This window comes from Microchirus variegatus (assembly GCF_963457635.1).
Source record: "Microchirus variegatus genome assembly, chromosome: 22".
NCBI classification, from domain to species: Eukaryota; Metazoa; Chordata; class Actinopteri; order Pleuronectiformes; family Soleidae; genus Microchirus; species Microchirus variegatus.
The window spans coordinates 18,520,145-18,664,323 of NC_139823.1; the positions used below are offsets into that span (position 1 = coordinate 18,520,145).

Consider the following 144,179-nt stretch of genomic DNA (forward strand, 5'->3'; position numbering starts at 1 on the left):
CTTCCATAACCACACTACAGCCTGGAGGAGAACAACGTGGCCTGCATACAATCAGCACATAGTGCACACACACACACACACACACACACACACACACACACACACGTATGCAGCCATGATGGATGAGTTGGGGTAATGCACTAAAGCACCATGTGTCACCCTGCAGACCAGAGGAGAGTGAGATGCTCCTTAAAGAGTGACACTCTGCTGATGATGGAAGCTCTGGAGCGTCTTCAGAGCTGATCTTCATGCAGGAAGCTGAACCCTCGTCTTCCTCGTCTGTCTCAGGTGGGACACGCCCACTTCCATTCCGTCAAGGCGGCTGAGGATAAATCACACTCAAATCAGAGGGAGGGGTTTTTTTTGTGCTGCAGTAACACCTCCCAGCCACACGAGGAGCCGTGCTCATTTTCCACCGCAGTCGCAGCTTCTGCCAAAATATCAAGAAGCCCTTTCCGACAGGAAGCTGACGTTTGAAAACCACTCACTCTCCCCGCACCAAACCCTTTGTGACTTTGGTGTTTGAAAACTTTGTACAGATTGACCTCAGTGACACAAAGTGACCACACGAGGCAGCAGTAGACCAGCAGCTCCTGTGTCCCTGTGAGCTGAAATCACCGATTTTCTCTATGGGGTTTGGTGTGGGAGAGTGAGTCGTTTACACATATCCTCTTTCCAGCCAGGTCCAGAGAATTTCAAGTAGAAAAAAAAGTAAGCCACTCAACTAAAAGCTCCAGTAATAAAAAATATACTTCTACTTAAAGTGTTTACCACTTTATTTTGCCTTTAGTGTGAATGAAAACAGGAGTTTTCAACACACTCACTCTCCCACACCAAACCCCATAGAGAAAACCAGCGATTTTACAATAACAGCAACACAGGAGTTCACAGGAGTTGTCGATCCACTGCTGCCTCCGTCACCAAGTTCAAATGCGATATTTTGTCAATTCTGTGTTTTAAGTCCTTTGTTCAGACTTAACTCAGTGACACAAATTCACCACACGAGGCAGCAGTAGACCACAGGAGCCTGTGTACTGGTGAGCTTTCCTGTCGCAAAAGTCGGTCTTAAACAGTGAGATAAAGACGTGAACACGTTCTGAAGATATTTCTATTATATGTTTCATATTATATTGTATAAAATATGTATTAAAAATGTGATTAGAATTGAAGCGATTTATGTGCAGCTTTATGTGAAGAGCTCACCGTCTGTTCCCGTTTTTCGAGCACACAATCACGACTTGTGTGAGTATTAGATGGAGCACCAGTGTGGTAAGAAGTGAGGTGACAAAGCCCCAGTGTTGCAGTGAATACTGCAGACAGCACAACTCACAGTCATATCGATTGTCCTCAGTCCTAATGAGATTGGACGCCGCACTCATAATACCACTGATATTCTTTTCTCACTAAATCAGCGGATTAGATTGGCAAAGGCATCCGTCTCATCCTCCGCCTGTTGCCATCCATGTGTGTGTGTGTGTGTGTGTGTGTTCTTGTACTTGCGGCATCCTGAGGACCGTTGAGGGTTTTTAACCAACAAAGTGAGGTCCTTTTTACGGAGTGAGGACAATTTTGGACCAAAATTTTTTTGTCAAAGATTTTTCCAAATTTTGGACGACATAGTACATACTTTTTGTCAATTTTTTGGTCAAAATTTTTTGGTCAAAATTTTTTGGTCAAAATTTTTTGGTCAATTTTTTGGTCAAATTTTTTGGTCAATTTTTTTTTATTATTTTGGTCGACATAGTATAGTATGACGTTTTTGTCAAATTTTGGACCAACATTTTTCTCTCAAAGATTTTTCCAAATTTTGGACGATATAGTACAGTATGAGGTTTTTGTCAAATTTTAGGTCAAAATTTTTTGGTCAAAATTTTTTGGTCAACATTTTTTGGTCAACATTTTTTTTTATTTTGGTCGACATAGTATAGTATGACGTTTTTGTCAAATTTTGGACCAAAATTTTTTTCTCAAAGATTTTTCCAAATTTTGGACGATATAGTACAGTATAAGGTTTTTGTCAAATTTTAGGTCAAAATTTTTTGGTCAACATATTTTGGTCAACATTTTTTTTTATTTTGGTCGACATAGTATAGTATGACGTTTTTGTCAAATTTTGGACCAAAAATTTTTTCTCAAAGATTTTTCCAAATTTTGGTCGACTTCGTATAGTATGAGGTTTTTGTCAAATTTTTGGTCAAAAAATTTTGGTCCAATTTTTTTTTTAAATGTTGGTCGACATCGTATAACATGAGGTTTTTGTCAAATTTTGGACCAACATTTTTTTCTCAAAGATTTTTCCAAATTTTGGACGATATAGTACAGTATGAGGTTTTTGTCAAATTTTAGGTCAAAATTTTTTGGTCAACATTTTTTGGTCAACATTTTTTTTATTTTGGTCGACATAGTATAGTATGACGTTTTTGTCAAATTTTGGACCAAAATTTTTTTCTCAAAGATTTTTCCAAATTTTGGACGACATAAAATAGTGTGAGGTTTTTTGTCAAATTTTTGGTCAACAAATTTTGGTCCAATTTTTTTTTTAAATGTTGGTCGACATCGTATAACATGAGGTTTTTGTCAAATTTTGGACCAAAAAAAAAAAAATAAATAAAAAATCGAAAAAGTTTTCCAGCCCTTTTTGCTCTGGGGCTCCACCTGCAGACATGTTATGGTACTGCAGCCAGTGGTTCTTTATAGATGTCATTCATGAAGTAGATATTTGTAATTGTGTTGATTTATAAAGTGGAAAATGCTGGTCCTCACTTTGTCAGCAACCCAGTCCTCAGTATGCAGCAAGTACAAGAATGTGTGTCTGTGTGTGTCTGTGTGTGTCTGTGTGTGTCTGTGTGTGTCTGTGTGTGAGACCCGGACAAAGCAGCAGAGAGAAAAGGTGGATTGAAGACATGAGACGACACACCTAAAGGACTCAAAAGGCTCCAGCTGAGTGTGCACACTGACCACAAAAGACCCCAGAGATGAGGGTTTGTGATGGACAGGCCGTCGCGTCCACAGAGGGACAAAAAGGAGCCCGGGTGACGAGCAGCTGATGGACAGAAGGTCCATTTCCACTCAGACAAAAGAGGCGGGGAGATGAAGCAGATTAGCAGAGCTTTATGCTCATTGTGGAGCCACTAAATGATAAGATTTATCCCACTTTTTCCATCCCAGCCTCTGTGTGAGTGAACTCATGCAAGACGTCGCATCAACTCTCCGTCTTTGCTCACCTTCGCTTCATCACAAAACACTTTATCCTGAGCTGATTGTCAGTGATGTTGGCCTCCACGCTGTCGCTTTACTGCCTCCCTTTGGATTTTAGCCTCCGTTACTTCTCTCTCGTGCATCTTTTGCACAATAAAATCCACAAAAATGACAGTTATTTTGACCTAAATCTGCAAAATCAGGTCATGCATTAAAAAAAACGTCCGTTGTCATACATTGTTTGACATGATCTTTGGATTTAGTGTCACAAGTGTATTAAAATGTGCTATATAAATAAAGTCTTATATACTTACTTATTTTAAAAATTTAAAAAATAATAATAATAAACCTGACTGTGAATAATCACAGAAATTACCACTGCATTTTCTCATCTTTCTCATGCAATTTTTTTGCACAATAAAATCCACAAAAATGACAAAAATAGACAGCGATTTTGACGTAAAGCTGCAAAATCAGGTCATGCATTAAAAAAAACTTCCATTATCGTACATTGTCTGACGTGATCTTTGGATTTAGTGTCACTTAAGTGTTTTTAAAAGTGCTATATAAATAAAGCCTTGTATACTTACATGTTTTAAGTCTAAATCACAGAATTAACCAGGAAAATAATAAACCTGGACTGTGAATAATCACAAAAATTAACAATAATATTAGGTTAGTAATAATCTAAAAATAAGATATAAGATAATTTAAGGCATTTTTTTAAGGAATAGTGTTCTGTTGCTCAAGGGAGAAAAAGTTACTCCATAATAATTTGACAGCCCTGAAAAATTTCTCTCTAAAAGTGAGACTTTCTAAGATTTGCTCACTGACAGGTTGAATAAGGACAGACATGAATGAAGTGAATTTGCTTTGAAATAACTCTGCAGCTGCTTCCTTTATCAGGATATTTTTTCCATAAATTTTAAAGTTTACATTTGTGGAGAAAGTTCTTCTGGAAGATATTTGTTTTTTCTGCAAACAAAGTAAGTTTTGTTCCTTAATAGTTAATTAATTCGGAGTTAATTCCAAGTCTTTTATTCCTCCTCACAGGAAATATAATGCACTTTCCTTCTAAACCCAGAATGTATAGTTAGATAAGAAAACACTCAGGTTATGCTCATATAAATGTCATTAATTGTCAATCCTGTGGTCAATTGATGAAAAACAAAGATTGATAAACTGAGTTGTCTGTTGTACAAAGTCCATTCCCCCACATTATACCTTTGTATGTATTGCCACCTACTGGCCATCTTGTATCAGTGCAGGCTTGTATGGAATAATAGTTTTGAGTCAAAAATATTTATTGTCGTTTTTGTCTTATTTGTTTTCTTTCTTTTAATCTTATTGCACTAATTATTGTTATTTGTCATTTATAATGTATGTAAATAACTGGAGCACCTCATGTACGACTAGTATTTAAATGATTGTGCTTATAATTAATAATTGTTTTTGTAATGTAATGTACAATTAGTCTATTAATGTGGTTTGAGTGTTGTTGTTTTTATTTTTTTCAATAGCTAAAACCAGTTTTCTAATTTTGCAGCTTATTAAATGTGAATATTTTCCGGTTTCTTTGCTCCATATAAGAAATAAATCATTAAAACGGAGTCATTTTTGTTTCGTGGAGTAAAACAAGACATTCAAGAACGTAATTTGCAGCATTTTCTGGCAAAACAATTACGCAACAACTTCAGTTTAGCTATTTTGGCACCTTTACAACTCCTACGTTGTTTAAACGTGTCGTTTTATTGAGTTTTCGTTCTGATACGTGTGTTTGTTTTGATTGTTTGGTTGTATTCGTGTGTTTTAAATAAAGTTTATTCTGAAATCCCCACCCGTCTTCCTGTTTCCTGCAGGGGGGCGGGGCGGGGGCGCTCCTGGGCTCAGACTGTAGTAATCGAACCCCGAGTCAGACAGAGTTCTGATGCTGTTGTGTAAATAAATGGTCGTTCGCAGAGTCGCGGATGAGTTCCATGCTTGAAGAACGCAGACGAAGGGAGAGGAGAGCGAAGTGAACGCGGTGACACTTGAACATGTACGTGTTTATTGTGTTTTTTTAACACTCAGTCACTGGAATAAACCGAGGGTTTTTATATTTACGCGAACGCTCTTATTAAGCGGCTAAACTAGCTAGCAGCAGCTAACAGTAGTTAGCGTGTGTGGAGTTAATATAACCTCTGTTCCTGACAAGTGCGGTCAACTAAGTACGTGTGGAGTTCACGCACAGCTGCCGCAACAATTACGGTAAAAAATACAACTAATATCATACTTTTAATTATAGTGTTTACAGCATGTGAAGCGTATTTAAACAGATATTGTTCCCTTTGCGTTATAGTCAGTCTACGGAGGCCGTATGGTGCCGTTTGTTTTGGGGGGGAAATATCAATATTATCTCATGTTTTATGACTAAATGTGACATTTCTCCTTTATTATTAATGTGTTGTGCCTCATATGTGGTTGATAATGTGTGTTAAATGCAATGTTCAAGTCATTGGGGAAAAGGTGGACGTTTCATTTACTGTAAATGTAGAAGATTAGCAAACAGTAGGTAAAACGACGATTTTTAAATGTTTCCGACCAAAGTAATGTGCCATTTATTAACTAATTAGTTATTTTATTTAGATATTTAAACTTAAACTGGCAGAGTTTCTCACTGTAAACGTGAAAGAAGCTATGCACACATTTGTGCTGAGTCATAGTTCTCAACAAATAAGAACTGTACAGGACAAACATGACTCAGCTAAAATGCTGATTTGAACCAATATATATGTATATGTATGTGTAATATATGTCTATACATATATATACATATATATATGTGTGTGTGTGTGTATATATATATATACATACATAGGTTTTAAGATAGTTTTATTAATCTAGCTGACCTTTACTTGAATAAAAGTGTTGTAATGCTACAAATCACATGACTAATGTTATCAAATCAAAATTGTGTTTGCCTAAATGTGACAAAAACAACAAAAATGTCAATAAATAGAAAAAAAAATGTGCAAGTGACGGTATAAAAAGTACAACATTCACATAAAAACACTAAAATATTACGCAATTATCACCACAATCATTGAATTGTGCTTTGTTTGTGATAATATCATATTCCTAGTTAAGAAAGGAGATCAATATGTGAGTAATAGTGAGTTACTATTATACAGGCCTATTACTCGTTATAAGTAATTGTGAGTTTTTACACTGACTATCTTAAAACCTATTTAATTTACATGATATCCTATATATAATGTAAAAATATAGGATTTTACATTTTTATCCATCTGCTATCTGACTAGAGCTGAAACAATTACTCGATTAATCGCTTTCAAACTACCTTTCATGATTAAACCAAGATTTCTGAATGTTTCAGTTTCTTAAATGTGAATATTTTGTTACTTTTTGCGCATTTTATAACATTGCAGTGTTTGTTTTTGTCATATTTTGGCAACACAGATGATTTTACTGCATTAGTTATGTGTTTTTGTAGCATTATAACACTTTTTATTCAAGTTAAACATAGATTAGATTAATAAAACTATCTTAAAACCTATTTTATTAATATGATATGATCACAAACAAAGCATAATACGTTGATTGTGAGGGTAAGGGAATGTAAAAATATAGGATTTTACATTTTTATCCATCCGATATCTGACTAGAGCAGAAACAATTACTCGATTAATCGATTTCCAACTATTTTTCAAGATTTCTGAATGTTTCAGTTTCTTAAATGTGTATATTTTGTTACTTTTTGCACATTTTATAACATTGCAGTGTTTGTTTTTGTCATATTTTGGCAACACGGATGATTTTATCGCATTAGTTATGCATTTTTGTAGCATTATAACACTTTTTATTCAAGTTAAACATAGATTAGATTAATAAAACTATCTTAAAACCTATTTTATTAATATGATATGATCACAAACAAAGCATAATACGTTGATTGTGAGGGTAAGGGAATGTAAAAATATAGGATTTTACATTTTTATCCATCCGATATCCGACTAGAGCGGAAACAATTACTCGATTAATCGCTTTCAAACAATTTTTCATGATTAAACCGAGATTTCTGAATGTTTCAGTTTCTTTAATGTGAATATTTTCTTTGTTTATTTGCACCACATAACAAAGAAATCATTAAAAGTGAATATTTTCATGGTTCCTGGGGTTTCCTGGGGTTTTCCTGGGGTTGTGATCGTGCCTACTGCAGCTTTACTTAACATCTGTTGTTGATGTCAGATGCAGCTGCAGCCATGGCGATCATGCAGAGCTACTGTGAAGTCAACTCGTCCATCTCCCACACCTGGGTGGACGAAGGCATCTCGCCCTGCTTCTACTTCACCCTGGTGCCCAGCATCCTCCTCACCATGGCCTTCTTCCTGGGCACCGTCCACTGCGTGTGCTTCCAGAAGTACGGCACGGCGATGGAGCCCAAGTTCATCCCGCGCTCGCGCCTCTACGGCTTCCAGCTGGCCGTCTCCGTGCTGCTCCTGGCGCAGTTCCTGGGCGGCGCGGTGTGGCGGGCGGCGGCGGCGGCCGGAGGAGAGCTCCCGGCGTACGTGGTGCTGTACGGCTGCTTCTCGGCGCTGAGCTGGGTCTGGGCCACGGTGCTGCTGAGGGTGGAGAGACGCCGAGTCGTGGTGACGGACCGCACCAGAGGACACAGCGCCTTCCTGCTGCTGTTCTGGGCCGTGGCGTTCTCGGCCGAGAACCTGGCGTTCGTCTCCTGGTACAGTCCTCACTGGTGGTGGAAGCTGGAGAACACCGAGCAGCAGGTGAGAGGACAGCATTTATCATCATTTAGGAAAGTAAAAACTCACTCATTTATCTCCTTTCTTAACTAGGAATATGATTTTATCACAAACAAAGCACAATACGTTGATTGTGGTTATAATTGTGGAATATTTTTGTTTTTTTTACATTACTTTTGTTACTTTTTGCACTTTGCTATGTTTGTTTTTGTCATATTTTGGAAACACAGGTGATTTGAGCGCATTAGTTGTGTGTTTTTGTAGCATTATAACACTTTTTATTCAAATAAAAGTATATCAGATTCTTAAAACCTATTTTATTTATATGATATTATCACAAACAAAGCATAATACGTCGATTGTGATGATAATTGTGTTATATTTGTGATTTTTTATGTTAATTTTGTAACTTTTAGCACATTTTATAACATTGCCGTGTTTGTTTTTTGTCACATTTTGGCAATTTTATTGCATTATTTATGTGTTTTTGTAGCATTTTAACACTTTTTATTCACGTTAAACGTAGATTAGATTAATAAAACTATCTTAAAACCTATTTTATTAATATATTATCACAAACAAAGCATAATACGTTGATTGTGATGATAATTATGTAATGTTTTTGTTACTTTTCGCACAATTTATAACATTGCAGTGTTTGTTTTTGTCACATTTTGGCAATTTTATTGCATTAGTTGTGTTTTTGTAGCATTATAACACTTTTTATTCAAGTTAAACGTAGATTAGATTAATAAAACTATCTTAAAACCTATTTTATTAATATGATATTATCACAAACTTCAATAAAAACAAAGCATAATGAGTCGATTGTGGTGATCTGTGTACAATATTGACATTTTGTATTTTTTACAACATCACTTGCTCATTTTATAACATTGCAGCGTTTTGTAGCTTTGTTTTTATAACATCAGTAAATTTTATAACACATTATAACACTTTATATTTGAGTGACAGCAGATTAGAGCAATAAAATTATCTTAAAACCTATTAATTATCGCATTATAACCAGGAATTGTGATCATTTTAGTTAAGATATTCGTGCCAGGAGAGTTTCATATGATCCATATCTTCAGGGATGTTGAAGAATGAAGTGGGGAACGTCTCTGGTTCGTTCTTATCTATTTTTTTTAAAAGCGAATGTCGCTGATATCACTTCTAATGATTGTTTGGTCGAACAAAGTTCATTTGTTCATAAATTATTAGTGTTTTTATGTCTCTGCTGCTCTAACGTCAAAGAATCCGCTCACAGAAACAAACCTGACCTCGTGTGCAATTAAAACACAAAACAAACAAGAAAAACACAGGGCGAGTCTTAGGTTCTTCCTGTTTATAGTTTCTGCTGAGTCACTGCTGTGGCCCCTCCCACACTGAGTCACTTTGAGTTCCTTTTTACGTGACTGAGCATGACATGGCAACTTTTTCTTTTTAGTGTTGTGAGATTATTTTGTACCGTGCAGTACTTTGTTATATATTTACATATACTTTTGTTATGTTTTTGTGTATTTTTGCTGAGCTTATTCTATTTATTTCTCAGAAATCTGAGGTTTTTTCTCATAATGTTGAAATTAAAGTCAGTTTTCTGACCTTTTTTTGACAGAATTGTGACTTTTATCTCAGAATTTTGTCTTTATCGTCCAGATGTTTTTTTGTTTTTTTTATCATAGTGAGTTAGAAAAAACTCACCCGAATTATTAATACCTCCGAATCTAGAGATTAAATTCATTTTTCTGAAGTTTTTTGTCAGAGTTCTCATTTAAAATCTCAGAATTCAGGCTTTTAATCTCAGAAATCTGATTTTAAATCATCTCAGATTTCTGGGTTTTAAACAAAAAAAAAGGAAAAAAATGTTTCAAACATCCGACCTTAATCCTTAATCTGTCAACACTTTTGCTCCTGTACCAAGTGAAATTCTCGTGAGGAATCAATAAAATCTAATCTAATCTATTGAAAACTAATTTTCTGCTACTTTATTATAAAAAAAAACTTTATTTGTACTACGTGGATGGACGAAATAAATCATAAAACAAGTTAAACTTTCATCAAACAGTAAAAAATTAGACCAAACGAAAAAATAATCGTTTATCTTTCATGTAAATTATTGGTCAAACAAAACTAGAATGAAGAATAATGTGCATTTGTAGCAGCTCAGGCAGTCTTTATCATATTTATATTATCATATTTATCATATATGTACTATTTCTATAAAAAGAAAAGACAAAAATGTTAAATGTGCAAGTAATAATAATAATAATAATAATCATGACAGAAACATTGTTATTCTTCGATTTATGGGTTAAAAATGGGTTGCCAGATCCTGAAGAACCTGGCGACCTGACCCGTGATATTTACCTGCTGTATTAAAACGCCGTGTCCTCACCTGTGCTCAGGTGCAGTTTGGTCTGTGGCTCCTCCGTTACGTCGGCACCGGGCTGCTCTTCTTCATCGGCATCAGAGCGCCCGGGTTGCCGCGGCGACCGTACATGCTCCTGATCAACGAGGACGAGCGGGACGTGGAGAACGGTGGACAGGTAAGTGTTGTTGTTGTTGTTGTGGTGATTGTGTGATTGTGTTTTAAAGCCGTTTCTCTCTCTCTCTGTGTGTGTGTGTGTCTCAGAGTCTTCTGGGCCGGACCGATCCAAACCAGTCCACGTGGCAGGGTTTCAAACATAAGGTCCTCCTCCTCCTCCCGTACATGTGGCCGCGAGGCAACGCCTTCCTGCAGCTGCTGGTCGTCTTCTGTCTGTCTCTGCTGGGAGTGGAGAGGGTGATTAACGTCTTTGTGCCCATTTACTACAAGAACATCGGTGAGTTTTGGACTCGGATTAACGCTCTAACTCACGTCCACGTCCACTTAGAAACAAAACAATCCAGTTTTAATAGTTTCTTTGTTTTTATGGAGCAAAAGAAACCAGAAGATATTCACTTTTAAGAAGCTGAAACATCAGAAAACCTTTACTTTGGCTGCTTCTGTTTGACTCGTGTCCACGTTGTTATTGTTGTTGTTGTTTGTCAAAGAGGATTTACAGGATTATAATCTCTTTCTACATAAACAAACCAGGAGAGAAAGAAAGCAGAGGAGTAATCTAAACATTCACCACGTTGCCTTTCCAGATGCTATTGTCCCTAAATCATAAAAATACTTAACATTTCTTATTCTGTTCTATTTATTGAGGATTTTAACTTTATTCTTATAATTTTAGACTGTTTTTCCTCATTTTAATCCTCATAATTTGTGAGGAAAACATGATGAAACTGTAGATATATCTTTAATATTTGAATACTTTCTTGCATATTTTGATGATCTTGTTTATTCTATTTATTTTTCAGAATAAATAATAAATAAACAGAGTGTTTTTTGTCAGAATGTTGAAATTAAAAAAAGTGAATTCTGACTTTTATTTCAGAATTTTGACGTTTTTGACTCAAAATTTTGACTTTATTCTCCAAATGTTTATATTTTTTTCTCAACCTAATTTAATTCAATCTCAGAATTATTAATTTCCTCAGTATTTTGAGATTAAAGTCAAATTTGTGATTTAAAAAAAAAGGTTTTTTTTGGTCCGAATTCTGACTTTTAATCTCAGAATTCTGTCTTTTTTTTATTGTCTTATTTAAAAAATTCACATGTGACCTTAATCCTTAAGGGGGAGGAATTGATAAAGTCAAATCTAATCTAATCTATAGAAAATAATGTAAACATTTTCTGCTACGTTATTAAAAAAAACTATGTAGAAACATAATGAACTCGAAATAATCTTGTGACGTTTTGTCTTTGTCTCAGTGAACGGCCTGACGGAGGGAAGCAGCTGGCACTCTGTGGCCAAGACCGTCTGCATTTACGTCCTGCTCAAGTTCCTTCAGGGCGGAGGAGCAGGTATGTCGTTACGTTACTGTACGCTCCTGTGAAGGAGTCCCTCTGTGTGTGTGTGTGTGTGTGTGTGTGTGTGTGTGTAAAACCCTCCTCCTCCTCCTCCTCCTCAGGATCCTCAGGCTTCGTCAGTAACATGCGCTCCTTCCTGTGGATCCGCGTGCAGCAGTTCACTAACCGCGTCGTGCAGGTGCGTCTGTTCGCTCACCTGCACTCGCTGTCTCTGCGCTGGCACCTGGGACGCAAGACGGGCGACGTGCTGCGGAGCATCGACCGCGGAACCTCGTCCATCAACAGCCTGCTCAGGTGACCACGACACAACTGTAAAACTGAAGGAAACTGACGCTTAAATGTCACCTCTTTTTACCCCTGCAGTTACATTGTTTTCAGCATTTAAAGAATAATACAAATAATCAACATAAATTTCAAGTAACATAAATGTTACCGAAAAAAGGAACATGGATTTTTACAAAAACGTTTGTAGAGAATGTTACATAAATGTTACCAAAGAATTCACATAAATGTTACCAAAAAATTTACATACATTTTGCAAAAAACAACCACTACACAACTATAAAACATGAGCAAACTGACACTTAAATTTCAAATTTTCCCCTGTAGTTTTTCAATTTATAAAGTTACCTAAATGTTACCAAAAAAGTTACATAAATGTAACATAAATTTTACCTAAATGTTAACAAAAAAAGTTAAATAATGTTACCTCAATGTTACCAAAACAATTACATAAATTTGCCATAAAGGTTACATAAATGTTACCATAGAGGTTACATAAATGTTACCATAGAGGTTACATAAATGTTACCAAAAAAGTTACATAAATGTTACCAAAAAAGTTACACAAATGTTACCAAAAAAAAAGTTACATAAATGTTACCAAAAAAGTTACACAAATGTTACCAAAAAAGTTACATAAATGTTACCAAAAAAGTTACACAAATGTTACCAAAAAAGTTGCATAAATGTTACCAAAAAAGTTACACAAATGTTACCAAAAAAAAAGTTACATAAATGTTACCAAAAAAGTTACACAAATGTTACCAAAAAAGTTACATAAATGTTACCAAAAAAGTTACACAAATGTTACCAAAAAAGTTGCATAAATGTTACCAAAAAAGTTACACAAATGTTACCAAAAAAGTTACATAAATGTTACCAAAAAAGTTACACAAATGTTACCAAAAAAGTTGCATAAATGTTACCAAAAAAGTTACACAAATGTTACCAAAAAAGTTGCATAAATGTTACCAAAAAAGTTACACAAATGTTACCAAAAAAAAAGTTACATAAATGTTACCAAAAAAGTTACACAAATGTTACCAAAAAAGTTACATAAATGTTACCAAAAAAGTTACACAAATGTTACCAAAAAAAAAGTTACATAAATGTTACCAAAAAAGTTACACAAATGTTACCAAAAAAGTTACATAAATGTTACCAAAAAAGTTACACAAATGTTACCAAAAAAGTTGCATAAATGTTACCAAAAAAGTTACACAAATGTTACCAAAAAAGTTGCATAAATGTTACCAAAAAAGTAACACAAATGTTACCAAAAAAGTTACATAAATGTTACCCAAAAAGGTTACACCAATGTTACCAAAAAAGTTGCATAAATGTTACCAAAAAAGTTACATACATTTGCCATAAATGTTACCATAGAGGTTACATAAATGTTACCAAAAAAGTTACATAAATGTTACCAAAAATGTTACACAAATGTATTTTGTATTTGTATTTTGCAAAAAACAACCGCTACACAACTATAATATTAAAGGAAACTGACACTTAATTGTTCCTTTTTTTTCTTCTCTGCAGTTACATTGTTTTCAGCATTTTTCCGACCATCGCTGACATCATCATCTCCATCGTCTACTTCGTCACGTACTTCAACGCCTGGTTCGGCCTCATCATCTTCATCTGCATGTCCCTGTACCTCAGTGAGTGTTTTTACTGATTTAAACACCATATTTAAAAAGTGTTAAGTTTTTAAAACCTTCATATACAAATACATATACATATATACACTGTATGTGTCCACCAGCTCTGACCATCATCATCACTGAGTGGAGGACAAAGTACAGACGAGACATGAATCAGCAGGACAACAACGCCAAGTCCAAGGCTGTGGACTCCTTGTTAAACTTTGAGACGGTACTTGGACGTGACCCGTGATTAATGTAATGTTCTGATGTTTGAAGTTTTTAAAAAAATACTAAAGATGTTGCATGTTGTTTGACGTCTAGGTCAAATACTACAACGCAGAGAGCTACGAGGTCGGGCGCTTTGAGGACACCATCTTAAAGTATCAGGTCAGTCACGTTCATTTATTTAACGTGTTTGCTTGCTCTGTTCGAAGTTCACTGACCCTGGAAATCAGGATCTCAGTGAAAACGGGGATTACCTCATAAAACCTACACCACGAATGTCACTGTAACTTAAGGTTAACCTCGTAAAAACCTATGTCAGCTCAAGTCCATGACATCTAAAGCAGTGTTTCCCAACCCTGGTCCTCAGGGAACGTGGCCATGCCATGTTTTAGATGTTGCCCTATGAAAGTTGCATCAATTTTACAAGAAAGTTAGATAAATTTGAAAAACGGTTACATAAATTTGACAAAATGTTTCATAAATTTTACGGTAAAGTGACATAAATTTGACAAAAACGTTTGATAAATTTGACAAAAAAAGTTTCATAAATTTTATGGAAAAGTTACATACATTTTACAAAAAGAGTTTCTTAGATTTTACAAGAAAGTTGCATACATTTTACATAAAGTTACATACATTTTACATAAAGTTACATACATTTTACATAAAGTTACATAAATTTTACATAAAGTTACATACATTTTACATAAAGTTACATACATTTTACATAAAGTTGCATACATTTTACATAAAGTTACATACATTTTACATAAAGTTACATATGTAACCCTTTTACCACCGGCTCGTGTATTAAAACCCACGCCTTGAAGATGAAACTTTAACTCTTATCAGGCGCTTTATGGTAAAAGAGACATTTCAGATATTAAACATCAGTCTAGGGTACTGTATGATTCTCACTATGGAATAATACGTGGGAGACTGTGGGCCATACACTTGCCCTGTAAACTCTCATGTAACACCCCAATAATAAGCACAATTCAGTAACCCAACACAAGGTCTCACTTTCATGAAAATGTATTAACAGTTTAGAAAAACATACATTCAAACATTTCTCTATGAGAGAATATAGAAAATAAAAAAATAGAACCTCTGGAGATAGTTGGTTTGTCTTTCCTCTAATGCCTAATTTATTTTGAGTGCACTCTTTTTTATACTTGCGTTGGCGCGCTTAAGTTGGAGCTCATAAGGGAAACATTTGATGTGCGTCTGTGAAGTCAGCAAGACCAGGTCGCTCACTCGTTGCGGTAGCAGCCGTCTCCGCCCGCAGCAGCCCGCGATGACAGACCTCCGTCTCCCTCGGCAGCAGCGAAGCACGTCCCGTCAGCGACTCTCTCCCGAGACGACTCTCCGAAACTCCTCTCCCCGCGCAGGCGGTGTCCCCCTTCAGCGAAGACTGTGATGTTAGCCTAGCTCCTGCTAGCTAACGAGACCAAACTCTCTTCGTGTCCACCAAAAAAACACAAGCGGTGATGAAGCGTTCGACTCACAAACACTTAACGTGCCAGTCAATTAAAGTTGGCTGATAACTTCACACTGACGCACACGCACAATCCCGGAGTCTCTCCCTACGCCATTAACTCCTTGCGTTCTCTTTTCTCCTCCGCGTCTCTCACCCGGAAGTGTAAAAAAACATAAAGGTCATGAACTCATGCCCGTAATATAACACAATAAACATTCTTTAAAAGGCATTCACACCCTATGGAATGATGTTTTTAAAGTCACATATTTTAAACATAAATTATGTATACATTTTAACTTCACCATGGACTGGCATTTTATCCTTAACTTATTCCCATGACAATAATGAAATAAATACCACTGATATTTATCAGAGTATTACACTCTCCCCCCACCAAAATAAAAGCATGCCCTCATGACTTTGTACCTCAAAACATAAAACAATCATGGCACATCTGGTGAATGAAACCCACACAACTAAGCAATGACAGGTGTACCTATCCACTTGTAAATACAAGAAACATATTTCACTGTAGGGGTTGCTATGACACTTGGATGACCTGGGGTGTCATAAGTTAACCTTAACGGAGTCCTCTTTAGTCTCTGAGGTCTGGTCCTAGTGTCAAAGTCAGGATCGGTCTCAGAGTCAAGTTCAATGTCTTCTTCTTGCAAAGGAATGTCTTCAGTCAATGTTTTGTCTCGGTCAGTTGCTTCGTGTAGCTCAGATTCTGTCTCAGTAGCATCAAGTTCATCTCCACCGTCCATTTCAGGTTCCTCCACACATTCCTGTGTTACTCCCGGCTCAACTGCTTCTGGTTGTCCAGTCAAGTCACTTAAGAAAATGTCCAAATCCAGACTGAATGTTTCCAGAGTATCAACATCCATGTTGTTCCTGAGGGGTTCAATAGTTGAATCATACCTCTGTCCATAGTCCTCATCCTCTGAATCAGTGTACTCTCTTCCAACAGAATCACTGAATCTAACCTCTCCTCTTTCAGAGTCTTTATCTGGCGTTTCCCGTGATTGTGTCTTTTCCTTTTCAGGCTCGTCTGTGCGTTCTTTCTGTTTTCTCCGTCGAAGAACTCTCCTTGTAGGTGTAACATCTGTATTAGATACAGGATCTGAACATATCCTCTTCCCGAGAGGCAGGAGATGATTTCGATGGAGGATTTTAACTGGTCCATCACCATCTTCAGGTTTCAACTGGAACACTGGCAAGTTCGGCATCTTGCTTTCCACAACATATGGTTTTGATGCCCAGCGATCTGCCAGTTTATGCTTCCCTTGTAATCCAAGGTTCCGTAGCAAGACTCTGTCTCCAGGCAACAACTGTGAAAATCTGATCCTCTTGTCATACCTCTGCTTATTGTTAGCATTTTGCTTGGCAGCACTGAACTCTGCTAGTTCATAGGCAGCCTTCAACTCCTTCCTCATGTCAGAAACGTACTTGAGGTAAGTTTTCTGTTGTGTGCCATCACTGGAAGTCTCAAAACATAGATCCACAGGTAATCTGGCTTCACGCCCAAACATAAGAAAATAGGGAGAAAATCCAGTAGCTTCGTTCGGAGTACAATTATAAGCATGAACCAAATGTACAATGTGCTGACTCCATTTTTTCTTCTTGTTTGGTTCCAGAGTCCCTAACATGTCCAACAAGGTCCTATTAAACCTCTCTGGTTGGGGGTCTCCTTGAGGATGATAGGGCGTTGTTCTTGATTTTCCCACCCCGAGTGAACTCAACACTTCGTGGACAAGGCGACTTTCAAAATCTCTGCCCTGATCACTGTGCATCCTCTTGGGCAATCCATAATGGACAAAATATTTATCCAATAACACTTTTGCCACTGTGGAGGCTTTTTGGTCCTTTGTTGGAAAGGCTTGAGCGTAGCGAGTGTAGTGATCAGTGATAACCAGGACATTTTCTGTGTTGCTCATATCGGGCTCAATGGACAGAAAGTCCATACAAACGAGGTCAAATGGTCCATCACTTTGCAGATGGGACAAGGGTGCAACTCTCTTAGGTAAAGTCTTTCTTTTTATGCACCTCACACAAGACTTGCAATACTCTTCGATCTCGGACTTCATCCGAGGCCAGTAGAACCGATCTTTAATCAGGCCGTATGTCTTGTCGAGGCCCAAATGACCAGAGTCATCATGCAGTGACTTCATTACTGTGTTTCTATACTTCTCTGGTAGCACCAACTGAGAACAGCGTGATTTTCCTGGTGGAGTTACAATGCGATACATTACTCCTTTCTGCATCTTTAACCTGTCCCACTCTCTCAACAGCAAAGAGCAAGCTTGATGTTTTGTCTTGTCAACTTGGTTGATATTGCCACTACTCAGAGCCGACCACACCTGTCCTATGCCAGGATCTTCCTGCTGAGCAGTTGACAACTCAGGGAGACTCACAACAGGCATATTTTTGACACTCAAAGAAGCCAAATTACAATAAGCTTGTGGGATAGCTTGTGGAGAAATCCCCAAAAGGTCAATGGCTCTTCCGGACTGTGGGTTTCTGTGTTCGGTCACCACAGACATCTGGCACATGGCTCTCACACCTGCTGCAGGAATGTCTTTCCACTCCAATGTTTGTATTGGACTGGGATGTGGGCGACGAGAGAGAGCGTCTGCATCAATGTTTTGGACACCGGATCTGTACTTGAGACTGAAGTCATACGTAGATAGGGCAGCAAGCCAACGGTGACCCGTCGCGTCCAGCTTGGCAGATGTTAACACGTATGTTAGAGGGTTGTTGTCTGTCCTCACCTCAAACTTAGTCCCATAAAGATAATCATGCAGTTTGTCCACTACTGCCCACTTCAGCGCCAAAAATTCCAATTTATGGGCTGGATAGTTCTTTTCTGAAGGAGTCAAGCTTCGACTGACGAAAGCCACGGGTCTCAATCCTTCACCCTGATCTTGGTACAACACTCCTCCTAGCCCTTCTTGGCTAGCGTCCACATGCAGCACATAAGGTAGCTGAGGATCTGCAAAAGCTAACACAGGAGCTTGAGTAAGCCGTCGCTTCAGCTCCCTGAAGGCTGCTTCACATTTTTCATCCCACCGGTGACCAAAAGGCTCTGAGGGTTTAAGGTAAGTACTCTCCTGCTTACCGTTGAATTTCTTTGCAGCTGGCGGGTAACCAGACAACAGTTGGTTCAACGGGTGAGCTACCTTGGAATAATCCTTCACGAAACGCCTGTAGTACCCACAGAATCCAAGAAATGACCGCAAAGCAGTCACAGTGTTGGGTCTCGGCCAGGTGGTTACAGCTTCTGTCTTCTTTGGATCAGTAGATACTCCATCTTGAGATATAATGTGTCCAACATAAGTTACAGATGGCTGACAAAACTGGCATTTATCCAGTGACAACTTCAGTCCTTCATCCCTCAAGCGGTCAAGCACCTTTAACAACCTGGTCTCATGCTCCTCGAGCGTCGCTCCAAACACAATGATGTCATCGAGATAAACCAATACCTCAAGCAAATTCATGTCTCCAACAGTCTGTTCCATTATCCGCTGAAACGTGGCGGGAGCCCCTGTCACTCCCTGTGGCATTCTTTCAAATTGGAAGAATCCAGCCGGGCAGATGAAAGCTGTCTTGTCTTTATCAGAGTCTGTCATAGGCACTTGATAGTATCCACTCCGAAGGTCGAGCACGCTAAACCACTTACTACCACTAAGACAAGCCAAGGCATCTTCAATTCTGGGCACTGTGTATTGGTCTGGAACTGTGCGGCGGTTTAGAGTCCTGAAATCCACACACATCCTTATTTTCCCGTTCTTCTTCCTCACGACCACAATGGGCGAGGCATAAGGACTGCGTGACTCTGTAATAACACCAGCGTTTTTTAACTGCGACAGATGCTGTCTCAATGCCTCCACATCTGCAGGTGGCAGCCGACGAGACCTCTCACGAAATGGTTTGTCGTCTGTGGTTTTGATAGTGTGCTGGGTGCTTTTACTGCATCCTACATCAAACTCATGCAGAGAGAAAACCTCACTTCGTTCCATCATTTTTGTCACCAATCTTTCCTTCCACACCTTAGGAACTGGCGAGTCTCCAAAGTCGAAAGAGGAAGGCGTCAATTTTCCAGGTGACTCAACATCAGACTCTTTCTTTTCAGGGGGAGATGACACAACGTCGACTGGGAATAGATGAGCTATCGGCATTCCTCTGGTCAAAGTAATTTCTCGTGCTGACATGTTTCTGACCAGAACAGTGATTCTCTTAGCCATCACACCAGTTGATGTCTGTAACTCAGGTCTCACCAGGAGTTCATCTGGAAACCGTGACTCATTAACAGGGTCATCAGGTGAGTCCACAAGGATAGTCTGAGCGCTCAGCACTCCCTGAAACTTTGGTGCACCAGTCACTCTGGCGACTCCCCCAGGCTGTAAGGTGACAGGTTTGGTTTGAGTGAACCACACAGTTCCTCTTTTGTTGTCGTCAATGTCAGATGGCAGAAATGAGATCTCATTGAAAACCTTTCTGAAGACTGGGTGAATGTGCATGGTTCTCACAAAGTTGTCTCCTCCCTTTTCTCTACAGTGGCTAAGTAGTCGTCTCACAGTGGGTGTGTTTGTACCTACAAGCATGAAAGCTTCACCTCTCACAACTGGGTCGGGACATACCAATACAAGTGCCTCAATGGTCTCACTCACTCCGACGTCAGCTTCCGAAAACTCGAGCCTAAGTGACAAATAGCCATCATAAGGGTACTCAGCAGGACTAAGACCCCATATCTGCAAAGCGCTGATAGACGTCAATGGCAGGTGTGTCAAATATCTGTCGTAGAAGGATCTGTACAGCAAAGTTACTTGAGAACCAGAATCGAGTATGGCTTTAGAGTAGATGCCTTCAATCTGTACTGACACGACAGAGCTAGGGCCCACTAAGCCTTCAGGTACAGTGTCATTCACTTTTCTTTCTGAGCTTTTACACTTGGTGGAACGTGTTGCAACCACCGGGATGCCAGGCCGTTCCTTTACTGGACCCCGCGGTAGTTTCCCGGTTTCCTTGTAAGTTTAATGAGGCGTTTATTGACTTTCAGTAGATTTTCTTCACCTTCACATTCTCTCTGAAAATGTCCATCCTCCCCACATCTATAGCAAAATATCCCAGGTTTATCCTCTTGATAGCCAGACCTTTGTGGGGTAGCATTTTTTTTGTATGTTGTCTTGGCAGGGATTTCAAGTTGTGGATTCTGGGTGCCTGGATGTGATGCAACCGTAGCAGCTTTGAGACTAATCATTTCAGCTTTCATGACACTGATCTCTTTTTTTAGCTTTACTACTTCAGGATCAACTTCCGGTTCAGGTGCAGGCTTGGAAACAGGAGTTACAGACTGTGACATTACTGGGTTCTTGACATCGTTTCTGCTTTGGAGCATATCCTCTTCCTCCCTTACCTCTTTTAACAACTCACTGAAAGAAGGAGGTTCTCGCAGTTTGTGGGTCATACGGAGACGAAGAGCAATCATGTCTTGTTGCAGTGCTCCTCTCACAACCTGCTCCATCCGTAATCGATTCATGTCAGACAGTGCCACACCTCCTTTCCTAAAAATACAGTGCAGCAGTTTATCCAGCCTCAACAGGTAAGTAGACAGTTTTTCACCAACATTTTGATATGTGTGTCTAAATTTCACCAGAAGGTCAGATGTACTCTCAGTTGTCCCAAAAGCTGTCTCCAAAACTTGCATGTAGTCATAGGAAGTTGCAGTGGGCTTCTGTACTCTCAGGAATCTCACAATGTCAGCAGCTGGACCTGTCAAGCTTTCCACTATCCTCTGTTTCTTTGTATTGTCACTGCATTGCCACTCTTCTAGCAAATGCATCGTCTGCTCTGCCCAGGCATCATACTCTTCCTCTCCATTGGGCATAGGTTTCACACCAGAGAACATGCGCAGCTTGCGATAACTCTGAGAATCAGCAGATGTGGTGTTACATTTATCCACTAGGGAGCTGATGGCGTGTATCAGTGCCGTGTTCATGTCAAGGGGTGAAGGTTGGAGTAAGCCGCCAACATCAGTGAGAGTTTTACCTTCAGTCTTCAGAAAGGACATTAGTTTAGCTTGAAACTCTTCATTAACTGCAGGAGCAGTGAGTACATGAATAGGCCATGGACCAGCCTCCCCAGGAAGTCCAACAACCTCAGGTAGTGTTTGCTTAGTCAAGTCAGTTGAAGTCTTGGTCAGTATAAACTGTGTTTTGGAAGCTACGTCAAGACAACGATCAACTATCTCAGATTTCCCAAATACTTTAACCTGACTCAAAGCTGTTAGCAGAACTGCATCTGAGACATCTGGGTCAACATCACTCAAAACCACTGCATTTTCATAAGCTAACTGCTTCCTTTTGCACCAAACTTCAATTTCAACTGCTTCCATTTTTAGCTCAGAACAGTAAAAGAATTCACAATGAATGTAAGTACACTTAATAATTCCCCGTTATTAGCAGTCTCAAAAAAAAAAATCTCTCCCTTTTTTTTTATGAAGAAAAACAAGTCAATTATGACAAAAATACATCCCGGACGAGCCCCCAAAAATGTAACCCTTTTACCACCGGCTCGTGTATTAAAACCCACGCCTTGAAGATGAAACTTTAACTCTTATCAGGCGCTTTATGGTAAAAGAGACATTTCAGATATTAAACATCAGTCTAGGGTACTGTATGATTCTCACTATGGAATAATACGTGGGAGACTGTGGGCCATACACTTGCCCTGTAAACTCTCATGTAACACCCCAATAATAAGCACAATTCAGTAACCCAACACAAGGTCTCACTTTCTCGAAAATGTATTAACAGTTTAGAAAAACATACATTCAAACATTTCTCTATGAGAGAATATAGAAAATAAAAAAATAGAACCTCTGGAGATAGTTGGTTTGTCTTTCCTCTAATGCCTAATTTATTTTGAGTGCACTCTTTTTTATACTTGCGTTGGCGCGCTTAAGTTGGAGCTCATAAGGGAAACATTTGATGTGCGTCTGTGAAGTCAGCAAGACCAGGTCGCTCACTCGTTGCGGTAGCAGCCGTCTCCGCCCGCAGCAGCCCGCGATGACAGACCTCCGTCTCCCTCGGCAGCAGCGAAGCACGTCCCGTCAGCGACTCTCTCCCGAGACGACTCTCCGAAACTCCTCTCCCCGCGCAGGCGGTGTCCCCCTTCAGCGAAGACTGTGATGTTAGCCTAGCTCCTGCTAGCTAACGAGACCAAACTCTCTTCGTGTCCACCAAAAAAACACAAGCGGTGATGAAGCGTTCGACTCACAAACACTTAACGTGCCAGTCAATTAAAGTTGGCTGATAACTTCACACTGACGCACACGCACAATCCCGGAGTCTCTCCCTACGCCATTAACTCCTTGCGTTCTCTTTTCTCCTCCGCGTCTCTCACCCGGAAGTGTAAAAAAACATAAAGGTCATGAACTCATGCCCGTAATATAACACAATAAACATTCTTTAAAAGGCATTCACACCCTATGGAATGATGTTTTTAAAGTCACATATTTTAAACATAAATTATGTATACATTTTAACTTCACCATGGACTGGCATTTTATCCTTAACTTATTCCCATGACAATAATGAAATAAATACCACTGATATTTATCAGAGTATTACACATACATTTTACATAAAGTTACATCAATTTTACAAGAAAGTTGCATACATTTTACATAAAGTTTCATAAATTTTACAAGAAAGTTGCATACATTTTACATAAAGTTACATACATTTTACATAAAGTAACATCAATTTTACAAGAAAGTTGCATACATTTTACATAAAGTTACATACATTTTACATAAAGTTACATACATTTTACATAAAGTTTCATAAATTTTACAAGAAAGTTGCATACATTTTACATAAAGTTACATACATTTTACAAAAAGAGTTTCTTAAATTTTACAAGAAAGTTGCATACATTTTACATAAAGTTTCATAAATTTTACAAGAAAGTTGCATACATTTTACATAAAGTTTCATAAATTTTACAAGAAAGTTGCATACATGTTACATAAAGTTACATACATTTTATATAAAAAGTTACTTACATTTTACAACAAAAGTTACTTAAGTTTACAAAGTTACATACATTTAATATAAAAAGTTACATACATTTTACAACAAAAGTTACTTAAGTTTACAAAGTTACATACATTTTATATAAAAAGTTACATACATTTTATATAAAAAGTTACATACATTTTACAACAAAAGTTACTTAAGTTTACAAAGTTACATACATTTTATATAAAAAGTTACATACATTTTATATAAAAAGTTACATACATTTTACAACAAAAGTTACTTAAGTTTACAAAGTTACATACATTTTATATAAAAAGTCACATACATTTTAGAAGAAACTAAAGCCAAAATCACTGATTTTCTCTATGGGGATGGTGTGAGGTGGTAAGAAGCTTAAATACTTCAGTTTCTATCCTGAAAACAGACTGAACAATGATCGCATAAAGCAAAAGCACATTTAATATTTTAATATTATGGACTTAAACTGACTTTACAGAAGCACAACTATGACTTTAACTCACTATCACCTGTTGCAGGTGTCAGAGTGGAAGACCCAGGCGTCGTTGGCGTTCCTCAACCAAACACAGAACCTGATCATCGCCTCAGGCCTGATGGCAGGCTCTCTGCTCTGTGCTTACTTTGTGACTGAAGGAAAGTTTCAGGTGATTATTTTTTTTTTACTGTTTTTATTCTCTGTTCTCTGCTCGGGATGGACACGAGTATGTGTTTGATTATATAATAAAATATATAAAAAAGTCAGTTATTGTGTTATTATATTTGTAGAATATTTTAAAGATACACAGGGTTCACACAGGTCCTTGCAATGTTTGATGCAAGATGTTTTCAAGACCCTTGAAAGACGTGGGTCATTGAAAGTGATCTCTTCAGGGTTCCAGCAGTCCTTGAAAGTTTGTGAATTTTGGGAAAAGTTTTAGAAAGTTGCCCTAAATGGACGCGAGTCATTGAAAGTGCTTGAATATTGTGAAAGAAATAAGTGATGCTGTTGTTTAGGTGAATGTCTCCTGCCGCTGATGTGCTCTTCAGGGTTCCAACAGGTCCTTGAAATCCTTGGAGGTTTATGAATTTGAAAAAAAAAAAAACTAGTTCCAAGACCCTTGAAAGTAAATGTTACAGTTTTTAAGCGACGATACTTTTATAATGATTTAAACTGACTGGTCTTTTCTTGTGTTAAGGTTGGAGACTTTGTTCTCTTTGGTACTTACATCATCCAACTGTACACACCTCTAAACTGGTTTGGAACATACTACAGGTGAGACTTCACTGCCTTCTTTACCATACTATATTATATTATACTGTATTATATTATACTATACTATAATATACTGTATTATATTATACTATACTATATTATACTATATTATACTATACTACACTATACTATATTATACTATACTATATTATATTATACTATACTGTATTATACTATACTATATTATATTATACTGTATTATATTATACTGTATTATATTATACTATACTATATTATATTATATTATATTATATTATATTATATTATACTATACTATACTATACTATATTATATTATACTATATTATACTATACTACACTATACTATATTATACTAGTAACTATATTATATTATATTATACTACACTATATTATATTATACTATACTATACTATATTACACTATATTATATTATACTATACTACACTATATTATATTATATTATACTATACTACACTATATTATATTATACTATACTACACTATATTATATTATACTTTACGATATTCTATTTTACTATACTATATTATACTATACTATATTATATTATACTATACTATATTAAATTATACTATACGATATTATATTATACTATATTATATTATCAATATAATATTATACTATACTATATTATACTATACGATATTATATTATGTTATACTATATTATATTATATTATACTAATATTATATTATGTTATACTATATTATACTATACTATATTATATTATACTATACTATATTATACTGTATTATATTATACAATATATTGTTATACTATATTATATTATAGTGTATTATATTATATTATACTGTACTATATTGTATTATACTGTACTATATTATACTATACTATATTATATTATACTATACTATATTATACTGTATTATATTATACAATATATTATGTTATACTATATTATATTATACTATATTATACTGTATTATATTATACTGTTCTATATTATATTATATTATACTATACTATACTATATGATGTTATACTATACTGTACTATATTATATTATACTTTATTAGATACTATATTATACTATACTATACTATACTTTAATATATAATATAATATTCCTGTGTGTCTTGTTGCTGCAGAATGATCCAGAATTCTTTCATCGACATGGAGAACATGTTTGAGCTGTTTGAGGAAGATGAGGAGGTAAGTTTGTGTGTGTGTGTTTCACCTGATATCAGCCTTTTCTCACTCTTTTTAATTCTTGTGTTGTTGTTATTGTTGTCGTTGTCGTGTTCAGGTGAAAGACGACGTCAATGCGGGGAATCTTCTCTTCCAAGACGGGAAAGTGGAGTTTGAGAACGTGTTCTTCAGCTACACGAGCAGGTCGGTGTGTAGAACGTTCAGCTCTGAGAAAACATTATTTAGATTTTAGATCTTACATTTTTGTGTTTTACTCTCTTTTTTACAGCAAAGAGATTCTGAACGATGTTTCCTTCACTGTGCTGCCTGGACAAACCGTCGCTCTGGTGAGTCAGAGGAACACAGTTCACTCATGTTACTTTTAGCTTCTGTTTAACGTTAATCCTGATTATTTCACAGGTCGGACCCTCAGGGTCTGGAAAGAGCACCATCGTACGACTGATATTCCGTTTCTACAACATTCACGGAGGCTGCATTCGCATCGACGGACAGGACATTTCGAAGGTTGGTATTTTATTAAAGAAAAGATGAACTCGTTTTATTCATTTTATCACAGAAACATGACTTCTGTTGCTCGTGTTACTAAAGCCTGACTAATGTGAGGAAACAGCGTTACAACGTTATGAGAAGTGTTTCAAAAGATCACCACCAATGTGATAAAGTTACAAAATACAGAGAAAACTGTTTCACTAATGTTTAAAAAAAAAAAAAAAAAAAATGTTACGTTCCAAAATATGTAATTTTACAAGAACATGCATTAAGTTAACAAAAGTTACATAGATTTTATGAAAGTTACATTTTACAGAAAAGTTTGATAAATTTTACTAAAAAGTTCAATAAATTTTACTAAAAAGTTAGATACATTTTACTGAAAGGTCGCATAAATTTGACAAAAAAGTTACGTGCATTTTACATAAAAAGTTTTACAACAACATTGCATAAATTTTACAAAAAATGTCCAAAAAGTTACATAAATTTTACAAAAAAAGTTGCATAAATTTTGCAAAAAGTTTGACACATATTACCAAAAATTGACATGCATTTTACCAAAATCTTTAGAAATTTTACCAAAAAGTTTACATACATTTTTATCAAAAAATGTACACCAATTTTACCTAAAAACAAGTTCCAAAAAAGTGTTACAAAATTTACTTTAAAAACTAAAACAATGTTGCATACTGTTGTCATTTTACAAAAACAGAATTTGTAAACCCGATGATCAAACTGCTGTGTGTGTGTGTGTTCATTAACTCCTGCTTCTATTGAAGTAGTTACAGAAACACACAGTCGCTGAGTGTGTTTACTTACACACACACACACCCTGTGTTAATTAGTAATTAGTGTGTGTTTTATGTTGTGCGTGCTCAGGTGAAGCAGTCGTCGCTGCGCTCTCACATCGGCGTGGTTCCTCAGGACACCGTGCTTTTCAACGACAACATCCGCAACAACATCCGCTACGGCCGCATCACCGCCAGCGACCAGGAGGTGGAGGAGGCGGCCATCGCTGCCGACATCCACGATAAAATCATGGCCTTCCCCGAAGGTAAACGGACCTCGTCGTTTCTGCAGCTCGTCTCGTCGAGCACAGAAAAACAAAACGTGGAATGGATTGATTTATTTTCTAATTGTGTGTGTTTTCTGTCAGGTTATGATACGCAGGTGGGAGAGAGAGGTCTGAAGCTCAGTGGAGGGGAGAAGCAGAGGGTGGCCATCGCCAGAACAATCCTCAAAGCACCACAGATTATCCTCCTGGATGAGGTCAGACTACGCAGAGATTATGAATTAGTTTCATTTTAAAGGGATTGTTCAGGTTTGAAAATTGACTCTCCCTGTACCAAAGTCCATCACTGGTTTTAGCTCACAGGGACACAGGAGCTGCTGGTCTACTGCTGCCTCGTGTGGTCACTTTGTGTCACTGAGGTTAATCTGGACAAAGCATTTCAAATGCCGAATCCAAAAAAAATAACTCATTTGAATTTACTGATGGAAGCAGCAGTGGATTAACAACTCCTGTTTGCTGTGATGTTAAATTGACAGTTTTCTCTGAAGGAGTTTGGTGTTGGAGAGTGAGCGGTTTATAAACTCCAGTTTCCAGCTTGAAAACAGCAAACATGGATTTTTATTTAAAAAAAATGTTGTGTGTTGTCTCTTCAGGCCACTTCAGCGTTAGACACACAAACAGAGCGCAACATCCAGGCTTCACTGGCCAGAGTGTGTGTCAACAGAACAACCATTGTTGTCGCTCACAGGTAAGAACATCCCTGCTTTTTCTTCTTGTTTTTTTTTAAATAGAAAATGTGACGTTTCTGAAAAAGATTACATAAATGTTACATAAATGTTACATAAATGTTACATAAATTTTACAAAAAAGTTACATAAATATTACAAAAAAAGTTATAGATTTTGCAAAAAGGTTACAACAATTTTACGAAAAATGTATGTGTTTTTAAAAAAAATAGTTTTACCTGAAAAACAGTTAAATTAATGTTTAAAAAAAAAGGTAGATACATTTTTACAAAAAGGTTACATACATTTTTACAAAAAGGTTACATACATTTTTACAAAAAGGTTACATACATTTTATGAAAAGGTTACATACATTTTTTTTTAAAAATACATACATTTTACAAAAAGTTACATAAATTAAAAAAAGTTACATACATTTTACAAAAAAGTTAAATACATTTTACAAAAAAGTTATAGATTTCACAAAAAGGTTAACATTTTACGCAAAATGTATGTTTAAAAAAAGAGTTAGTTTTATATGAAAAACAGTTAAATAAATGTTAAAAAAAGTTACATAAATTTTACAAAAAAAAGTTACATTAATTTTTACAGAAAAATTTCATAAATGTTTACAAAAAAATGACACATTTTTACAAAAAAGTTACATAAATTTTTACAAAAAAGTTACATACATTTTACGAAAAATGTGTGTTTTGAGAAAAAAGTTGCAGAAAAAGTTTCATAAATGTTAAAAAGAAATTACATAAACTTCACAAAAAGTTACATAAATTTTTACAAAAAGTTACATAAATTTTTACAAAAAGTTACATACATTTAAAAAAAAAATACATAGATTTTACAAAAAGTTTACATCAATTTCACTAAACATTGATGCTTTTACATAAAAAGGTTGTCGACGATCATCGGAGCAGACCAGATTCTTGTCGTGAGTCAGGGTCGGATCGCCGAGCGAGGACGGTGAGTGTCACGTGACTTTGTTACTTCACGTCCTCACAGTAACGTAACGTCGCGTCCTCATTGACGTCTCCGTCTCTTCCCGTCAGTCACGAGGAGCTGCTGCTGAAGGAAGGCCTGTACGCCGACATGTGGATGAAGCAGCAGCAGGCGCAGGACTCGGACTCCTCGTCCGACACGGAAACCAAAGACCGGGCATCGGAGAAACTGCAGCCGCCAAAGCCGCCAAAGCCGTCGTCGGGTCATCACCACTGAACGTACTCGACTTTTTAATTCTGCTCAGAGATCATTTCAGTGTTGATGTTATTTTAATGGTAGAAGGTGCCTTTAAAAATGTGAGGAGGAATAAATTGGCTGTTTTTATAGCCTATATTTTTATGTTAGAACAGGAGCAAACAAGTCCGGCTTTAATGTCCTTCGTTTATTCTGTTTTTTTAAATATTAAATATGATTGTGTTGTTTTTTTGTGGCTTGTTTAGACAGAAAAAGCAACTTTGCACAGTAATTAAGGGAATAAAAACACTATTTATAGACTCGACAGTGTGTGTTTTTATGCTGCTGTGAAGTGAATTGTTGTTTTCTCTCGGATTTAGTCAGGGATTTTATTCATTCTTTTGTTATATATGTTTTTTGGGCTTTTGCCGTTATTTAAGGTGGTCTTTTTTTGTAGCGTGGTGCATTTTTATCGTGGCTGATTACGTACGTACGAGTTGTACAATCCATTTTGTGAGTGAAATGATCAGATATAGATCAATACTGACTGCTGCTGCACCTTTAAAAACATGCCAATATCATCCCTGTCTATGTAATATACAAGTACATATATATATATATATATGTGTGTATATACTCTATAAGAAGAAGAATTTGTGGTTTTACTTGTGAACAATGTTTTTCTCAAGTCTGTGAAATCATAAAATACTATCCATATTTTTGGACTCTGGGTCTGGCAATAACAATAATACTAAGAATGTAAACAAAAAAAAAAACTGATATTTAATGATAACGTAACAAAGTCAGATGTGCACTGAAATACACTTTGTACTCTGTGTTTGTACTGTCATATTGTATCTTTGTGAAACTCTTTTCAAAATAAAAGAAAGACATACATATGTTAAAGTTTCTTTATATAGATGATACAAGTGTTTGTTGTCAACAGCCGTCATCTGGGTTGCCAGAATTAGCTCATTAGGTAAAATTCAGTGGGAATAATAGAGGGAAAAACAGTCAAAGAAAAGCAGATTATAGCAACAAATAATAAAATCCACTACAGCTTAAGTCGATGATATCCAAAGAATATTTTCACATGTTTATCTCACAGTTATACAGAATTTTCCAACAGGAAACTCATGTTTTTAAAACGCTCACTCAAGAAACGGTGATTTTAACATCACAACACGGTAGTTATTGATCCACTGCTGCCTCCATCAGTAAAGTTCTATTATTGTATTTTTTAGGGCATCATTTTAATTTTTTTTATAGACTTTACGTGACCATTTGTCGTGATATTAACACTTCTGCACTTTTAAAAACGGGTGTTGTCTTGAGTGGTTTTTGTCAGCGTAGACCTGGCAACCCCGAGCCGTCCCCGGACAGGGCGTGTGTTAGCCGCTACCTTAGCTTAGCTTAGCTGTTCCAGGCGGGGCGGTGGGTCGGGCCGGAGTTCTGTCGCTTTTTCTTTCTTCAACACTCGGCTGACCCATGTTTAATCTATCAAATATGGATTTCGACGCCCTATTCAACGAGAAGACGTTCCAGTTTTCGGACTTCCAGGAGTTTACGGTGCGTATTTTTTTTGTCGAAAACAATAAATCAAAACAAAAACACGCTAGCTAGGCGCTTAGCTAACTTGGTGTTTACCACCTAGCCTAGCACATGACGGGTCACTTTTCCCGTGTTTGTGCGGTGTTGATATGATTCTACGGCTCACGTTTATGTGTCATAAACATGTCAAATACGTTTAAAATAAATACTTAAACTCAACTGTACGTGACGCGAACTGTCATGGGCCTAGCGTTAGCTTAGCCGATACACTATTGTACAGTATGTAAGTTCGAAGAGAGATAGTTTCGTTCGTAAACTGCGTCATAATAGATGATAGGTTTAACGTCACATAAGCTAACTTGACGTTAGGGCTGGGAAACACCGCGGAGACGCCACGATACGGTATTTCACTGACGATACCACGATATTGCTAAAATGGTGAAGTGTTTGCGATGTCGCATATAGCCACTTGGCACCATCTAGTGGACTGAAATTGTATTTTTAAATGCTAATTTCTAACGTCAGTTACATAAATATTGTTTTGCTAAAATAAGCGATATAATATTGGCACGCCAAATATCACGATATAGCACTGTATCGAACGTTTTAAAGCTAATGAGGCTATAACGACCTGTCTGTTTTATCTGTTATGACTTTTAAAGTGTTTAAAAGTATAAAATCACAAATAAATGTTAATATTATAGCCTATTTTTTATCATATAATTGTTATTATTGTGTGTGCAGTTGCTTCCTGGACACCAGAAGTTGACCGAAAGAGTGAGAAAGCGGCTTTATTATGGCCTGGACAAAGACGTCTCTTTAGATGCCCTCTCTTGCCCCGTTACAGGTGAGTTTATCATATTTATATAGATTATTGTCTCTATTTTTACCAAAAACACTGACCTTTTCTGCTGTGATCTATCTGTAGAGGAAGTAAATGTAAACACAAAGATCTCTGTACCATAATTTCTCTCATTTCCTCTGCTCTACTGCGACTTGTGATACTACCATTGTACCCAGGGCCAATATGTAAACATCTCTGTATATAAATACATTTTGAACCCATCTGCTGCAGATATTGCCGTCGAAATCTTCCAGAAATCTGCCCCAAGCCCAATCAGAAAGCTCCACAAGAAATATGCTTCACACGTCGCCAGGTTTGTAAATGTTAAATGTTTCTCATATTTGCATAAATTAAATGAAGTGCAGCTTTTTTCTCGGTTAAAACAAACGGATTGTGTTTGTTTGTTTGTTGTTGTTCAGGGAGGCCTGCATCTCTCCATGTGCCATGATGTTGGCTCTAGTTTACATCGAAAGGCTCCGACACAGAAACCCAGAATACCTTCAGAAGATCTCCTCCTCTGACCTTTTCCTCATCTCCATGGTTTGTTTTAAAAACTCCTCTTAAAGTAAACACAGCAGAATAATCGTTACGACGTAGCACAGAGTAACGTAGAAGTTCCGTGACGTGAATCTCCGCTCTCTCTCTCTCTCTCGCTCGCTCTGAACCAGATGGTTGCCAGCAAGTACTTGTATGACGAAGGCGAAGAGGAGGAAGTGTTCAACGATGAGTGGGGAACGGCGGGAAAGATGGATGTCCAAACTGTCAACAATCTGGAGATGAACTTCTTAAACGCCATTGTTAGTGGATCTTAAATCACTGTGTGTGTGTTTGTAAGAGGATTTTAAAGCTCAATTCTAGAATTCTGATTGAAATCACAGAAATTCTGACTTGTTAACGTCAGTATTCTGGAATTAAATTCAGAGAGAAAAAAGTCATAAAATAATCTGACTTCAATCTTGGAATTTTGACTTCATTCTCCAGCTGAAACTACAAATCGATTATTAAATGAATCACCAACTATTTTGATAATCGATTTGAAGCTTTTTTCATGATTTAAACAAGATTTTTCGACAGTTTTCGCTTCTTAAATGTGAACATTTTCTTTGTTTCTTTGCTCCACATAAACAAAGAAATCATTAAAACTGAATCATTTTGGTTTGTGGACAAAAACAAAGACATTTGAGAACAGGTTAATTTCATTTTTTGGACAATTCATCGATTACGGAAATAATCTTTATTTGCAGCTCTACTTTATTTACAGGGATTAAAGTCAGAGTTCTGAGTTTTCTTCTTTTAATATTCTCATTTTATTTTGATTTTGTGAAAAAGTCAAACTTGTCACTTTCTTATAATAATAATAATCTGAGGAGGGTTTGTTTTGTGTTCCAGGAGTGGAGACTTTTCACAGAGCCACGAGACTTCTTTGACACACTAAGTCATCTAGAAACCAGGTGGGTCGTCAAAACACACAGAAGTATTGATGAATAATTAATATGTCACATAATATCATTGTGACGTACGTCTCTGACGTGAACCTCGTGTCTCCTCAGCATCGCCGAGCGTCAGGGGATGAAGCGCGGCTGGTTCACGTACACTGACCTGTGCGTTCTGCTGGAACAGTCGGCGTGGAGTCAAGCTCTCACTTCCATCTACCTGCACTTTACCAAGGTCAGAGGGCGGGATTAGCATCATCGTGATACTGAGGAAAATAAACTTTTATATCTAGATCTGTAAATGAAACACAGAGAGGGGTCTCTGTATGTAATCCTTTACAGTCATTTGACTGTGACATTACAAAAAAAACATTACAAAAAAATAGTAATGGTACAATAACAGGTTACCAATGTTGAAAAGCATTGTTTTGCAATACCAATTTTCTATACAATTTTGGCCCCCAAAAATAGGGCAATTTTATTTTATTTTTATACAAAATTCTACATTTCCGAAAAAGTTGATGTAGTAGTTTTGTAATTCAAAAATTACCCAATTTTGTAATTTTAACATTGTTGTAAAACATCATGGACGTTAGCAAAAGAGTTTGACACGTTGACGTTTTGCTACAAATACGGGTTACCAATGTTAAAAAAATATTTTTTTGCCAAATTTTGTAAAGTTACAAAATTGTTACCAACGGCAAAAAGAACATTGCAAAAAATGTCGTAATGTTACAAAAACTTGTAAATCGAGATTAAAAAAGCAAAACTTAATTTTTTAACCCAAATTTTCTAATTTCATTAATTACACAAAACATAATTTAAAAAACACTTTGACATGTTGATGTTATGATTAAAAAAAAAAAAAAACTGGTTACTTTCATGACCAAATCTTTTTTTTGTTTCGAAATTTTTTGTTTCAAAACATTTAATTTTCAAAAAAAAAATGTTTACCAAATGTTTAGACCAAAAAATGTAACACATTTTTGTAATGTTTCAAAAACACTTTAATGACATTTAATCTCAAAATAACTATAAGAAATCGCGATTTCCTGGAATGTCTGGGAAGAAACAGCTCCCTCTTGTGGCTCCTTACAGCATACGTTTTTATGTTTTTATGTTTATGAGGTTGACCACCTGACCTTTGACCTCCCTGTACCTGCAGGTGTCCTGTATGCTGGGCCTGGTCTACCTGACGGGCGTGGCCGGTCTTATCGGCAGCAGCGCCGTGCTGCAGCAGCTCAGCCTCTCCAGGAGCGCTCACTCCTCGCTTCAACCTCACGCTGAGAACACGCCGGCCTTCGTCCAGACCTCTGCTCTGAACCCAGACGCTCCTCCTGCTCCTCCTGCTGCTGCTCCTCCTGCTGCTGCTCCTCCGTGCTGCGTCCTCGCCAACGAGAGTCTGGACGCGTCCCTCAAACCCGGCCCTGCGTCGCCTCTGTCTCAGACGTCCGTCTTGTGTCTCTGGGGCTCCCTCCTGGCGTCCATGGGTCACATCCACCCTGAAGCGGAGTCCGACGACGTGGAGGCGCCTCGCGCCTGGTCCGCCGTGTCCTTCTTCTGTCCCGGGTGTCTGGCGACGCTGCCGCCGCTTCAGTGCGGCCTCAGAAACAGCTCGGCGCTCGCGGGCGGCGGTTGCCACGCTGGACGCCGGCGCCCGGCTCCCTGGCTGGGACCGTCGAACCTTCTCGGCGCGGCGGGGCCGAGCGTGACCTCTGGTCTGGGTGTGTTCCCCGCAGTGCGGCTGGGGTCCTGTCACCCGGCCTCTGTGCTGCCTGTGGAGAAGAGCCAGGCTCTGCTGATGCCTGGCTAAACGCCGACGTCAGTCGGACTCTGGAAATCAAACCAGCCACTGTTTTCATGACTCGGCAACAGCGTTAAAGGGGGCAGGACTAGCCTGAGACACATACAGGACAGGGTTTAGTTACACACACCAAACCCCATAGAGAAAATCAGTGATTTTAGCTCACAGGGACACAGGAGGCTGCTGGTCTGCCGCTGCCTCGTGTGGTCACTTTGTGTCACTGAGGTTAATCCGAACAACGCGTTTCAAACCCAGAATTCACAAAATAACACATTTGAGTTAATAATAGAGGCAGCAGTGGATCGACAACTCCTTTGAACTCCTGTTTGCTGTGATGTAAAATCACTGATTTTCTCTATTGACTTTGGTGCGGGAGAGTGAGCGGTTTATAAACTTAACTTACCAGAAGAAAAATGTCTTATTATATTCTCTCCACTGTCTTATCGTCCTGTTAGACAGACTTTTTCAACAAAAAAAACAGAAGTTTGTAAACTTCACACCAAACCCCATTGGAAAAATCAGTGATTTTAGCTCACAGGGACACAGGAGGCTGCTGATCTACCGCTGCCTCGTGTGGTCACTTTGTGTCACTGAGGTTAATCCGAACAACGCGTTTCAAACCCAGAATTCACAAAATAACACATTTGACTTAATAATAGAGGCAGTAGTGGATCAACAACTCCTGTGAACTCCTGTTTGCTGTGATGTTAAATCACTGATTTTCTCTATGGACTTTGGTGTGGGAGAGTGAGCGGTTTATAAACTTAACTTACCAGAAGAAAAATGTCTTATTATATTCTCTCCACTGTCTTATCGTCCTGTAAGACAGACTTTTTCAACAAAAAAAACAGAAGTTTGTAAACTTCACACCAAACCCCATTGAAAAAATCTGTGATTTTATCTCACAGGAGGCTGCTGGTCTGCCGCTGCCTCGTGTGGTCACTTTGTGTCACCGAGGTTAATCCGAACAACGCGATTCAAACCCAGAATTCACAAAACGACGCATTTGAGCTTGACAGCAGAGGCAGCAGTGGATCAACAACTCCTGTGTGCCGTGATGTTAAAATCTTTTAAAATCGCTGATTTTCTCTATGGGGTTTGGTGCGGTTTGTAAACTTAAATTTTCCAGGTAGAAATTGCTTTTAATTACCAAAATAAAGCAGCGAAACATATCCCGATGATAGAGCAAAGTAAAATGTGTCTCAGGCTGGACTTTTAGAACTGTCCCCTTTTTTAAAAAAAGTCATGTTAGTTAAACTTTTCCAGATGTAAACACACAGGTGTGAGGACACGGAGGTGATCAGGTACATTATAGACACAACACAGCACTGGAGGAGAATCGTTCCCATCGTTCACTCGCTCGTAATCTTATTCTTTTTGCCATATTGAAACAGCCATATCTTCGTAGTTAAAGCAGTTTAGCGTTTGTCGTAGTTTGAAGTTTGACGGTGGCGGACGGTGGAGGCTTTGTTTTGTTTTTGAATCGATGGCGAGACAGGAAGTGACGTCACGAGGCGCTAAAAGGGACAAAAGAAAGAGTCGGCTTTCGCGTTGTTGACAGTTTGGCTTAAGTTGTTTTTAAAGGTTTACTTTACATCAGACGTCGATCGCACTTAACGCTGCAAGCACTGACATTTTTACCGACTCCTGTCGCCGTCGTCGTCGCTCACTTATTTATATTCAGGAGACGAGCGGCAGAGAAAAGAGACAGTTTGCGTCATTTATTTTTTACCTCAGTTAAATCCTCTTTCTTTGTTTTCATGGTCATATGAAGAGTTACAGGGTCATGTTTAGCCAAACTGAAGAGATTAGACGTTTTACAAGATGAGTTTCAGGCTTTTTTGGGGGGTTTGTAGGTTTGAAGGGATTAGAATCGTTTAAAACAGTGTCTCCCAAACCCTGGTCCTCAGGGACTGGGCCGTGCCATGTTTTAGATGTTGCCCTGCTCAAAAAAACACCTGATTTAGAGGATTTAGAGGATTTTTTTTTTACAAAAGTTGAAATATTAAATCTTTGAAAAAAAAAAAAAAGTTTATTTTTTATTTTTCAAAACAAATGTTGAGACGAGAAAAAAAAATGAAAAAAAATTTTTTTTTAATGTCTAATTTAAAAAAAAAAAAACTCGAGATCTCAACTTTGAAAAAATTAGAAAAAAATAAATAATTCCTTTTTTTGGGGGGAAACTTTGAAACTCTTTGAAATTTTTTTTTTTCATGTCACTTCGGGGGCTCCGTAGAAACATTACATTTTTTGGGGAAAAAAATTGACAAAAGTTGAAATTAACATATTTTGAAAAAAATTGACAAAAGTTGAAACATTAAATTTTTTTTTAAAAATGTATTGAAAGTAAAAAATTGAGCTTGATGATCAGCTGACAATTTATTTGAATCAGACGTTTTTGGAGCAGGGCAACATCTAAAACATGGCAGGGCAGTGTTCCCTGAGGACCAGGGTTGGGGAAACACTGATTTAAAAGAAAATGTTGTTGCACATCAGTTACTTTTCACTCCATTATATCACACACACACACACACATGCGTCAGAGTAACATCTTTACAAAAGTAAAGACATGGTCCCCAGGACAAAAAAAAATGATCATAGCGTTTGAATTTGATACGTGAGGGGCAAAAAAAACACGACAATAGTCCTTTTTAAATTTTGTAAATGCTGTAAAAACAAAAACAAATGCAAATATTGTACAAAAAGAATGTAGGAAAAAAATAAAGAATGCATTACTTTGTGACTTTTGTTGTGACTGTCGATTATTTCAGGATTAATCAAAGGAAATGTTATTTTTTAAGAAGCTGAAATTAGCAAAATAGTTTCTGACTAATTTCATAATTATTTGTTTTTATAGCCAGAGTTTTAAGTCATTATTTGCTCTAATTAATGCTATTTATTGTGCGTTCAAACAATAAATTGGTGCAAATGAATGTTGTTTTTTTTAAATGGACGTTTTTGAGAGATGTACTGAGGCTTTTTAGTTGAGTTTTAGTTTTAAATTTGAAAATACTACGCTTTACGGCGTGACGATCAAATGTTGTTTACTTTTCAGGAACTTTTCTCATTGACCCAGAATTACCCAAAAACCTCTGCGTGTTTCCAGCCCAAAAAAAGTTCCTACTCGCGACTCGGGACTTTTCAGATTACCAGGAAGAAACTGAAGAATTTATTCAATTTGGAGAAAATTCACAGATTACCCAGGAATTATTTTCTTTTGTTTCTACGGCAGCCCCAGTGGACAAACCCGGCGCAGCATGTCTTTGACATTTTGAAGGCAACAAAACAAAGAAGAACATTCTGTGTGGAATGACACACTGGACCTTTAAGACAATAAATGTCTTCCATAACGTCCTAAAGTTCAGCCAGAAAATGTGATCCTGAGTGTGATTAATCCACAGTGTCCCTCCCCCTCAAAGTGTTGCCAGCTCCTCCTCCTCCTCCTCCTCCTCCTCCTCCTCCTCCTCCTCCTCCTCCTCCTCCTCCTCCTCATGCCTCCACCACACAGACAGAGCTCCTAATATAGACCAGGAGTAGTAAAGGGTAAAGAAGTGAACGCCGTCGACAGCTGAAAACTGTTCTTTTTCATGGACACAACAGACTCATGGATCCTCCTTCACAGGTGACGTTTTCAAAACTCACGATTTGATTTGTTGTAAATGAGACGACTGTGAAAAGTGTTGAAGTGACAATGTCACGAGGGCAACGTTTGCAGGTGTCAATCCCAGAGAAGACGACGCAAATACAGAAACAAGGTAGGATTACATACACGCTGTGTGTGTGTGTGTGTGTGTCCACACAGTGTGTAATCTGTCCTCACGTTATATGATTTCTGCTGTTGATCCCTGACAAGAGGCCGACGCCGCAGTCTACATGAACTTCATGAAGAGCCACCGCTGCTACGACGCCATTCCAACCAGCTGTAAACTGGTTATATTTGACACCACGCTACTGGTGAGTGAGACCATAACATAAACACAGTGTGTGTGCGTATGTGTGTGTGTGGTCTTGTACTTGCAGCATACTGAGGACCAGTGAGAGTTTTTAACCTCACTTTTTTTTCATTGAAATCACTTCCTTAGGTTGCTTTAACATGCTATACTCAATTTGTCAAAAAAAAAAATTAAAATTTTGGACAACATAGTATAGTTTGACGTTTTTGTCAAATTTTGGACCAAAAATTTTGGGTCAAATTTTTTTTTCAAATTTTGGACGACAGTTTAGTTTGAAGTTTTTGTCAAATTTTGGACCCAATTTTTTTTTTTAAATATTTTTTCAACTTTCGGATGACATACTATAGTATGACGTTTTTGTCCAATTTTGGACCAAAAATTTTGGGTCAAATTTTTTTTTTTAATTTGGACGACATAGTATATGTATGATGTTTTTGTCCAATTTTGGACCAAAAAAAATTAAAAAATTAAATAAAATTGAAAAAGTTTTCCAGCCCTTTTTGCTCTGGGGCTCCACCTGCAGACATGTCATGGTACTGCAACCAGTAGTTCTTTGTAGATGTCATTCATGAAGTAGATATCTGTAATTGTGTTGATTTATAAAGTGGAAATGCTGGTCCTCAGTTTGTCAGCAACCCAGTCCTCAGTATGCAACAAGTACAAGAATTTGTGTGTGTGTGTGTGTGTGTGTGTGTGTGTGTGTGTGTGTGTGCAGCAGCTGTGAGGCCTCACTCTGATGCTCTGGGTTTTATCTAAAGGTGAAAAAGGCCTTTTTTGCTCTGGTGGCAAACGGCCTGAGGGCTGCACCGCTGTGGGACAACAAGCTGCAGAGATTTGTGGGTGAGATGAAATATTATGACGACATCATCATCATCATCATCGTTGCTTATGTCAGAACACAAGGAAAAACAAACTTTAACCACTTGACGAAACGTTCACCGTATGAAATTAGCCTCATCTCGCCAAAAAACTGCCCTTTTTCTGACCGTTTGTGCTGTTTTTGTAAACCACTCACTCTCCTGCACCAATCCCCATAGAGAAATTCAGTGATTTTAACTTGTGCGGACACAGGAGCCGCTGTGTCACCTCTGTTGCTAGCTGCTAATGTTAGCATCCATATCCAATAACGTATACTATCATTCATTTTAGCTCATATATATCACCTTCTTTGCTGCCTGAGACACTTATAACTCACTCAAAACAAAATGGCTGTCAGCGCTGGAGACACAAGTAAAAACAGATTTTAGCCAATTGACTAAACACTTAGCTCATAAAATCTACGTCATTTTAAGTCTACGATGTCTTAAGAACATGTTCACGTCTTTATTTCACTGTTAGACCGACTTTAACAACAGGAAACTGAAGTTGCTACTGTTAGCATCCATGTCCAATAACTTATACTATCATTCGGCATTATTTTTAAATGCCATATTAGCATGTTAGCTAATATAAATCACCTACTTTGCGGCCTGAGACACGTATAACTCACTCTCTGTGAAAACAAAATGGCTGCCAGTGACAGAGACACGAGTAAAAACACATTTTAGCCAATTGACTAAACACTTAGCTCATAAAATCTACGTCAGTTTAAGTCTACGATGTCTTAAGAATGTTTACAAACTTCAATTTCTCGTCGCAACAGCGAGAAAAAATAGCTAACGATGTCACAGACGTGTGCCGGCGTTCCATTTGTAGTCGGAACTCGGAAGTTGCGATGTCACTGCCACCACGTAAACACTGCTAATTTTAATGTTGACGGCACTTCTGTCGTATTTGTGTCGCAGTAAATCGGTCGTACACAGAGTTATGTTTTGATTGTTGTGAGGAAAATACCCTGTAAGAGCATCGTTAGCGTTAGCATTAGCATCCATGTCTCGGGCTGGTTTTCGATGCTAACACTGTGTCAATACCTCGTACAACCACTTAAAAAAACAACTAAACTTCTCTCTTTTCTTGTCTCCTGTCACAGGAATGCTGACGATTACAGATTTCATCAACATCCTCCACTGTTATTACAAGTCTCCGATGGTGAGCGCGAGTTCACGATCGAACTCCGACAAAGTCGTAGCGTATGTTTTTCATCCGCTTCCTCGTTTCCTCCTCTCAAAGGTGCAGATGTACGAGCTGGAGAACCACAGGATCCAGACCTGGAGAGGTGATTCTTTATCAGAGTGAATCAGCAGAATGACATTCTCCCGTTAGTAATCCGTCATCTCCTCCTCCCTCTGTGCAGACGTCTACCTTCAGTATTCCGATTTCTTCCTCATCAGTATTTCTCCAGAGGCCAGGTCAGAGTCTGTGACACACACACACACACAACTGCCTCACAATAATCTGCTCTTAATAATAATAATCTCTGTTTTTTATTCCCTCTCAGCCTCTTCGACGCCATTTATTCCTTACTCAAATATAAGATCCACAGACTTCCCGTCATCGATCCCGAGTCTGGGAACGTCCTGCACATCCTCACGCACAAGAGAATCCTCAAGTTCCTTCATATATTTGTGAGTAACTCGTTATATTTTTGTTATAATCCCATCGTTTTTTTTCTCCTTATTTCTGTTTGTTTGTTTGTTTTCCAGAGGAGAAAAATTCCCAAGCCCGCGTTTATCCGGAGGCCGATCAAGGAGCTCGGGATCGGGACGTTCAGGAACATCGCCACAGTTCAGGAAACGGCGTCGCTGTACGAGGCGCTCTCCATATTCGTGGACAGACGAGTGTCGGCTCTGCCGGTGGTCAACGGACAAGGTAAATAAATGTATTATTAGATTCATTTTACGTCATAAATACACTTATATAAGATCCATATATGTATGTATATATATATATACACTACTGGTCAAAAGTTTGGGCTCACTTAGAAATGTCCTTATCTTTGAAGGAAAGGCACTTGAATATGAATACAATGAATATAAGAAATTTTGAGAAAGAAAGAAAAATTTTGAGAAAAAAATTTAAATTTTGAGAAAAAAATAATACTTTTGAGCCAAAGAAATTTACATTTTGAGAAAAAAAAAAATTGTAGAAAATTTTTTTTTGAGAATAAAAAATTTTGAGAATTTTTTTTAAATATTTTTTTTAATTTTTAGATTTTTTTATTTTTTTATTTTTAGACATTTTTTTTTTAATTTTGAGATTTTAAAAAAAAAAATTTACATTTTGAGAATTTTTTAAAAATTTTTCTTTAATTTTGAGAAAAAAAATAAAATTTTGAGAAAAAAAAAATTTCAGAAAAAAAAAATTCTGAAAGAATTTTTAGAAAAATAAATTTTATTTTTCAGGGAAAAAAAATTATTTTGAGATTTTTTTTTAATTTTGAGAGACTATTCGATGATAAGAAGTTTTATTTGGAATGAAAATCATTATTGACTTTTAATGGCAACAAACAAATTTTATAGGTGTATTTATATTTTTATATATATTTCTTTCTTTTCATCTGCATGGATGACTATTACACCATCTAACAGTGTGTTTTCTCAGGTAAAGTGGTGGCGCTCTACTCAAAGTTTGATGTCATTGTGAGTATGATAGAGAAATCTTGTTTTTTGTTTTTTAGCCATCAGCTGCTCAGAAACTGTTCTTCTGACCTGTTTGCTTGTTTGTTTGTTTGTTTGCGTGCAGAATCTGGCCGCTCAGAAGACTTACAACAACCTGGACATGACGGTGCAGGAGGCCGTCAGCAGGCGCATGTGCTTCGTCGAGGGCGTGATCAAGTGCTACGCTCACGAGAGCCTGGAAATCGTCATGGATCGCATCGTCAGAGCTGAGGTTTATATTCAAACCAAAAATAAAAAACAAATATACAGCGTTACTTCGTCATTTCCCCGTTGTTTTATTCCAGGTCCATCGGCTGGTTCTGGTGGACAGGAGTGACGAGGTGAAGGGCATCATCTCGCTGTCGGACCTGCTGCAGGCCATGGTCCTCACTCCTGCAGGTATTGACCTGATCACTCTTTGGTCCTAACACCGGGGCGGCGGCGGGGGGGGGGAGACCACCCTGTGCAGACCTGAGTCCTGGCCGAGAGTCCAGGCAGGTAAACTCTGCAGCCACTTCCCCCGCGCTGTTGTCCGCTTCCCCCACTGGTTTATCACCGCATTGCTCTCTGGACGTTTGTTGAGTGACGTTTATTTTTGTGTCTTTCAGAAATCACCGTGTAGAGAAAATCACCAGGAAGAGAAATCCCCCGTCTGTGCTGTTGTTTACATTAAAGGGATACTTCAGGGTTTTTGCACAATATACATGTAGTAGAACATAAACTAAAGCATTTGCTGCTTTATCTCATCGTTAAACAACCTTTTCTGACTGGAAGGAGGACATTTGGATGACGTTCGCTCTCCCTGCACCAAACCCCATAGAGAAAACCAGCGATTTTAGCTCATGGTGACCACAGGAGCTGCTGGTCGTCTGCTGCCTCGTGTGGTCACTTTGTGCCACTCAGGTTAATCCGAACAAAGCCGATCAAATGCCGAATTGACAACATGTCACGTATGAACTTAGCGATGGAGGCAGCGGTGGATCGACAGCTCCTGTGAACTCCTGTGTGCTGTGATGTAAAAATCTATGATTTTCTCTATGGGGTTTGGTGCGGGAGAGTGAGCGGTTTGGAAAGTTGTTGTTTTTTCATTCAGAAAATCAAGATAAAGTGGTAAATACCTTAAGTTAAGGTAGATTTTATTAGATGAGGCTTTTGATAAGTGGCTTCTCTTACTTGTGTCCATGCAAAACATATTTTTTTTCACTTAAAAAACCCTCAACTATCCCTTTAAGATGTATTCTGTAATCTGCCTTAAATCCATGTCAAACATTGTTTTTTATTATACATGCACTTTGTTATTGTCTGCATGTTCTTTCTCTATTAAACATTTGCAGCAAAACCTTGCCTCGCCCTTGTGCAACCTTCGTGCAGTTTGTGTCTCTGACCACACGGTGGCGCAGTTGCGCTTCTTTTTTTTCTGCACAGTAAACAAGGAAACACGTGACGACATTTTTTTTTTCCTCTTCTCTCCTCAGTGAGGGGTCGCGTGAATCCCCCCGCCCATCTGTGTCCTTGGTGCATCAAATTGACGGAAATGAGCGAGGCCAAACCCGGAAACTGATCACGTCTTCAAAGTAATTTTTTTTTTTTTTACTTTATAGTAAAACGCTTTCGCGTATCATATGCCACTGTTTAAACACGTTATTAAATATGTTTATACTATGCATTACACTGCATAATACCTAGTATAATAGTTTATTTCAACAATTAAACACGTGTTTAAACCATGTTATCTTTAAATATGTCTAAATCTACAAATGGTAATTTAAAATTAGGACATATTTTTGTTGTTTTTGTTCCGACGTCACAAAAAATAACTTTAAACGATGGCAATTCTCATCATATACAATTATATATTTTCTTTATTATCATTGTATTATTATATTAGGCATTTCCGGTATCAATGTCGGCTTCTTTTTTTAATAGATATATGTATTTTCCCATTGGACATGAATGGAGAGGACATATCAAAGTCAGTCAAACTAGCTCGGCTCATACATCAAAGTCAAATATGTGACTACTGAGAATAAACTCAGCATTTATCGCGTATTTTTTTTTAAAGGCAAACCCGGTTCCGCTCCGGTTTTATTTTGAAGGCGCAGGCCGGAAGCTGCGTTTCTAGGCTGCGTTAAAAAACACTTTGACGTGGGTCTTCCTAGTCCGCCCCGTGATCTCTCAAAAACAACACAACAAAGTGGGGGTGAAAACATGGCGAGCGGAGAGGAGGCCACACGACGCCCCTCGGTTTCCTCCTCTTCGGTCGGCCTCGAGTCTCTGTTCCCCGCCGGCAGCGAGGAGCAGGCCTGCGGGGACGAGAACCCGGAGCTGACGCGGCTGCGGGAGCGTCTCCAGGGCTGGCTGTCGCCGTACGAGCCGCTGCTGCTGTGGGCGCAGCGGCTGCTGGTGTGGGAGAGGCCGCTCTACAGCGTCTCCGTCGCCCTGACACTCAACACTTTATTCTGGTAATCTGGTTTTTATAATCTCCCGTCACGCCGCCTGTCAGTGTACCTGCCTTTAGTTAGCTAGCTAACTAGCTAGCTAGCTAGCTCGCTGGCTAGCGAACGCGGCTAACGGCTACTGTCAGCGAATGTCATAACAAGTTAGCTTTTAATCCCATGTCTGTTTAGCCTCAAGCTAACGTGTATGTTTTTTTCTCACAAACCCACTTAAAAGTTCACATATTCACGGTATTAATCCCACTCGAGATTAAACCACACTTGATATTATTGAACATCGAACTCTTTAAATCCGATTATGTCGCATTTTTAGTGTCGTGAAAAATGAGGAAAAGCTATACATCGCTCATACAGTCTTAGTGATTTATTTTGAAATAAATGACTGGACAGATGTAGCGCCACAGAGGGGCGCTACATCTGTCCAGTCATTCAAGGACCACATGGTCTTAATGAAATAATCAATTAATCTGTGTTTCTTAGCCTTTAATCCCATGTCTGTTTAGACAAAGCTAACATGTTTTTTTCTCACAAACTCTGTTAAAAGTTCACTTATTCATGTGTCGCCGTGCGACACGGTATTAATCCCACTTGAGATTAACCCCTACACGATATTATTGAACACCGAACTCTTTGAATCAGATTGTGTTGCATTTTTAGTGTCGTGAAATATGAGCAAAAGCCTCAAATATTATTTCACGTGTGTGATTAAAAATGCTGTCTGACTCATCACTATACAGTCTTAGTGATTTATTTTGAAGGGCCACATCATGGTTTTAAAAAAAAAAAAAATCTGTGTTTTTTATCTTTTAATCCCATGTCTGTTTAGCCTCAAGCTAACGTGTCTGTTTTTTCTTACAAAGCCTCTTAAAAGTTCACTTGTTAACTCATCGCTATACAGTGTTAGTGATTTATTTTTGAAGGGCCACATCATTCCAGGAACTCATCTTTTTTTTTTTAAATAATAATGACTTAATCTGTGTTTTTTAGGCATGGGTTTATTTTCTACCCTTTAAGTCATTAAGGACAAAAATGTCCACTTCCAAAAACTGCTCTAAAAACTCAAATTAATATTTTATTCTGCTTTTTTTCTGCGTAAATCTCTTAAACGACTGCAGTTTTGCTCAAAATGACCGAACACTCGTTCATTTTGAGGATTATAACCTTTTAAATGCAGATTTGGTTACATGATGTCACTGTTGTTGTTAATAAATGAAGTAAATAAAGACACTTGTAGGGCTATTTTCCATAAACTAAATATTGGGTAGCTTTTTTATATTTAAATCAGTCTTGAATGTTTTCAGATTTGAAATTCCACTGAAAAGTCCACTCCCACGTTTACGTCAAAAAGAACCTTATAATAAAGCGTATTTTTACAGTCGCTGCAATAAAATCTTCCACGTTTTCCACACGTTTTGTTGACGTCGGTCTTGTTTTCTGTCATTCTGATGACGATCGTTATTCCTCGTCCTCTGTATTTGTTCGTTTTTACAGAAAATGTCGATTTGTACAAGCTTGCCGAACACTTATGGGTGCAAATGAATTAGATCCATATTGAAAAAAGCAGATTCTGCTCATTTACACCTAACAATATATTTAAAAAATCTATTCTAAAGCATGTTTTCACAGTTGTTGTTGCTAACGCGTCTTGCTTTCTGTACATTTAATAACATTAATTCCTCCGTGTCCTCTGTATTTTTTCTGTATTTGTGCAAACTTTCTTAACCTTAAAGGTGCATTATGTAATAAATCATAAAATCCTCCTAATATGTCACAGAGACTCAGGAATAATGTTCATATAACAAACTGAACTCACCAACAACAACAGTACAGACAAAATATTTGCATTAAAAAAAATATTTTGCAGACTGTAAATCATGTTTATGTTTGGGCTTCATGTGGCGCCACCTACCGCCGTCTACCAGTCATTGCAGTCAGTAGAGTCTCAGCTGCCGAGCAACCACGGGTTGCCAGTTACGTCAGAAAACGAAAACCTAAAAGACCTCGGTGTTTTGAATTTGAATGTAGTAACTGTTTTTGGCCACATTCTTACATATGGCACCTTTAATCCTCAGGTATCAGATTATTTTCTACCCTTTAAGTCATTAAGGACAAAAATGTCCACTTCCAAAAACTGCTCTAAAAACTCAAATTAATATTTTATTCTGCTTTTTTTCTGCGTAAATCTCTTAAACGACTGCAGTTTTGCTCAAAATGACCGAACACTCGTTCATTTTGAGGATTATAACCTTTTAAATGCAGATTTGGTTACATGATGTCACTGTTGTTGTTAATAAATGAAGTAAATAAAGACACTTGTAGGGCTATTTTCCATAAACTAAATATTGGGTAGCTTTTTTATATTTAAATCAGTCTTGAATGTTTTCAGATTTGAAATTCCACTGAAAAGTCCACTCCCACGTTTACGTCAAAAAGAACCTTATAATAAAGCGTATTTTTACAGTCGCTGCAATAAAATCTTCCACGTTTTCCACACGTTTTGTTGACGTCGGTCTTGTTTTCTGTCATTCTGATGACGATCGTTATTCCTCGTCCTCTGTATTTGTTCGTTTTTACAGAAAATGTCGATTTGTACAAGCTTGCCGAACACTTATGGGTGCAAATGAATTAGATCCATATTGAAAAAAGCAGATTCTGCTCATTTACACCTAACAATATATTTAAAAAATCTATTCTAAAGCATGTTTTCACAGTTGTTGTTGCTAACGCGTCTTGCTTTCTGTACATTTAATAACATTAATTCCTCCGTGTCCTCTGTATTTTTTCTGTATTTGTGCAAACTTTCTTAACCTTAAAGGTGCATTATGTAATAAATCATAAAATCCTCCTAATATGTCACAGAGACTCAGGAATAATGTTCATATAACAAACTGAACTCACCAACAACAACAGTACAGACAAAATATTTGCATTAAAAAAAATATTTTGCAGACTGTAAATCATGTTTATGTTTGGGCTTCATGTGGCGCCACCTACCGCCGTCTACCAGTCATTGCAGTCAGTAGAGTCTCAGCTGCCGAGCAACCACGGGTTGCCAGTTACGTCAGAAAACGAAAACCTAAAAGACCTCGGTGTTTTGAATTTGAATGTAGTAACTGTTTTTGGCCACATTCTTACATATGGCACCTTTAATCCTCAGGTATCAGATTAATTTACTGCCCTCTTAAGTCATTAAGGACAAAAATTCCAAAATAACTGCTATAAAACCTAACAACTTCCTATTTTATTCTGCTTTCTTTGCATAAATAGCTTAAATAACTTCAGTTCTGCTCCAAATATTGAGATTAGTTTACAATTATTTGTAAATTAACATATTTCAACACCGTTTTCTTTCATTTTTCTTAACATTCTGTCCTCTTCTCTGGATTATGGAAAGACGTCAGGAGAATAATTGTGAGAGGAAACCGTCCTAACGTCCTGTTCGGTGCGGAGTTATTTTAAGTTGCTGCAGCTGTTTGTTTCTGTTGAGCTTAACGCTAACAAACAAACCGTCGTGTCGTTCATGTCTGAGTGAACCAAACCTGTCTGAGCAGCTGTCACTGACACTTTGTTGTTGTTTTCTGTTCCTCACTAACGGCAGGAACATTTATATTTCTGTGTGTGTAAATGGAGGATACAGTGAGCTGATGTGTGTGTGTGGTTGTGTCTTCATCAGGCTTTTGTCGTCCACGTCTCTGCGGCCTCTGTTCCTGCTCAGTGTGTCTCTGCTGGGACTCGTGCTGCTGGAGCGATGGAAGCCCAAAATACCCGTCATCACTGGTAAAAATCAGCCTGTGACACCAGCACACACTACATATCATCACAAATCATCACAAATCACATGTTTTCTACACTAAATCAGTCAGATTTAACACTGAGGGTTGAATTTGAAGGTGAAAAGCAGCAGCTTTTGTTTTAAATCTCTATTTGAAAACTGGTTCAGCTGGATTTTCGTCCGTTATTGTCCCAGCAAACATCTATATCATGTCAGAATGCACACATTGTTTGCGCTCCATTGTTCGACAGCCCACGTGGCTCCATTATAAACCTGTTTATCACCATATATTATTCATAATCATGTATTTGTATCCACTTAATAATAATATTTAATGCTGTGTCAAACTCACCATGTAGGTGATTTGTTGTATGTTGAATACTTAAAGCTCTGTAAAACCAGACCTAAACTCCTGAATGAATCATTAACATGTTTATTATCATGATTAAAACAGGATTCTGTGATTTTTCAGCTTCTTAAATGTGAACATTTTGAAAGAAAACATTCAAACAGTTATTATTGTTGTTTGTTTTGTGGACATTTGAGAACATGACGATTTCTTACTCACTGAACTGTGTGTGTTTTTTCCTTCATTGTGCAGTTCAACCTGCAGAGACTGAGCCTGCACAGAGGTGTGTACTCTACTGTGTGTGTGTGTGTGTGTGTGTGTGTGTGTGTGTGTGTGTGTGTGTGTGTGTGTGTGTGTGTGTGTGTGTGTGTGTGTGAGAGAGATTGTGAGAGATTGTGACACCGTGTCATTTGAGCTGATGTTGCACCATCTTTACTTGTTGTTGTTGCTTCCACTGTCATCACAAGAACATGTAACCCTGTGTTTCCTCTCTGTTATATACAAATATATATATATATACGTACAGATGTTCTTCACATACGTGTGTGTGTGTGTGTGTGTGTGTGTGTGTGTGTGTGTGTGTGTGTGTGTGTGTGTGTGTGTGTCTGCAGTGACGCAGTGATGAGCGTGGAGCATCATCATCTTCTCAGCGTCGCTGAGCTCAGTCATCACCTGGCTGAGAGTTACCTGACCTGCTGTCTGTATCTGCAGGAGACGCTGCAGTACAAGAGGCAGCACCATGCCAAGGTACATGTGTATATATACTGTGTATATATCATTTAGGTATATGTTATTCATATATATATATATATATATTTAATTTAGGTGTGTAGAATTTATATAGAATTTGTATATATATATTGATATATATATATATCTATATATATCTATATATATATATCTATATATAGTGTATGTATGTTAATTGATGTATATATCATATATTCTTGTAATGTATGTAATGTATGTATTAAGTGACTAATACTTAGTAACTTACAGTCAGTAAATGTATTAAGTTACTAACGTATAATATAATAAACAAAAAATGTATTATGTTGCAAAACAAATGTTATTAACTGTATAAAAATGTGTTTATGCTCCTAAAAGTGACTCAAATGTGTGATGAATATTCGCTTAAAAATACTTACATGATGACACGTTAAAACAAATGTGATATGACACTAAACATATACTTTACACTTTATACTTTTATACTTTATATGCCTTTTTGTGACTAAATTAGTTGAAAATGTTACAAAAACAGGTTAATAACTGTATAAAAATGTGCTTATGTAGCCAAAAAATGTTATTAACTGCAAAAAAACGTGTTTGTGTGATGAATGATAGCTTAGAAAATACTTAAATGACCACAAATAAGCTACAAAATGTTAAAATGTCACAAAAACAAGTGACTAAAATGACACTAAACAAAACTCACATTAACACAACTTTAAAATTGTTGCCAAAAACATGTTATTGTCGTATGTTATTGTCGCTGCATGTGTTGACGTGTGTTTCTTTGTTGTCAGTTCTGTGTGATGATGAGCAGCAGCTGCCTCGTCCTGGCTGTGCTCGGTCATTACGTCCCAGGAATCATGATCTCCTACATCATCGGTGAGTCTCTACGCACTGTCAGTGTCACTGAAGCGTCATGATGATGATGATGATGATGTACATGTTTGTTTGTTTGTTTGTTTCCTGTCAGTTCTGAGCGTCCTGCTGTGGCCTCTGGTGGTTTATCATGAACTCATCCAGAGGATGTACACGGGCCTGGAGCCCATCCTCATGAAACTGGACTACAGCATGAAGGGAGACACGGAGCACCGCAAGCACGACAAGAGGAGTGAGTGTGGAGCTTCGCAGCGTCACAAACCATTGACTCGACAGATAATCGACAGGATTACGATGGATTATGAGTGTAATCGTCAGCTGCAGCTCTGGAAACACGGGAGAGAAACGGCCTTTTGTTACTCGTGCACCAGGAAGTCTCTGTGTTTACGTTTGTTCTCGCCTGCAGTTTGGTGTCAATGTCACTCATTTTATTAAAGGAACCTGACTCTGTGTGCGTGTGTGTGTGGTGTGTGTTTGTGCATGTGTGTGTGTGTGTGTGTGTATGTGTGTGTTTGTGCGTGTGCGTTCACAGAGGTGAAGAAAGAGCTGGAGGACGGCGACGAGCCGAGAGCTGAAACGGAGAGCGAGAGCGAGGAGGAGCTGTCTTGTTTTGCCCCCACGGTACAACACACACACACACACATATGCACACACGTGACGCGCACGCACACACATATACACACACGTGACGCACACACACGTGACACACACGTATACACACACACATGTACACGCACACAAGTGACACACACATATACACACACGTGACGCACACACACACACATACACACACGTGACGCACACACACATATACACACACACACATGTACACGCACACACGTGACACACACATATACACACACGTGACGCACACACACACACACATATACACACACGTGACGCACACACACACGTGACACACACGTATACACACACACATGTACACGCACACAAGTGACACACACATATACACACACGTGACGCACACACACACACATACACACACGTGACGCACACACACATATACACACACACACATGTACACGCACACACGTGACACACACATATACACACACGTGACGCACACACACACACACATATACACACACGTGACGCACACACACACACATACACACACGTGACGCACACACATATACACACACACACGTGATACACACACACACATGTGACACATATACACACACGCACGTGACACACACGTGACACACACATGTACACGCACACACGTACGCGCGACGCGCACACACATATACACACACGTGACGCACACACACACATATACACACACACGTGACACACGCATATACACACACACACGTGACACACACACACATATACACATGTACACACACACACGTGACGCACACGCACATACACACACATGACACACACACACATATACACACACGTGATGCACACACACACACACACACACACATATACACATATACACACACACACACATAGCCTTGAGTGTGTGGACATTTATAGTAAATGTATTTTTCCAGAACGACCACATTCCTGAGGTTCCACTGTGTGGAGAACAATGAGCGTTTCCATACAGTAACAATGTGACGTGTGTGTGTTACACTGTTATCACCACAGTGATCGTCATTCATGACATTGTTGCAGTTCTTTTACTTCCAAACGGTTACTGTTACTGTCTTATTAAATGTCATGTATAGTACAAAATCAAAAACTGATACAAAATATTGTTCTGTTACAAAATGTAGCAACACGTCAAACATGGACTGATCCAAAAATATAAATGTTATGATGGAAAATGGTTACAAAACATTTGTTTTTGGTTTGAAAAGTGGTTCATAATGTTGTATCCTTCATATCAGTCCATGTTTGTTTGACACGTTTCTACATTTTGTAACAGAGCAATATTTTGTATCAGTTTCTGTTGTTTTTTTTACACTATAGATGACATTAAACCAGTAAAATCCAGTATTATATGTTTATATTCTCTCTCAGGTGGACGTGAAGACGACGGCTCTGGCGATGGCCATCACAGACTCAGAGCTGTCAGACGAGGAGGCGTCCATCTTAGAGAGCGGAGGCTTCTCCGTGTCCAGAGCCACCACCCCTCAACTCACCGACCTCTCTGAAGGTAAACACTCGCTCAAACTGAGTTTGTGTCTGATGTGCAGTGGTGGTAAGAGGACTTTAATTTAGTACAAAAATACCACTATTTTGATCAGATTTTGTTGTTTTCCATTAAAAGTCACACTTTTATTCATCAAAAGAGTTGCAAAATGAATAGAAAATATAGTCAAGACATTGACAAGATTAGAAATAATGAATTTTAATGTTCTTTTTTTTCTCAAAATTTCATTTTTTCCCCTCAAAATTTCATTTTTTTTCTCTCAAAATTTCATTTTTTTTCTCTCAAAATTTCATTTTTTTCTCAAATTTTTTTTTCTCAAAAAAACAAATTTTTACTCAAAATTTCATTTTCCCCCTTAAAATCGTATTTTTTTCTCAAAATTGTATTTTATCTTCTCAAAAAAAAAATGTCCTAAAATGTTTATTTTACCGTGGCAACACTAACACCATTTTTTTTCTCAATTTTAATTTCTTTCTCAATATTTGTTATTCGTTTAAAAGTGCCATTCCTTCACAAGTAAAAATACATTTTGAGAAAAAAATTCTCAATTTTTTTATTTTTAAGATTTTTTTAGAATTTTTTAAAAAAATTAAGTTTTTCTCCATTTTTTTTTTTGTTTTGTTTTCAAAATTTGTTGGATTCATTGAAAAAAGTGCTTTTCCTTCCGACCTGTTTCAGTAACGTGAGTGAATGTAATTGATGACTTTGCCATGGTGACCTCCTGGTGTTGCCATGGTGATCTTGGTGTCTCACGTTCTGCCGTCTCCTGACTTAGACCTGGACCAGCAGAGTTTCCACAGCGACCCCGAGGAGTCGTACCTCCGCGACCTCCCAGAGTTCCCCTCGGTGGAGGAGTTCCCGTCCATCGATCACAACCTCCTCCTCTTCCCGCTGCGAGGCCCCGCCCACCCGGACGGCGGCGCTCAGGCGGAGGCGGAGCCGCTGAGCCCCGCCACGCTCCTCATCCAGCACCTGGCCTCGCCGCTCCACTTCGTCAACACGCATTTCAACGGACACGGACAGCCACCAGGGGGCGCGGCGGGGTCGCCCGGGACGGAGGCGGCGCGACCGGGCGGCGCGGAGAAGGAGTCGTCGGCGGTGGCTCAGGGCGCACAGCGCTCCCTGGAGGCGTTGAGCGAGGAGATCGTGAGCACGGCCATCTCCACCGTGGTGCACAACACTCTGTCGGCGCTGCTGTCGTCCGGCGAGGCCGCGGAGGAGAGCGCGCTCGCCGAGCTCCTCCCCTCTCTGGAGAGCCACGCCCACACCGCCGCCGACGCTACAGACACCAGCACGGAGACGACGACGAGCCCGCTGCCACCATCGCCCGCCGCCGCCGCAGCGGAGGAGGAGGAGGAGGAGCCGGACGAGGCGGCGACCGCGAGCGCGGAGGAGCTGCCCGACGACACGCTGGTGCCCGTCGAGGACGAGGACTTTGAGCTTCTGGACCAAAGTGAACTGGAGCAGGTGGACGATGAGGAGCTGGAGGAGGTCGGCTCTGACAGACAGGTACACACACCTCCTCCACCTCCTCAACAACAACAACAACAACAACCACCGCCACGGTCATAGCTTCAGCGCTACGACTCTTCTAATCCACACAGACGGACATGTACCGCACATTTAATCCCGTGTTCTTTTCGTTGTTGATTTGGTTTCGTTTGTTAGCTTACTCTTAACGAGCCGCGTTCACACTACAACAATCTCACTTATTTATTTTCAAACGGCAGAATCAGGAGTCAGTCGTCCAGGTCTTTGTATCTTCAGGAGCGTCGTAATGTAATCTCATATTAATCTCCGTCTTCTCCCTCTTTGTTTCTCTTGTTTTTCTCGAACTCCGGCGAAAGAAAAAGTCAACATCCAAACGCTGAAAAGTAGCACAGACGTCGGAAACTAACGTAACGCGCTGACATTTCTGAAAACAGTTGGGGTTTAATCCCTGAAACGTGGCTCAGGATCGTCAAAACCGAAATCCGAAACATATCACCAGACCCCGGTCGCATTTAATGCTGGAAATGTGACTTAATCTGCGACTTTTACGCTGTGACTACGCCTGAAACCTCAGATCGGCCGATTTTTTTCTCAAAATTTCATCAAAAGAAAAAAAAATCTCAAAATGTCATCAAAAAAATTTTTCCTCAAAAAAAATTTTTTTTGTTTCTCAAAATATCATTTTTCTTCTAAAAAAAAATTTTCTTCTCAAAATTCTTTTTTTCCCCTTAAAATTTTTTTTTTCTAAATTTCATCTCAAAAAAAAAATTTCTTGTCAAAAAAATCTTTTTTTTCTCAATTTTTTTCCCCTTGAAATTGTATTTTTTTTCTCAAAATCAAATTTTTCTTCTCAAAATTTTTTTTTTCTCAAAATTTTTTTTTTTACCATTAAAATTTTTTTTTTTCTTTCTAACAAAAAAAAGGATTAAAGCGTCCAAAAGTAGCACAGACGTTGAGAAATGTAACACGCTGACATTTCTTAAAACGGTCGACGACGCCTGAAACACCAGATCAGCCGATACGGTCGTCAGTTTAAATCTGATTCTAGGACTTAATCCCTGCATAATCCCAAAACATGACCAGTGTCTTGTCACCTTTCACGCAGTGAAGTTGTTTTTGTGACCGTTTGTACGACCGTGAAAATCGAGCAGGAAAACAACGGAGAAGACGGAGAAGAATCTGAGTGTAGATTAAAACTGGATTAACGTGTGGTTCATTGTAGTGTGAGTGGAGCTTTTTCAGCCTCTGTTTCCTGATGTTGTTTCACTTCAGGATTATCTTTGTGTGGTTGGTTTTTTTTTTGGGGGGGGGGGGGGGGGGGGGTCATTGCTTCTGTTGCTCAATTTTCATCACATACAGTAGATTTAATCTGTGTTTCTTGACTTTAATAAAAAAAAAGTAAAAAAAAAAACAACAACCAAAATGTATAGAGGTAAATATTTGCAGGTGTCGTGGTTCAGGGCTTAAACTGGGATTATGATGATGTCGCGATGCCTTTATCGTTTTAAAACCTTTGTTTTCTTGCAGACGGTCGTATGAAGATGATATTATATTACTATTATTATAAATATATAAAGAGAGAGAGATTTACCATAATAAATTATTTAATTTAACTTGATTTAAACTTTTTTTTTTTTCTTTAAAGTTGTTTTTTTGTCCCTTCAGTTTCCTAAACAATAAGACATTCGGTCAATATTGACGCTTTAATCTTGGGATTATTTTCTGGTCGTTTGGTTCAGAAAATGGAGGAAATAAAACACAAATATTCACATTTACGAAGCTAAAAAAAAAAGTCATTTAATTGAATTTATATTCTTTAAGTCCGATAACGTTGAGACTTTGCGTTTAATTCGTGAATAAACCGTTTGTTTGTTTGTTGTATAGAAAAAAAAGAAGCTTCCTTTGTGCCACGACAAGTCCGTGCATGCCGTTAATCACGCATGTGCCCCCCCCCCCCTCAGCGATGGACCGCGTCTTTTAAGATTCTTTTATTTTGAAAGGGACGTAAAAAAAAACGTTAAAAACTTTGTTTGAAATGTGACTCCGCCTCCAAATCTCAGGGTTTGGGCTTTGTACAAAAGTGAACATACAGCAACTTGTCGTCGTTCTTCTTCGTCCCCCCCCCCCCCCCCCAGACTTGTCGTCGCGCATCGTATTTCGTCCACTCGGCGCCCCCTTGTGTATAGTGTAGAAAATGCTCCTGTATATTCTGCATGTAAAAAAAAAAAAAAAAAAAAAGCAGCGCACTCTGCTCACGCTCCCCTCGATGACGACGTTCTGCACAATTTGAGAGGGAATAAAAAAAAAAAAGGAAAAAGAAGCTGCGATTTCTTCAGATTAACAGCAGATTAACTGCAGATTAAGAGAATATCGATGGACTAAAAATCTGTGTCTGGTAGTGTAGCGTACCGCTTCTTCAACCGTATAATTAAAGCACTTATGGAACTGTACAATTAAAACAAAAGCATTAAAGAAAAAAAAAAAATAGGAACATATATATAAATATATATATATAAATATATATTTTCTAATTTCTCCCTCTTTTTCCATAAAGTGACTCAGTTTGATCTAAAAAAAAAAAAAATCCGTAACGGCGACGAGCGAGTTTCACCGCGAGGAGGTTTCTTTGTTTTTGTCATTAGTGAAAAAAAAAAAAAATATATATATATATTAAAAGAAATATTGTGTGAAACTGAGAGAATAAAAGGACAAACTGAAAGAGACGTGGATTATTTCTCTGGTGCCACTTGTTTTTCCTGGAAGAGAAGAAAAAGGAAAATAATCTGTGTTGCGTTGAGTAAACACAAACATCACCCCCCCCCCTCTGTGTTTGTGTTACCTGTGCGAGTTCACTGACACAGAGCTGAAGCCTCCGCTGCAGCTCGTCGCCGACGCTCACGTCCGACACAAACCGGTGTTTGTCGTCCGCGAAGGAAACCGGAACTGAGAGGACGACGCCCTCGGGGAGGCCGTAGAACCCTGAGAGATAATCCCACACTTCACATCAGTCGTTAAATATTTAGATTTGATGCTTTATCTCAGTGTGAGACGCAAGGAAACGCAAGTTTGTGTCAACACGCTCGCTCTCCCAACACCAAACCCCCATAGAGAAGACCAGGGATTTTAGCTCACGGGGACACAGGAGCTGCTGGTCTACTGCTGCCTCGTGTGGTCACTTTGTGTCACTGTGGTTAATCTGGACAAAGGATTTCAAATGCCGAATTCACAAAAATAACTAATTTGAAGTTACTGATGGAGGCAGCAGTGGATCAACAACTCCTGTGAACTCCTGTGTGCTGTGATGTTAAAATCACTGATTTTCTCTATGGGGTTTGGTGTGGGAGAGTGAGTGGTTTTTTACAAACGTCAGGAAAACCAGATTTTAGCCACTTAGCAACTTAAGATCTACATCAGTTTAGGTCGATGATATCTTAAGAATATGTTAGACACACTTTTCCAACAGGAAAAGTTTGTAAACCACTCACTCTCCCACACCAAACCCCATAGAGAAAACCAGCGATTTTAGCTCACAGGGACACCAGGAGCTGCTGGTCGACTGCTGCCTCGTGTGGTCACTTTGTGTCACTGAGGTTAATCTGGACAAAGGATTTCAAATGCCGAATTCACAAAAATAACTAATTTGAAGTTAGTGATGGAGGCAGCAGTGGATCAACAACTCCTGTGAACTCCTGTGTGCTGTGATGTTAAAATCACTGATTTTCTCTATGGGGTTTGGTGTGGGAGAATGAGTGGTTTACAAAACCAGATTTTAGCCACTTAGCAACTTAAATCCACATCAGTTTAAGTCGATGATATCTTAAGAATATGTTGGACACACTTTTCCAACAGGAAAAGTTCGTAAACCACTCACTCTCCCACACCAAACCCCATAGAGAAAACCAGGGATTTTAGCTCACGGGGACACAGGAGCTGCTGGTCTACTGCTGCCTCGTGTGGTCACTTTGTGTCACTGAGGTTAATCTGAACAAAGGATTTTAGATGCCCAATTCACAAAAATAACTAATTTTAATTTACTTATGGAGGCAGCAGTGGATCAACAACTCCTGTGAACTCCTGTGTGCTGTGATGTTAAAATCACTGATTTTCTCTATGGGGTTTGGTGTGGGAGAGTGAGTGGTTTACAAACGTCAGGAAAACCAGATTTTAGTCACTTAGCAACTTAAATCTACATCGGTTTAAGTCGGTGATATCTTAAGAATATGTTGGACACACTTTTCCAACAGGAAAAGTTTGTAAACCACTCACTCTCCCACACCAAAGCCCATAGAGAAAATCAGCGATTTTAGCTCACAGGGACACAGGAGCTGCTGGTCTACTGCTGCCTCGTGTGGTCACTTTGTGTCACTGAGGTTAATCTGGACAAAGGATTTCAAAAGCCGAATTCACAAAAATAACTAATTTGAAGTTAGTGATGGAGGCAGCAGTGGATCAACAACTCCTGTGAACTCCTGTGTGCTGTGATGTTAAAATCACTGATTTTCTCTATGGGGTTTGGTGTGGGAGAGTGAGTGGTTTACAAACGTCAGGAAAACCAGATTTTAGTCACTTAGCAACTTAAATCTACATCGGTTTAAGTCGGTGATATCTTAAGAATATGTTGGACACACTTTTCCAACAGGAAAAGTTTGTAAACCACTCACTCTCCCACACCAAAGCCCATAGAGAAAATCAGCGATTTTAGCTCACAGGGACACAGGAGCTGCTGGTCTACTGCTGCCTCGTGTGGTCACTTTGTGTCACTGTGGTTAATTTCAAATGCCGAATTCACAAAAATAACTAATTTGAAGTTACTAATGGAGGCAGCAGTGGATCAACAACTCCTGTGAACTCCTGTGTGCTGTGATGTTAAAATCACTGATTTTCTCTATGGGGTTTGGTGCAGGGAGAGTGAGTGATTTACAAACTCCAATTTCCAGCTTAAAAACAGCAAAAATAAAGCAGCAAACATGGATTTTTACCAGTTGAGCCTTCAGTTAAGTGTTTAAAGTCAGTTTTGCTCTGTACCTGGACACTCTACGCCCACAGAGAAGACTCTGTCAGGGCCACAGCTGCCGTTCCAGGCTTTGAGAAGTCTGAGGATTCCGTCGGCCGCCGACATGGCCGCCGCTCCGCGTCGGGTCTTTGAAGCCACCGCCTCGCGCCGGTGACGCACCAAGTCCTGGAAGTCTGACTCCAGCCATTTCCTGTAAGGAAGAAGAAGAAGAAGAAGAAGATCCTGGTCTTATTTTTAGGGCATTTCCCAGCACAGGATGTTATTCAATCTGAGTTCACATGGGATTAAATTGTGAAATCAACAATGGCAGCGGAGCGGAGTCGTAATCCGATCGCAAACCTGTTTCTAAACCTGATGGAGCCGCAGTTAAGACAAGGAATATGATGTTACTGAGGTCTGAGGTGCGAACAATAACAGTGAATGACTTGTTGATGCTCTTTTTTTTGTTGTGCCACAAGGGGGAGCTGCATCACCTATTTTAAATTGAAGATATTTTGACAATTATCACAATAATATGGTGAATATTCATAATGTACAACATTTTAAATACTTTTTCGATACATAAATATATATTTTTTTAAAGAATTTAAACTATATTAAAGGGAATGTTGTCAATTATCACAATAATATAGTGAATATTCATAATGTACAACATTTTAAATACTTTTGGGGTACATAAATATATATTTTTAAATAATTTAAACTATATTAAATGGTATTTTGACAATTATCCCAATAATATAGTGAATATTTGTAATGTACAATATTTTAAATACATTTTAGCCACAAAAATATTTATTTTTTTAAGAATTTAAACTATATTAAAGCGTATTTTGACATTAATGTAGTGAATATTCATAATGTACAACAATTTAACTACATTTGTGGTACATAAATATATATTTTTTAAATCATTTAAACTATATTAAAGGGTATTTTGACAATTATCACAATAATATAGTGAATATTTGTAATGTACAATATTTTAAATACATTTTAGCCACAAAAATATATATTTTTTAAGAATTTAAACTATATTAAAGCGTATTTTGACATTAATGTAGTGAATATTCATTATGTACAACATTTTAACTACATTTGGGGTACATAAATATATATTTTTTAAATAATGTAAACCATATTATAGGGTATGTTGACCATTATCACAATAATAAAGTGAATATTTCTAATGTACAACATTTAAAATACTTTTTCGGTACATAAATATATACATTTTTAAAAGAATTTAAACTATATGAAAGGAAATGTTGTCAATTATCACAATAATATAGTGAATATTTCTAATGTACAACATTTAAAATACTTTTTCGGTACATAAATATATACATTTTTAAAAGAATTTAAACTATATGAAAGGAAATGTTGTCAATTATCACAATAATATAGTGAATATTTGTCACGCTGTTGTACATTTACAACATTTTAAATACTTTTTAGTCACAAATTATGATTTGGACAGAAATCTGCGTTTGTTTACATTTTTTAGATTATCACAATAGTAATAATGGTGAGAGGAGGAGATCTTTTATTTTGAGAAAAAAAAAAACAACCTGTGGTGGAAGATCTTCATCAGCGGCTGTGAGAAAGAAGGCGGCCCCGTGATTGGCCCGTTAAAGTTGAACACCTTCGCCCTCTGCAGGTCAACATAGAAACTGCCGCTGATGTTTCCCCACACGATCACATCTGTCACATCTGAAGAAGAGGAGGAAGAGGAGGAGGAGGAGGAAGAGGAGGAGGTTACTTTGAGGAGGCGACGTCGCCTCACAGAGACGGACAGACGCGTCGTCACCTGACGTCTTCACGCTCAGCTTCTCCGAGATTACGGCCCTGGCCTCGGACTCCAGCTGCGTTGCCATGGCGACAAAGCGGTCGCCGGCGATGGAGCGGGCGGCGGCGTCCACGAGCAGAGAACATCTGGCGTTGACAAGCGAGTCTCCGCAGACGATGACCTTCACCCGCTCGTCGGCTCTGGCGTCGATGAGTCGTCCGTAATCTGCGTATCGTCGTGAGATTATCCTCTTCTTCTTCTCCTCTTCTTCTTCTTCTTCGCTCTGGTACTCGCCGTCGCCGCCAGAGCAGCGTTCGTCCAGCAGCAGGACGACGTCTGCTCCGTGGAAGGCCTCGTCCACGTCTGTGTGGACGCTCACCTGTGAGGAGGAGACACGCTCACACTGTCACTCAAGCCGGAATATCTGAGATTACGTTCTGAGGCGTTCCTGAAAAGGGAAAATTCCTCTGAATTTAATCTCACAATTCTGACTTCAATCTTAAAATTCTGACCACAATCTCCAACATTTTATCCCAGAATTCGTGTTTCTTGGAATTTTGACTTCAATCTCAAAATTGTAGCCTTAATCACAAATTTCTGGCCTTAATCTCACAATCTGTCTAAAAAAATCTGGTTTTAATCTCAGAATTCTTCAATTCTGACTTCAATCTCAGTGTTCTGAGATTAATCTACATAATTTTATCTCACAATACTGACTTCAATCTTAAAATTCTGACCATAATCTCCAACATTTTATCCCAGAATTCGTTTTTCTTGGAATTTTGACTTCAATCTCAAAATTGTAGCCTTAATCTCAAATTTCAGGCCTTAATCTCACAATCTGTCTAAAAAAATCTGGTTTTAATCTCAGAATTCTTCAATTCTGACTTCAATCTCAGTGTTCTGAGATTAATCTCCATAATTTAATCTCACAATTCTGACTTCAATCTTAAAATTCTGACCGTAATCTCCAACATTTTATCCCAGAATTCTTTACCCTTGGAATTTTGACTTCAATCTCAAAATTCTGGCCTTAATCTCAGAATTCTTACTTTCATATTCTGACTTCAATCTCAGTGTGCTGAGATTAATCTCCATAATTTAATCTCAGAATTCTGACTCTTTCTTCACAGAAATTCACACTTTTTAATCTCAGTGTTCCATCTTAAATCTCACAATTCTGACTGTAATATGACAGATCATAATCTCATAATATTACTATGTTAAACACTTAGTAACACTGTTTTTAGTTAATTCTATCATTATAAATATATATATGAAGACCTGGTGGAGAAGAGGCAGAGCCAGATCCTCCACCTCCATCTTCAGCCCCTGCAGCTCCTCCTCCTCCTTCTCCTCGTCCAGGTCCAGCAGATGAAGGTCGACCGCAGCGGCCTGAGGGAAAACCTCAGCAGTGACCAGATTAGGGATAAGGATGGAGCAGGTGAGGCTGAGAGCACTGGAAAACAAACAATCAGCTTAATGAAAAATAATAACGATAATAACAGTGTTTATGTTTGTGTTTGTGGCAGAACCTGCAGATCCAGACGTGAAGAGTTTTGACGGGAGCGACGTCGTCCCGCTCCTTAATCCTGCTCTGCAGATTATCTGCTGCGACGCTCAACATCGTCTCTGTGGACATCTGTGACGTCACGTTGTAGTAATTCTGTCATCACACACACACACACACACATAAAAATACACTTGAACACGTGAACAACACGTCTTTCCATTTCAACACAAACACTTTTATTTTGAAATTCTCTGAAATATCATCACAAATATTGTTATTCTGACTCTTTTTCCTCCAGAATTCTGACTTAAATCTCAGAATTTTGGCTGTAATTTCCTCTATATTATAATTTACTCTGTTTTATCACAAATATTGTAAAGAAATATTTATTTTTATTTTTATTATTTATTACAAGGTGTTCCTGAAAAGGGAAAATTCTCCTGATACAGGATTTTTAACTCGGAAATTTGGGAGTAATCTCACATATACAATGTCTTAGATACTGAGTGTAATCTCAAAATATTACCTTAATCTCACTGAAAGTTCTGAAATTAATCTCCAAATGTTTATCCTAGAATTCCAAATCTTGATTTAATCTCACAATTCTGACTTTGATCTTAAAATTCTGGCCTTAATCTCAGAATTCTGACTCTCTTTTACTCAGAATTCACACGATTTAATCTCAGTGTTTTTTCCCTCAAAATTATCACTTCAGTGTTCCGAAACTAATCTCCAAAATGTAATCTTAAATCTCTAAATTGTGGCTTGGAATTTTGACTTAAATCTCTAAATTCCGGCTTTAATCTTAGAATTCTGACTTACAAATTCTGACTTCAATTTCAGTGTTCTGAGATAAATCTCCATAATTTAATCTCAGAATTCTGACTCTTTCTTCTCAGAATTCACACTTTTTCATCTCAGTGTTCTGATTTATATCTCGTAATTCTGACTGTAATGTGACGGATTAAAATCTCAGAATATGACCTTGCTCCTCCTATATTATACTTTACTCTGTTTTATCACAAATATTGTAAATAAAGATTTATTGGAGTCGAGCTTTAGGGAACATTCATGTTAAAATAAAGGTATTAAAGGTTATTATTTGTGCTTTAAAGGACAGATTCTGGACTGAAAACAGGAGGAGAACATGTCAAAATATTGACGTCCATCCAAATAATGAGGGAAAGGGGAAATAACAGCTGCAATCTGGAATTTTAATGAAGGATATTCAGCGTGTGAAGAGATGTTTGACCACAGCTGCTCACAAACATCATCTGTCAGGTTCACATGATGATGATGTTCTTGCTTATTTTGCATCAAAAAGCTAAAACGTCCTGTTTTCTTGCCCTGATTCTAAATAAAGTAATAAAAACACTTCTATCCAAACCTGACAGTGCTCCAGGAAGTCGCTGAAGCCTCCTAAGATCACGCCTTTGCCTCCCTGATCCACCAGCTCCCTCCAGATTAGAGGAGACGTCTCGTGTTTCCAGCCGTTTGTTTTGCACGTGGCCTCCAGCCACTCCTGTCAGAGGTCAGAGGTCAAACTGAGGTTACACCGGGGGAAAAACACAACAACATCAAGACAAGAATATGGAAAAAGGTTTGCAAAAATAAAACACACAAAGACAACACCTTCCATTCCTGTGGGAGGACGGAGATCTTATGGACCCGGAAGTTTGGCAGCGACCTCTGCAACGCGTCCGATAGAAGCTCCGCTTTGGCAAAGTGAGGACAGTCGGACTTACCTGTCAACGTCAAAGTCATAATTATAAGATGTTAAGTCATAATCATGAGGAACTAAGTCATAATAACGAGATACTTGGTCATTATTATGAGCAACTGAGTGTAAATAATGAGGAAACTAAGTCAATTATGAGGAATTAAGTCATGCTAATGAGAAACTATGAGGAACTAAGTCATAATAATGAGATATTTGGTCATTATTATGAGCAACTAAGTGTAAATAATGAGGAAACTAAGTCAATTATGAGGAATTAAGTCATGCTAACGAGAAACTATGAGGAACTTAGTCATAATAATGAGATATTTGGTCATTATTATGAGCAACTAAGTGTAAATAATGAGGAAACTAAGTCAATTATGAGGAATTAAGTCATGCTAATGAGAAACTTTGAGGAACTAAGTCATAATAATGAGATATTTGGTCATTATTATGAGCAACTAAGTGTAAATAATGAGGAAACTAAGTCAATTATGAGGAATTAAGTCATGCTAATGAGAAACTTTGAGGAACTAAGTCATAATAATGAGATATTTGGACATTATTATGAGCAACTAAGTGTAAATAATGAGGAAACTAAGTCAATTAAGAGGAATTAAGTCATGCTAATGAGAAACTATGAGGAACTAAGTCATAATAATGAGATATTTGGTCATTATTATGAGCAACTAAGCGTAAATAATGAGGAAACTAAGTCAATTATGAGGAATTAAGTCATGCTAATGAGAAACCATGAGAAACACTGTCATAATAATGAGGGAAATAAGTAAATTATGAGGAACAAAGTCGTAATTATGAGATACTAAGTCATTATTATGATATGCGTTCTCGTAATAATGACCTACCCTTGTATATTTTTATTTTTCAAGTGGTTTTAAATGGAGTTAAAAGATAAAACAGTTTACCAGCTAGCACAAATTTTGCCATTCTGTTCCTTCAGCGTCGTTCGGTTGCTAGGAAATGATCGATGTTTTGCGCCTGTTTCAGTCTGAGTCAGAAACGCCGCTAAAAAAAATAACATGTATAAAGATAAATATTAATATATATATGGCAATACCTTTCTAAAAATTCTAGCTTTATTGCCACTGTAAAATAAAACACTACACTTTAGATATTTTACTATTTCAATTACCTGCGGTATTTTTAAAATTTTTAGTCAGGCAAAGCATGGGTGTACTAACTTTCCATGAAGGACCCAATGCGCATGCATTAGCAGCGAGAGTGTAGCGAGGAAGAGGATTTTACCGCAACTTAACATAAAACTAATGTTTAATGACAACAAATGACAACATACAACATCGATAAATCGATATATATGGCACACGAAGCGCCATGAGGTATTTTGGGAGAGTTATTTACACGATAACAGTTAATAGGTAAGTGGTTGGCTAACCTACGCTAATGTACCTAGCTTACGATTCTTGATGTTTTTGACCTTGTTGATTAAAAAAACCATGATTTATACGCACTACTCATTTAATATGACTGTCTGTACGACTGAGAATTTAAGCAATATTTATGTTAATTCAGTAATAACTGACTCTTTCACATTATTAATATTACATTCTCAAATTCTATTTGACCAATATTTTAGTACCAGTGCATCATAGTCTGTATATTATATTTTACACATCACCAAAAAAACAACATTATTTATTAAATCAATGATAATAACAACAGTGCACTGAAATAACAGAACTTAACTTCAACATTTTGTTGTGTAACACATTTAAAATTTCACATCAGCATCATATTTATTTTGACTTAGATTATTATTCTAATTCTTATTTGAATAAGATATTTAAAATGATAACTGTGTGATGTTTGTGCAGATCTGTGATAAACAAAGATGTTTGTTTGTTTACTATGACGTCTATAGGTCAGGTAAAATGGTAATTTGATGCAAATTTTGGCTATTATCCATTCACAATAATGAATGTATGAATGAATCAGCTGTGGGCTTCAGCAGGGATGCGCGATATTGCTGACACGATATCAGAATTGGCAGATATTGGCTTTATCAGACACTTAAAGACTCCTAATATATGGGATGTGGGCAAAAAGTCCTAGGTTTTAAGACAAAGATCCTTCAGAAAAGCCCCAACACTTGGTATTAAATGTGATCTACTTGTTCTTCACAGGGGACACTGCTGAAGTCACTTCTTCCGTCGTCCATTTTGGCTCGTGAATTACCAGAGGACGATGTCTGTGTGGGCGACAGAGGAAGTCCTGAAATGGACCCTTCGCTTTTGCAGCCGCAGGACTCGGTGGACACGACACAGTTTCCTGGCGACAACGTCGATCAAAGACTCGTCTCTTCGTGACACTCGGTCGGCACGAAACCAGACCTGCCTGCTCAGGGGTCCGGTCAACTCTGTGAGGTTTTATTCCCAGGATAGTGTCCACAGTGCGCAGGAGAAGGAGCTCGTCCCGTCTGAGCGGCAGAAGGCTTACCCTTTCATGCACGACCTGCTCCGGTGCGGCTCGCCGTCGGACGTCTTGGACTTCACCGCTCAGTCCGCGCCCACCTCTCGACAGGTCAGCAGCTGCCTGACGCACATGTGGTCCGTCGCCAAGAAGCTGTCCGAGGAGCAGCGGCGCCTGGAGCTGCAGCTGATGTTCGATCACCCCGGCTTTCAGAGGCTGCTGAAGAAGGCCATGAAGTGCGTGGGAGACATGCGCGGCATGGATGCGACCTACTCTCTGCTGAGCATCGTCAGCCTGGGTGTGCCGCAGCACAGCCGCGTGGTCCAGACCTTCCTACGAGCATGTCAGGTACACTTAAAAAAACACCTTTATTTTTACTTTTCATGATAGAAACTGTAAGACACAGTCACTCAAGCCGGAATATCTGAGATTACGAGGCGTTCCTGAAAAGGGAAAATTCCTCTGAATTTAATCTTGAAATTCTGACTTCAATCTTGAAATTCTGACCATAATCTCCAACATTTATCCCAGAATTTGTGTTTCCTGGAATTTTGACTTCAATCACAAAATCTGTCTAAAAATCTGGCTTTAATCTCAGAATTCTTTAATCTTAAAATTCTGACTTCAATCTCAGTGTTCGGAGATTAATCTACATAATTTAATCTCAGAATGACAGACTTTCCCCCCCTCAGAATTCACACTTTTTAATCTCAGTGTTTCCAAATTATTCTCCAAAATTTAATCTCAGTGTTTTTCGCTCAGTATTCTCACTTCAGTGTTTCAAACCCAATTTCCAAAATGTTATCTTAAATCTCCAAATTGTTGCTTGGAGCGTTGACTTAAATTTCTAAATTCTGGCTTTAATCTCAGAATTCTTACTTGCATGTTCTGACTTCAATCTCAGTGTTCAGAGTTTAATCTCCATAATTTAATCTCAGAATTCTGACTCTTTCTTCTCAGAAATTCACACTTTTTAATCTCAGTGTTCCATCTTTAATCTCACAATTCTTATTTTTATGTTTTTTAACACATTTTAATACTTTAAATGCATTACAATGCATCCGTTTTGCGACATTTATCTATTTATCTTTATAAGCTGTTTTGTTGTGGCGACCCCTACAGGGAGAAAAAATATTTATAACCCTTCATAAAACTCAAATTACTTTTCTAAACGCACCCAATGGCCACAAAGTGTGAGTTGTAATGACAAAATATCACATTATAATAGTCATAGCATTATTGTTACACCTATGACTTGGTTATTAAAAAGTTATTCTCATACTAAGTAATGAAATAATCCAGTGTTTGGGACACATTTCCCAACACTTTATTGACCAAATAACTCATCATTTGATCGCAAAATATAAACAACTATGATAATAATCATGATTTACAGCCCTGATTATTAATACATACACATTATAAGGATGTTTCACAATCCAGTTATCCAGTAAATTATAATAATTCATCATAGAAACTGACTCCATATGTTCATAATGTGATATAAAGTGTGACTAACACATGTCACAACATTAAAAATTGAAGGTAATACTGTCTGTACACTGAAGAAAATGCATGTTAGGATCATTTATTGGCAGATTAATAGTAATTTTATCAGGTCAGACGCTTACAAAACCAGTCAGAGCTGAGTAACAGTTTTTGGCCTTTTTGGCTGCTCATAGTATCTTTAACACATATTCATCATTAAATATTAAATGTATGACTTGTATCTACTACAGTAAGTGAAAAAGGAAAGACTTGTGCCGTCTCTTCATGTGCAGTCACGTCTCTTTTTCACAGGAGAAGGTGAACGACTACGACATGAAGACTCTGTCCATCCTGGCCTCGTGTCTGGAGAACATGGACAACTGCGCTAACGTCACCGCTCTCAAGGAGGCCGTGAGGTACAGGCTGCTCACAACAACACAAACACACTTATATTGTTGTGTACAAGTGAAACTGCAGAGCATATAGCGTTCGCACCGGTCCGTCCGTCCGTCCGGACTAAAATGAATACCTTCCTGTGCGCGTACGTCCTTCACATTTTGCAGGATTGTTTAGTGGGTGAATATCTCCAGGCCTTTTTTTCGTTTTGTCCAAAAACCTTTTTTGAATTTTTCGTGAATTTTTACGCGTTTTTTTTGCGGGGAAATGTGAGAAATGTGTAAACGGCACTTTACGAGCTTGTCAACGCGATAACTTGACAAATATTTGACATATTGATGTCAAACTGGCACTGTCCATGCCTCTTACAAGTATCTTGGACCAGTTCGAAGATGGGTGACCTTGACCTACTTTCCAAGGTCACAGCTGCACTTGGAACTTGGAAAATAGCCAAAAACCGGCACTTTTCAAGCTTGTCAACGCGATAACTTGACAAATATTTATTGTATTGATGTCAAACTGGCACTGTGGATGCCTCTTACAAGTATCTTGGACCAGTTCGAAGATGGGTGACCTTGACCTACTTTCAAAGGTCACAGCTGCACTTGTGACTTGGAAAATAGCCAAAAAAACAGCACTCTTCAAGCTTGTCAACGCGATAACTTGACAAATATTTATTGTATTGCTGCTAAACTGGCACTGTGGATGCCTCTTACAAGTATCTTGGACAAGTTCGAAGATCGGTGACCTTGACCTACTTTCCAAGGTCACCGCTGCACACCACATGTCCAAAGTGGCCTTCATTGCCCATGCAAATTTTGCTTTAAAATTGGCATAAAAATGTGGGCGCATGGACTCTGCGCGGAGCGTTAGTAGTCGTCGACTATCACCCCTCTAGTTTTATGATTTATTAACATGTTTAAACTCAGTAAAAACACTTTTTTACTCTCTCATGTTTCTTTTATCCCAGGCTGATCATCGATGCTCAAATTCCCGACATCCAGGATGTGAAGTCTCTGCAGACGTTGATGCGGATGTCGGGGAAAGACGCTCCGATGATGCTCAAGCGCAAACTGGAGGTGCGTCTTTACGAGTGTTCATGTTGTCTTTGTTTATCTTCTGTTTTGCAGCAGATATGAACATGTTTGTTGATGTTTAAATTCACTCTGTGTGTTTGTGTGCGCGTGTGTGTGTTAATCTCAGAAAAAGGCTCTGTCAATGACCGATCAGTTCACGGTTCCCAACAACCACTACATGATCACCACCATGGCCACGGCGGGCTTCTTCTCCAAACCTCTGCTCGATGTCTGCAGTAAAAAGTTAACAGGTAAAAGAAACTGAAAGAAATTCTGAATTCTGAGATTAAATTCAGAATTCTAAGATTTAAATCAAGAATTCCAAGATTAAATTTGAAATTCTGAGATTAAATTCAGAATTCTAAGATTTAAGTCAAGAATTCCAAGATTAAATTTGGAATTCTGAGATTATAGTCAGAATGCTGATTTTACATTTGGAATTCTCATATATAAATCTGCATTCTAAGATGCTGAGAAAATTGCCAGAATTCTGAGATTAAAGTCAGAGATTAAATTTGGAATTCTGAGATATAAGTCAAGAATTCCAAGATTAAATTTGGAAATCTGAGATTCTAGTCAGAATGTTGATTTTAAATGCTGAATTCTCAGCATTCTAAACTCCTGAGGAAAATGAAAGAAAAATAATTCTGAGATTAAAGTCAGAGATTAAATTTGGAATTCTGAGATTGAAGTGAACATTTTTGTAGATTCTGAGATTAAATGTGGCATTCTGAGATCCTGGAAAAAAAAGTCTGAATTCTGAGATTAAAATCAGAGATTACATCTGGAATTCTGAGATTAAAGTGAACATTTTGAGCTTTTGAGAAAAAATTCAGGCTTTTTTTTTTATTTATGTATTTATTTAAACATGTGATCCACTTATATATACACTGTGTACATATATAACCATGAAAATCAAATCTGTGACCTTTATAATGAAACTAAACGAATGTGCTCTCTCTCTCTCTCTCTCTCTCTCTCTCTCTCTCTGCTCACACACACACACACAGATAATCTTCATGGAACCCCCTTCAACAGATTGTTGTCAGTGTTGATTTCCTGTCGGGAGCTTCACTACAGAGACCTGTACATGCTCACGGGCACTTCAGACTACATCACCTCCACCATAGACATGTGGAGCAACAAGCAGGTGCTGCTGCTGCTGCTGCTGCTGCTGAGATTAGATTAGATTAGATTAGATTAAAAATGTGATGGTTCACACTGGCGTTCTTCTCTGTGCTCAGCTGCTCCTCTTCCTCTCTGCGTTTGAGGACCTCCTCTTCTGTCCGTCCTCTCTGATGGAGGCGTACGCCGACAAGGTCGCGTCCCGTCCGGACGCTCTGACGCTGCAGGACCTGCTCTGTGTCCTCAAGGTCTTCTCGTCGCTCAACTATGACCTGCAGCAGCACAGGCAACAGTAGGTCACATACACACACACACACACACACACACACACACACACACACACACACACACACAGTGTCACTGTTATCATCGTTATTTGTAATATATTTATTATACCTAATTAAAAGCCTGAAAACTGAAGTTTGTAAACCGCTCACTCTCCCTCACCAAAGTCCATAGAGAAATTCAGTGATTTTAGCTCACGGAGACACAGGAGCTGCTGCTCTACTGCTGCCTCGTGTGGTCACTTTGTGTCACTGAGTTAAGTCTGAATTAGATATTTCAAATGCCAAATTCATAAAAATAAGACATTCTAACTTAGTGATGAAGGGAAAGGTGGTTCAACAACTCCTGTGTGCTGTGATGTTAAAATCTTGTAAAATCACTGGTTTTCTCTATGGGGTTTGGTGTGGGGAGAGTGAGTGCTTTGGAAACTCCTGTTTTCATTCAGAAAAGTCTGTCTAAATGCACGATACAGTCGAAAATACCCTAAGTTGAGGTAAATTTAGACTTATTTAGACTTTATTTTCTGGCTGGAAAGAGGACATTTGGAAAAAGTTAGTTCTCCCACACCAAAGTCCATAGAGAAAATCAGTGATTTTTAGCTCCCGGGGACACAGAAGCTGCTGGTCTAATGCTGCCTCGTGTGGTCACTTTGTGTCACTGAGTTAAGTCTGAATGAAATATTTCAATATAAGACATTCTAACTTAATAATGAAGGGAAAAGTGGATAAACGACTCCTCTGTGCTGTTATGTAAAATCACTGATTTTCTCTATGGGGTTTGGTGCAGGGAGAGTGAGCGGCTAAAGACCATCGTGCTACTGAATAACCTCCTAATTAAGAAGTAGGATAAAGAGTTGTGAAGTAATGTGTGTGTGTGTGTGTGTGTAGGTTCCTGGATGGTCTCACTCAGGTCCTGGACTCGTATTTGCCCAAACTGTCTGAACTGAGACTGTTAAAGTCCGTCTTCTACCTGTGTCTGCTGGGACACTTTCCCTCCGCTCCGCTGCAGCAGCTCCTGCAGCCGAGCACCATGGAGCGCTTTAGCGCCACACGTAAGACGCTAAACGCGCACGCACACACACACACGCGCACTCACACACACCTACACACCTGACCTCACTTCACTTCCTGTCGCGGCCCCCCTCAGCGTCCAAATATCTGGACAACCAGGCGAGGATGTTCCAGACGGTGGACGCGTGTCTCCGCCTGGATCGCCCTCGCCTCCCCCGTCCGTTGGCCGTGCCCCCGTCTGTCCTCGGTGGCTCCGCCCCCTCCGGTCCACCAGTGAACCCTCAGCTCTCGCAGATCCTGCAGAGTCTGATCCAGGACCAGGACCAGGCAGGGACCACGCTACAGGAGATGGTGCTGGTGGAGAACGTCTACTTCATAGGTGAAGACGACGTCCTCCTCCGCCTTTATACTAAAAAAAAACCCTTAACTTTAACAGTAGTGTGTGTGTGTGTGTGTGTGTGTGTGTGTGTGTGTGTGTGTGTTCGCTCTCAGACGCTGTGATCACAAAACCTCCACCAAAGGAAACGTCCGTGAGTCGCAGTGAAGGCAGTCAGAGGTAAATACACAGAAACAACACAAAAATATTCACCTTTAACTTCTTTGAGATGCTTTAAAACATTGGTTCTCAAAGTGCGGCCCGGGGGCCAATGGCGGCCCGCAGAAACATTTCTGGCGGCCCCGCAATGAATTACAGTTGATGGTTTTAATCCAGCAGCTACTAAGCTTGTTAAATGTTTATTGGACATTACTGGATACAGACCAATAAGTGTAAACTGTAAAACTGTATTTATTGGATGACATAGTGACACAGTATAGACGTTTTTGTCCAATTTTGGTGTTGAAAATTTTTTGGGGAAAATTTTCAACACTAAACACCATCACATTTTGGACGACATAGTAGTATGTAATTTTTGTCAAATTTTGGACCAAACTTTTTTTTTTGAAAAAAAATTGTAAAATTTGGGACCAAAAACTTTTTTCCCCAAAAATTGTCAAATTAGGAACAACATAGTATAGCATGAAGTTTTTGTCAAATTTTGGACCAAAAACTTTTTCCCCAAAAATTTTAACATTTTGAACGACATAGTATAGTATGACGTTTTTGGCACATTTTGGACCAAATAAATTTTTTTTTTTTTTAAATTGACAAATTTTGGACAACATAGTTATTACGTTTTTTTTTCCCTTTGGCGGCTCTCAGTCCAATGTTGGGTTCCTAAATTGGCCCTCAGGTATCAAAACTTTGAGAACCCCCCTGCTTTAAAACATGGATTTTCTTTGATTTAACCTTTATTCAAGAAGGAATTAAGCTCGTTTAGATTAAAAATCTCTTTTTTGTGAGGCTATGGAGTCGTATTACAACACTTTCAGACAGACCAAAATACTCAATATAGTGTCAAAAATAACAAAATATACCTTTTTACGTCATTTCACTGATATGAAAGGTGTAAAAGAGTGGGATTATCAACCAATCCTGAGGCGTAAATGTCTTTTTCAGTGAGAAACCCAAACATTAATGATCATAATTGTATTAAATCAGCATGTGAACCTTAAAAAGTGCTGATTGTTGGCAGATTCTGTGTCTTTCAGGTTTTTGTATTTGAATTTGAGAACAGAAATAGTTTCTTTTAATTTCTTTGCACGGGATTACGGTCAAAAATGTTATTAATGTTCATATACAAGTATTGAAATGTTAATTTAAAGCAGGGGTTCTCAAAGTTGTGATACCTGAGGCCAATTTAGGAACCCAACATTGGACTGAGGGCCGCCAAAGGAAAAAAAAACAGAAAGAAATCCCATTTGTAATCATTTTAATGACCAGATTGCAGTTCTACAGTTTAGCGTTAAGTAATATAAGCGTTAATATAATGTAATTTAAGTATTAATACAATAACGCTTTATAATTTACTGGGTAATTACCCAGTATTTTGGCCATTGTTCTTACCTTCTAATTACAGGTTAATACCAAGTAACACATTTCTGTTACCATATATTTACTGGGTAAATAGCTAGTAATTGGGGGCTGTAGCTACCTGCTTATTACCAGCTTATAACACAATAATACACTAAAATTCACCATATAGAAACCAGGTAAATACCCAGTATTTTTGTTTACACTTATTGGTCTGTATCCAGTAATGTCCAATAAACATTTAACAAGCTTAGTAGCTCCTGGATTAAAATCATCAACTGTAATTAACTGCGGGGCCGCCAGAAATGTTTCTGCGGGCCGCCATTGGCCCCCGGGCCGCACTTTGAGAACCAAGTGATTTCACTCGTCAGTCATTTAAATCTGGTGCCGCGCCAAGATGAAAAATGTGTGTTGTTGTTGTGTTAATCCCTCAGAATAGCGGTAATCTGCGCGCCACAGTCCGCGCTCTGCTTCGGGACGTCCGACCCTCGCGGGCCTTTGGCCGTCAAGATTCGCCACCTGAGAATTCTGGGATTTAATCCTGTTCTGGTGAGGCTGGAGTTGTTGTTTTTTGGTTTTTTTTGAAAATGAGAGCTGAGATATTTATATTTATGTTTATGTTCCACACTGTTACACGTGATTATGAACCTTTTCTTGTGCTTTTTTTTGTTGCTTTTCATTGAGTTTAAAGTCTAATTTGAACAAGAATAATCCGTTTGTATATTTAAAACATGTAAAAAACGACGAGATAATCCTTCATTAATCCCACACTGGGTGCATTTACAGTGTCACAGCAGCAAAAGGTAAAAGTAATAAGTCATAAAACGGACATTTTCACATCCGTGGATGTACAATATAATAATAATAATAATAATAATAATAATAATGCATCCACAGTTAAGATTATAAAAAAACAATATTAAAGGTCCAGTTCATTGAATTTAGGGACATTGTCGACAGAAAATGTATATATATATGTATATATATGTATATATATGTTTATGTATATATATATGTGTGTGTGTATATATATATATATGGATAGATATATGTATATATATGTATGTATATGTATATATGTGCATATATATGTATTTGTATGTATGTGTATATATATGTATATATATGTATACGTATATGTATATATATTTATTTATGTATGTATGTAAATATATGTATATATATGTATATATATAAATATCTATATGTATATAGATATTTATATATGTATATGTATATATATTTATGTATATGTGTATATATACATATATATGTATATATATGTATATGTGTATATATACATATATATGTATATATACATATGTATATATATGTATATGTGTATATATACATATATATGTATGTATATCAATCAATCAATCAATCAATCAATCTTTATTTATATAGCCCACAGTTTACAAAACATAGTTTGTCTCACGGGACTTCACAGGGTTGGTAACATCCTCTGTCCTTAGACCTTCGACCAGGGTAAGGAAAAACTACCAGGGAAAAAAAAACCCTTGTAAAAGGGAAAAAGGGTAGAAACCTTAGGGAGAACCACAGGTGAGGGATCCACTCCCTGGACGGACAGACGTGCAGTAGATGTTACCCAAAACATACAATACACAATGACAAGAATAAAAAGTGAAAAAAAAAGAAGAAAAAAGTCTTTAAATGCCAGGATCATCTGGATCACTGGGTTTATCACAGCCTGTAGTGAAGACTGTTGTGGTCAGAGACTTGAGGATGACGGAGTCTTCTTTCCTGTCCTGACCTCATGTCGTTCACTGGTGTCAGCAGAACTGTAAGAGATTAAAATCAGTTAGAGATGTGCTATATGTAGATTTATGTGCTACATCTCATGGGGGTACATCAGGTAAGTGGTGAGGGATGAAAAATCAAGGACGGGGTAGAGAAAGTGCGGCTCGTGCAAAGTCTGTGTGCTCATTCTAAGTGCATGATGGGAAATTCCCCCAGCAGTCTAAGCCTATGGCAGCATAAGATAGACTATTCTAATCAGGACTACCTGATCTAGCTTCGACTATAGGCTATGTTAAAAAGGTAGGTTTTCAGTCTCACCTTAAAGGCAGAGACCGAGTCAGACTGTCTGACTGAAAGCGGAAGTTGGTTCCACAGGAGAGGAGCCTGGTAGCTAAATGTTCTACCACCGATTCTACTTCTAGTTATTTTAGGAATAACCAGTAGACCTGAGTTCAAGGAGCGCAGCGGTCTATTCGGCTGATATAAAGTGATTAAGTCACAAATGTAAGAAGGTGCCTGATTGTTCAGGGCCTTGTATGTAAGTAAAAGTATTTTAAAATCGATTCTACTTTTCACTGGGAGCCAGTGAAGAGAAGCCAGGACAGGAGTTATATGGTCACGTCGTCTGGTTCGAGTCAGTATCCGTGCTGCTGCGTTCTGGACCAGTTGAAGGCTTCTCAGGGACTTACTAGGACATCCAGACAGTAAGGAGTTACAGTAATCCAGCCTAGAGGTTATAAAGGCGTGGATAAGTTTCTCAGAGTCTTGTCTTGATATAATATTTCTAATTGTCTTGATGTTGCGAAGGTGGAAGAAGGCTGTTCTACATATATGCTTAATATGTTCATCCAGCGATAAATCCTGGTCAAACAGGACTCCTAGGTTCCTTACTGTAGTGCAAGGGACTGGAGTGTTACTGCCTAGGTTTAGAGCTCCAAGTGCTGCTCTTATATCTTTTGGCCCAAGGACCATGACCTCAGTTTTTTCTGTGTTAAGCATCAGAAAATTACAAGTCATCCACGTCTGTATGTCTATGAGACAATCCTGGAGTTTAATAGATGGGTTTGGGTCGTCCGGTCGTGCAGATACATATAGCTGAGTGTCATCTGCATAACAATGAAAATCTATGTTGTGTTTCCTGATAATGTTGCCTAATGGCAGCATGTACAGGGTAAAAAGAATAGGTCCAAGCACAGAACCCTGAGGAACTCCGTAGTTAACCTTAGTGAGTATGGAGGATTCCTCGTTTACACTAACAAACTGAAATCTGTCCGATAAATAGGACTTGAACCAGACAAGTGCCGATCCTCTAATCCCAACGTCTTGTTCTAGTCTATGTAACAGGATCTCATGATCTATAGTATCAAATGCTGCACTGAGATCCAACAGAACCAGTATAGAAGCCAGTCCTTTTTCAGAGGCCATAAGAATATCATCTTTTACTCTAAGTAGTGCAGTCTCTGTACTGTGGTGGGTTCTAAACCCAGACTGGAACTTTTCAAATACATTATTGCTACACAGGTGATTACACAACTGTGTGGCTGCAGCTTTTTCTAAAATCTTTGAAATAAAAGGAAGGTTTGAGATCGGTCTATAGTTACTCAGAATGCTACTGTCGAGAGAAGGCTTTTTAAGTAATGGCTTAATTACTGCCATCTTAAAGGCCTTTGGGACACAGCCGCTCAGTAAAGACATATTTATTTGATCTAGTAAAATATTTCCAACTTGTGGTAGAGCCTCTCTAAGGAGTCTAGCTGGTATAGGGTCCAACTGACATGTAGTTAGTTTAGAGGAGGAGACCAGTGAGGTCAGCTCCCGGAGGCTTATAGGAATAAAATGATTCAATACATGTAAAGCTGGAGCCGCAGTTAAGTCTAGGCTCGCTGTACTAAACTGGTTGGTAATTCTATCTCTGATCGTTTCTATCTTATCGTTAAAAAATGTTATAAAGTCATTACTACTCAGCGATCGAGGGATCGATGGATTCGTTGTATCATGGCTCTCCGTCAGCCTGGCTACAGTGCTGAAAAGGAACCTGGGGTTGCTCTTATTTTTCTCTATTAACTCTGAGTAATAAGAAGTTCTTGCATGTCTAAGAGCTTTTTTATATATATCAAAACTGTTCTTCCACAAGACATAGTGACTGTCATTATGTGTGGAACGCCACGTTCTTTCTAACTTCCGTGTACTGAGCTTTAACGCTCGAGTTTGGGCTGTGTACCATGGGGCAGACTTGTCCCGGGTGATAACCTTTCTCTTAAGAGGAGCAACAGTGTTTAGAACTGTTTGCAAGGTTAAATTTGTGTTATCCACTATTCCATTAAGTTCCGTGGGAGAGATGTTTCTATAGTCATCCTCTGTGATAAAACATGGCTGGAGGGCAGACGAGAGCTGTTCAGTGAATTTTTCAACTGAACTGTCGGATAAACAGCGACTGTAATAATGCTGCTGTTTAGGATCAGTAACATTAGTAAGTACAACCTCGAATGAGATCAGACAATGGTCCGATATCAAAGGATTCTCATCAAATACTACCAAGTTACGTATGTCAATACCATACGTCAAGATAAGGTCAAGTGTGTGTCCATAACGATGTGTTGGTTTGTTAACCTGCTGCTTGAAGCCAATTGATTCAAGCAAAGCTTTAAAAGACGAGCCAAGACTATTATTGGCTACGTCCACATGAATATTAAAATCACCTACTATGATGATTTTATCTGAACAGAGAACTAAATCAGATAAAAAATCTGCAAAATCACTTAAAAAGTCGGAGTAGGAGTTCGGTGGTCGGTATACAACGATAAGCTGGAGTCTGTTATTCTGTTTAATACTTGAGTCTAACAGACTTAGAGTAAGGTGCTCAAATGATTCATAAGTACACGTGGGTCGAGAGGTGAGCGAAAGTATACAGTCAGATATAGCTGCGACCCCTCCACCTCTGCCATTTCCTCTAGGGGTATGAACACTGGTGTGGGAAGGAGGCGTTGCTTCGTTTATAGATACATAATCATTCACTTGAAGCCATGTTTCTGTTAAGCAGAGCAAGTCAAAATCCTGTTCGTGTATCAGTTCATTCACAAGCAACGCTTTTGAGCGGAGAGAACGAATATTTAACAAACCACACTTAAAACTGTTCGTTCTCGGCTCGGAGAATGTCCTCGTGTTTATTCTAACAAGGTTACTATGAATGACTCCTCTCCTGTTTCTCCGTGACTGTCTAATGTATGGAGCCCTAGAGGCAGACACTGTGTTAATCCTAAATCTATGTTCATATATAGCTTTATCTTTATATATAGCATAGTCATTATCTATAGGGGGCGACTGAACGAGTGGGAGCACAGAGAAGCGTGTTAAACTGCAACTCTGTTTCCTGGTCCCGACTGCTTGTTGTCACGTTTTGGTTCTAATAAACGTTGTCATATTTCTGGAAAGGAGGGAAGCTCCATCCAGAGTGGGATGAACACCATCCCGTCTAATAAGACCAGGTTTTCCCCAAAAACTTTGCCAGTTCTGTGTGAAGCCCACGTTATTGTTAGGGCACCACCTTGACAGCCAGCTGTTGAATGATAGCATGCGACTATACATGTCATCACTTGTTCTATTTGGCAGAGGTCCAGAGAAACATACGGTGTCCGACATCGTCTTGGCATATGTACACACCGACTCCATGTATATGTATGTATATGTATATATGTATGTATATGTGTATATATATGTATATATATGTATATGTGTATATATACATATATATATGTATATATATGTATATGTGTATATATACATATATATGTATATATGTATATATATATATATGTATATATATATATATATATATGTATATATATATATATGTATATGTGTATATATACATATATGTATGTATATGTGTATATATACATATATATGTATATATATGTGTATATTTACATATATATATATGTATATATATACATATACATATATATATATATATGTATATATATATATATGTATATGTGTATATATACATATATGTATGTATATGTGTATATATACATATATATGTATATATATGTGTATATTTACATATATATATATGTATATATATACATATACGTATATGTGTATATTTACATATATATATGTATATATATACATATACGTATATATGTATATATATTTATATATATACATATATGTACGTATATATATGTATATGTATATATGTATATATATTAAATTTCATATTGTCGTCAAGGTAACGGAGCACGAGCTGTCGTCCGTGGGTCAGGAGCAGGCGACCGTGTTGCTCAGGAGACGCATTTTTCCGGAACACCACAGGTCAGACGCGCAACTGAAGACGGACGTAAGGGATTATGACTGAAAACACCACATTTTATCTGTAATCTGTAAACAAGAAATAAACTTGACCTTAAAAAATCTCATCTCACTGGAGTATTTTTTGCGATGTTTTTTATGTTTATGATATGATATTGGCATCTGAGCGTCTAATCTGGTCCCAACAGCTGCTCGGTAAGAAAATAATCTCAGAATATTCCATCGCGACATCACAGTAACGATGTTCATGAGGATAATATAATATAAAAACATATCTATCACACAGACTTTAATCTATAAATAACAAAATACAGACGGATGTGTAAAGAAAGTGAAGTTTGTGAAGCACTCACTCTCCCACACCAAAGTCCGTAGAGAAAATCAGCGTTTTTAGCAGGAGGTAACACAGGAGCTGCTGCTCTGCTGCTGCTTCTTTAAATTTACGTAAACTTAGTGACGAAGTGACTCACTCTCCTGTTGAACTCCTGTTAAACTCCTGTGAGCTGTTACTTTAAAATCAACAGTTTTCTTCATGGGGTTTGGTTTGGAAGAGTGAGTCACAGAGACTCACGGTGACTCACAGTTCTTGAGCTGACAGAGATTTTATAAGGTGACGTTTTTTGAAGTGGTAAAAAAAATATATTTTTCCACTGTGTTTTTGAGTCGGAGAGACTTCACAAACTACAGATTAACTAAACTCTGTCTTAATCTGAGGAGGTTATTTTGTGTCTTTAATGTGGACGCAAACAAATCAAGATATCTGCAAACAAAGCCAGGATCGCTTTTGACCATTTGCAACAATTTATGTTTGTAAATTCAAAGATTTTGTTTGTAAATTCAAGTTGTGTGAAAGTTTTCTTTGCAAATTCAATTTTTTTTTTGTAAATTCAAGGATTTTTGCAGATTAAAGTTTTGTAAAAGTTTTCTTTCTAAATTCAAATTTTTTTCTTTGCAAATTCAAGTTTTCTATGGAAAGTTTATTTGCAAATTAAAACAAATTCTTTGCAAATTCAAACTTTTTCTTTGTAAATTCAAACTTTTTCTTTGTAAATTCAAATTTTTTTTGTAAATTCAAGGTTTCTTTGCAAATTAAAGTTTTGTAAAAGTTTTCTTTCTAAATTCAAATTTTTTCTTTGCAAATTCAAGTTTTCTATGGAAAGTTTATTTGCAAATGAAAACAAATTCTTTGCAAATTCAAACTTTTTCTTTGTAAATTCAAACTTTTTCTTTGCAAATTCAAAAATTTTCTTTGTAAATTCAAGGTTTCTTTGCAAATTAAAGTTTTGTAAAAGTTTTCTTTCTAAATTCAAATTCTTTCTTTGCAAATTCAAGTTTTCTATGGAAAGTTTATTTGCAAATTAAAACAAATTCTTTGCAAATTCAAACTTTTTCTTTGTAAATTCAAACTTTTTCTTTGCAAATTCAAAAATTTTCTTTGTAAATTCAAGGTTTCTTTGCAAATTAAAGTTTTGTAAAAGTTTTCTTTGTAAATTCAAACATTTTCTTTACAAATTCAAGTTTTCATTGTAAAGTTTATTTGCAAATTCAAACTTTTTCTTTGTAAATTCTACATTTTTCTTTGCAAATTCAAGTTTGTTATGTAAATTCACAAGTTTTCTTTTTTTAAATTGGAAAATTTTCTGTAATTAAAGTTATGTAAAAGTATTCTTATTTGAAGTTTTGTGAAGGTTTTCTTTGCAAACTCAAAAAATCTTCTGTGTGAATCCGAACACGTCTGTTTGCACATCAAAGACGACATGAAAAACTCCACATTGTTGCCTTTAACTTCACTTGTTGCTGCAGATCAAAGAATCCTTATATCTACCTATCATGGACGTGATAAACGAGCGTCACAGAGTTAATGCTGCTGCTGCTGCTGCTGCTGCTGCTGCTGCTGCTGCTGCTGCTGTGGGGGAAGCAGACTCTTTTATCATCGTCGTCACAGAGTGGAGACGATGATAAAAGAGTCATGAGATGTTAATCTAAGCTCTTAATCTCTGTGGTGAAAGAGTAGGAAAAAAAAGACCAAACGTGCAGTTTGAATGAACCCAGTAAAAAAAAAAAAACCTGTGTGTGTTTGTTTCTGCAGAGAAAACTGCAAGGTGAGCGAGGTGAAGGTGGAGCCCCGGGTCTGCACACACACACACACACACACACACACACACAGTGTGGCTGGGAGGGGGTGTGGGCGCAGACAGGAAGTGGCTGCAGGCTTGTTATTGTTAGAAGTGCTAACCTCTTTTTTTCGCTTCTTCACTCGCTTCTCGCCAGCGTCAGCGATGTTAACTCACCGAGAGGAAACCAGCGTTCCTGTTTTCACAGAAATACCAGCCAACGACGCTTTTGAAAAAAAAAAAAAACACACACACACAACTTAGTCATTTTTAGATTTTTCAACAGCAGCAGGTGTCAAACTATGGGATTAGATGAGATTAACAACGCTTCACAAGGAGTCATTAAAATATCCGTTTAATTGTTCAAAAATATTGGATTTTATTGTTTGAAAATAGGGCCAAGAAGAAGTGAGGGAGCGAAAAGAACAAGTGAGGGAGCGAAAAGAACAAATGAAGGAGAGTAAACAACAAGTGAGGGAGCGATAAGAGCAAGTGAGGGAGTGTTACAAAAAAGTGAGGGAGTGCAAAGAACAAGTGAGGGAGCAAAAAGAAGAAGTTAGGGAACGAAAAGAACAAGTTAGGGAGCGAAAAGAACAAGTGAGGGAGCGAAAAGAACAAGTGAGGGAGTGTAGCAAAAAAGTGAGGGAGAGCAAACAAGTGAGGGAACGAAAACAACAAGTAAGGGAGTGTAACAAACAAACGAGAGAGTGTAAAGAACAAGTGAGGGAGTGTAAACAAGTTAAGGAGGGTAAACAAGTGAAGGAGCGTAAACAACAAGTGAGGGAGCGCAAACAACAAGTGAGGGAGCGATAAGAGCAAGTGAGAGAGTGTAACAAAAAAGTGAGGGAGCGTAAACAACAAGTGAGGGAGCAAAAAGAACAATTGAGGGAGCGAAAAGAACAAGTGAGGGAGTGTTACAAACAAACGAGAGAGTGTAAAGAACAAGTGAGGGAGCGTAAACAAGTTAAGGAGCGTAAACAACAAGTGAAGGAGTGTAACAAAAAAAGTAGGGGGGGTGAAAAAAACAAGTGAGGGAGTGTAACAAACAAACGAGAGAGTGTAAAGAACAAGTGAGGGAGCGTAAACAAGTTAAGGAGCGTAAACAACAAGTGAAGGAGTGTAAACAACAAGTGAGGGAGCGCAAACAACAAGTAAGGGAGTGTAACAAAAAAAGTAGGGGGGGTGAAAAAAACAAGAGAGGGAGTGTAACAAACAAACGAGAGAGTGTAAAGAACAAGTGAGGGAGCGTAAACAACAAGTAAGGGAGCGTAAACAAGTGAGGGAGCGTAAACAACAAGTGAGGGAGCGCAAACAACAAGTCAAGGAGCGCAAACAACAAGTGAGGGAGCGTAAACAAGTGTTTTTTTCACACCATAAAATCCTCGCCTCAGGGCGTCGTTTCTCTTCAACACCAGTGAAGTGACTCAGATTCACGGAGGTGAATGAACTGAATAATCTGCCTGTGGTTAATCTCCCCTCTGTCACTCAGCTCTGACCACAGAGATATGGGGGGATCCTGTGTGTGTGTGTGTGTGTGTGTGTGTGTGTGTGTGTGTGTGTGTGTGTGTGTGTGTGTGTGTGTGTGAGAATGAGGTCATAACGGTTAAAGAAAGAAAGCAAAACCAAAGCTGTCGGGTTTAACATCTGGCTTCTTTTTTTTTTTATTGCTTCTCAAACGTCCTCCCCCTCAGATGTATAATGTTCTGTGTTTCCAGGGCAGTGTGTGTGTGTGTGTGTGTGTGTGTGTCAGAAGTGTGTGTGTGTGTGTCAGAAGTGTGTGTGTGTGTGTCAGAAGTGTCGTGGTATAGGTTTCTGAACGCCTCTCTTCTTCCTGCGCTCCCTCGTCGCTCTGGGTTTGGTGTTGATGTAGTCGCTGTGTGAGTCCACGTTCCTCAGCTTCACCTGAAGACGCACAACAACAACAACGTCACAACAACAACAACAAATCAATATTATAGCTAATTTATCATGACATGACACAACATTCAGGTGATAAATGCGTCTATGATCCTTAAAACTCCCCTTTAATATTGAATACATCTGTGAAATACACTTAATGTTACATATATATTAGTTAAAATGATATTTCAAGGGTGTTTACACATGTTAATCCCTTCATTAAAGACTCACTAACTCTACGATATGTTGACAATATATTTGCTGCTTTCATTTTGCTGCTTTTTGACAGGAAACTGAACTGAACTGAGCTCACTCTCCCTGCACCAAACCCCATAGAGAAAATCAGTGATTTTAACCTCACAGCACACAGGAGTTCACAGGAGTTGTTGTGAGGGAGTGTAACAAAAAAGTGAGATAGCGAAAAGAACAAGTGAGGGAGTGTAGCAAAAAGTGAGGGAGCGTAAACAAGTTAAGGAGCGTAAACAACAAGTGAGGGAGCGCAAACAATAAGTGAGGGAGCGATAAGAACAAGTGAGGGAGTGTAGCAAACAAACGGGAGAGTGTAAACAACAAGTGAGGGAGTGCAAACAACAAGTAAGGGAGCGTAAACAACAAGTAAGGGAGCGCAAACAACAAGTAAGGGAGTGCAAACAAAAAGTGAGGGAGCGCAAACAAAAAGTGAGGGAGTGCAAACAAAAAGTGAGGGAGCGTAAACAACAAGTGAGCAAGTGAGGGAGCGTAAACAAGTGAGGTAGCGTAAACAACAAGTGAGGGAGCGTAAACAACAAGTGAGGGAGCACAAACAAAAAGTGAGGGAGCGTAACCGACAATTGAGGGAGCGTAAAGGACAAGTAAGGGAGCACAAACAACAAGTGAGGGAGCGCAACAAAAAGTGAGGGAGCGCAAACGACAAGTGAGGGAGCGTAAACGACAAGTAAGGGAGCGCAAACAATAAGCGAGGAGCGTCAACAACAAGTGAGGGATTGAAAAGAACAACAAAGAGGGAGTGTAACAAACAAACGATAGAGTGTAAACAACAAGTGAGGGAGCGCAAACAAGTGAGGGAGCACAAACAACAAGTGAGGGAGTGTAACAAACAAACGAGAGAGTGTAAAGAACAAGTGAGGGAGCGTAAACAAGTTAAGGAGCGTAAACAACAAGTGAAGGAGTGTAAACAACAAGCGAGGGAGCGCAAACAACAAACAAGGAAGCGCAAACAACAAGTGAGGGAGCGCAACAAAAAAGTGAGGGAGCTAATAACGATGATTTTCTCTATGGGGTTTGGTGTGGCAGAGTGTGAATTTCCTGTTTGAAACGGCTGTTTGACAGAAAGATAAAGTTGCAAACACAGTTTAAGCCTTTTGTTAAGTGGGTTAAATCACTTTTTCCTCCAAAAAAACCAACAACCGTTTTGTCTCTAATCTCTCAGTTTTCCGTATCTCACCCAGTTGACGACGGCGACGGTGGTGACGGTTACGCTGTAGATGGTGAGAAAGACGACCACCGCGATCCAAATCCACACGAATCTCCGGCCGGGGTCGTCGCTGTCGCCACGGTTACCGCCGTCTTTACCGCACGTGCACGGGAGTCCTAGAGGAAAGAGGGCGTGTTCAGGAGCGTGTTTTTGCGGGTACTTTGCGGTATTATCGCATATCCGATATTTACCCTCGAGGACCTGGATCCTCAGAGCGCCGGGCACCTTGATCATGGGAGGGGGGAAAATGACGGTTCCCTCACAGCGGTAGAGTCCGCGGCGACTGGCGGCGACGAGGAAACTCGCCGAGTCGCGGTGTCCGTCTTCCCGCAGGGCCACGCCCCCCCGCGGGGGGAAAGGATCGCATTTCAGCATGGCGTTCTTCTTCTCGCGGACGCACTTGACGTTGGCGACGGCGTCCCGGTCCCTGAGGAGGTCGAAGGTCATCTCGTCGGCGGTCACGTTCGGACACGGGACTTCGATGACGTCTGTGCTGGCTTTGGAGTGCAAAAGTGATTGCGATTCGTGAGATTATTCACGATGTTTGTGCGAAAATTCGTAGATTTTAGCATGAATTGGTGAATCGGGCTAATTATCGCAAAAGAAGTGAAAAAAATTCACATTCGCTGCATAATCAAGATGAATTTCCTTTATGTCGATAATCGAGAATGTAAAAATATTGTTAATTTTTAACTGCCACAAGGGGGAGCTGCAGCTTTCCAATACGATCTTTTTAAGATTGTTGTCTTTCGCCAAAAAAACACAATATGAATCCTATCTACGATGCAAAAAATGTGTCAGTAACTTGCTTTTCCGTAACATTCGAGCGTTTAATGTTAGTTTTTTTATTTGGTCTGCGTTTTCCCGCACATTTTGTGAAAGATAGAAGCTATCGATCGTCCTGTGATGAGAAACGTTCTCATAATTTGTATTTGTCTGTGTTTTTTAAGGCTTTTCCGCGTCATTTAAGGTCTGAGCAGATAAGGAATGATAATATATTCACGATAAACACCATCGCTAAACACAAAAAAACACTGGAGTGACTAAAATAATTGCGATTCATGAGATTATTTGCGATATTTGTACAAAAATTCTTCGATTTTAAGATAAATCGGTGAACCCGTCTGTCCTATCGGGGCTAATTATCGCAATCTCTGCATAATCAAGGTGAATTTCCTTTACGGCAATAATCGAGAATGTAAAAAATGGTTAATCTTTAACTGCCACAAGGGGGAGCTGCAGCTTTCCAGTGCGATCTTTTTAAGATTGTTGTCTTTCGCCAAAAAACCTTGTTTTTCCGTCACGTTAGGTTTTTGTCTTTTTCCTTCCGTCTGTTTATGTCCTATCTTTGTGTTTTTGTACACAAAAACATTTTGTGAAAGATAGAAGCACGTTTTTTTTTAAATATCCATCGTCCTGTGATGAGAAAAGTTCTCGTCGTTTCTATTTGTCGGTGTTTTTTTAAGGCTTTTCCACGTAATTTTTTGAAAATGGTTAATTTTTAAGTGCCACAAGGGGGAGCTGCAGCTTTCCAGTACGATCTTTTTAAGATTGTTGTTTTTCGCCAAAAGAAACTTGTTTTTCGCCCAAAAAAAATTGTTTTTCGCCAAAAAAAAATTGTTTTTTGCCAAAAAAAAAATTGTTTTCCGTCACATTTGAGTGTTTGATGTTAGTTGTTTGATTTAAAGTCTTTTTCCTTCCGTCTGTTTTGTACACAAAAACATTTTGTGTAAGATAGAAGCACGTTTTTAAAATATCTGTCTTCCTGTGATGAGAAAAGTTCTCGTCGTTTCTATTTGTTGGTGTTTTTTAAGGCTTTTCCGCATCATTTAGAAAATGGTTAATTTTTAAGTGCCACAAGGGGGAGCTGCAGCTTTCCAGTACGATCTTTTTAAAATTGTGTTTTTTTCGCCAAAAGAAACTTGTTTTTCGCCAAAAAAAAACTTGTTTTTCCGTCACAATTGAGCGTTTAATGTTAGTTTTTTGATTTAAAGTATTTTTCCTTCCGTCTGTTTACGTCGTATCTTTGTGTTTTTGTACACAAAACATTTTGTGTAAGATTGGCGCACGTTTTGAAAAATATCCGTCGTCATTTAAGGTCCTAGCAGATAAGACGTGATAATATAATCACGATAAACACGTTTAAACCTCACATTTTCACGTTTTCACGAGCCTGAGCTGTGAATCAGAGCAGTTTAAACGCAAAAAAAAACACTGGAGTGAAAGAAGAAAATGGTCAAATAAAGTTTTTCTACTAAAAACTAAAGTTTGAACTTTTTTTTAATGAGTTTTTATTAAATTTTAACATTAAATAAAATACTAAAACAGCACGTACCGTTGCAGGGACACGTGCTGTGAGACGGAGCGACGTCTGAGAAGCTGCAGCAGCTCAGCAGCGTCAGCCACATCCAGCAAAGACTCGTCTTCATCTTCATCTTCAGGCTTCTCCTTCATCACGACTCACACAACCACATCGTCCGTCTGTCAGTCAGTGAGTGAGTGAGTGAGTGACAGACACACACTCCCACACACACACACACACACGTCCTCTGAGGAGGGAAAACATCCTGTGACGACAGAAAAGAGAAGTCTCCTCCTCCTCTTCCTCCTCCTCTTCCTCCTCCTCCTCTTCTTCTTCTTCTTCCTCTCGTCAACTTTCCGTTGTCTCCTGGAGCGTTTGACCTTTTTAATCCTGAATTATTCATCGAGTAAGTTTCTGTAAATCACACGACGTGGTGGAAACTTTGTGAAATCACGTGTTTATGCTTTGTGACGCTTTCTTTTTAGGATTAAAAACACTTGACTTAGACAAAACTGCTGCTTTTTTAAAAGTAAGATTTCAGTTTGACTCAAATTTAGTGGAAAATGATGAACTGATTGTTGAAGAAAATCACTGATTTAAGCACAAAGTGTGTCACGTTACAAAAAAACTTAAATTATCAAAGTGATTCACGTCACCAGAACAATTATTAACAAATAAGTCAAAGTTGTGTTACTTAAAAATGTCACCAAACAAGGAACAAATCAGTCACATTTGGTCAAAAAATGTCAATGTTGATATAAAACGTTACGTTAAATGTTACAAAATATTGTGATTTTACAAAAACGTGTAACTAACTTTACAAAAACAGGACTTTACAATGTTACAATCAAGTTATTGATGTTCTACAAACATATTTTGTCACATAATATCATAAATATCAGCGAATGTTGTCGTTTTACACGAACAAAACAAGTCATGTTATCAAAACTAACACATTTTCACCAAATATTTGTCAAAAAAAATTATTACTTACTTACTAAAACAATTACATTGTCAATTTTTAAAAATGTTTTAATTGTAATTTTACAAAAACTCATAACTCACTTTATGAAAACAGGACTTAACAATGTTACAAAACAAGTAATTTATGTTTTTTTTAAAAAAAAAACAACTATTATTAAAGGACAACATTCTGTGATATTTATGATATTATTTGACAAAATATCATAAATATCACAGAATGTTGTCGTTTTACAGAAACATGACGTCGTGTTATCAAAACTAACACATTTTCACCAAATATTTGTCATTTTAACCCAAAAAAAATATTACTTCAAATGGAATTAAAACAATTACATTGTCAATTTTTTTTACAATTCTTTGATTGTAATTTAACAGAAACATGATTTACATGATTTAAAAATTCAAAATACATATTACAAAATGTAATTTTGCAAAAGCTTTAATTTCATAATTCTGTGATTAAAGTGATAATCCTGATGAGAAAAGTCTGACTTGAATGAAAATATGTTAGAATTCTGTCTTGAAGGTCAGATTTCTAACTTTATATTCCTTTATATTGAATTTAATCTTGAAATGCTGCCATCTTTTCCTCAGAATTCCTACTTTAATCTCAGAATTCAAACTATTTTCCACAGAATTCTGTGTTTTATCTTGTTTCCAAAAGGATTTTCATATCCTCTTCTCTATAAAAATATATATATCGTAATTTTTCAAAAGCATGGAGGGAATTTACACAAAATATAATAATAATAATAAAAAAATAGTGTACTTATATTTCCTTAATCTGTTGTTAAAGAAGGCAGATGTTGAGTTAATAAGTGTTGCCATGGCGACCGTCATTTGTTTAGAGGAAGTTCTTCATAGAATCAACATTTTCTTACAAATTAAAAGCTTTGAGCTGCAAGTGCAACAGGCTTTATTGTCCACTAGGTGGCAGCAGAGCATTTCATTTTTAGAAAAGCAGAAAATAAGGCATTATTGGCTGTTATTATTATGAGTCAGGGTTTTCACAGGGATTATTATATTATGGTCTGCAAATGCCTTTAAATTTACAAACTTTTCAATTTACAAATAAAATGTTTGACTTTTAAAAGGAAAACTTGAATTTTCAAAGAAAACTTTTGAATTTTCAAAGAAATTTTTTAAATTGACAAAGAAAATGTTTAAATTTGCCAAGAAAACGTTTGACGTTTCATAGAAAACTTGAATTTACAAAGAAAACTTTTGAATTTACAAAGAAAATGTTTAAATTTACAAAAAAATTGAGTTTACAAAGAAAACTTGAATTTGCCAAGAAAACCTTTACATTCACAAACTAAACATTTCAATTTACAAATAAAAATGTTTGACTTTTAAAAAGAAAACTTGATTTTTCAAAGAAAACTTTTGAATTTATAAAAACCTTTGAATTTACAAAGAAAACCTTTACACTTAAAGTAAACGTTTGAATTTCCTGCAGCCATAAAGATGCAGCTCCCCCTTGTGGCACTCCAAAACAAATCACCAGGACACTTATGTATTATGTCATTTCAAGTACTTTTTAAAAAGAAAAGTGAAATATGAATAATTTCCTTCATTCGCGATTGTCCCGTAAACACAAATCCATCCCAATCGCGTTATTATTAATAACGATTTTTATTTTAATTGTATAATCGCGATGTTGTGTTGTGATTTCCCACGGTCCGTGAAGGCAGCGCAGTGTTCTGGGCTGGACAGGAAACGCAGCAGCGGCGCATGTGTGTGTGTGTGTGTGAGTGAGTGAGTGAATGAGTCTCCAGGAGAAGAATGGGAAAAGCAGCCGGACTGTGTTTGTGACTGTGTTTGTAGACGAGGCAGCGGCTGGAAACATGTGTTTTTAACGCCTTTTTTTTAAAGAAACAGGACAAATATCAACATTTAGCAGTGATTTTCGCTGCATTTTGCCCGTTTTTCCCTCCTCTGAGGACAGGAATATTTGCTCCCGTTGGAGACCACAAGGGGAGGCGAGGAAAAGGAGGAGAGAGGAGCCTCTTTGTGACTCCCTTTTTCACCGTAAGTGTCCTTCTATTTACACGTTTTTATCCTTTTTTTGTGGCTTGTTTTAAAAAAAGAAATCAAATAAATGTCAACAATACATTGAGTTATAATGTCATGGGTTTAAATGTGTGATGTGTGTGTGTGTGTGTGTGTGTGTGTGTGAGCAGCTGCCAGAGACGTGTTTGTATTTTATTTTAATGACCTCAGAAGACAAAGTCACTGCTGTGTTTTCGGTGAATATTTGGTGAATATTTAGTATTTAAAACGAGTGTGAATGGAGGTGTTTTTTGGGGGGTAGCGGGTGTTCGTGTCCCTGCGTGCGGCCATCGAACGCTCCTTTCTCGGGGGAGAAAAGGGAGTGAGTGCCGGTGTCACGTTTGAACACGAGCCTCTCATTGTCCTCCATTTGTCCCAAACACCGACATTTGTGGCCTTTAAATAAATGTTAATTTTAAGGGTGAATGTGCATCAAACGTGAGGGACAGTCTCTCTCTCTCCTCAGTCTCCACCCTGTTTTACGGCAGCAGGGCTAACAGCTAACAGTCTTAGCTAACGGCCAACAGTCTTAGCTAACGGCCGACGCTTTTTTTGTCGCGCTAATGTTTACGTTTCCCCTCGTAACGCACGCATTCATTTCTTATGTCTGTATTTAAAAATACACGACATACACGATAACATATATAATTGTGACTCAGCTAATTATTAGCCCCTCTGTCAACCCCCTCTTTGTTGAATGTCGCCGCCTTCTGGCAGCAGCTGGCAACCTGATGCTAACTGGAGACTAAACGGTTCACGATATTATCGTATATATTGCGATTTTCCCCAAGTACCCCATATAAGGTGGACGTGGTCATATTTCTTGTCATGTTAGTAACGTGTTTTAATACTTATTGCATTAAAAATGTGTTTTCCATAAAACTAGCATCACTTTTTAAACATTAACGAATGTCTCAGGCTAGCTGTTGTTATGTTAGCAATACCAGTCAATAACAATGCCCAAATGTGTATGTGTGCGACAGATTTTACTGCAAATTTCCAGTTTAATTCATATGATGAATGGGGAAAATCGCTAATATTTCTCCAGAGTGATTAATTTACTAATGTTTACGTTTCCCCTCATAACGCACTCATTCTTTTCTTATGTCTTTATTTTAAAATACACAACATACGCGATAACATATATAATTGTGACTCAGCTAATTATTAGCTCCTCTGTCAACCCCCTCTTTGTTGAATTTCGCCGCCTTCTGGCAGCAGCTGGCAACCTGATGCTAACTCGAGACTAAACGGTTTATGATATTATCTTATATATTGCGATTTTTCCCAAGTACCCCATATAAGGTAGACGTGGTCATATTTCTTGTCATGTTAGTAACGTTTTTTAATACTTATTGCATTAAAAATGTGTTTTCCATAAAACTAGCATCACTTTTTAAACATTAACGAATGTCTCAGGCTAGCTATTGTTATGTTAGCAATACCAGTCAATAACAATGCCCAAATGTACGTGTGCGACTGATTTACTGCAAATTTCCAGTTAAATTCATATGATGAATGGGGAAAATCGCTAATATTTCTCCAGAGTGACTTAATTCGTATTAGCTTACGTAGCGTTGTGTTTTATAGTACTCAAGAATTTTTTTTCTTTGTTTTCTTGCGTTATTAACGTTTCCCATTGCATTAAAAACTTTTTTTTTTGGTAAAACTAGCATCACTTTTTAAACATTAACGAATGTCTCAGGCTAGCCGTTGTTAGCAGTCAATAACAATGCCCAAATGTCTATGTGCGCAACTGATTTACTGCAAATTTACACTTTAGGAGGATAATAATGAATGGAGAAAATCGCTAATATTTCCCCAGTGATTTAATTCATATTAGCTTACGTAGCGTTGTGAAAACATTTTTCGTAAAACTAGCATCATTTTTTGAATCATTAAAGTGGGTTTTTGGTAACATGTTTTTGTAATGTATCAAGCTAGCTGTTGTTTGCAATATCAGTCAATAATAATAATGCTCAGATGTGTATGTGCAGAATGATTTACTTAGTAATTTTATAAGCATTGTCTGAAGTGACTTTTTGCTGTCAGCGCGAAGCCCCCCGGTGGCAATTCAGTATATTACTGCTTCCAGGTTGGCTTCAGTGTCGAAACTGGTGTTGTTGTTCATGCAGTTACTCTCATAATATTGGGGATTTGAATTGTTTTTGTCAGGATAATAATGACGGGGAAAGGCCGTGCTTTGTTTGGTGGATAAGTTTAAGTGTCGCTGTGTTTGAACTTAATCAGCGTAAACAAGCAGATTAAGCGACGAAAAAAAACAAGCCAATCCAGCGAGGGTATTGCTACGTTTCTCTCTGCGGTTGCCAGATCGTGACCCCTCGGGTTCAAAGTTCACCGACACACTGTTGTTTGTGCCACCGAGGCCAGAGGAGGACACATTTTTAACCGTTTTCTCTTCAGCGGAGGCAGCGAAAAACAAACGGAATGTGCTGAGAAGGAGCCACTTTTGCCCCGACGGTGGCTTTATAATAGAGGCTCTGTGTCCTGGAGGCAGCGTCTCCATTTGCGTCCACAAAGCAGTCGACGACGAGCGCATTATTCCCGGAGCAGAGACGGTGCAGCAACAATGCGGCCCGTTGGCTCACACTGCAGTTAATGGGTTGAAAATAACTACTGGCCGTCTGGTCGTTGTCGTCGCCCCCCCCCCCCCCCGCCTTCATTACTCCTGCAGGCAGATAGATGTCTTCAAGCTTGTTATGTTTTTCTGCAGGAGTCAGTTTTCACTCACTGTCTCGCTGTCAGATAATATACGACGCCCCGAGGATAAAAAGCCCCTGTGATGTGTTGTTTTTGTGTGTTTAGGCGTTGTTAAACTGTGGTCGTGTTTCCTCTGCTGGGTCCTAGTGTGGCTAACGCAAACGTCTGGTTCTGTCAAAATCATCACATATTTGGGATGTTTTTCCTTTTAATGTTTGCGAGTTAATTTTAGCGGCGAGACTAAACGGTTTGCAATATTATCGTACATATTGCAAATAAATAAAAAAATACCCCCAATAAGTTGAACGAGGGGAATTAGTAATTAGTATAATGGCGAATGGAGAATATTGTTAATATTTTGCAAGCGTGACTTAATTAGCAGTAGCTTATGCAGTGTTGTGTATTATATTACTGAAGTATTAAAGTTATGTTGTTAACATGTTTTAGTACTTATTTCATTATTTTCCATAAAACTAGCATCACTTTTTAAACGTTAGCAAATCTCCCAGGCTAGCCGTTGTTAGCAATACCAGTTAATAACAATACTAAATGTGTATGATTTACTGCAAATTTTCAGTTTAGGAGGATAATAATGAATGGAGAAAATTGCTAATATTTCTCTAGAGTGACTTAATTCGTATTAGCTTACGTAGCGATATGTTTTATTTTGATTTTGTTTATGTTTGTGAGTTCATTTTAGCGGCAGAAGCGGCAACATTTGGAGTGTCTTGAAAACGCTGCATTGTTCGCCAACGTACAGTCCAAGCGATTTATTTTGAAGTCCCGAATCAGGGTTAGCAACATGTTGTGAAATGTTTTGTCATTGTAGCATAAGTGCTGCGTTCCGTTTGACGTCGGAACTCGACATTTCCTCGCAAATAACGTTGTGATTCTGACTGATTTTAATTTTCTGGACAGTTGTGAACGTGTAAAACAATTTCACTTGGTTCTAAAGTACTGGAAAATGCCTCAAGGGGGAGCTACCGTCACTCCAGGACCTTGTTATATCAGATACGAATTCAAACTAATTGGATTACGGTAAATTATGGACAGAAGACTCCATCAGAAAGTTCATCTTCATCCATAGGAAACCTTCCAAAAACGACTAAACGTTGCAGTACACATGCCAGGCCTGTATGTGGCGCTGTAACGCTGCTACGCAAAGAAGCCGGGACGACTCGGGACATAAAATATGTTGTTATGAACCGGATTAAACCCAAACAAACAATCTCCAAACATTTTTCCGCGTAGACGGTCCCGAAGTCCAAGTAGCTAAAGACGGAACAATTCTCGCAACAATACTGCGAACTGCAGGATTATAATCCTGAGACAGGGAAACGTTAACAATCTCAGGCCCTGTAACAACACGTTGTTGAACACGAGAGGTCAAACATGTGTCACACGTGTTCTGCTCTTTAACTCAAGGCTAAATATTTATATTTCAAGAAGAAGAAGCAGAAGCAGAAACGTGGTTTCCTCATTAATCTGTTCTCGTCTTTTTTGTCGGACGAGGACGGGACGAGACGAGGACGACATCTGTTTTCCTCGTTCTTCAGAGTTCTTCAGGGTGTCGTACGTGGATTAGACGAGAAAAACAGTTGTCTTGACTTCTGTCCGTCTGTGCGTCCACCCCCACTCGTGTCAGTGGACATCAGTCAGTCTCTGCTGCACAAAAGAGAGGCTGTGTGTGTGTGTGTGTGGGGGGTGGTGGTGGTGGTGGTGGTGGTGGCAGTGGTCGGTGTGAGATTACGGGTTACAGATTACAGCCGCAGGTGCAGGTGGGGGCACGAGCGCGAGGAAGATGCGACTTCAAACGCCGATGCCCGCAGGGCAGAGAAACCCGATATTATAACACCGCGGACAGGAAGCGCTTTATTTTGGAGAGTGACGCCACCAGCTGCAGCGACACATGCACCACGCTGTCTAATTACTCTCTGTGGGGGGGGGGGGGGGGTTATTGTCATTGTCGGGATGAAAGTGAGCGGAGAACGTGTGTGAATACAGTCCGAGCGATTTATTTTGAAGGGCCACAAGGGGGAGCTGTGTCGTACCAGTCAGTTTTAAGAAAGTTATCCTTTGTGTTGCAAAAATGTGGAATATTTCCACAATTTCCAAACTAAAGTTCTTAATCCCATTGAATGTTTTTACCGGGAATTTTCCTCCCTGTTGTTTGTTTTTTAAAGGCTAGTTGCGTTATTTCTTAGCGTTCTCTGCGTTAATGTTTTCTGCTATGTTAGTTGTTAGTAATTTAACCCGAGTAACATTTATATTGTTACAACTTTCTTCGTTAGTGCCTTTTTTGTACGTTTTCTTGTTCCGTAACTTTAACGTCGTTTTTTTTTCCTTTATAATTTTGAAAATATTTTTATACAATAAATTTTTTGTAAGCTTAGCAGCTTTTCCATAACAGTTGCAACATTTTTTTTTATTTACATCAATAATGCTTTTTTCCTATTGTTAGTATTTTTGTGACATTAGTTACCCTTTTCTTACATTTTGTAACATGTTTTTATATATATATAAAGTAAGTAACATTTTTGTAGAATTTAAGTATTTTGTAATTTTAGCAACCGTTTTAATGACTTTTTTAAACACAAATTTATACCGATAATGTTTTCTGTATCTTTGTAATTGTAACTTTTATTAATTCTGTTGAGTTTTTTATGAATTTATTCAAGTTTTTTGCAACATTAGTGAACATTTTTGTTAGCTTCGTAACCTCTTTCTAACTTACGTTAGCATTTTTCAAGATGTTTTTTGTTTTGTTGCCCTTTTAATAAGTTATTAATGTTTTTTACAGTTTATAACAGTTTTTCTCACCATAGTAAGGTTTTCTGATACTTTTATTTTGAGTGAATAGGTCGTTATTCAAGTCTTTTGTTGCGTAATGCAATTTTAAAAGTGATGTTACATTATATAAATATATTATTTTGATCTGTTTATTCCTTATTTACGGCAAATATCGGTGCACCTTTTCCTAGAAATCTACAGTTTATGATTCAAATTCTAACCTAAAGGTTCGGCCTGTTTACGTTAAAGAAGCTAAAGATCAGTGTCTGAATAATGTGATGAATCAGGGTTATTTTAGTCTGGATTACGGAGACAGGAAGTGTTAAAGCTGTGTGCGTGTGTGTGTGTGTGTGATTCCACCTGGGTGTGTCCCCTCCACATGTCCTCATGTCCTCAGTGTTTGTATGGACCCTTGTTCTGCTAACATTTAGCTGACCTTTGAAGGCAGCTGCCCCTGACATTTGGAGACAAAGACAAATGTTGGAGTGGAGCAGTCGTCGTCGTCTGTGACCTCTGTGACCTCCACCACAGAGCGGCGACTTGTTTTTGTCTTACACATTCGTATCGAAGCCCTTCGTAACAGGAAGTTAATTGTTGTGCTTTTATTTTATAGTAGAGGATGTATAAAAAAAAAGGGCAGCCTTCTATAGCGTCTGTGTCGTCACCTGGAGGTTTTTGACCTCAGGGTCAGGAGTGTGTAGGTTTTTATTCAGTCAGGAGTTTTATAATATATAATGTTAGTTGAAAATGCTCTCTGCTTCACTAGCGTACAGTCCTAGTGATTTATATTGAAGGGCGACATCTATCCAGTCACTCTGGGACCGTGTGATTTGTAACGATCTTGTTTAAAATGCTAAATAAATATGTTTATTATTATTTTGGAAGGATCAGGTGTTCATTCATTCAGCAGAGACGATCGGATTAAGTGAAAGAATGAAAACAGATTACAGATTACAGAATTTGAACAAAAAATGTTGAAGTCAAGAATCACTGATATTTTGGTCAGAATCGTTGTGACGGCACAATTTCATGTCAACATTCTACTCTCCTCCTCCTCCTCCTTCTTCTGCTCCTCCTCCTTCTTCCTCTTCCTCCTTCGTATGCTCTTCCTCTTCCTTGTTCTTCTTCTGCTCCTCTTCCTCCTTCTTCTGCTCCATCTCCTCTTCCTTCTTAGTCTGCTCCTCTTCCATCTTCCTCTTCCCCTGCTCCTCTTCTTTCTTCGTATGCTCTTCTTCCTTCTTCGTATGCTCCTCCTCTTCCTTGTTCTTCCTCTCCTCCTCTTCCTTCTGCTCCTCTTCCTCCTTGTTTTTCTGCTCCTCTTCTTTCACCTTCTTCCTGTTCTTCTGCTCATCTTTCTTCTTCTGCTCCTCTTTCTCCTTGTCTTTCTGCTCCTCTTCGTTCACCTTCTTGTTCTTCTGCTCATCTTTGTTCTTCTGCTCCTCTTTCTCCTTGTCTTTCTGCTCCTCTTCTTCTGATCCTCTTCGTTCACCTTCTTCTTGTTCTTCTGCTCCTCCCCCTTCGTCTTCTTCTTCTCCTCTTCCTTCTCCTTCTGCTCCTCCTTCTTTTTCTGGTCTTCTTCCTCCTTCGTATGGTCTTCCTTGTTCTTTTTCTGCTCCTCTTCCTCCTCCTTCTTCATCTTCTGCTCCTATCCTCTTCTTCTGCTCCTCTTCTTCTGCTCCTCCACCTTCGTCTTCTTCTGCTCCTCTTCCTTCTTCTTCTGCTCCTCTTCTTCTCCTTCCCTTTCTCTTTGTTGAACACATCCTTAATGTAATGGATTATATTTCATTATTAAAGGATTGGTCAAAGGTCTTCTTCTTTTGCTCCTTCGTCTCCTTCTTCTTCTTCTAATAATCATTTCTGGCAGACCGTCCACAGTCAGAAGTTCCCAATCACTTTTTCAAAGTCTGAAATCACAGATTAAAGTTCTGTAACGTGAATTTAAACAGTTCCATGTTCTGTAAGTGACGCTGAGTCAGCAGAACCCGAACGCTGAGCTCCTCCTCTGATGACCATGTTTGTTTTTAAATCAGCCCTCAGTGAATGTGTGTGTGGTCGTCACAGTGAAGATAATGATGGTTCCTCTCAGTTCTGTCGTCTTGTAGAAGGAGACGTCGCTCTGTCGCCTGTCGGGGATTTAACTCTGTATAATTTAGAAGAAAATAGTCAGACGGTGAAGTTTAAGATGAACTTTTCCCGACACCGTGATTAACGTCCATGTTTGTCTCCACACGTCCTGCAGTGTCCTCTGTCCGTGATAAATGTCCTGCGGCCTTTGGTAGAAGTCATTTCTGTCGAAGCTTCTCCTTTGTTTACGCAGAGATTAATCTGTGTGACTGTGACGGAGGCAGGTGGTTGATTCATAATCTCACTGTGTGTTTAAATCAACACGGAACATGACGACGACTGGAAGTGACGCAGGCCAAAAGAGACGGAAAAATCAGCGTTTTTTAAGGTCTTTAAGTCAAAATTAGTTGATTCTAAAGCTGCCCAGGTTATAAGAATAAACAATCATCATCATCATCATATCACGGAATATAATTATAAGTAGAATTTGAAACTTTAAGTAGAATTTGGAATTGTAAGTAGATTTTGGAACTTGAAGTAGAATTTGAATTTGAAACTTTAAAATGAATTTGGAACTTTAAGTAGATTTTAGAACTTTAAATTGAATTTGAAATTTAAGTAGATTTTGAAACTTTAAGTAGAATTTGAAACTTTAAATTGAATGTGAAACTTTAAGTTGAATTTGAAACTTTAAATTGAATGTGAAACTTTAAGTTGAATTTGAAACTTTAAGTAGATTTTGGAATTATAAGTATAATGTTTAATTATAAGTAGATTGAATTCGGAATTATAAATTGAATTCGGAATTATGAGTTAATTCGGAACTGTAAATTGAATTTGGTATTATAAATAGAATTCGGAATTGTAAGTTGAATTCAGAATTGTAAGTAGTTTTTGGAACTTTAAGTAAAATTTGGAATCATAAGTAGAATTTGGAATTATAATCAAATTAAGTTGAAATCGGTTGCTGTGGTTGATTTTAAAGCTGCCCGGATTATAAAAATAAACTGTTATCTAACAGAATCGTTCTTTGAACAGAAGTTCTTTGAACTCAGGAGGGAAAACCAGAAATATCTCCTTGTTGCAGACGAAGAGAACGGTTAATAAGAATATGTCACATGTAGGTCGTCTCATGCTCGATAAAACACTTATAAATATGGTCACTGAAGCAGAAAAGTGTTTAACATTTAACACAAAGACATAATCCATAAAGAAAAGGTCAGGTTTGATGACTTCCTGCTTCTCACTCCACTCTTTTTCATGTTTTCATTTACATCTATTTATTTCCCTGCGACGAAGCACATATATCTAATATTTACATGTTTTTTTTTTTTTAATTATCAGATTCGTGATTTGTGACAGAGCATAAACGTGCAAAGAAGTTGGGGAAGAGAGGGATTATCGTCCCAGTGGGAATAGTGAAGTCAAAATTCCTGCAGTGGGATCAGATAACGGTGAAGGCAGAGCAGAGGAGGTGATTTATGCTCTGGTGTTGTTGCCGTCTGAGTCTGTGTGAAGCAGCAGCATTGGCAGCAGCATTAGCAGCAGAAGCATTAGCAGCAGCATTAGCAGCAGCATTAGCAGCAGCATTAGCAGCAGCATTAGCAGCAGCATTAGCAGCAGCAGACGTAGTGGGGACATATTGATGGATGGGACAGCAGTGGATGCTGCTTGGCCGCGGATAATGGATCTCAGACGAATGTTGTTAAGAGAGTGCAGAGTCACACACACACACACACACACACACACACACACACACACACACACACACACACACACACACACACACACACACACACACACACACACTGCAGCTGTGGTTGATGTATGTCGTCCACTCTAATATAAAGAATCACACATGAAGCAGAACGTGGGTTTATTTATTTATTTATTTATTTATTTATTTATTCCCTACTCTGCGTTATTGCTTTCACGTGCTAAAAAAAACCCCTCCATCATTGAATTAAAGATGGCGGAGACCATGAGCAGTTCACTTCCTGTTAACACGGTTTTAAACACTCTTTTATAAAGTTAGTGATGGTTTGTGTACGGTTATTTATTAAATGAGCATTTTCTGCCAATTTGTTTCTTAAAGTTATTTAGTTTTTGTATTATTATTATTATTAGTGCTTGCTTATGTTTGTCTGTTAGAAAGGGCATTTTAGACGTTTATTTCAAATATTCTTTAGTAGTTTTGGTTCAGTTTAGTCACTTTTTTTAATCATAAAGATCGTAATGTTTAATACATTTTCTGGTAAGTTTTTAATGTTACAATATTTTTCTGAAAGAACATTAGTGAAGTTTTTTGTGTCTAAGTTGGTACAAGTTTTTGCTACATTTGTACTCTCTTGTACTCGGTAACGTTTTAAACGATACATTTTTTGTGTCATTTTGTGTCTTTTGTAAAGTCAAACCAAAGAGTTGCGACTTCAGAAAATGTGAAGGACACAAAGTAAACCGGTGAAGTAATGTCACACACTTTCACCGAACTTAATCTTACAATAACAAAATAATCCAGAATATTGAACTAATGATCCACAGTGAACTCAAAACACAGCTGACTTTTCAGTGAAATTGTGTCATTCAGAGACTATAAATCATTAGGACTGTATGTTGGTGTGGGTCTGGCAGCATTTTAATGTTTTTTCTCCATTCATGATTATCCTGATACTGGACATGTATCTTAATTAACTTATTAACTTTTCCTCACACGCTGCATATTTTTGCATCTTTATTTGAAAAAGGATCAGGATGGTGTGACTGCTGTCGACCTCACGCTCTCTGATAAACAGCAGCTACTTCCTACTTCCTGTGTCCTCGTTCGTGTCCTCGTCTCGTCCTCTGATCTGAGTTCAGCTGGTTCTCATGAAACCATAACACTCGGTGTGTGTGTGTGTGTGTGTGTGTGTGTGAAATGCCTGCCTCTTGACCTTAAACTGTTGACATGAACCCCCCCCCCCCTTCCCTTTAATGCTTGTACAGTTGGTTTCTAACCGACAACCTCCACAGTCACATTCCAGTCAAATCCACACAGGATTCAGTTTTTTAATCCCGCTTGGTTTACACTAACAATCGTGGCATTATGGGACTATCAGAGGAGGTCAGGGATTCTGTTAGTGATTACAGGCTTTTCCTGGTGTGTGTGTGTGTGTGTGTCTGTGTGTGAACCAATGAAACAAACAAATAACTTGTCACGCATGGGAAATAGATTCCAGACCCGAGAATACACTGAATTTACATCTTCATCATCTTTATCATCATCCTCCTGAAGTGAAGCTTCTGGATGATTCGTGTACGTGAAGATTAAAAAAAACTGATATGACTTCGTAGCTCCTCCTCCAAGCGGGCGGGGTCATCATATCATATCACAGAATATAATTATATATAGATTTTGGAATTATAAGTTGAATTTGGAACTTTGTTTAATTTGGAACTTCAAGTAGAATTTGGAATTATAAGTAAAATTTGGAGCTTTTAGTAGATTTTGGAACTTTAAGTAGATTGTGGAATCATACGTAGATTTTTGAACTTGAATTAGAATTTGGAAATTTGAGTAGATTTTGGAAATTTGAGTAGATTTTGGAAATTTGAGTAGATTTTGGAACTTTAAGTAGAATTTGGATTTTTTAGTAGAGTTTGGATCTTTAATTAGATTTTGGAATTATAAATTGAATTTGGAACTTTAAGTAAATTTTGGAACTTTAAGTAGAATTTACAACTTTTAGTAGAGTTTGGATCTTTAAGTAGATTTTGGAACTTTAAATAGAATGTGTAACTTAAAGTAGATTTTGAAACTTGTAGAATTTGGAATTATAAGTAGATTTGGAACTTTAAGTAGCTTTTGGAACTTTAAGTAGATTGTGCAATCATAAGTAGATTGTGGAATCATCATACGTAGATTTTGGAACTTGAATTAGAATTTGGAACTTTGAGTAGATTTTGGAAATTTTAGTAGATTTTGGAAATTTTAGTAGATTTTGGAACTTTAAGTAGAATCTGGAACTAGGTAGAATTTGGAATCATAAGTAGATTTTGGAACTTTAAGTAGAATTTTGAACTTTTAGTCGAGTTTGGATCTTTAAGTAGATTTTGGAATTATAAGTAGATTTTGGAAATATAAGTAGAATTTGCAACTTTTAGTAGAGTTTGGAACAAGTAGTGTTGATACCTAGTAGATGCTTAGTGTCTGTAGGTTCATAGATGTTGTTCAGGAGGACATTTGGTCAAACAGAAGACGACCCAATGGAAAAGACGAGATGAAGGCACTGTTGCAATCCTTTAAGGGAGAAGCCAAGAGAACATTTGTATATAAATATCATTCCCCTCATCTCATACTTTATACTACTTTTCCCTCGCTCACATCAGAACATGGCAACCTCACAATCACTGGTGCTGGTGAAAGTCTCTGCGTCTCATGTGTCTTTGGAGAAAGCGTCCAGGCAGCACTTAAACATGTGGCCAAACCTCAACAACCGTACTAGAAACCAACCATCGAGGGTTTGAATCCCGATCATCTCACCACGACCCGAGCCAGCTGCTGTAGAAGAAGAACACCTGTACGGACACAGAGATATTAATCTGTCAGCAGAGCAGTAAACTCTGACGTCTTCTGATGTCACGCGAGGTGGAAACGCTGAGGTCATCCTTCGTAAAGTCGCACTCGATTTTTATTATTTAGTTTAGTTTTATCGCAGCGTATCTTGGCTCGGAACTCGTGCTCGGAGTTTACTGCGCAGACCAACGCTGCCAACAACTCTGTTCTCTTTACGTCAGGGTTCACGGAGGACACACGGAGGGAATCCGAGTGCAAACGGCCGCGATCGTCGCTGTCACAATGGAGTCCACGCATTTGTGTTATCAGTTCGTGTGTGTGTGTTTGTTCTTGTATTTGTGGCATAAACAGGACCAGGGTTTTGATTGTAGTTGAGGTTAAAGTGAGGGGATGAGGCCTTGTGTGGGCTGCACAAATGAATGGAATTCAATGCAAATACAACCGTGTGTGTGTGTGTGTGTGTGTGTGCGTTCTTGTACTCGTGGCATACAGAGGACCAGTGACAGTTTTTAATCAACACAGTGAGGTCATTTTTTCGAAGTGAGTACATTTTGGCCGGTCCTCATTTTGTTTTCATTCAAATCACTTCCTTAGGTTGCGAACATGCTATTCTCTGTTTTTAACCGAGGTCCTCAATTTCCAGCCCAGGTGGTGTTTCACACACTTTTCTCGGGGTCTCCACCTGCAGACATTTTACGGTACTGCACCCAGTAGTAGATGTCAATAATGAAGGAGATATTTGTAATTGTGTTGATTTATAGTGATATATAAGTGATAATGCTGGTCCTCACTTTGTCAGCAGTTTTACCCGGTCCTCAGTATGCAGCAAGTACAAGAATGTGTGTGTGTGTGTGTGCGCCAAACCTCTCTGACTAACACTCCAGAGTAAACCCGAGCCTCTTCTTCACCGGGTTAACTCTCTCTCTCCGTTTTCACTCTTGAGTGATTCCCAATGATTCCATGCCAAATAGTGCTCTGCCCACACACACACACACACACACACTCACACTCTGAGGCTGTGAGAAGGGTCACGAGCATTTCTGTGGTTTGTCGGCTCAAACCCGTCACCACCCCCTTCCCCTTCTCCTCTCGCCCGTTGTTCGTTTTCTTTTTTTTCTTTCTCGTATGAGGTATTGACGCGCTGCGAGGACTCGGCTCTCATAAAATCACCCTATAAAATCTACACCTGCTTCACAATGTCAGGTTGTGTTCACGTCACTCTCACCACACCAAAGCCCATAGAGAAAATCAGTGATTTAAGCTCACGGGGGACACGGGAGCTGCTGCGGTACTGCTGCCTCGTGTGGTCACTTTGTGTCACTAAAGTTAGTTTTAAAGAAAGATTTCATAAGCCGAATTGTACACAATAACACACTTGAACTTACCGATGGAATCAGCAGTGGATCAACAGCTCCTGTGAACTCCTGTGAGCTGTGATGTAAAAAATCGCTGATTTTCTCTATGGGCTTTGGTGTGGGAGAGTGAGCGCTATACATATAACTTCAGTTTTCAGCTAAATAAAAGTGTTTTATGGCGAGATAATAGTGGAAAACATGTTCTAAAGATATCCTAGACTTAAGCAGGAGTAGAGTTTATTGGGCTCACTCTCCCACACCAAAGTCCATAGAGAAAATCAGTGATTTTAGCTCACATGGACACAGGAGCTGCTGCTCTACTGCTGCCTCGTGTGGTCACTTTGTGTCACTGAAGTTCATCTGAACAAACTTTTTTTTCACATTTTTACAAAATAACACATTTGAATTTGGTGCTGCCTGGAAAACATGTTTTTTAATATATCCAAGATGTAAGCAGGTGTATATTTTACTGCACTCACTCTCCCACACCAAACCCCATAGAGAAAAACACAGATGTTACAAGATTGAAACATCACAGCACACAGGAGTTGTTGATCCACTGCCGCCTCCATCACTAACTTCAAACTTCTTATTTTGCAAAATTCGGGGTTTGAAAACCTTCGTCCAGATTAGCCTTAGTGACGCAAAGTGACCACACGAGGCAGCAGTAGACCAGCAGCTGCTGTGTCCCCGTGAGCTAAAAATCAGTGATTTTTCTCTATGGGGTTTGGTGTGGGAGAGTGAGTGAGGTTTTTAAAATTCAGTTTTTTCGCTGTTCCAACGAGGATCTCTTTGCTTTGCTGTTTAAAAGGAAAAACTCTTCACAAACGCAGCGACACAAAGGCGAAAACCGTGTCCAAATGTGAGCTCACACAGGGCTTTGTGTTGGCGTTGCGTCACTCGCCGGGTTCGCTCCGCAGAACAGTTGGGAGAACCCCCCCGTCAGATCCCCACCGGCCGTCGTGGGAACATTCCTGACACAGCGTTATTCCGTAATTCCCACCATGTGTGGTTTTTCCAGAGCGGCGTGTCCTCGCTGCACGGACTGTGGCCAATCCCACAGAGGAGAGGAGATCAGCTCCCTGTAATCGTAACCAGACTTCACTGTGTGTGTGTGCGTGTGTGTGTGTGTGTGTGTGTGTGCGTGTGTGTGTGTGTGTGTACGGTCAGCATCATCTTCACCCCTGTTTTTTGTGTTACATGTTTACGCTCTGTTGTCATGTGAACACGAGCAGCACTTAAAGAGCGGACAGTGGTTTCCACGTGTCAAAGGGCCAGTTCAGGTTTTGTTTCGTCTGATGCACGGACGACAGCGGAAAAAAAATCACGTCAGCTTACGTCTACGTTTGCCACTTTTTTTCCTCACCGTTAGACAAAGTTTCAGTCAAACCCGCTCACTCTCCCGCACCAAAGCCCATAGAGAAAACCAGCACACAGGAGTTGTTGATAAAGTTGTAAGTAAAATTTAGTAAATGTGTTTTGTAAAGTTCTGTGTTTGAAAACTTAAATTCAGTCTAACTGAAGTGACTCAAAGTGACCACACGAGGCAGCAGTAGACCAGCAGCTCCTGTGTCCCCGCGAGCTAAAAGTCCATGTGAGATTAAAGTCAGAATTCTTTGTTGTTTCTCTTCAATCTGAGATTAAAGTCAGAATTATTTGTTTTCTTTCTCTTAAATCTGAGATTCAGTCAGAAGTCTTTGATTCTTTCTCTTAAATATCAGATTAAAGTCAGAATTCTTTGTTTTTTCTCATAAATCTCAGATTATTGTCAGAATTCGGACTTAAATCTCCGTCAGAATTTTTAGTTTTTTCCTCATAAATGTGAGATTAAAGTCAGAATTCTTTGTTTTCTCTCTTAAATCTGAGATTAAAGTCAGAATGCTCAGGTTTTTTTTCTCATAAATCTGAGATTATGTCAGAGTTCTTAGGGTTTTTCTCAAGTCTGAGATTAAAGTCAGAATTCTTAGATTTTTCTCTTAAAATCTGAGATTTAAGTCAGAATTATTTGCTTTTCTCATAAATCTGATATTAAAGTCAGAATGCTCAGTTTTGTTCCTATAAATCTCAGTTTATTGTCAGAATATATATATGACTTATATTCATATTATGTTTCTGACATTAAAGTTTTTTCCCTCAGAAATCTTAGTTTTTTTTCCCTGAGATTAATGTCAGAATTCTGACTTTCTTCTCAATTTCTGAGATTAAAATAAAAAAAGGTCATAATTTTGAGTTTCCTTTCTCAGATTAAAGTAAAAAAAAGGTTAACTTTGATTTTTTTTTTCTCAGAATTCTGTCTTTATTCTATTGTTTCTATGAAAATCCGTCCACACGTGTTCCCTAATCCTCTTTCATACTCAAACGATGGCGACTGCCGATGCAGTCGGACAAAGCAGAAGAAGAAAATTGACGTTTTGTACGTTGTTTTTTTAGTCTGGACTCACTGACAGAGGTCAGGCGGTTCGACCGTCAGCGTCAGATCTGCACTTACACTCGGTGTAAAAGCAACACTCACACAGATCAATACTAATGCAGCTTCTTAACGAGAACACAGGGCTTTGGAGTTCACTCTGTTTCTCTGTGATCGATGAATCTGGAGTTTTTTTGTCAGGGATTGAAGGTCACTGGGGGGCAGATTATCACGTCCACTGGTTCTTTGCTTCTTTGTGTTTAACGGTGTAATCTCAATCTCACGTTTCCAGCTGCCGCTGATTTATCTGCATCTTGTGTCGCGTCGCTGTGACGTAGTGGTGATGTGTCGAGCAGGTTTTCCTCTCTATTTAAAGGTTGTGTGTTATTCGGACAATATTTAAGGATATAATGGTGACTTTTCCTGGTTTTAAAGGCTGTTGCTTTGATATTATATCATCTTATAGTGAATAAAGTAGTGAAATACATGAATATTGATTAGAAAATACATGGAATCAACAAGAATTATTGGATTTAGAGCATCATTTGTCACAAATCTGAGATACCTTTTCTCAGAAATGTGAGATTAATGTCAGAAATCATGTTTTTTCTTTAGAAATGTGAGATTAATGACAGAATTCTTAGTTTTAAAGGCATTTGCATTGATGTTATATCATATTATAGTGAATAAAGTAGTGAAATACATGGAATCAACAAAAAATATTGGATTTAGAGCAGAATTTCACCATATTTATAGGTCAAAGGTGAATGAACTGTAGATATTTTACCCAGGAAACCAGACACAACTCACTCATGTGCGTTTAGTTCAGTCTGATTCTGGATTTTTCCCTCATTTCCTTCAACAGTCCTGTCTTTCTTCCCCCGCTGTGATGTCATCAGGGCCTTGCCCTCCTCCTCCTCCACTTCCTGCCCTGACAGGAAATGAGTCGCCCTCACGCCTTTGCCTGTAAATGTGTGTGAGTGTGTGTGTGTGTGTGTGTGGACAAGGGACAAGGACACACCTGTGCTGGCTCTGTTGTTGACCACATGAGAAAGTGTGTGTGGAAAGAAGTAAAGAAACACAAAGTTAGTGTGGTTTTTATTTTGGCGGGTCACAGTGGCCTCAGTGTTCTCAGGTCTGTGAGTGTCGCTCAGAGCAAAGACTGCACTCTGTTTTTATTCTAACACATTTATTGAAGAGTGGCTTTGTTCCAGTCGTCGGTCATAAGTGGGTCATGTTTCCAGCTCTGCGGCAGCTGCCTGTCGTTGTTGTGACTGCGGCGGCTGTGTTTCCTGCTGCAGCTGCACACAGACGTGTGTGTGTGTGTGTGTCCGTGTGTGTCCACGAGTGTCCGTGCAGCACCTGTTGTGTGTCTGTGTGTGTTGACTGACTGATATCACACAGATTATTACACACACACACACACACACACACACAGAGGTGGCAGCTTTTGACTCACATGTGACTCCTGTGACGTGGGATGATTACTCAAACAAACACGCCAATGCACACACACACACACACACACACACACACACACACACACACACACACACACACACACTTTCTGACTGTATATACAAAGATGTTGCCCTTATCCTTAAATTGGAAACCAAAAAAAAAATAAGCGACAATTCTGAGATTTAAGTCAGAATACATTTTTTTTCCCTCAGGAATTTCCCTTTAATCTCATAATTCTGGCTTTTTTTTAAAAAATTGTTTTGTTGCACCCCCCCCCCCTCAAAATGATTATTATTAGAAAATAGTCGAGATAATCCTCAGAAATCTGGGATATTTTCGGCAATTCGTAAAAATTCTGTTTTTTTCTCAGAAAAGTGGGATTAGTGTCAGGATTATTAGTTTTGTTTCTCAGAAATCCGAGATTAATGTCAGAATTCTTAGTTTATTGTCACAAATCTGAGATGGATTCATTTTCCCAGAAATGTGAGATTATCAGAAATCTTAGTTTTGTGAGATTAATGTTGGAATTTCTAGGTTTTTTTCTTGGAAATGTGTTATTAATGTCAGAATTCCTCGTTTTTTTTTCTTGGAAATATGAGATTAATATCAGTATTCTTAGTCTTTCTCTTGGAAATGTGAGATTATTGTCAGAAATCGTATTTTTATTTTATTCAAATAATCTTCTTAAAATCACAGTGTGCAATAACATCGTATGTCGTCACTCTATTTCTTTGAGTCTTTGTTACAAGACTGTGAACACACACGCTCATACACACCCACACACACACACACATGTTTCTGTTGGCCACATGCTGTGCATGTTGAACAGTTGGTGTAGAAACAGAAGAAGGAACAGCTGAGGCCACAGGGAACAGCCTCCATGTACTGGACCACAACATCAGCTGCCTGCTACACACACACACACACACACACACACACACACACACACACACACACACACACACACACTGGCATGCCTGGATTATGTTCCCCTGCCAGACGATGACTCGGCAGCATCCAGAGCTCCAGTGTGAGATTAAATCTGTATAATGACGACCCCGGTGTGTGTGTGTGTTTGTGTGTGTGTGTGAGTCAGCGGTGATGATGAGTTTGCAGAATTGTTAAATGTCGGTCAGTGAGTTAATGGGCGAGTCAGAGAATCCCTGCTCTGACTCATGTTATGAAATTCTAATCTAATCTCTGTGTGTGTGTGAGGCGCAATGTCAGATTGTTAATCTGGCTGTATGTGTGTGTGTGTGTTAATCCTGCTGCGTGCTGGTGACAGTGAGATCAGTCGTCTCTGCCTCTCTCTCTGCAGTGCAGTCAGATCCATTAAAGGGACGGTTCAGGTGTTTTTACTTATTTAAATACGGCTTTTATTTTATCTATTTTTATTATCTTCTTTGTGGCGTGGCGGCGCTGCAGTGCCACACGCAGGCCTGGCGTGTGTACTGCAACGTTTAGAGTCGTGTTGTGGGGCGGGGGTTTCGTGTGCGGATGAAAGCATTTCCTGAAATTATGCAGTGTTTATGGAAAAACCTATTCAAGAGAACAAAGAAATTTAGATGATTTGCATTTTGTTTCTGTGTGGTTTGAGTCTGTGAGACATGGTTGTTTGTTCTGCGTTCACTGAGGCCACAAAAAAACAAGCATTATAGCTCTTTAACTGACCAAATAAGATTTACGCCTGCTGTTGTTGTCATGTTTACCACTTTATCTCACTGCTAGACAACATTATCCAGCTAGAAGCCAGACTTTTTGAACAGGAAACTGAAGTCTATAAACCACTCACTCTCGCACACCAAAGCCCATAGAGAAAATCAGTGATTTTAGCTCACGGGGACACAGGAGCTGCTGGTCTACCGCTGCCTCGTGTGGTCACTTTGTGCCACTGAGGTTAATCTGAATGAAAAAATTTAAAAGCCGAATTTTACAAAGCAAGACATTTAAAGTTACTTATGGAGGCAGCGGTGGATCAGCAACTCCTGTGAACTCCTGTGTTGCTGTGATGTTAAAATCACTGGTTTTCTCTATGGGCTTTGGTGTGGGAGAGTGAGTGGTTTATAGACTTCAGTTTCCTGTTCAAAAAGTCTGTCTAACAGTGAAATGAAGACACCAACATGTTCTTAAGACGTTGTAGAATGCAGCTAAAGCCTTTTCCAGCTGAAAAATAAAGTTTGTGTCACTTTGTAAAGTGTGTACTCTCCCACACCAAACTCCATAGAGAAAGTCAGCGATTTTAGCTCACAGGGACACAGGAGCTGCTGGTCTACCGCTGCCTCGTGTGGTCACTTTGTGCCACGGAGGTTAATCTAAATGAAAAAATTTAAAAGCCGAAATTTACAAACAAGACATTTAAAGTTACCGATGGAGGCAGCGGTGGATCAGCAACTCCTGTGAACTCCTGTGTGCTGTGATGTTAAAATCGCTGGTTTTCTCTATGGGGTTTGGTGCAGGGAGAGTGAGCGGTTTGTAAACGTTCAGTTTTCAGTCGGAAAAGTGCATCTAACAGAGAAAATAAGCAACAAACACGTACTTAAGATATCGTAGACTAACGCAGGCTTAAATTGAGCCATTACGATAAGAAGCTAAAGTGTCTTTTTGTCCTGTTCAACTAGATTTTATTGCGTAATAATGACCTTGGGTGACGTCTCTAATGCACCGAATAGGAAAACTGACACCACATCACGTCCCTCAGATTGACAGATTGAGTCCATTTCTCTTGTCTTTCAGGGCATAAAAGCCTGGTGACGGAGTGGAGCGGAGTGGAGTGGAGTGGAGTGGTGGTTCGGCCTGACCTTAGACCTCAATAGGAAGGAGAGCGAGAGCCACTTCAGAGGTAAGACTTCCTGTCAGCGCCATGGCTGCTCTCTGTGTGTGTGTGTTTGTGTGTGTGGGTCATAACTCGTGAACATCCGCTCACAAATACCACAGGGATTATAATTCTCACACCAGTTGCTGCTGCTGTAACGGACCGGACAGCGGGGGGGAAAGTTATATTTAAGCCGGTCTCAAATGTTACCCTGACACGCATGTGTGACGCGTCATGTGCTCAGAAACATTCATCATCTGTCGTCCCGTAAGTGGAACACCCCACCCCACCCCCCCCTCCGACCCCACCCACCCTGCCTCCTCTCCATGTGTTTGTTGTTAAAAAAAAAAAAAAGGAGGTGAATCCAGAGCCAGAGTAGAGAGCTGAGCTTCATCCCCTCAAACTGAATAAACCCCAGGCAGGAGGCGTTTGTAAATCACAGCCAAATGAAAGAGGGAGTCATCATCATCATCATCATCATCATCATCACCATCATCATCATCGAGCCTCTGAGATCTCATTTGTCGCCAAAGGAGATAATTCCCGACTAAAGTGGAACCATGTGAGCGTGAGCCTCTGCTCCTCTGAGCCGTCACTGTTCTCACCATAACACCACCGTTTACTGCCGTTTATTCATTAAATGGGAATATTTTCTGGGTAATTTGCTCCAACGCAACACAAAACAGGAAGTTTTTAAAGTGATTCTAACATGAGACTATTGCTAAAAAAAAAAGGCCACGTAACAAAAGACTAACCGATAAAAGCTACACTTGCGTAACTTTACAACATCTTTAGTGTATGTTTTTGTCACTTTTTCCTTACCTGAATGTAGCCTTTTCCACCTGGACACTGGAGTTTGTTTCGCTCCCTCGAGCGCTCACTCTCCCACACCAAAGCCCATAGAGAAAACCAGTGATTTTAACATCACAGCAACACAGGAGTTGTTGATCCACTGCTGCCTCCATCACTAACTTCAAATGTCTTATTTTGTCAAATTCGGCGTTTACATTTTTTCATTCAGATTCACCTCAGTGACACAAAGTGACCACACGAGGCAGTAGTGGACCAGCAGCTCTTTTGTCCCTGTGAGCTAAAATCACTGATTTTCTCTATGGGCTTTGGTGCAGCGAATCAGCAGTTTGCAAACCGTACTTTTAAGCAGGAAAATACACATTCTTAAAGGTGCATTATGTAATAAATGATAAAATCCTCCTAATATGTCACAGAGACTCAGGAATAATGTTCATATAACAAACTGAACTCACCAACAACAACAGTACAGACAAAATATTTGCATTAAAAAAAACATTTTGCAGAATCTGCAAATCGTGTTTATGTTTTGAAAAATCATGTTTTGGCGTCATGTGGCGCCACCTACCGCCGTCTACCGGTCATTGCAGTCAGTAGAGTCTCGGCTGCCGAGCAACCACGGGTTGCCAGTTACGGCAGAAATTGAAACCTAAAAGACCTCTGTGTTTTGAATTTGAATGTAGTAACCGTTTTTGGCCACATTCTTACATATGGCGCCTTTAAAATGTCATAGATGTCAATATTACTTGAGGGAGTGGCCAAAGTCTGTATTTCCCTACCTCTATAAACCATGGGTTAATGTGTCAGAGATTTATGAAGGTTTTTATGACACACACACACACACACACACACACACACACACACACACACACACACACACACACACACACACACACACACACACACACACACACACACACACACACACACACACACACACACACAGGTAAAGGCCACGGTTAACTTGTCACTGTTCGGTGATCGCCATGGCAACTGCTTCATTTATGCAATTCTTTAAAAAAAAAAAACAGATTTTCATTGAAATGATCTCGTCTACTGTTCCTGAAGACACCAGTCACTTTGTGTGTGTGTGTGTGTGTGTGTGTGTGTGTGTGTGTGTGTGTGTGTGTGTGTGTGTGTGTGTGTGTGTGTGTGTGTGTGTGTGTGTGTGTGTGTGTGTCGGTTTGTGTGTGTGTGTGTGTGTGTGTGTGTGTGTGTGTGTGTGTGTGTGTGTGTGTGTGTGTGTGTAACCCGAGCTCTTGAGGGCAGGAACAAGACTATTGATTTCACATTTGGGCTGCAGCCCTGCAGGGAGCTGACACATCCTCTCAGAGAACGTTCGTCTGTGTTTGATAAAAAAAATCCTGAAACTTCACACAGAACTGAAGCTCTCTCGATGTCGCACGTCTGCGTCGCATTTATTCAGAGAGACGTGTGATCGCCGCTGCATCAGCGCCGCTAGGATGTGTGTGTGTGTGTGTGTTGCCATGGCGACGCCCGCTAGAGCAGCGACGTATGCAGCAGAGCGGCTGAAGTTTGGCTCGCGCAGCCACTTCCACCCACCCAGTGAGTGTGTGTGTGTGTGTGTGAGCATCTTAATCTGTGAGATTTAAACACAGCAGCACAATCCATACATGGATTATTGACTAAAGGCTCCGCCCATTTACGCAGAAGAATCTAAAATTTACTAAACTTACTAGCTAAAATCTAAAAACATAGTCATGATACATGTGTGTGTGTGTTGCCATGGCAACGTCTGCTTGAATGAGATGCAGGGCAAGTTTTGGCGCACACATACACACACACCCCCACACACATACACACATACACACACACACACACACACACACACACACACACACACACACACACACACACACACACACACACACACACACACACACACACACACCCCCACACACACACAAACACACTACCACCCACCAGTGTGACAACACATGTTCACTCTCATCTCCTGTGTCTCCATCTGTCCACATCTCTGTCCTCCTCTGTCTCCTCTCTTTCTCCTGCGCCTCCTCTCACTGTCTCCTCCTCTCTGTCCTATGTCTCCTCTCTCTGCTCCTCCTCTCTCTCTCCCTAACTCCTCTCTGCACCTCCCCTCTCTCCCTGTCTCCTCTCTCTGCACCTCCTCTCTCTCCCTGTCTCCTCTCTCTGCACCTCCTCTCTCTCCCTAACTCCTCTCTCCACTCCTCTCTCTCCCTAACTCCTCTCTGCACCTCCTCTCTCTCTCCGTCTCCTCTCTTCTCCTCCTGTCTCCTCTCTCTCTGTCCTGCGCCTCCTCTCTCCCTGTCTCCTCCTCTCTCTCCCTGTCTCCTCTCTGCACCTCCTCTCTCTCCCTGTCTCCTCTCTGCACCTCCTCTCTCCCTAACTCCTCTCTGCACCTCCTCTCTCTCCCTAACTCCTCTCTTCTCCTCCTGTCTCCTCTCTCTCTGTCCTGCGCCTCCTCTCTCCCTGTCTCCTCCTCTCTCTCTCTGTCTCCTCTCTGCTCCTCCTCTCTCTGTCTCCTCTCTGCCCCTCCTCTCTGCTCATCCTCTCTCTGTCTCCTCTCTGCACCTCCTCTCTCTCCCTAACTCCTCTGCACCTCCTCTCTCTCTCCGTCTCCTCTCTTCTCCTCCTGTCTCCTCTCTCTCTGTCCTGCTCCTCCTCTCTCTGTCTCCTCCCTGTCTCCTCCTCTCTCTCCCTGTCTCCTCTCTCTGCACCTCCTCTCTCTCCCTAACTCCTCTCTGCACCTCCTCTCTCTCTGTCTCCTCTCTGCACCTCCTCTCTCTCTCCGTCTCCTCTCTTCTCCTCCTGTCTCCTCTCTCTCTGTCCTGCGCCTCCTCTCTCCCTGTCTCCTCCTCTCTCTCTCTGTCTCCTCTCTGCTCCTCCTCTCTGCTCATCCTCTCTCTGTCTCCTCTCTGCACCTCCTCTCTCTCCCTAACTCCTCTGCACATCCTCTCTCTCTGTCTCCTCTCTGCACCTCCTCTCTCTCTCCGTCTCCTCTCTTCTCCTCCTGTCTCCTCTCTCTCTCTGTCCTGCTCCTCCTCTCTCTGTCTCCTCCTCTCTCTCCCTGTCTCCTCTCTGCTCCTCCTCTCTCTCTCTGTTCCTCCTCTCTGCACCTCCTCTCTATCTCTGCTCCTCCTCACCTCCTGCTGTGTCTGTCTCTGCTCACAGGCTGTCGCTCACGTTGACTGATGACATCACAACTGTTCCTGTGTCTCCATTAGGCCACGCCCCCTTTGTCTCCATCACTCCTCTTCCTCTCTGTCCTCTTCTTCCTCTCTGTCCTCTTCTTCCTCTGTCCTCTTCTTCCTCTCTGTCCTCTGCTTCCTCTCTGTCCTCTTCTTCCTCTCTGTCCTCTTCTTCCTCTCTGTCCTCTTCTTCCTCTCTGTCCTCTTCTTCCCCTCATCACTTCTTCCTCTTTATCTTCTCTGTTAGATAAGATGACATTTGTCACAGGGTTTCACGCTGTCATGACTCCGCCCACATTGAGGAGGAGCTATATTGTAATGGAAACACTAACAAACCGCGTAGAGTTGGTGCTGTGTAGTGGAAGAAACGTCATTATAGACGTAATAAAGGGTGGGAATGCTGTGGATTTCCTTTATTTATTTATTATTGAAGAAAAACTATCCCTTTAATCCTGTTCACATATGCTGGATTATGTCATCCTTAATGGTCACTATAGGTCATCTGAGGTTAACAAACCGACCGCACCCAGCTGTGCTCTTCAAAGACGTCAAAGACTGACGCTCTTTTAACTTCAAACTCTTTTAACATTTCCATGATGTGACTCATGAGCGGAAATGTGAGGAGAACCACAAATGTGTGTGTGTGTGTGTGTCTGTGTAGGTGTGTCAGAGGTGATTCATCGTCTGAGCTGAAGACAGAAAGAGAGGGGACGCATTTAAACGCGACACACATACTATTAATGGTCAAAGAGCCAAAGTGGAACTCTAACATTTCGGATAGTTTCTTTATTTTCAGAAACACTCGACCAGGAAAAACATTGTTGTCGTATGATAATGTGGATATTTTTATTACGATTATTGCGATAATTCATGATTTTTCAGTGTGGAAAACTTATTCTTGACGTTGGTTGTACTTAAGCCTCCGACCACTAGTTGGCAGCAGACTTTCAGCCTTTTTAATCCCTCTCACTCCTCTCATTAGACAAATAAAACACAATAGTGTTTATACATGTAATATTATTGTATGTTAATCAAACGTCTTGTTTTAATAATACAGTTTCAATGATTTTTCTGTCACACGGAGCAAAAAAACAGGAAATATACACATTTAAGAAGCCGAAAAATATCAAAATATCCCTAAAATACACATCTTTTATGGGTAAAAACATTTAATAAACTGATAGTTGTCCGATCCCATCACCAGATCCCTGCTTTTATTCCTCAGCCGAGCCTTGAATTCAACCCTCGGTTGATTTGAATCGGCTGATTTCTCTGGAGTTTGTCACCAGGAAATGTAAAATATATTCATCATATTTGTTTGTGTGTTTACATATACAGTATATTTATACACACACACACACGCACAGTGGTGTGTCGGCTCACAAAAGACATCTTTGTCACGTCTGTTTAATTAAAATTCTGCTCTAAACTGAGCTCGTGTGCTGTTCAAACTCACTCTTTCTCACATATTAACGTCCAATACACTAAATAGGCACGGTATAATATGAAAATATCCTCCTACTACTATATATTGCCAAATAAAATGATTCAAATGATCACAAAAACATGTTACTAAAGCATTCAAAATGTCATAATATCACAAAAACGATAGTGACGACACAAAAATAACTTATTTGGCCGAAAGAAACGTCAAAATGTCATAATATTATATAATATTAGAGCTTGTGATGCCCAAAAATCTCTCAAAATGTTATTTTACAAAGAAATATGTGATTTATGTTCCAACAAACACTTGAAAAGGTAGATTGATGTCATTCCTCCAGCAGCTTAAACTCACAATAATACTGTGATTTGTGTCGGGATGATGGTGACGGTGTTAAAAACAAGAAAACAAAAAAGATATTCCACAATTGTCTCCACACGGCTCTGTTTCCCTGTCCTCCTGACACTCTCTGATATTGTCTAAAGATAGACATGTCCTCCTCCTCCTCCTCCTCTTCCTCCTCCTCCTCCTCCATTCTCCTCTTCTTCTTCATCCTCGGCTCCTCCAGCTGCCTTCTGTGCTTCTTTCTGTGATGTATTCAGACACAACCACTTCCCAGAATTCACTTCATTCCACAATTCGCCCAAACTTCACTCTTTCTTCAAAATAATACGTTTACGTAATACTCATTCACATAGGGTGCAAATCGCCAAAATGGACGCCAAGATTCCAAATGGCTGACTTCCTGTTGCGTTGAGGCCATGGTTACGGTCGACTTTTTATGTTCGTCTTGGTCGAAAACATCTTCACACCAAGTTTGAGGGAAATTCGGTCGAACTCAACATATGCTGAGGTCATAGGGCACTTCCTGTTTCATGGCGAGTGGTCGAAATTCGGCAAAATGCAGAGGGTTGCCGTAGCCACGCCATTTGGAATCGGCAAAAACTTTTCAACAACATTTCGCCTTTGTTGTGTCTAATACAAATTGGCCAATTTTTTTTATGTCAGTACGACAAACGCGCTCGGACGAGTTCCCTCATTTACGTAGGGTGCAAATCGCAGAAATGGCCGACTTCCTGTTGCGTTGAGGTCATAGTAACGGTCGACTTATTTGTTCGTCTTGGTCAATAACAGCTTCACAACAAGTTTGGGGGAAATTCGGTCGAACTCAACATATGCTGAGGTCATAGGGCACTTCCTGTTTTGTGGCGAATGGTCACCTGGTTCACCTTTGATGTGTCTAGTACAAATTGGTACGATAAACGCGCACGGACGAGTTCGCCCATTTACGTAGCGTGCAAATCGCCGAAATGGCCAACTTCCTGTTGCGTTGACGCCATGGTTATGGTCGACTTTTTTGTTCGTCTTGGTCTAAAACATCTTTCCACCAAGTTTCGGGAAATTTGATGGAACTAAATTTTCAGTTTCAAGAGTTTTTATGCACGTTAACCCCCTCAAAAATGTCAGCAGTTTCATTGAGTATCTTCATATTTATTATGTAGAATAAAGTAAATACACTTAACATTGTGTATATTGATTAAAAGAAATGCATGGAATTGACAAAATGATATCGTTTAATACCTCTTCTTTCATTTATAGCAGAGTTTGACCACATTTATAGTAACTAACGCGTAAATATCCTTCATTTAAAGGCATAAAGCAGGTAAAAAAGTGTATTTTAACATAATTTTGCAGTGTTTTGTGAATCACAGAGGAGACAGAAACATAGTGTGGACACAGCTGTGGTGCATCTCATTTATTTTTTTTCCTTGTGTGTGTGAGAGCATTGGCAAACACAATGCCCACCGCTCATTTGATTTTTTTGGCCATTTCCTCTTCCTGTCTGTGTCCAGCCAGACGGCCGTGATGTCACTGCCCCCCCCACCCTCACAGTGGGGACAGGACACTTGGGCCCTTTCATACTGTGATGGGAAACCCCCCAAATAGATGTAGACCTCTCAGCCAATCATCTGCCTCCACCTCGTGTCCTCTGGTCGCCCTCTCTTTTCCTATCTTCAACGTCTTTAGTTTGCCCAATATAAGCACTTTTCAAATATCATTTGACTATTTGTTCTACTCTCTATTACCACAAGGTGGCAGCGGTTAGTCAGTGGACTTTTACGAGGTGCCTTGAATGCATCTAAAACATGTTCATTAGTGTCCTCCACTCCCCAGAGAAAGCTGTCCTCATGTCCTCTGGTCGTCCTCTCTTTCCTATCTTCAACGTCCTTAGTTTGTCCAATATTAGCACTTTTCACGGAAGTAAAGTAGGCATGAGTTACTGCGACTATTTGTTCATTTATATACTAAAAGCTAATCTTTCTACTCCAATAACTGCCGAATTTGCGACATCTGTTACCACAAGGTGGCAGCGTTTAGTCAGTGGACTTTCACGAGGTGCCTTGAATGCATCTCGAAGCAGCTCCTCTAAGTTCAACATGCTGTAGATCCGGTAAAAAAGTGTATTTCTTATTTTTATTACATATATAAGAAGGTTTTATTCATAGAAAAAAACAACCTCTAAAACGGAATAATCAATGATTAAAATAGTTTTTTATTTATATTTGATTTATTCGATAAATAACTGCAGACTTTGTAGGGTAAACAACAAGTAGAGAGTAAAGGAATCAATAAAATCATTACACGTGTTTATTATTCATGTCCTCCTCTCAGCCATAACTCGTCCTCTGTCGCCCAGTAGGGGGCACCGTTAACCCCAAAGACAGCTGGCGTTTCCTGCCATGTGGGAAAATCAGGAATTCTGCACATCCTGGCTACTTCCTGCTGACACACACACACACACAGACGCGCGCGCTCATATCTGAATTTGTTTTTGTTTACATAGTTGGATTCTGTCCCTATGTCCCTGATGTGTTTGATATTCATGCTGCGGAGCAGGAAACTGTCCATCATCATCCACACTGTTCATGGGCACGTGCACACACACACACACACACGTGCACACACACACAGGGAGTGTCACTAAGAACAGAGGTCACTCCATGTCAGAGTGGGAGTGGCTCCGCCTGCTATTTCCTGGTTCCCTCCCCCTCACACCTGCAGTTTGACAACAGGAGGAGGAGGAGCCAACAGGTGGAGAAGATCCAGATCTGACAGGCCCCGCCCACTGCTGTGTCACATGTTGTTGCTGTCAGAACTCAAACCTGTTCCAGTTATGAGGAAGAGAAAGTCACAGACGTTGGTGAAATGGCAGGAGTTCAGCTGCAGAGAGAAACTCTCTCTTGTTCCATCTGTTTGGATCTTCTGAAGGATCCGGTGTCTCTCAGCTGTGGACACAGCTTCTGTATGAACTGTATTAAAGACCACTGGGACACAGAGGACGTGAAGAGGATCTACAGCTGCCCTCAGTGTAGAGAGGCCTTCATGCCGAGGCCTAAACTCTTAAAGAACGTCATGTTAGCAGATTTAGTGGAGGAGCTGAAGAAGACTGGACTCCACGCTGCTCCTGCTCATCACTGCTATGCTGGAGCTGAAGATGTGGGCTGTGATGTCTGCACTGGCAGGAAACTGAAAGCTCTCAAGTCCTGTTTGGTTTGTTTGGCCTCTTACTGTGAGGAACATCTCCAGCCTCATCATCAATCACCTGCATTAAAGAAACACAAGCTGGTGGAGCCCTCCAAGAACCTCCAGGAGAACATCTGCCCTCTTCACGGTAAGATGATGGACTTGTTCTGCCGCACTGATCATCAGTGTATCTGTTATCTCTGCTCTGTGGACCAACATAAAGACCACGACACAGTCTCAGCTGCAGCAGAGAGGAAGCAGAAGCAGAGACAACTGGATCTGAGTCAAGAAGAAGTCCAGCAGAGAGTCCAGGACATAGACAGAGACGTGAAGGTGCTTCAACAGCAGGTGAAGGCTCTCATTCTCTCTGCTGATAAAGCTGAGAAGGACACTGACAAGAGCTTCACTGAGGTGATGAAGCTCCTGCAGACGAGAAGCTCTGAGGTGAAGCAGCAGATCAGATCCAAGAAGCAAACTGAAGTGAGTCGAGTCAGAGACGCTGAGAAGAAGCTTCAGCAGGAGAAGACTGAGCTGAAGAAGAGAGAAGCTGAACTGAAGCAGCTCTCACTCACACACGACCACAACCAGTTTCTCCTCAACTACGGCTCACTGTCAGCACTCAGTCCATCTACACACTCGTCCACCATCAACGTCCGTCCTCTGAGACACTTTGAGGACGTGACAGCAGCTGTGGCAGAGCTCAGAGATCTACTGAAGGACGTCCTGACCCAGACTTGGACAAACATCTCACTGGCTGTGGCTGAAGCAGATGTTTTACTGACAAAACCAGGACCAGAACCAGAACCAAAGACCAGAGCTGAGTTCCTCAGATATTCACAGGAAATCAAACTGGATCCCAACACAGTAAACAAACGCCTGTTTTTATCTGAGGGAAACAGAAAAGTGACATTTATGAATAAAGATCAGTCTTATCCTCGTCACACAGACAGATTCACTGATCTGTGTCAGGTCCTGAGTGAAGAGAGTCTGAGTGGACGTTGTTACTGGGAGGTGGAGTGGAGAGGAAGAGGAGTTTATGTAGCAGTGACGTACAAGAACATCAGGAGATCAGGGAAATCAAATGAATGTGGATTTGGATTCAATGACAAATCTTGGGCTTTAGCTTGTGACCAAAATAGTTGTCAGTTTGTTCACAACAACATCTGCACCAAAGTCTCAGATGTTGTCGTCTCTAGAGTGGGAGTTTACCTGGACCACAGAGCAGGTCTTCTGTCCTTCTACAGAGTCTCTGACACCATGACTCTGATCCACAGAGTCCAGACCACGTTTACTCAGCCTCTCTACGCTGGAGTTTATCTTTATTCTCTTTCCTCTGGAGTCACAGCAGAGATGTGTAAACTCAAATAGTCTGGAGTTCTTTCAGGATCAGTGAGTTAATCTCTGAGTTTAAATCTATAACTTCTCTGCTCTCGTTGCCACGACAACATAAAACATGTTTATAATAATAATCAGTTTTTATCATAATACAGGATTTAAATGACCATTAATTACTTTATAATGTTTCATTATTTTGTTGAAAGACTTAAGGGTGTTTTTAAAATAAGTAGAATAAGAATAAAATAAGTAGTAGATGCCACTGTGTTAGAGTAAATGTACATGGAACACAGCATTACTGAAGGATTTTTTTCTCTCGCCTTAAAAAAATATTGCATTTTAAAGCAAATATCACCTTTAAAATAAGCAGTAGGAGCTTAAAAACACATGGAGGTCATGTAACAACATGTGGACATGAGCTGTGCAAAGTCTGATGCTGCTGAAGTGAAGCAGAGTGAAATTACAGAGGTTTTAGTAAAGAGATGTCTGGGCGTCCTCTCTTTTGGCACAGTTTGGCACCATCTGTGCCATTTGAGATTTCTTAGGTACCAAATTATTAAAAACCCATTTAATTTTATTTACATGTCACTACAGATCTAAAAATAACTTGTTTTGAAAAAGAAAAAAAAGGATGATAACTGGCTGTAAATGGATGCTTCCTGTGCGGTGCGTAATAACAACTGTGTGACTCTGCAGCGTCTTCAGTTACGCAGCGCCATAGCTCTGGCTTACCTTGGTCAATAAGGGTGATTGACAGCTCGTTTTAAACGTCTAAACCGGTAGAATCAGACCCCGGTCTCCAAATGCGTGTGAATCACTTCATTAGCGAGTCAAAAGGACATAAATGCACATGACGCATTTGTGCGGACATTCGCCTTTCTCTAATCAGAACGATCTAATGTCGCTCTGTAATTATCAATCAGACCGGGATTTGTTCCCAAAGCCGCTTTTCAATGTGTGCGCAGTGACGGTTTTTTTATACTCCTGCTGTTTGATCCATTGGTGTTTTAACTGTGTTTGGTGAACATAAGAATGGTTTATATGAGTTTCTGACCTTTCTGTGGGTATGCAGCATGTCTGTGTTTGTTATAGTTAGAAATGGTTTTATAACGCAACCGTGAAGAAGAGGTTAAGAGTTTAACGCAAAGGTTTTTTTTAACACATTTTTTTTTTAAAAATGTACGGGTTAGATTACAGTTATCATTCTATGCATATTCTGGATTAACCTCTGATGATATTTTCAATCAAATGTAAGGAAATGTGATTTTTGAGAGTTATTTTAAGACTTTAAAACAATGGTTATTTAATATTATGGCAGAAATAATATACATTTAATGTTCTTATAAATGTCCTTTCTGGATGTCGATTCTGGATCAACTTCTGAAGATATTTTCAAAATAAAATGTGGGAAAAATGTACGGTTTATATTACAATAATCATTCTGTATATTGTAAATCAGACTTCTGACAATGTTTTCAAAATAAAATGGGACAAAAACTGATTTACGAGTACTTGATGATCATTTTTCAGAGTTTAGAATAACGTTTTTTGGGGATTTTCTGTAATTATTACAAAAATACAGTTTACCTGAGAATAATCAATCTATGTCTAGGTTTAACTCACTATATCAAAAGCATATTTATGATCAATCGAATCAGTAAATAGCAAAAACTGGTGGCGGGCCACATTGAAATCCACGGGTTTGAGACCTCTGAAATTAACCAGGGTCTTTGAATGCATCTCTTGTGCTTCTTTTCTTCACACATTTATCCAAAATGACGTTTTCATGAATGTGATAAATTGTGTTTTTAATGCATCACTAAAAGAACTGAAAAGCACTAGCGTGGCGACACGGTGGAGCAGCGCCTCGCAGCAGAAAAGGTTCCTGGTTTGAATCCCAGCGGCGTACGTACGACCTCTGAGCTGCAGTTATCTGAGTTTTCTAATCATTCGAGCCGGAACATTGCACATAAATGTTGTGATATGATATCATTGAGCTCATGTTTCCCTCCTCCTCATTCACTTCATCACCTGCAGAGATTAGATTAAGATTACCTGGAGTATATTTGCACCTGTGTGTGTGGAATGTGTGTGTTTATTTTCCGGTTTTGGTAAAAGTCCCCGAGAGTGACTGACACCATCAATGGGATTAACCCGAGGGGAATATTATACCGCCAGTTTGGGAGCGATCAGGGGGGCAGCACTGGGTCGTACCAAGTCAGCGGCTCTGATATTTGATCTGTGTGCGTGCGTGTGTGTGTGTGTGTTTATATTCATTCTTCAGGTTGAGTAACGTCAACAGCGAGCGCTCAGGTGACCTAGATCTGTTATGCAGACGCAATTCCTTTGTCTTATATAAACATTCCCTGTGTTTGTGTGTGTGTGTGTGTGTGTGTGTGTGTGTGTGCGCACTGAAACATTCACTTCTGTGACAGGAAAGATCACAGTTTTTTAAAGGTTTTAGCTCAGTTTATTTGCATTTAACGCATTAAAATGGCACAGAAACTAGCCAGGGTGAGGAGGTGAGATGAAGAGGATCTTATATTAAATAAAAATCATCTAATCTGACTTCAGAATATCCAAAATAAACAGTGTTTGTAATGTTAATCATTTGAATTGTTACCAAAACGCTCGTAATGAGAGCTTTTTAGATGTTGGATACGAAGATAGTCTTGTATTTTGGCTTAAAAATATTAATAATAATAATAATAATATATTAACATATACACATAAAAATAGAAGCATTTCTTTTGCAAAAGCCGAGTTATTTTAATAATATGTCAGACAAAAGATGGATTAAGTTGTTAAAAATGCAGGAATAATCAACCAAAGAACGAACTCTACTCAAAATACATATTTAAATCACAAAAATATGGAAAATATGAGTGATTAAGATGCTGCTGCACTCTCCTCTGTGTCCAGTAGAGGGAGCTCTTTCATCACGTCACACACACACACACACACACACACCACCTGATTCTCCGAGTGCGTGATTGACACAGAGCGTTTCCAGGTGGATGAATCGATCCCAGAGCCGATCGATAACTAAATGTCAGTTTATGTTAGTGACGCTGGAGGTGGAGACGGTGCAGGTGCGCCCTCTGGGGGGTTGTCATGGTAACGGGCTTTAGCTGTTACCATCCTTGGTGTGATCGTTATGTGTGTGTGTGTGTGTGGTACATACCTGACAGTTTCTCATGTTTGTGTGTGTGTGTGTGCAGATGGAGCAGGTGTCAGATGATGAGCTGGACCATGGAGCAGAGGAGGAGGACAGCGATAAGGAGGACCAGGACCTGGACAAGATGTTCGGAGCCTGGCTGGGAGAGCTGGACAAACTCACACAGGTCAACGCACACACACACACACCCCCACACACACACACTCAAAGACATAATGACCTTTAACCTCACCCTAAAACCAAGTCAAAGTCAAAATTTCCTCACAAAGACAGGTTTAAACTAGAGACACACACACACACACACACACACACACACACATATATAGAGTGATGGTGTGCGGTTGCATGGATACACACTCACACAGGTAGAGGAGGAGAGAGTAGAGGAAGGATCTGTATCCATGGTAACCTGAACACTGCTAATCCTCCGCTGTATCCAAGCAACACTAGCTCACTCACCATCACCACTGTGTGTGTGTGTGTGTGGACTGCATGAGTGTGTGCGTGAGCGCTCCTCAAAGTCAAACGCCCTTCTCAGGTCGATCATCGATCATCGAGTCACTGATCATTGATCAGTTACCTGATCAGCCTGTTAATCCCTCACTCACTACAGGATAATTTGGCCAGATTATCTGTTCAAATCAGCGTTTTTTGGCCTGTTTTTGGACATTGAGACAAAAATCTCGACCGAATGTTATTTTAAATGTGTTTCGTACTGTAAATTTCAAATTTAATACGCACAAAAAGCTGGTGTTTCGTGTCCAATTACAGTGTTTTTACTCATTTTAAATAGTTAAATTGTCAAAAACTGCCAGATATCGAAAGTTATTCTGGAAAAATTATAATTTTTCTGACCTTTTTATGTTTAAAATAAATCTAGAAGCATAGACCGGGTTCATATTGTTATTCCAAATTATAAAGGATTATCATGAATTAAATCATAGATTATATTGCAATATTAAAAACATTTTTTTAAATTGCATTGTGTTTTTTTAGCCTCTACTTTTTAACATTTTCAGATTAAATATTTGTGGAATTTCAAACACCTTCTGCTCGTAATTGTTAAATTGTAAACAACTACTAGATATTGAAAGGTATTCTGGAAAAATTATAATTTTTGGCACTTTTTATGGGTTAAATAAGTCCAGAAGCATAGACAGACATTGTGAGGTTTAGGCGTTAGAGTTAATATTGTTATTCCAAATTATAGAGGAGAAACATAAACTAAAGCATAGATTATGTCGCAAGATAAAAAAAAAATTGAGATTAAATTTTAAATTAAATTTGTATTAAATTTTCAGATTCATTATTAGTTGAATTGTAAACACCTTCTGCTCGTAATTGTCTGTTTCTTTGTAATAATCCAGATGTTTATTTTCCTCTGCAGAGTCTGGACGACGGTCGACCGCAGCCCAAACCTCTGCAGAAGCCTCCTCTCAGGCAGGAGACGAACATGGCCAACTTCTCCTACCGCTTCTCCATGTACAACATCAACGGTGAGACACTTATAATATTATTATTATTATTATTATATATATTAAAAGTGTCTCCAGTGTCCTCTGACGCTCCCCTCCGTCTCCGCAGAGGCTCTGAACCAGGGCGACACGGTGGACCTGGACGCCCTCATGGCCGACCTGTGCACCATCGAGCAGGAGCTCAGCACCATCTCCAGACCCAACTCCACCAGGCAGAGCAAAGGCCAGCAGAGGGCGCCGGGGAGCCGCGGAGCCAGCACCAAGCACACGGGGACCGGAGGAGGAGGAGGAAGCAGCGGAGGTAAATACACATAAAATACTTTGTTTTTAAATTATCGTGAGTTTAAAGATGGAGGCAGTGAAATGAATCAGCAATGGAATTTATTTTATATTAATATATACATTCTATATTTATATATACATTTTATATTTATATATTAATTTTACACTTATATATACATTTTATATGGTATGTAAATTTTATATTTACATATACATTTTATATACATTTTACACTTGCATATACATTTTATATTTACATATACATTTTATGTACATTTTACATTTATATATACATTTTATATTTACATATACATTTTTTATTTATATATACATTTTATATACATTTTACATTTATATATACATTATATATTTACATAAACATTTTATATACATTTTACATTTATATATACATTTCATATTTACATATACATTTTTTATACATTTTACATTTATATATACATTATATATTTACATATACACTTTATATTTTATATACATTTTATATTTACATATACTACATTTTTATATACATTTTATATTTATATATACATTTTATATTATATATATATATATATATTTTATGTTTACATTTTATATTTATATAAACATTTTATATTATATATATATATACATTTTATATTTATATATAAAAGAGATTTATTGTTTAATTCAGGAGTACAGGAAAAACTCTTGAAACTTGGTGCAAGAGGGCTCTATAGCGCCCCCTAAGGTGCAAACAGAGGCATGTATTTATGTAGCCATGGACGCATAAACACAACAAAACAGTTAAAAACAGCTCATAAAACCAAAATAAAACATTAATAATGTCTTTTAAATGGTAAAGCTCTTAAATTTCCTCTTGAAATTCATTTAAATAAACATAAATAAACATCAAATATGACCTTGTGTATATTTCAGGCAGCACCAGTAGCAGCACTCGGGCCTCGCCGGCCAACACGGTCCGCGGCGGCGGCACCAGCGCTCGCCCCGCGGCGTCCAACATCTCCCTGGACGACATCACGTCTCAGCTGGAGAAGGCGTCTCTGAGCATGGACGAAGCCGCGCGTCAGACGTCCTCCTCCGCCTCCTCTTCCTCGTCCTCCTCCTCGTTCTCCTCCGCCACGCTGCGAAGACCCTCGTCGGGGTCGTCCGGCGGTGGAGGCGGAGGTGGTGGCGGCGGTGGAGGAGGTGGAGGCGGGCAGCACCGCAGGACGGGCTCAGTGGGCGGAGTCAGCGAGCAGGAGGCTCCGTCCCAGAGTCAGCGCTCCAGCGTTAACTCGGCGTGTGCCTCAGCGTCCAGCATGGACTCACTGGACATCGATAAAGTGATGGCAGCAGGAGGAGGAGGAGACGTGGACGGACGCAGCGGTCAGAGCACGCAGGGACACGCCCACACCAGCACTGAGGTACACACACACACACACACACACACTCTCAGGGACACGCCCACACCAGCACTGAGGTACACACACACACAGGAGTGCAGTGACACGTGTGTGTATGAAGTATTTGCTAACAAAGCTTCAGGTCAATTCACTTTCTGCCTAAAGAGGCAAAAATAAGGACGTTACTGTCTTTTATTTTGAAGGAAACTGACACTGTGTGTGTGTGTGTGTGCTGAATTGACCTGAAGCTCGCTGCTGTCCCGCATGTTTAACCACGCAGCATTGAAAGACGACTCGGAGACAACTGAGAGATGAGTCAAAGACGAGTCACAGAAGACTGAGAGACGAGTCAAAGACGACTGAGAGACCAGTCACAGAAGACTGAGAGACAAGTCAAAGACGAGTCAGAGACGACCGAGAGACGAGTCAAAGACGACCGAGAGACGAGTCAAAGACGACTCGGAGACGACTCAAAGGCGACCGAGAGACGACTCAAAGGCGACTCAGAGACGAGTCAAAGACGACCGAAAGATGAGTCAAAGACGACCGAGAGACGACTCAAAGGCCACCGAGAGACGACTCAAAGGCGACTCAGAGACGAGTCAAAGACGACCGAAAGACGAGTCAAAGGCGACTCAGAGACGAGTCAAAGACGACCGAGAGACGAGTCGGAGACGACTGACAGACGAGTCAGAGACGACTGAGAGACGAGTCAAAGACGAGTCGGAGACGACTGAGACGACCGAGAGACGAGTCAAAGACGAGTCAGAGACGACTGAGAGACGAGTCAAAGGCGACTCAGACGAGTCAAAGACGACTGAGAGACGACTCAAAGGCGACTCAGAGACGAGTCAAAGACGACCGAGAGACGAGTCGGAGACGACTGACAGACGAGTCAGAGACGACTGAGAGACGAGTCAAAGACGAGTCGGAGACGACTGAGACGACCGAGAGACGAGTCAAAGACGAGTCAGAGACGACTGAGAGACGAGTCAAAGGCGACTCAGACGAGTCAAAGACGACTGAGAGACGACTCAAAGGCGACTCAGAGACGAGTCAAAGACGACCGAGAGACGAGTCGGAGACGACTGACAGACGAGTCAGAGACGACTGAGAGACGAGTCAAAGACGACTGAGACGACCGAGAGACGAGTCAAAGACGAGTCAGAGACGACTGAGAGACGAGTCAAAGGCGACTCAGACGAGTCAAAGACGACTGAGAGACGACTCAAAGGCGACCGAGAGACGAGTCAAAGACGACCGAGAGACGAGTCGGAGACGACTGATAGACGAGTCGGAGACGACTGAGAGACGAGTCAAAGATGTGTCAGAGTCTTCAGGTGTCCTAACAGAGTGACTCAAAGCATGTTGCCTTGCTGCTTCTCCTGCATGTGTTCATAATATCTGTGTTGTTCCTGCTCTCTGTGCACAAACACACACCTCCTCCTCCTCCTCCTGCCTGCACCTCCTCCTCCTCCTCCTCCTCCTCCTCCCCCTCCCTCCTCCTCAGCATGTCACACTGCGACGGGCTCACAGTCAGCCGGCCAGACGGCAGCTGGACTTCACCTCACAGGAGGGTGAAGGTGAAATGGACCGGGCCACTGTAAGTGTGACGGCCTGCACGTGTGTGTGTGTGTGTGTGTGTGTGTGCACGAGTGTGTGTGTACGACGTTAGTCCAGTTAGTTTCCGATCACTTTGATTATTAGTGATGATGCAATGTTTAGAATTCAACATACAGACAGAAAAAGTGATTTTAACCACTTCATTTTACTCTTAGACAGACTTTTTCAACATTCACTCTCCCACACCAAAGCCCATAGAGAAAACCAGTGATTTTAACATCACAGCACACAGGAGTTCACAGGAGTTGTTGATCCACTGCTGCCTCCATCACTAACTTCAAATGTCTTATTTTGTCAATTCGGCTTTTGAAATCCTTCGTTCCGATTAACCTCAGTGACACAAAGCGACCACACGAGGCAGCAGTAGACCAGCAGCTCCCTGTGTCCCTGTGAGCTAAAAATGCTGGTTTGTTCTATGGGGTTTGGTGCAGGAGAACAAATTCTGTAAACTTAGATTTTAATGAGTTGAGGGTTTATTGTGAAGTGACAAAAATCTGTTTTTCCTTGTCTCCACATGGTCGGCCATGTTTTCAATTAAAGCGTCAGTCACACACTTTAAAACGCCCTGGATATGCAGCCTTTTGTGTGTATGTGTGTGTGTCTGTGAACGTAGCTTTAGCCTTTAGCAAAGTGTTGCATTCATGTGCGCCACGTCATATATCTGCCTCTGTACCCACAGCTGCAGCTAACGACCAACCACGCTGCATTCAGGGAACCTTCTCACGCTTCCACGCTTAATAAGAATAATAATAATCCTCCAAGAATCATCTGGCACTGACTTCTCTTCTTCTTCTGCTTTTATTTTGTTATCTCTGTCTTACCCAAGCACTCCTATCTGGACCAAGAAACCTCACTCATTCTGAAAAGCATAGCTGGAAAACCTTCTCACCTGCTGACCAAGGTGACCGCCTCACACACTCGCTTCTTTACCTCTAATCTGTGTGTGTGTGTGTGTGTGTGTGTGTGTGTGTGTGTGTGTGTGTGTGTGTGTGTGTGTGTGTGTGTGTGTGTGTGTGTGTGTGTGTGTGTGTGTGTGTGTGTGTGTGTGTGTGTGTGTGTGTGTGTGTGTGTGTGTGTGTGTGTGTGTGTGTGTGTGTGTGTGTGTGTGTGTGTGTGTGTGTGTGTGTGTGAGAGTTTCTTTTCTGCCACGCATGTCTTTAAATGGGGAAATCCATCTGCTGCTCACGCTCTCATCATTTTTCAGCCTCTGTTGGACAAAAAGTAGTTCAAAGAAATGGTGGTAAATTCAAAAATGACATTAAAAATCCAGACGAAACCAGAGGTTTTCAAAAAACAACAACGTGAGAATGGGATTTTTACGCTGATCTGCTGCTGACACATCGCTGTTTTTAATGTTTTATTTCACTTTTCGTATTCTCTTCTTCTAGAGTAAATATCCAAAAAAATAATATATATATATGTATGTATATATGTGTATATATGTATGTATATGTATATATGTATGTATATATATATATATATATATATATGTGTATATATGTATGTATGTGTATATATATGTGTATATATGTATGTATGTGTATATATATGTGTATATATGTATGTATGTGTATATATATGTGTATATATGTATGTATATATTATATATGTATGTATGTGTATATGTATATATATGTGTATACGTGTATGTATGTATGTGTATATATATGTACGTATATATATATATGTGTATATATATACGTATATATGTGTGTATATATATATACATGTATATATGTGTATATATATACATGTATATATGTGTATATATATATATACGTATATATGTACATGTATATATGTGTATATATATACGTATATATGTATGTATGTGTATATATATGTGTATATATACATGTATATATGTGTTTAAATATATATATACGTACATATGTGTATATATATATACATATATATGTATATGTGTATATATATAGGTATATATGTGTATATATACATGTATATATTTATATATATACATGTATACGTATATATGTGTATATATGTATATATTTGTATATATACATGTATACGTATATATGTGTATATATGTATATATTTGTATATATACATGTATACATATATATGTGTATATATACATGTATACGTATATATGTGTATATATACATGTATACGTATATATGTGTATATATACATGTATACGTATATATGTGTATATATACATGTATACGTATATATGTGTGTATATATACATGTATACGTATATATGTATATATATACATGTATATTTATGTATATATGTATATATATATATTTCAAAGTTATATATCATGAGGTCCTTGAAGGCCTGGAAAGATGCAGCACCCCCTTGTGGCAATAATCTGGGCTAAAGAGTCAACACTCGAAAGGAATATTTAAGATTATCTCTATTTAATTGGTAACTAAATGCCAAGAAGTGGACTGAGGGAGAGATTTAAAAAGGGGAGGAGTCTGGCACAACAAGCCTCACACTGATTGGACAAGAATGTGCAAAAGTGTGGTTTAAGAAATCCAGTGGCATCAGGTGAATGCAGTATCTGGTGTCTGACAACAGGGGGCAGTAGATACACTGGTTTCTATCATCTCGTATATATGTGCCAAAATTCAAAATGGCCGACTTCCTGTTGAGTTGAGGCCATGGTTACGGTCGACTTTTTTCTTCGTCTCGTTCTATAACATCTTTCCACAAAGTTTCGGGAAATTCGGTGAAACTCAATTTTGCCTCTGTTTTTTTCACTTTAGGGGGCGCTATAGAGCCCTTGAGCAACACACGGGTCCAGTAACTATGCCAAGATGGCCTTTTTGCCCTACCAGACCTCCGTGCCAAGTTTCAGGAGTTTTTAATGCACGTTAACCTCCTCAAATCTACGGATGTTGTAATAATCTGAAGGATTAACAATAGTTTGGGCTCCTGTAATCTGTGGCTCCACTCGTTTACACCTGAAAACAGTGGATTAGGATCTTATTTACACGTTAAACTCGTCCACGCTGCTTCTTTGTCGCAGTCGTTGGCCGTCACTCAAAACTCTTCTTTTATTCTCCATCGTCACATGTTTCAAATTTGGCCGCTGTCGCTTTTTTTTTTGCGGTGATTTACGCCGCCATCGCTGCGCGACGCGTCGCCAAACGCTCGCTCAGGAATTCCTGCTGCGTTTGAAAAGCCAGAGCTCCTTTTTAGTATTCCCTGGAGCACGAGTGATGACTCTTAATCTGGAAGAGATTAAGTCTGAGGCTGTGAACGAGTTCAGGACGATGAAAAGAGCAGTTTACGTGTGATTTACTTACCCTAAAGAACATGTTTCTGGAACTTTGCAGCATTTTAGAACGCTTTTTGGTCATTTTTTTGTAACTATGGAAGAGGATGAGGGCCACGTCAACATAATTTTGTTAAATAAATACATAAATAATACATTTCTGAGATGTGAGATGGAAACTAAATCTAAATGTTGAAGGAGTTTCTTCTCAGAATTTTGATTTAAATCACAGACTTTTGTGAGATTAAAGTCACAATTTAGAGTTTTTATTTTTAGTTCAATTTATTTTAACCGGGATTAAAATCATTGAGATTAAAAATCTCTCTTCATGCAGTAGTACATGTTTATAACAATAGTCAAATAAATATGCATAATCTGACTTTAACTGCAGATTTTTTGTTGTTAATTTACAGTAGATTTAAACAAAATCTTCAGCTAAAATCTCCTGTTTGTTTGTATCATAAAAATGTTGGAATCTGTTGGAAAGTTTCAGATTAATAATCTGATCATGAAGAAAAATGGAGGGAGTTGTCACTAAAAAATAGTAACACAAACTACTAAAACAATCAAAACATGACAAAAAAGAGGCATAAATGTTAGATTTCCTGCGTCCAAACGCACCGCGTCTCTAGCCCTGACTCTGGATTATAATCTGAACAAACCTGCGTGACGTGGCAGACTAAAGGCTCTGTCACATTAATGTGTGTGTGTGTGGGGGAAAAGGGAGTCTGGGTTACAGAAGGGAGGCGGGGCTACACTCTCACAAACACACACACACAGAGCTTCACTGTCGGGGGCCGGCGTTGGCGTCAGTCACGGTTTCCCCTCCTCTCTCAGATTGGCCGATTCATGAGCGTTCTGTGAGGATTATGCTCTTTTTTTATTGATTCGGCACGCTCTGTGAGGGGGGAGGGGCTTAGCACCTCACTACGACTCATCACGACCTTCTTCACTTGGGCTTTTTTATGTCAAGTTGAGCTTGAGATGCTGCGCCGTCAGCTCGTCTTCACAGGACGTGGATCTGAAGGCTTAATCCCAGCAAACGGTGGGATTTTAACGTCATAATCTGTGGGAATATTCATCCCTCGCGTCCGGACGCGCGCGGGGACGTCTTTGATCGCCGCGCTCGTCAAAAGGACCTCGGCGCCTCATTGTCTCCTCTGTGCAGAGATCAAAGGAGACGCCGCGCCGCATGAATCCAACATGGAAGCGCGAAGCGGCGAGAGTGAGGCGTCGAGCGTGTTCTAGCGTCGCCATTTTTCCTCGCGGCTCGTGACACTCGATCACGCCCTTGATCAAACGTCGTATACGCGAAACGTAGACACACGCGCGACCTGTGGGGATGGAGGTGATGGCGTCTTGTTGGAGGCGGCAGGTAAGAGGACGGTCAGGACGGGGGAAACGGTGTACGCTATACGGGTACGCCATCACGCCTCAGGCGTTTTTATTCCCGAGGATTAAGAGATTAAGTCCAGAGTGTTGGACGCGTCATTACGGGATGAGATGATGTACGATATTTGTACGATTTTTTTTTTTTATCGCGATACGTACAAATATCGTACATACGATACGGTATATCATATCGTAACGTATGTACGATATTTGTACATATCGCAATTTTAAAAATGAACTTGCAGATAACGTGGAAATCGTTAATATTTCACGCTCGTGGCTTTTCACAATATACAGTCCTAGTGATCTATTCTAAACGGCCACAAGGGGGAGCTGCATCTTTTCGGTCATCGCAGAACCTCGTGATTTATAACGATCTTATTTTATCGTCTCATTTGTTTTACTAAAAGTTTCTTATCTGTCGAATGTTGTTTTTGAAGCAAACGGTAAAATTCTTCGTCAAGTTTTTTTGAAAGTTTGTAATTCTTTTGTAAGTTTTTTTTGCTAACGTAAAATTTTGACTTACCATTAATGATTAAAAAAAATGGCAACACAAAGTTTTGACGTTTAGTCAAATTATTTTCATGATTTTGTTGTTTTGCGGGTTTTTGTTACATTAGTTTCTTGTTTTTCATTTTTTGTAGAATTTACTAAAAAAATTTTAGACATTAGTAACATTTTAATTTAGGATTAATGATAAAAAGAAATTGGGGCATCATAAGTAAGTTTTTTTTGTAACAATTTAAATGTTTTTGGGACAATTTTCTTATTTGGAGATTTTTTTTGTTTTCAACTTTTTTGTAAAATTGGCCCAATATTTCAAGTATTTTGTAAAATTATAAAAATATTTTGTAATTTTAGATGTTTTTGCAGAACATTGGTTTAAAAAAAATGATATTTTTCTGTTTCATCTCTTTCAAAAACTGAGACCAAAAACTCAGATTTAATCCAAACTCAACATAAATTATGGTCAGATTAATGTTTAAGAATGAAAAACAAACATTATAAAATCACATTTTTTACACTTTGGTGCCGTAATGTTGTGATAATCCCTGATAATCTGATCAGAATAATAATGCTAATGACATGTTGCTGTTGTTTTACCTGTGTGTTCATCAGGAGGAGCAGGCAGCCAAACTCAAGGCAGAGAAAATCAGAGTCGCTCTGGAAAAAATCAAAGAGGCTCAGGTTAAAAAGGTAAAATCACTTAATTTACTTTTTATTGTCATAGTTGTTCTTATTATTATTGTCTCAGTTTTCTCTGTGTGTGTGTGTGTGTCTCGCTGTCATGTTAGTTTCTTTGTGAAGTTCAGTCTCACAGAGAAGGCGGAGCTAGGAGAAAATAGGTCATTGTGTGTGTGTGTGTGTGTGTGTGTGTGTGTGTGTGTGTGTGTGTGTGTGTGTGTGGATTAAACAGACTTCAGAGTTTCCACCATTGAATGAAGCGAGCCTGTGAATGGATGATGATGATGATGATGAGTCTTCACTCTGAAAAAGTCACATGACGACATAAAGAGTGTTACAACAGCAACATGTTCTGGATTATTACTTTGACAGTTTGCCCTAATCTGGATTTATGGTTCATTCCAACAACTTTATTACTGTTGAACAATAGTTGAAGAGGATTCCAGACACATTTAAGTATTTCTTGAAAGAAAAACAAAAAAAAGAATGTCAGAGTTGGCGCTTTGATGCCAGAATTCTGTCTTTTTTTTCACGAGAATAAAGTCTTTGTGCCTTAAAGAATTGTGCCTTAAATCTCAGAATTCACAACTTTTTCCCCCACACAATCAAAGTCATAATTGGGATTTTAATCTCAGAATTATGCCTTTTTTTTGCGAGATTAAAGTCAGAATTGGGATTTAAAAATCTCAGAATAACCCCCCCACCAGATTAAAGTGTGACTTTAATCCCCAAAATGTTTTTTTTTTCCTATGAGATAAAAGTCTCAACTCTGAATTTGATCATAGAATTCTTCGAGATTAAGGCCAAAGATCAAAGTCATCTGACTATCATTGAGATTTAGGCCAATGATCAAAGTAATTTCGTTCAGATTATTTTAAATTAAATCTGAAGATCAAAGTCATATGATTTAATCACAGAATTCTTTGAGATTAAGGCCCAAGATCAAAGTCATCCGACGATCACATTGAGATTAAAGCCGAAGCTCAAGAGTCATTTCGTTTAGATTTGTTGAAATTAAATCTGAAGATTAAAGTCATTTTATTTTAAACACATAATTCTTTGAGATTAAGGCTAAAGATCAAAGTCATCCGACTTGTTTCAGATTTGTTGAGATCGAAGTCAGAATTTTGACCTTTTTTTCTCAGAATCTTGACTTAAATCTCAGAATGTTTTTGGTAAGATTATGTCATTTATGTTCTCAGATTAAGATTTTCTTGATGTAAAACCTGGGCTGGATTACTTGTGTGACTGCAGTGATGTGTAAATAAACAGCAGCGTTTTTTCTCCTGTGTTCTCCTGCGATCTCCTCTGATCTCCTGTTATCTGTGATCTCCTGTGATCTCATGTGTTATCATGTGATCTCCTGTGTTCTCCTCTGATCTCCTCTGATCTCCTGTGATCTCCTGTGATCTCCCTCAGCTGGTGATCAGGGTCCACATGTCGGACGAGAGCTCAAAGACCATGATGGTGGACGAGCGTCAGTCGGTCAGACAGGTGCTGGACAGTCTGCTGGACAAGTCTCACTGTGGATACAGCCCTGACTGGGCTCTGGTGGAGACCATCTCTGAGCTGCAGATGGGTGAGCAAGCTAACGCTAATGCTAATGCTAACCACTCACTCTGCCACACCAAAGCCCATAGAGAGAATCAGTGATTTTTAAAAGATTTTAACATCACAGCACACAGGAGCTGTTGATCCTCTGCTGCCTCCAACCCTAAATTAAAACGTCTTATTTTTTCACTGATTTTCTCTGTGGACTTTGGTGCAGGGAGAGTGATTAAAATAAAGACTCTTGCGTCTTATATTCACACTTCTCTCTTTTCTCAGAGCGTATCTTTGAGGACCACGAGAACTTGGTGGAGAACCTGCTGAACTGGACTCGTGACAGTCACAACAAACTCATGTTCACCGAACGCATCGAGAAATACGCTCTTTTCAAGAACCCTCAGGTGAGTCTCCACTTTGGGCCTTTTATACCAGATTAAAGTCATGTTTAAATCCCAGAATTCTGGCCTTTTATTAGAGATTCAAGTCAAAATTGTGACTTTAATCCCAGAATTCTGATCTTTTATGCGAGATTAAAGTCCGTTAAGGCCTTTTATATGACATTAAAGTCGTAATTGTGACTTTAATCCCAGAATTATGGCCTTTTATGTGAGATTAAAGTCATAATTGTGACTTTAATCCCGGAATTGTGGCTTTTTATGAGAATTAAGTCGTGATTGTGACTTTAATCTCAGAATTCTGACCTTTTATGTGAGATTAAAGTCATTTGTGACTTTTATCCCAGAATTGTGGCCTTTTATACGACATTAAAGTCGTGATTGTGATTTTAATCCCAGAATTGTGGCTTTTTATGAGATTAAAGTCGTGATTGTGACTTTAATCTCAGAATTCTGACCTTTTATGTGAGATTAAAATCATAATTGTGACTTTAATCCCAGAATTATGGCCTTTTATACGACATTAAAGTCGTAATTGTGCCTTTAATCCCAGAATTATGGCTTTTTATATGAGATTAAAGTCGTGATTGTGCCTTTAATCTCAGAATTCTGACCTTTTATGTCAGATTAAAGTCATAATTGTGACTCTGATCCCAAAATTATGGCCTTTTATACAAGATTAAAGTCATAATTGTGACTCTAATCTCACAACAGTTTTGTGTCATATTTTCGGTAACATGGGGATTAAAAAGTGTCAGTTTTTGCTTATTTTTAGTCACAAATGTGATTTTTTTAATTGTATTAGTTACATTTATTAAAGTATATGCATCTTCTGTGTAGCTGCTTGTGTATTCAGAACATGTGCCTCACACACACACACACACATTGTTTATGCATGCTCAGCGCTGCCCCGTGTGTTTTTGTGGAAGTAGGTCGGCGCTCTAAAGCGAGTAAAGGTGAATAATTTATTCCACATAAGACAGACGTCTTCACGTCTCTGTGTCCTCTCCTCACTCTCAGAACTACTTGCTGGGGCGGAAGGAGACGTCAGAAATGGCCGACAGAAACAAAGAGGCTCTGCTGGAGGTGAGATTATTTACAAAGACGACTTTAAACACCTGTAAACGAACGATTCTGACTGACCGCGTGATGTTCAGGAGTGTTTCTGCGGAGGCTCGGTGTCCGTGCCGGAGATCGAGGGCATCCTGTGGCTGAAGGAGGACGGGAAGAAGTCGTGGAAGAAGCGTTACTTTCTCCTCAGAGCGTCGGGAATCTACTACGTCCCAAAGGGCAAAGCTAAGGTCAGTGAGAGGCTCAAGAAGAAGAAGAACGAGAAGGTCTTTAAAAAGTGTCAGACAGGACGTAATCCAGGGAGAGAAGAAGAAGAGTGTGGTGGATAGATTAGCCAGTAAAACACTGGAAAAATCTGCATTTTATCTAATAACTCACTTCAATCTCAGAATTCAAGACATTTTATACGAGATTAAAGTCATAATTGTGATGTTAATCCCAGAATTATGGCCTTTTATGTGAGATTAAAGTCATAATTGTGACTTAATCCCAGAAATTCTGACCTTTTACACGAGATTAAAGTCATAATTGTGACTTGAATCCCATAATTATGGCCTTTTAGATGACATTAAAGTCATAATTGTGACTATAATCCCAGAATTCTGACCTTTTACACGAGATTAAAGTCATAACTGTGACTTTAATCTCAGAATTATGGCCTTTTATGTGAGATTAAAGTCATAATTGTAACTTTAATCCCAGAATAATGGCCTTTTATGTGAGATTAAAGTCATAATTGTGATTTAATCCCAGGATTCTGACCTTTTACACGAGATTAAAATCATAATTGTGACTTTAATCTCAGAATTGTGGCCTTTTATGTGAGATTAAAATTATAATTGTAACTTTAATCCCAGAATGATGGCCTTTTTTTTACTAATTGAAACTCATAAATTTGCCCTTTTATAAAACATTAAAGTCATAATCCACTAAATTGTCTTTCATGAGCTAAAGGAAATAAATCAGAGATTAAATTCAGGGATTTTCAAGGTTTGAAAAATCCAGACTCAAAGTTGTCTTGTTAGCTGAATAATTTGCTTATTAGATGGAGATATAACTAAATAAATAGTCAAAGCTGTGTGTCACAGGGATTATTCTTACACATTCCCATCTCTTTATGTGATATAAACTTTAAAATAATCTGTTTATGTTCATATTAATCCAGCACAGCTGCTTGAATGTGAGTTGTTTTTGTTGATTCCCTCATGATGAGTTCCTCTGGTCTCCTCTGGTCTCTCAGGCCTCCAGAGATCTGGTTTGCTTCCTGCAGCTGGACCACGTCAACGTCTATTACGGTCAGGATTACCGCAGCAAATACAAGGCTCCCACAGATTACTGCCTGGCCCTGAAGGTTGAACCCCTGGATTATTTAAGTGTTGCTTTCAAAATTTCGGTCTTCTCTTTGAAGCATTTGTGGAGAGTGAAATGTGTTTTGTTGTTTGGTTTTTGTAGCATCCACAGATCCAGAAGAAGTCTCAGTACATCAAGTATCTGTGCTGCGACGACGTCAGGACGCTGCACCAGTGGGTCAACGGGATTAGGATCGCTAAGGTAAGTGTTAAGTTAAGTTTAACTGCACTTAAAGGGATAGTTGGAAATTTTGGACATAAGACCTATTTTCCAACTCAGCCGGTGTGATGGAGACGTCTGGAGACGTTTTCAAGAAATTTCATTCAGTTCTTCTAGTTGCCGAGTTTGCTGATGCTATGGCTAGCGCAAGTCAATGGTAGCAGTTAGCATGGCATTAGAAACACTCATAGCGACTCCACAGTGCACCAGAGGCAAATCGATTGTAACGGCAGACTATCGATGTACATATCTGTGTTGATAGAATGTTTGAAATAAAACCAACCTTGCAATTTGAAGGATTTATGTCTCAGCAGCAGCAGCAGCAGCGCGTCATACTTCCAGCAGCGGCGGACTGATTCCGATTCAGTATAGTGCTGAGAAAGTAGTCCCTCAAAGATTCATGCGATGCGACGTTAGATTTGTTTCAAATATTATTCTATCAACACAGATATGTACATCGATAGTCTGCCGTTACAATCAATTTGCCTCTGGTGCACTGTGGAGTCGATATGAGTGTTTTTAATGCCATGCTAACTTGTATCATTGACTTGCGCTAGCCATAGCATCAGCGAACTCGGCAACTAGAAGAACTGAATGAAATTTCTTGAAAACGTCTCCAGACGTCTCCATCACACCGGCTGAGTTGGAAAATAGGTCTTATGTCCAAAATTCGCAACTATCACTTTAAGAGACATTATCCAGATTAATCCCATGTTATTGTCTTGTCTGTGTGTGCGTGTGTGTGTAGTATGGAAAGCAGCTCTATGTGAACTACCAGGAAGCCATGAAGAGGACCGAGGCGGCCTACGACTGGTCCTCTCTCTCCACCTCCAGCATCCGATCCGGCTCCAGCTCGGCCAGCATACCTGGTCAGTTCACTGTCACTGTCACTTTAAGTCTGAGATATCTTTAAGAACCGATTTTACGTTTCTTTATCTCAACCTTTTCCAACAGGAAACTCAAGTTCGTAAACTCACTCACTCTCCCACACCAAACCACATAGAGAAAACCAGTGATTTTAGCTCACGGGGACACAGGAGCTGCTGGTCTACTGCTGCCTCTTGTGGTCACTTTGTGTCACTGAAGTCAATCTGAACAAAGGATTTTAAAAGCCGAAGTGATAAAATAAGACATTTGAAGTTAGTGATGGAGGCAGCAGTGGATCAACAACTCCTGTGAACTCCTGTGTGCTGTGATGTTAAAATCGATGATTTTCTCTATGGGGTTTGGTGTGGGAGAGTGAGTGAGTTTACCAACTTCCGTTTCCTCTTCACAAACTCCGTCTAACAGTGAGATAAAGTGGACAAACGCATTGTTAAGATACACAAACGTGTGTTTACAGAGTCCCAGTCCAATCACTCGGGTCATTCAGACAGCGGCGTGGACACAGGCTCCTCCCACGGTCGCTCGCAGAGCGTGGTCAGCTCCATTTTCTCCGAGGCCTGGAAGAGAGGAACTCAGATCGAGGAGAACTCCAAGGTACGTAAAGGTTTTTTTTTTAAGATTCTAAAACATAAAACGGTACAAACTTCTTCCTTTGTTTGGTTTCAGGGTCTGTTTTGAGGCACATTTTGTTGATAAATAAAAAACATTTATGAAAAACATGGAAACTAATGTGAGGAAAAGCTACAAAAACTTGTGACGTAAACTTACTAAAAAAAAGCTAGTGCTGTCAAACATTAACCCACAACGCGTTTCCATGACGACTGACCGGAAAAACACGTGTGACGTCATGTTTACGTGACTCCCGATTGTTAAAATGAGTCTCTAAAGCTACGCTAAACTTTAAAAACAGAGGCACACATACGCAGTACACAGGTACGCTAACGTAATGTGTAGCGCTGGTCTTTTCCTTTAATAAACAGACCACTCGAGTTCCACTGTAGGCTAACGCTAATGCCGCTAAACGGAACTAATGCAGCTAACAGAGCTAACTGGTAAACGGTGCCTGGACTCCGGTGTCGCGGCACGTAAACATGACGTCACGCACGTCTTTTTTCCGGTCAATCGTCATGGAGACGCGTAATGCCGATAAAACGCGTAACTGAGGCTAACTTTAAACATCGCAAACAACAAGAAAGCGTAGCAAAATGTTACAAAACTACGTCCGAAAAACAATAATATGAGGAAAAAAACCATATCAATGTTGTCATTTTTGTATCGTAAAGTTACCTACGCAGTTCTTTCAACTGAAAAACGGTTGTAAATCAGATTGCGATAAATCGTGAGGTCGCACAATGACCGCAAAGATGCAGCTCCCCCTTGTGGCACTTCAGGGTAAATCACAAAAACGTGTGTTTTCTTTGTCCCAGATGAGGACGGAGTCGTCCAGAGGAGGAACTCTGCCGCACGCCACCCACAGCCACCGACACCACAGCCAGCATTCAGTGGACCACCCTGCTCTGACTCCGCCTCCACAACCACAGACACAGACCCCGCCTCCACAACCACAGACACAGACCCCGCCTCCTCCACAGCAGCAGCAGCAACAGCCTCCACCGCAGTCGCCTCAACGCCCTCAGCAGCCGCCGCAGTCTCCACAGCAACAACCGCTGCCGCCACAGCAACAGACGGTCAGCAGCTACAGCCACATGACAACACAACAACAACAACAACAACAACAACAACAACCACAGACGGTCAACAACTACAGCCACATGACAACACAACAACAGCCACAGACGGTCAACAGCTACAGCCAAATGACTCCACAACAACAACAACAACCACCACAACAACAACAGACGGTCAACAACTACAGCCACATGACAACACAACAACAACCACCACAGCAACAGACGGTCAACAACTACAGCCACATGACAACACAACAACAACCACCACAGCAACAGACGGTCAACAACTACAGCCACATGACAACACAACAACAACCGCCACAGCAACAGACGGTCAACAGCTACAGCCACATGACTCCACAACAACAACAGCCACAGACGGTCAACAGCTACAGCCACATGACAACACAGCAACAACAACAACAACAACCACCACCACAGCAACAGACGGTCAACAGCTACAGCCACATGACAACACAACAACAACAGCCACAGTCGGTAAACAACTACAGCCACATGACTCCACAACAACAGCAACAGACGGTCAACAGCTACAGCCACATGACAACACAACAACAACAGCAACAGACGGTCAACAGCTACAGCCACATGACAACACAACAACAACAACAGCAACAGACGGTCAACACCTACAACCACATGGCTCCACAGCAACAACCGTTACAACCACAGCAACAGATGGTAAACAGCTACAACTACATGGCTCAACAACAACAACAACAACCACAGACGGTCAACAGCTACAACCACATGATACATCAACAACAACAACCACAGACGGTCAACAGCTACAGGCACATGGCCCCACAGCAGCAGCAGCTCCCACCACCACCACCACAACCACAGACCGTCCACAAATACAACAGTCCACCACACACAGTGCTACGCTACAACTACTTAGCACCACAGCAGCAGCTCCCACCACCACAGACCAACAACAGCTACATGCCTCCTCCTCCTCCTCCTCCACCTCCTCAGTCTCCACAACAACAGACGGTCAACAGCTACATGCCTCCTCCTCCACCTCCTCCACAGTCTCCACCACAGTCTCCACCCCGACAGCCACAGACAGTCAACAGCTACAACCACATGCCGCCACCACCACCGCAGCAGCAGCAGCAGCAGCAGCAGCAGCAGCAGCCCCCGCCTCCTCCTCCTCCTCCACCTCCTCCACCACCTCCTCCTCCTCTTCCGCCACCCCCAGCCCATGTGGTGTCACACCACTCCCCAGCTCCCACCATGTACAAGTTCAGCACCATCACCAGGCTGCAGAACCAGCGAGCGGCGCAGGCCCCGCCGAGTCACCACAGGCTCCCCGCCCATGCTCCGCCTCCGCCCGTCGCCCAGGCGCCCGTCAAACCCAACGTCAACCACATCGCGGCGCGGACCAACGTCCCGCCCCCTCCGCCGCCGCCGCCGCCTCCTCCGCCCTCCGTGCCCGCTCCCGGTTCGGCCATGGCCGTGTTGCGGCTGGGACCGCCCAGTCCCGCGGCCCCGCCTCCCTTCGTCCCTCCTCCCCCTGGACTCGCGTTCCCTCCGCCCCCTCCTCCAGCCCCGCCCGCACCCACGACTCAGCAGTTTTACTCCACCGGGCTGAAGCAGGCGCTGAAGGAGCGCTTCCCCAGTCCGCCGCGGGACCTCCCGTCTCCACACGAAGACCTGGACGAGTCCCCGCCTCCTGCCCCTGCTCCACCACCACCGCCTCCTCCTCCACCTCCACCACCTCCTCCACCGCCTCCCCCCCAGCAGTTCCCA

General features: G+C 39.3%; 9 protein-coding genes across 10 annotated transcripts in view; 7 read left to right on the plus strand and 2 right to left on the minus strand.

The window, feature by feature from the left end:
• Positions 1-5,126: 5,126 nt before the first annotated feature.
• abcb6a (ATP binding cassette subfamily B member 6 (LAN blood group) a) lies at positions 5,127-30,220 on the plus strand. Of its 2 annotated transcripts, none has more exons than XM_083908247.1 (20): positions 5,127-5,236; positions 7,453-7,982; positions 10,367-10,507; positions 10,594-10,783; positions 11,761-11,853; positions 11,961-12,153; positions 13,684-13,805; positions 13,910-14,019; positions 14,112-14,177; positions 24,074-24,199; positions 24,731-24,807; positions 25,916-25,979; positions 26,074-26,159; positions 26,245-26,302; positions 26,376-26,480; positions 27,345-27,519; positions 27,622-27,734; positions 28,131-28,225; positions 29,112-29,180; positions 29,267-30,220. In XM_083908247.1, exons 2-20 carry the CDS (start codon positions 7,461-7,463, stop codon positions 29,430-29,432), a joined length of 2,571 nt encoding a protein of 856 aa, XP_083764373.1. In that variant the 5' UTR covers positions 5,127-5,236; positions 7,453-7,460; the 3' UTR covers positions 29,433-30,220. The 2 variants fall into 2 exon arrangements, with proteins under 2 accessions (XP_083764373.1, XP_083764374.1); XM_083908248.1 differs by having other exon boundaries at positions 5,139-5,236; positions 7,447-7,982.
• A 601-nt stretch (positions 30,221-30,821) lies between these two features.
• cnppd1 (cyclin Pas1/PHO80 domain containing 1) lies at positions 30,822-37,756 on the plus strand. The gene is made up of 8 exons (XM_083908879.1): positions 30,822-30,959; positions 31,686-31,788; positions 32,017-32,098; positions 32,205-32,325; positions 32,454-32,582; positions 33,175-33,236; positions 33,336-33,453; positions 34,384-37,756. The coding sequence occupies exons 1-8, from the start codon at positions 30,879-30,881 to the stop codon at positions 35,029-35,031; spliced, it is 1,344 nt and encodes a 447-aa protein (XP_083765005.1). The 5' UTR covers positions 30,822-30,878; the 3' UTR covers positions 35,032-37,756.
• Positions 37,757-38,895: 1,139 nt separating this feature from the next.
• prkag3a (protein kinase, AMP-activated, gamma 3a non-catalytic subunit) lies at positions 38,896-42,939 on the plus strand (the record flags this gene model as incomplete). The annotated part of the gene is made up of 10 exons (XM_083908731.1): positions 38,896-38,976; positions 39,734-39,815; positions 40,945-41,003; positions 41,085-41,130; positions 41,209-41,263; positions 41,353-41,479; positions 41,558-41,723; positions 42,456-42,493; positions 42,597-42,743; positions 42,817-42,939. The coding sequence occupies 10 exons, from the start codon at positions 38,896-38,898 to the stop codon at positions 42,937-42,939; spliced, it is 924 nt and encodes a 307-aa protein (XP_083764857.1).
• A 1,725-nt stretch (positions 42,940-44,664) lies between these two features.
• On the plus strand, positions 44,665-57,028 carry retreg2 (reticulophagy regulator family member 2). Its single transcript, XM_083908876.1, has 9 exons — positions 44,665-44,973; positions 48,641-48,744; positions 49,341-49,371; positions 49,700-49,835; positions 50,618-50,702; positions 50,794-50,931; positions 51,232-51,320; positions 52,701-52,836; positions 53,609-57,028. The coding sequence occupies exons 1-9, from the start codon at positions 44,720-44,722 to the stop codon at positions 54,403-54,405; spliced, it is 1,770 nt and encodes a 589-aa protein (XP_083765002.1). The 5' UTR covers positions 44,665-44,719; the 3' UTR covers positions 54,406-57,028.
• A 25-nt stretch (positions 57,029-57,053) lies between these two features.
• Positions 57,054-64,404, minus strand: mdh1b (malate dehydrogenase 1B, NAD (soluble); the record flags this gene model as incomplete). The annotated part of the gene is made up of 9 exons (XM_083908732.1): positions 57,054-57,080; positions 57,164-57,303; positions 59,350-59,528; positions 60,910-61,051; positions 61,149-61,506; positions 62,412-62,586; positions 62,663-62,793; positions 64,028-64,162; positions 64,273-64,404. The coding sequence occupies 9 exons, from the start codon at positions 64,402-64,404 to the stop codon at positions 57,054-57,056; spliced, it is 1,419 nt and encodes a 472-aa protein (XP_083764858.1).
• Positions 64,405-65,592: 1,188 nt separating this feature from the next.
• On the plus strand, positions 65,593-80,224 carry fastkd2 (FAST kinase domains 2; the record flags this gene model as incomplete). Its single annotated transcript, XM_083908733.1, has 12 exons — positions 65,593-65,757; positions 66,523-67,156; positions 68,609-68,712; positions 69,663-69,771; positions 69,896-70,019; positions 70,779-70,918; positions 71,013-71,185; positions 72,066-72,229; positions 72,325-72,567; positions 72,681-72,744; positions 74,535-74,649; positions 80,099-80,224. Exons 2-12 carry the CDS (start codon positions 66,584-66,586, stop codon positions 80,222-80,224), a joined length of 1,935 nt encoding a protein of 644 aa, XP_083764859.1. The 5' UTR covers positions 65,593-65,757; positions 66,523-66,583.
• A 3,856-nt stretch (positions 80,225-84,080) lies between these two features.
• Positions 84,081-88,114, minus strand: LOC310943208 (uncharacterized protein; the record flags this gene model as incomplete). Its single annotated transcript, XM_083908734.1, has 4 exons — positions 88,001-88,114; positions 85,857-86,162; positions 85,636-85,781; positions 84,081-84,194 (listed from the first exon to the last, which is right to left on the minus strand). Exons 1-4 carry the CDS (start codon positions 88,098-88,100, stop codon positions 84,081-84,083), a joined length of 666 nt encoding a protein of 221 aa, XP_083764860.1. The 5' UTR covers positions 88,101-88,114.
• Positions 88,115-119,817: 31,703 nt separating this feature from the next.
• Positions 119,818-121,503, plus strand: LOC310943429 (tripartite motif-containing protein 16-like; the record flags this gene model as incomplete). Its single annotated transcript, XM_083908992.1, has 1 exon — positions 119,818-121,503. One exon carries the CDS (start codon positions 119,818-119,820, stop codon positions 121,501-121,503), a length of 1,686 nt encoding a protein of 561 aa, XP_083765118.1.
• A 3,188-nt stretch (positions 121,504-124,691) lies between these two features.
• Positions 124,692-144,179, plus strand: part of raph1b (Ras association (RalGDS/AF-6) and pleckstrin homology domains 1b) — a gene marked incomplete at its 5' end in the record, with an annotated part of 22,451 nt that continues 2,963 nt past the window's right edge. Inside the window, 17 exons of the mRNA XM_083908735.1 lie at positions 124,692-124,814; positions 126,036-126,144; positions 126,233-126,424; positions 127,324-127,811; positions 129,301-129,393; positions 130,240-130,314; positions 135,179-135,256; positions 136,664-136,823; positions 137,072-137,193; positions 138,208-138,273; positions 138,345-138,488; positions 139,499-139,609; positions 139,711-139,809; positions 140,576-140,696; positions 141,170-141,306; positions 142,140-143,513; positions 143,556-144,179. The exon at positions 143,556-144,179 is cut by the window's right edge and continues 2,963 nt beyond it. Coding sequence (XP_083764861.1) covers positions 124,692-124,814; positions 126,036-126,144; positions 126,233-126,424; positions 127,324-127,811; positions 129,301-129,393; positions 130,240-130,314; positions 135,179-135,256; positions 136,664-136,823; positions 137,072-137,193; positions 138,208-138,273; positions 138,345-138,488; positions 139,499-139,609; positions 139,711-139,809; positions 140,576-140,696; positions 141,170-141,306; positions 142,140-143,513; positions 143,556-144,179 — 4,116 coding nt within the window. The remainder of the gene's footprint in view (positions 124,815-126,035; positions 126,145-126,232; positions 126,425-127,323; positions 127,812-129,300; positions 129,394-130,239; positions 130,315-135,178; positions 135,257-136,663; positions 136,824-137,071; positions 137,194-138,207; positions 138,274-138,344; positions 138,489-139,498; positions 139,610-139,710; positions 139,810-140,575; positions 140,697-141,169; positions 141,307-142,139; positions 143,514-143,555) is intronic.

Excerpts from the sequence above, each read along its gene's own strand:
- retreg2 (XM_083908876.1), top strand. The coding sequence starts at position 44,720 with ATGGCGAGCGGAGAGGAGGCCACACGACGCCCCTCGGTTTCCTCCTCT. Across the intron at positions 50,703-50,793 it reads CATGATCTCCTACATCATCG|TTCTGAGCGTCCTGCTGTGG; the intron begins GTGAGTCTCTAC and ends GTTTCCTGTCAG. Across the intron at positions 52,837-53,608 it reads ACTCACCGACCTCTCTGAAG|ACCTGGACCAGCAGAGTTTC; the intron begins GTAAACACTCGC and ends CTCCTGACTTAG.
- cnppd1 (XM_083908879.1), top strand. The coding sequence starts at position 30,879 with ATGTTTAATCTATCAAATATGGATTTCGACGCCCTATTCAACGAGAAG. Across the intron at positions 32,326-32,453 it reads ACCTTTTCCTCATCTCCATG|ATGGTTGCCAGCAAGTACTT; the intron begins GTTTGTTTTAAA and ends GCTCTGAACCAG. Across the intron at positions 33,237-33,335 it reads CTAAGTCATCTAGAAACCAG|CATCGCCGAGCGTCAGGGGA; the intron begins GTGGGTCGTCAA and ends GTGTCTCCTCAG.
- abcb6a (XM_083908247.1), top strand. The coding sequence starts at position 7,461 with ATGGCGATCATGCAGAGCTACTGTGAAGTCAACTCGTCCATCTCCCAC. Across the intron at positions 11,854-11,960 it reads CCTTCAGGGCGGAGGAGCAG|GATCCTCAGGCTTCGTCAGT; the intron begins GTATGTCGTTAC and ends CCTCCTCCTCAG. Across the intron at positions 25,980-26,073 it reads TGTTTGAGGAAGATGAGGAG|GTGAAAGACGACGTCAATGC; the intron begins GTAAGTTTGTGT and ends TGTCGTGTTCAG.